The 144,179-nt window shown below is 43.5% G+C and overlaps 1 protein-coding gene across 1 annotated transcript; it reads left to right on the forward strand.

The window, feature by feature from the left end:
• Positions 1-133,587: 133,587 nt before the first annotated feature.
• On the forward strand, positions 133,588-137,680 carry LOC123449266 (alpha,alpha-trehalose-phosphate synthase [UDP-forming] 6-like). Its single transcript, XM_045126413.1, has 3 exons — positions 133,588-136,206; positions 136,668-136,941; positions 137,021-137,680. Exons 1-3 carry the CDS (start codon positions 134,213-134,215, stop codon positions 137,360-137,362), a joined length of 2,610 nt encoding a protein of 869 aa, XP_044982348.1. The 5' UTR covers positions 133,588-134,212; the 3' UTR covers positions 137,363-137,680.
• Positions 137,681-144,179: the final 6,499 nt, after the last annotated feature.

The following is a 144,179-nucleotide window of genomic DNA, read 5'->3' on the forward strand; positions in this document are numbered from 1 at the left end:
ATGTCTATTAGGCTATGATTATACCGAGGATAGTACTTACCAGTGAAGGCTTTTCCGTATAGTAGTACTTGGAAAGGGACATCATGTATTGTGACTGGTAATAAATTATAAAACACCCTAATCATTTCCGTTTAAACTACAGCAGAAAGGAGACAAGGAACCGCCTACCTACCGAGCACAGCTCCACGGCTCCATCTGTGGTGAACAGGAATCCACACGGAATCTTTCGCAGAAGAAACCGATTCAAGGAGGAGTCCCTGTCCGGTCCAACAATCGGTTGTGCTGTTTCTGGCTTTCTTTGCAGGTAGAGATCAATCATGAAGAGGAGGCCGTCATCTTCATAGGTAGAGTACCACTGAAAATGCCCAGACGGACGAACCGTAGCTAACTAGGCGGCCAAAAACAAAAAAAGTGGCAGGAAATTCTGTGTGAAGCACGAATTGTTAGATTTGGCCCATGTCATGCGATCATGTCCATGCGCATGCCGTATGGCGTGGCGCCCCCTTGCGGCAGCGTACGAAAGCCGTTCCGTGCGGGCTCTCTTCCCGGCCGTGCAGCACGAAGGGCGGGTCACCGTCGGATCACATGCACTGATGCACAGCAAACAAGGCATTTAAGAACACTAGAGCCGGAGGCATCCAGTGATCCAGGCAACATGCACTACTCCAGGATACGAATCTCACACAGAGGTACAGTACCTGAGGAGAAAAAAATCCCGACCGAACTTCCAGTAGACAACGACTGATGAGTGATGACCGAGCTAGTAGCTGGTTAGGTTGGCCGTAATTCTCAAAATGTTCTCTTTGCAGTGCAGTTTTCACGGCACCCGCAGACACATTATTAGGGCCAAGATGGCCGGACCTTGGACAAAATTTCCACCCATCACGATCCATTAATTTTTGGCAGTTCAGCCGTACGTCCGTCCGTCCAACCAGACACCAAGACCGGACCGGGCCTTGACAAGGAGACCCCACCCCACATGCACAAGGTGAGCCACAGCCAGCCTGCCTGATGAGAATACCGCAGCCCCTGTGCTGTGCTTGAAAAAGCCTTCTCGACCGAAACACTGCGCATTTGCTTCCCCTTCGCGATAATATGGGAGGGAGCGCCAACAGTTTTATTTCATCAACCAAAACTGGCCAGGAAGCGATGACGCCGACGTGATGAGCGGTGGGCGTCGGCGGCCACACGGCACGGGGCGTTCCGGCAAAGCCAACAAACCGCCGCTGCGGATGAATGAGATCTGATCCGTTCGATTTGCTGGACCAGGTTCGATCCGGTCTCCTTCCGCACCGTGATAAACTGATGATGCGGATATTTATTCTGAACTGGTAACAGTGCACGTGCGTTAATCGAATGAATTTCCTCATTCATCAGGTTGTATTAAGCTTGCACGTGTAACACACGTTTTATTGAAATTTAATGAATAAACAATATTTAAATATATGAAGCTTACATTTTAAGTTTACATATAGTCTCTTGCACAAGCAAGGATTTAGCAAACATTCCATATACTCTACGAAATTTAAATCTTGACTAGATATGTACTGACTTTCCTAAAGCATATTGATATCAAATCCGTCACCAGCATTCACAAATCAACTTTCCTAAAGCATATTGATATCAAATCCGTCACTAGCATTCACAAATCAAGAATCTTAATAAACATCCGTAACATTTCTTCCTTTCTTAGCCAATAAAATATGTATTATAATTCATAGGCATCTACAAATCGTATATACAAGGTAGAATTAATCAGAATATATTTTCACAATATTATGACAGCTATTGTTCGCCACTATTTAGCTGCTAAGACCATCGCCAATGTTGACCGAAACACCACCTCCAGGCTGAATCATGTTTTCCTGCATCATTTAGCGCATAGAATATCTTTCTTGTTTCCAGGCTACATGTTGTTTTTGATCAAAATCAATAATTTAGTGACAATTGTTCTTCGCAAAATCAACAGTTTGCTTGCTCCTTGTCTCAACACATAAAAATAAAATCAAATATATCTTAAGGTAAGTAAATATAGAAATTTCATCTAAAAATAAAACATAAAAGCTATGTCAGCCATATGAGAGTTTCATTCTGATTCCGGCAACCTCATTTGAAATCTCAACAAATTAAAGTATAATGTGCCTATTCATTAATTACATTATAATTCAAGTCCATTTATGCTATAAAGGAATAAATCAGATCTATATAAATATCATGAATATAGAATAACAAACCGCAACATAAATATATTATTTACAACAATAATTCCAACTGAAAATCAGTAAGCGAATCTATGTAGCAAATGGATAAACGGTTAGGATCTTGCAAGAAAAAAAAGATACCACAGTAAATCTTACACATACACAACTGCACATCTTCACACAGGAGACAACAACCTTGTCGGTGTCAAGACATTCAGAACAAGAATCCTTCCTCAAAGGATGCACATAATAGCAAGCTGCAAATGCAAGTTCATAGACCTAAGCAACAGGGTAATGATGGCCACAACGCTAGAAATCACACTAATAATACTGTAATACATATACGTCATCTACACTCCATCGTTCTTCCTAGACCTGACAAGAACACACCTCAACAAGCAACCGATACACGCTTAATTTACACATGGAAATGGAATTTATCATGGATAGAGTTACCCTTATCTCTGTTAGCTAAGCACTCAGGACCACCTTTGGTTTTATTATGGCATCCCTTCTCCTTCCTGTCAGGATCCTCTTGAGCAAGTTGGGGTTCCCCTTCTGCTTGCTTGGGACAACGGCCAGTGATACGGCCTTGGCAGCAGCTTCTTTTTCTTGCAACTTTCTCTCACATCGTAAGGTTTGGCGGATGGAACCACTGGTGTGGGGTGAGAATAATACGATACTGAATCATCACCTCCCTCGTCGGCAGAAAATCTTCTTTCATGTGGTGGCCTTATTTCTAAGCATATAATCTCCTTGGTCTTCGGGGAGCTGAGGTCATCAAATCCCTCGTCATCGACGGCTAGCATCTCATTCAGTGACTGAGACCGAGGTTTTCGCTCTGGAAGGACCAAGGTGGCATCCTTTGGCGATGCAAGTGCTTTTAGTTTCTTTCCTAGGCTTAGGATTGTCTCCTGACACTCAATGAGCTTCTCTGATGCTGTCGAGATCTACAGCTGCTGTGTGAACAAGGGGATTAAATGTTAACTATAGAAAGTTATTTACTGGTAAACTGTCCAAATGAAGGTAATAACTCATGGACTAAAGATCCCTCCAAAGCAGGGTGTACTCAAGGAACCAGCAAATTGATTGAATGGATCTGAAAACATGTTCAATTCTTTCCAGTGGTTTCACAACAAGGGCAGTCAAGTCGGGTATTTTTCCATCATATATGGTCACAAAATTGTAATATACAAAATGAACATAATAGAGAAAAGACAACATCAATATGGAGCAAATTTCTTACATAAGACTGTAAATTCAAATATATATTTTCTTTCTCCTAAAAAAATAAGCAATCTTTAAAACAACAAAATTTAACAAATAAGATAGTGTAGATCTTACCGTTTGTAGATTTTTGTCTTTATTCCCAGCAACACGTTTTGAGTCTTCTTCAGTAGATTAACTGCCTCCCTCTAGATTGCCCTTGTTTACCTGAGAGTAATTGAGCACGTGCAACGCACGTCTCCACCAACACACATAAAATCCGTCTGAATATAAAGTATAAATTTGTATTCTATAAATTCTGAAAAATGGAACAAGGCATGACAAAGAAAAAAATTGATGCACAACAATGTGTGTTTTTAACATCAACTCGTAAATGATGTCAATGATTCAAGAACATAACATCAGATGGACATAAATATACTGAGTAATCATGCATGCAGGGCATGTCTCAAATAGTTTATACACTAAATCAAACATAAGGGACCTTACAAATTTTATGGTAAAAGAGCCAAGGGCACAAACTGACAAAGCAAACAATTCTACCCCAGATATTCAAGCATGTGCAACCTATTCCAGATTCTCCGTTCCACATAAGCACAGAAATGTGAGCATGTGTGTGTGTGCGATGATATGTTGTATGAAGTATAGCATCTTACATATGATGTATTGCTACAATTGATCAAATCAAGATAAAGTAAAGTAGTAAACCAATGAGACCAATGGGGGCACATGAACATTATGTGCCAATATGAACATTACAAGTTCGAGCCTAGGTCTTGTCAAAAGCACACCGAAACGCCCTGGTTAGTAGCACGACGTGAAAAGGGATAGCGACAACATAAGCACGAATGATATACCATCTAACCAGCAGCCAGTCCCAACACATAAAATGGGACAAGGACAGGTCACATTTTATGACAGCAGACTACACTTAACACGTCGGGTGCGGCACGAAAAATGCAACGTGATAACAATGAACAATATTATTGTATAACTATCAGCCGATCCAGACATGTCCAGTGACTGTCAATTGCATACTGAAAGAGCTCCAATCCGCTGCCACGGGCTAGACGGAGAGAATGATCCTGCCCTTAGATACTCGGGCCTGGCTTTGCAGCCGGTTGTAGGCTGGCCGCCCGACGCAGGCACGAAAACGGGGGTGAAACAGCAAGAGCGCGAACTGGAGGAACCCTAACCCGAGCGCAAATTTTGTAGAGTTTCAGACAAAAAGAACTAACTCTAGATATATTATGCTCATTTCGTCAACAATAAATTTTGGTAGAGTTTCAGACAAAAAAGAACTAACTCTAGATATATTATGCTCATTTCGTCTTTAAACGGGGACGGTTAATGCGCGGACGACGTGTGCGGCGAGACGACGTGCGAGGTTAGCGACGATTAGCGCTAACGAAGATTCGTTAGTTTCGTAGCAATAGTAGCTAAGCAGTAATTTGTAAAAAAAATCAGAATTGCAGTACTTGGTGTCATAAGGTGGTTATGTTCTTGGCAATAGTAGCTAAGCAGTAATTTGTTCAATACAGGTTAAAACATGCTCAGTGAACCAAGGTAAACTACAAAGGAACTAACTGCTTCAACCGAAAGTTCGATTCTCTATGCAGAAAAAAGGAACAAAATTGAAGTAATCTAATACTTTGGACCTACATCCTAGAAGAAATGAAGTACCAACCAGGTTTGCTCGCAGCAATTTCTTCTACACTGGTAGAAGATGTTTGGGTCACTTGGCTATCATTCCCTCCATCATCTTCGTCATCCAGACTAAGAAGCGAGAACATGTTCCCAGCCTTACTCATTTACCGATTTCCTTCTGTCTGGTATAATCAACACACCTGTTCCTGTATCACCTAAAGCACCCAACTCCTCGATTAAAAATGAGCCTTTGTATATATATAAAAAAGGACGGTAACATAATAATATCCATGGAACTCAAATCAAGCAGAGCTGTGTGCACCGAATGAGAAGTTTAATAGGATTAATGAAAGAGAAAGTTGATCATCTGCACATTTGGTTGCCCCTCTTTACACCCTAATTCTAATTATTTGCCTTTTTATAATTATACTATAATACCCATTACCCTTTCCTTTCTCCTAATTTCTTTGTAGCTAACACTCAGTTTTTCTTCTCCGAGTCCATCGCTCTTACTGCTAGACCTAGTTCGACGACCCAAGTCAGACCGACCTGGATGTCTGTTTACCTATCCCACAACGACCAAAGTCAGTGAGAACCGACCTCGATGTATGTTTACCCTATATCCCACAATGGAAGGAAGGAACGAACCTTGTGCTCGCGCGTCGATGGTGGTCCGTCGGAGGAGGAGGGCGAAGGTGCGGCGGGCCGCTGCGGCTGGGCGAGGAGGAGACGCCGGTGGAGGCTGTCCGGAGGTGGGGGCGGACGAGCTGCGGGCTGCTGCAGCTTGGGCAGGAGGAGGCGCCCACCGGCCGCGAGAGGTGTAGGGGCGAGCGAGGCGAGCGGACGGCATGGGCGGGGCGCACGGGGTGCAGGGCGAGCGGGCGGCGCCTGTTTCTCAGCAATGGAATCTACAAGTTGGACATCCTTTGCCAACTGCTCATCAACACTACCAGGGAGCAATTTTTCAGGTAATTTATATATCAGATATCCTAATACCGAGGTTAAAACAGCATCTAATACTTTCGGTACAGTGAAGAGCATTTTACATCAACTATTCCTTTCTGTTTAAAGTGCTGGAAAATGTTTAACTGAAATAGCTACTGATTATCAGTGACTGATGCTTTCGTATAAATCAGCATAGCAAAAGTATATCACGGACAGTAAAGTGTAAAACCAACCTCCACTCTGGATTGTCGGCATAGGAGCTAGCTTCCACCAAGTCAACAATTAGACGGAGGAGCTCCACCCGCTCGTCGTAGCTGCCCCTGCCCTGCAATCCCACAAAAGATGAGACACGCTCGATCTGAGTTTGTGATTCTCACCACACTACACGCCAGAGATCTGTCATCCGCGAGTAACAAAAGCTAATACTCAACAAATGTAAGGCTCAAAGAACAAAGAGATGCATTCCTCTCACCTGAATCGCCTCAGTGTCGACTGAAGGCGTGATACCGAGGAAATTCGCGATCTCCGCCAAGTCTGCACAACCCCAATCAACCATCAGCACCAGGCGCGAGCGAAGCATTTCCCAATCCAGCGCCGCGAAACGATTGGGCAGAAACCTTACGTTGGATCCTGCTGTTCTCCTCGTCGCGGTCGAGGCTGTCCCCCTGCCAGTTATGCTGCGTGAAGGGCGATCTGTCGCCCAACAGCCTCCGGACCATAGCGGCAGCAACAGGTCAGCAGAACCCGCGCCGGAACACGCGGCGGAGGCTCGGGCGGGGCGGAAATGCGGGGGGCGGGTGGCGGCGCACGTACCGGAAGAAGAGCCACTCGAGGAGGCGGTAGCGCTCGACGCCGGCGAAGAGGTGCGACTGCGCGGGCGCTGGCGCGCGGGTAGGCCAGCACTGCCAGCTTCCGCTGGATCGGCGCGGGCGGGGCGAGGGGGCGGCATGGGCGGCGCGGGCGGGCGGGGCGAGTGGGCGGGGCGAGGTGGGCGAGCGGGCGGCGCGGGCAGACGGGGCGAGGGGGCAGCGCGGGCGGCGGGGGACCTGTATCAAATACAAAAATCTCGTATTAGTGCACAAATCATGGGGAGCTTCTCTAGTTTTTCATAAAACACTGTGTTGCCTTTATCATAATATCTTCTATTCATGTGGTTCGAAGGACCATATAATTGTTTGTTCCATCAGGAATCTTTTGATTGCTTGCCTCTATTTTTGTATGTCTTTGTGGCATATGATCCTTTTATTTGCAATCTTTGGGTCCTCAATATAGTTTGTTTCCCTCCAACTACTTATCATTGTATTTGTGTATTTCTCTGCACTCATTTGCTGAGAAGTACACACCTTTTGGAGGACCACCTACTATATTGACTTTCTAAACTTTTTGTCCATTTTGGCAATCGATGCCAATGGGGGAGAAGTTTAGAGAGTCTACTTTGGATATGTTTAGAGGGTTTTGCTTTTATTGCGTAAGCATTTACGTCTTCACGCATGCATTATTACCTTGTATATGTGCGCTTGGTTATGCTTATTTCTTATATAAATTCTCTTAAAGTGGTTGTCTTCAATTACCAAAATGGGGAAGATTGTTAAAGCATATATCTCCATATGTGGTTTTGGTAATTGATGACAATTCCTATGGACTAATGGTTGCCTTAAGTTATATTTATAGGATTTGTCCATAGGCACTTCTTGAAGTCCATCTGTTGGGTTCAAGGAGTTTATATGATGACCAAGATGGTATTCAAGGTATTATCCAAAGAATGGTCATAGAGACACTAGGTTGATCAAGATCTCAGATAAAGAGTAAATCAAGATGATCAACACACAAAGCGTATAAGATGTACCGAGAGGGATCAAGTGATTCCATGGTATGGTAAGCATTGTCCATTACGTGTTTGTGTACTAACCCATGGTCTTTGTGGGAGTCCTATGTGGGGGTTAGGTGTGCTTCCATGGGCTTGCGTCAAAAGGAAGATCTCATACAACCCATGAAGGATGACGTCAAGTGGCGATCGTCATCAAGATTGTGGTGTGCAAGTTCAAGTGGATCATCACGAATATATCATTGAAACTATTGTTAATGATCATGTGTTGATAAGGACAAGCTCATGTGCTAACAAGGACAAGATCAAGATAAGCATTCCTGAGCACTACATGCTTGATTCTTGTGGATGTTCACATGGTGGACAAATGAAGATGAATACATAAGCTAGGCTTTCCACATTGTGTATGGGAGAGCTACTTGAAGACTTCATCATGTCTTGCTTTCAACTTGAGCCAAGAAGGAACAACAACATCAAGCTCAAGTGAAAGGGCTAACTCAAAGGCATCAGTCCCTTTGACGTTAGTGGTGCGGAGTGATGATCAGTGAATAAAAGTATACACTCAAGTATGGATCATGAGTACCCCTTTTATGATTCTTGAGTCTTTAGGGATCCCGCACTATTAAGAGGGGATCATAGGTTTTGCGATGAACTTGCTCAAACTACATCTCCACTGTTCTGTTCAGACCACATCTCCACTGCTCTGCTGTTATCAGAAAACAGAACCAGTGCCTCGGACATCGGGCTTCCTCCGGACGTCCGAGGGACGGACGACCGACTGCTTCAGAAATCCGAAATCCTATACCAGAGAAATCAGAGCCATATAACTCGGACTTCCGGCTCCCTCCGGACGTCTGAGGCCCGGATATCCGACCAACTTCGGAATTTCGGAACTATGCACCAGAGAAACTTGAGCCATATAACTCGGACTTCCGGCTCCCTCCGGACGTCCGAGGGCCGGTCAAGGGTCGGACGACCGACAGGCTTCGGAAATCCGGAGCCCTGCACCAGAAGAACTTGAGCCCTATAACTCGGATTTCCAGCTCCCTCCGGACATCCGAGGGCCGGTCGACCGACCAGCTTCGGAAATACGGAGCCCTGCACCAGAAGAACATGAGCTCTATAACTCGGATTTCCGGCTCCCTCCGGACGTCCGAGGGCCGTACGTCCGCCCCCTTTCGGAAATCCGCTAAGCGACGCACCAGAAGAAGTTGAGTCGAATAACTCGGATTTCCGGCCTTCTCCGGACGTCCGGTCGCTGTTCAATTCACAGTGTTTCCAGTCATAGCTACAGCCCTCGGACCACCGACCCTTGTCGGACGTCCGACCCCTTGCGAACACCCGGACTTCCGAGAACTGCCGGACGTCCGGACCCTGTGTGACTTAAAGTGTCCCCAACGGCTGTTTTTCTCTCCCCACTATAAATACCCCTCTCCCACTTCGTGAGAGGGTGCCCAACACAGCCTTATACTCATAAGAACACACTTCTACCTCACACACATTTGCTCACACCAAATCTTAGATCCCAAGAGCATTTGTGAGCCCCTTTGAGAGTTGTTCCAATCAAAAGATAGATCGTCTCCCTCTCCTCCTCTCAACCCAAGCTATTTGAGATTTGAGCAAGTTTTGAGCATTCCCCGTGATCTTGTTACTCTTGGAGGTTGAAGACTCCTAGGCGATAGGAGTTCTTCGGAGAGGAATCAATCCGTGTGATTACCCCCCGGAAAAGTTTGTGAGGGTTTGGAAGCCACCTCATAGGCTTACCACTAGTGGTTGAGAAACGCCTTCGTGGTGTTATCTCAAAGGAAGAATAGGATGAGCCTTCGTGGCGTTGGTGTGCCTTCGTGGTAACATCCACCTCTCTAATAGTGACTAGCTTCCCTCCAAGGAAGTGAACATCGGGATACATCTTCGTCTCAGTGACCTTGGTTATCCTTAACCCTAACTCCTTACTTGTGGTTTACTTGTGTTACTTGAGCATACATACATTGCATATTGTTTCTGCTCATTATATTGTGTTGGCTATTTCTTGTACAAGATTAATCATTCAAGCATACCCTCTATATCCACACGTTCATACTTGCAGCCTTTGATATATCGTGTGATATAGTGTGATCTAGTATCTTGTGTTGTTCGCCTACTTGTCGTGTGATATAGCTCAAGTAAGTTTGTGTAACTTACTTGTGCTTGTTAGTAACTGTATTGTGTCCATCTTGATAGATCGTGTTGTTGATACACGTTGCAGTGCATTTAGAATTTGTGCTTAACAAGTACCCTCTTAGTTTATTTTCGCATTAGTTTCAAGCCAAATCCGAAGAAGTTTTTAAATAGTCTATTCACCCCCCCCCTCTAGGCGTCATCGAGGTCTTTTCAGCGGGCGAGCGGGGGGATAACCGCGACTCCGCGAGACGACGTGGGGGTGGACGATTAGCGCTAACGAAAATTGTTTAGTTTCGTTAACAGCGTATCTTGATCGTTGCTGATGTAATTAGATGGGTGAGATGGTGAGTTGGATCTGCCCTCTCGTGCTTTTATTAGTGGAGATGCTTTTATTAGTGGAGATGCGATGAGCAGGAGCAAAAATAGTGGTTCCTTGTTTACAAAAGAAATAGTGGTTCGGCGAGCGTCGCGGCGGCAGGGTGGGGGCCGTGCGTGTCGTGTGCTCGCCGGTCAGTCTTTTGGCGGGCGCGGCGGCGGAGGCACGGGCGGGGGGCTCGTGGTCGTGGGTGGGAACAGGAGCCTTGCTTTGCTTTGCCTGCCCCGGAGGTACGGAGCCCCATGCAAAAAGGGCCTCCGGGTAAGCAAAACAAAATTATACAGTTGGCTAAATCTTATCTCCTTGGTCCTGCCCAGTTGACCCCGCGCGGAGAGGGAACAGGATAATGGTCGTTTTACGTTTCAGTCCCAAGCTGCTGTTCCGTACCAATAATCTAACTAGTGTAGTATATTATAATAACTTATTTCGAGATGATTACATTACGTTTTTTGCCAGTATATCATGAGAAAGGCCAGTTCCTGCTCATCTTGAATTGAATGGTCCGTGGATTGCGACGAATATTTGCTATACCACCAAGATCTCCGTGGATGAAAAGAGATGGATCATTGCCGGTTGTTTTGGCATGTGCTTTCGATTAAGATATCGTAAAGTAGGCCCACCCTACTTCTCAGATCCAAGAACTGTTTCAGCACTGCAGGCCGGTATGGTATTGGTATGTCAAGAAGTCAAGATCAACGAAGTCTACTGTTTTCTTTTTAATTGAGGGAAACGAAGTCTACTGTGAAGTCCAAGGATACCACAGATTATACGCTTGCGTTGCAGCTCCTCCTCCTCCTCCTCCTGGACGAGCAAATAACACCAGCGGCCCACTTTCTCGACACGACTAGACCCAATGGTCCGACGCGAAAAAAGCTCTAGCACGTACAGTACGTAGTAGGAGCATGGCACGCAGCTGGGCCATGTCGTAGATCCAGCCCCCCCCACCACAGAAAAGCGCAAGCACTGCACAGTCAGATTCCCCACTCACACACCTGAGTTTACCACCACTCCCACTCTCCACTGCTCTCTTCCACTTGTCCACCTCCGACTCGCTCGCTGGCCTACCGCCGCCACCGGAGCTGTCGGGCGGGTCGCTGTCGCCGCGCGGAGGACGGCTGCCGGCGAGCCAAGGGCTTCCACTTGCTTTGCTTGGATTGTTAATCTAGATTAAAAACGCTTCCGGAAGCACCAAGGGCAGGCGCGCACCGAGTAAGGAAGTGTGTGCTATGCTCGATGCGGCGCGAGGGCATCGCATCCCCTTGTTTTGACCGGGACTGATTGAGCGCCGATGCAGATTCCCGGCCGTGGGTGCTAAAATAAATTAGTGCAGCTGATTTGTCTTTTTTTGCTTAGTGAGGGATGAGGAGGAGGAGGAATGCGAGTGACTTGCTGGAGAGGTTCAGAAGTGGCTAGAGGGATAAGATATGGTTTCCCGGTTGCTTGATCTAGGAGGAAATTATGTTCTCTTGTTAGAGAAAGCATATAACCGATGTAGGTAGTACTAGTCGTATATACGGTTTGGTGCGTGTGTGGTGTGGCTATGTGAGTGGCGTCAAATCTTTCTAGGACTTTCCATTCCGAGCGCCTAAAGTACATAAATTCGCAATGTGTAATCACCCTTGATAGAACCACTTGCATATTTGATTGAGTCTTCGAATTTGGATGCTCGTATTTACGCACACGCAAGTGCTGACAATTTGTGACACTTGTGAATTTATACCCGGTCTCTATCAATCGCGGATGTCAATCAGAAGAGTGCACTTTTCCAACTAGTCCATGAGAGCATCTACACGCACACCCCTATATGCTCCTCAAATATTTAAAACCTTTTTTTGTCACCGTCCGGTCAAAAATAGTTGATCCAATCAGATACTTCATTTTCTTTCTAAACGTCCGGACTGATTGACATCCTTCATATTCATTTTAAATTTAGGAACGATATAATGGCTTGTGGATGCGCTCACGCACGCGTGGTCAGTCTGTCACGTAGGATGTGACCTCACTCGAAACCACATTTTCTCTTTTTTTAAATTTATTCTTTTTTCTTTGTTTTTTCCTCTATCGATCGCATGCAAGCGACATATGAGAAAAAAAATGAAAAGTACGGTTGCGTTGAAGAAAAAGTAGAGGCTTAGAACGGACACGTCTGGTCACTGAGAGGGCACCTCCACGGACGTTTAGGGGGTCATATTTGCTAAGTTCGGATGTAAATACTCTAAAAGAAGCATTCATTTTGAAATTGTCGTAAAAGAAACATACATATAGTGATGAAAACTATCTCGGAAGCACACACATAGAAGTGTTAATATGTGTTTTTTCTCTTAGCTTTTTTATTAACTGATTTAATTACACAGTGAAATTCATGCAAAAAAGCAACATATAGAAAAAATATTGTCCTCATATGTGTTGCATGTGTGAAAATAATTGCTAATGTGTATTGAAAGACCTCACTTCTCCAATGTTCCCATATGTAGTGTGTGTGTGACACTTTGCATATGTAATACTCCCTCTCATGAGAAAAAAGTGTCTCGGCTTTGAACTAAGGTTAGTTCAATCTTAGTTCCAAGCTAAGACTCTTTTTTCCGATCGGATTGGTGTGACTTTTTTTGCTAGAATAGATATGATTAAAAATAATTTGTTGCGCGAAAACAATCCAAGAAGTAGTTGCAATCTATGTATACACGTGTGAAAAGCATTGATGTATATTCAAACAGTCCTTTTCTTCCTGTCAATTGTCAAATTGTTGCATATTGTAGTCAAAAATTTCGTGTAAATGCACTCGTAGAAGTGTAACACTTGACATATGTAATATGTTGGTAGCCTTTGTATGAATTGATTTAATCACACATGGTTAGTTGCGCGAAAAAACTGAGAAAATAATATTAATATTTATAAAAGTACATGCATACATCTATCCAAAGAGCATTCTTCTCTCTTCTCGTTGCAAACAAGGCTACATGTGGTAAAGTCGTCTACAAAATACAATATGTGGGTTGTTTGGTTTGAAACTAAGTTTGCCAAAGGTTCAAACATCTAAGGTTAGACAAGTTTGACCAACTTATCGATTTAGGTGGGTGTTTGGTTCAAACCACACCTTAGGCAAGTCACACTAGGGTCCCACATCACATATACTCAAAAAGTGTGGCAAGATTCCCTTAGGCTTGCCAACTTGTGGCTCTCATTGTGAAGAACTAACCTTAGAAAAGTATGGCAACATTGTGTGATGAAGTGTGGCATTGCACCTAGTGAGATAAGCTTACACCTAGTGAGATATAATTACAAATGGCTGATAAATGGTGTTAGTGTTATGCCTTTCTCTCTATATAAAAGACTAGATTTGAATAAACTTACACCCACTGAGATATCTTTGCAAATGGTTGATAAATCCACTTCTTTACCTATTGCAATTTGTGAGGACGTTCCTCTTGTCGTTGCAAATGTTGCTATCTTAAGAAACTTTGTTATTCTTGATATGCCTGAGGACGCAACATGTCGATCATCCTTGGTAGACCATTTCAAAATATTACAGTGGTTGTTATTTATTGCAATAAAATCAAGGCTACTCTTTATGTCAATGGCAAGCAATACCATGCATTTTCCAAAGAAGCGAACTTTGGTTAATAATATTAATGTCATTGAGCCTAGTGCCAAGGTTATCATTGGAGATTTTAAAATCCATCTATCTGCTGCCAAGAAGAGATATTACAATCTTGTTGTTGCACAGATGTAAATCCCCATTGAGGTAACTTTGTGTTATGTCAATCAGAAACGAATATTAATAAGACTTATCGACCTTATTAATGGATGCTTTTTGAAAGATATGTGATTGATGAATTGAGTATTCCCAACTCTCTATATCACAAGTTTATTCTTTGTTATTCTTAGTTCAGAAAAATAAAATACCATGATTATCGTGTTTTCTGAGTTTTTCGTGCAATAGAAAAATGACCCAAAAATAAGAGGTCTCCGATTGCCACAAAATTTTAACATGATTTTTTTTGGAATATTAAAAAAAATGGAGTAAAAATTACAGCAGGGAGGTGCACGTGTGGGCCACAAACCAACATGGTACGCCCAACCCCACTAGGCGCGCCCATATAGTTTGTCGGGCCCAAAGGCCCCCGTGCCTTATCCCTTGAGCTCATTTCATGACTTACCTCCAGAAAAAAATTCTATAGCTTTCTCTCTCCTGTGTTCTTCCTCTAGAAACTGAAATTCTCGATCTCTTTGCTCGGAACTCCGTTTTTGAAACTGTTTTGAGGAATTGTTCCTTGGTGTGTGACTCTTCCATTCCTCCAATTAGTTTTTGCTTGAGTGGTTTATATTTTGCATACTTTGCTGCACTTGGGTCTACAAAAATGAGCTTGCATGTTTTCGTGGTTTTGTCACGACAAACATCCTCGTGAAAGGACTTAGGTGTAGAGCCATCACAACTAGGTGGTGACTCAAAGGAGTTGATCGGGAACAAGAGATGAGTGACAAATCCCGATCTCGATTCGTACCAACCCAACAGACACCTTCGGAGGTACCCGTAGTGCACCTTTATAATCACCCAGTTACGTTGTGACGTTTGATAAACCCAAAGCACTCCTACGGTATCCGGGAGTTGCATAATCTCACGGTCGAAGGAAAAGACACTTGACATCAGAAAAGCTTTAGCATACGAACAACATGATCTAGTGCTATGCTTAGGATTGGGTCTTGTCCATCACATCATTCTCCCAATGATGTGATCCCGTCATCAATGACATCTAATGTCCATGATCATGAAACCATGATCATCTATTGATCAATGAGCTAGCTAACTAGAGGCTTGCTAGGGACACATTGTGATCTATTTATTCACACATGTATTACTGTTTCCTGTTAATACAATTATAGCATGAACAACAAACGATTATCATGAACAAGGAAATATGATAATAATCATTTTATTATTGCCTCTAGGGTATATTTCCAACAGAGTTTACAATAGAATCCGGGTCATAAATAGCCCGTGATCTAATCTAACTCCTACTTCCCTTGCTCCTCAAGGAAAAGAGGGTTTCTTATGTCTTCATGCTTGAGTGAGCCATCCAGACGACGTCAATGAGCCGACCCACGTAATGAGCCGCCCATCTAGGCCTTGTTCATCTTATGGACCTGTTTTGTCCGGGTCGTCTTTAATAGAGCCCGAGTTAAAACTTGGCAGGTTATATCCGTGGGGCATATCCACACGACATGTTGAATTCTTTGAGTTCTAAGTAGTATGGATGCTTGATATGGCCTCTAGGCACCTATAGGAGTAGTTGCTAACAATCTTGCAAAGTTTTACTAACATAATTTTGTGGTCCAAAAATTTCAGAAATTTGTGTGTAGGAAAGTGAACTTCTTTAGGAGAAGTTCCTCAAGGCGGCGTTCTTCGCGTGAGTCATCGAGCGAGGGCTCGGTACGGCAAGCTTATGTGGAACCCAGAGCAAGCCTGATATTCATGTGAGATGCTAAATCATGTCGTTGGCCATGCGATGAGTTCATGAGTGGTGCAGGCAATAAGAAGAATTCAATCAGTACATTTACAATACCGGACTCACCGACTTCGTTGCAGGTAAGTGTGTCCAACACTACAATATTACTTGTTCATTCATGCATGGATTTCGATATCATACTCATACTTCTAGAGTGTTGTTTAATCTCTATGATAGGTCTTACGGTCTATATTTAGAGGAATTTTGTGAGGCATACAAACTCCCTTGTTGGGGATCGCTAGAAAAAACACAAAAATCTGATTATATTTTCTCCTAAAAAGTATTTGTGTTGGAAAAGATAGAGGGGTGACACAAGCTAGAATAAAAAGTATTCATTTTCCCTCCGTTCGCTATTTTCCATTGTTTAAATGGGAAATGTGTAGTGGGTAAGCAGGATTGTAGTGCATTGTGTGCCCCCAATTTGAGCCTTATTCACAGTGCGGTGACTAACAGACACATTATAACCTTGGTGCCATTGTTTCCCGGAGGCTACATTCTAACGCAAGTAGTGGCGACTTATATGGATGCATTTATGCTGCACGTGTAGCCACAAGACTGTACATTTCATCCCAACCTAATGACTCTATGCTGCGTGAGAGATATTTAACTTTGAAGCCACGCGACGTCATGACTTTGTTATGGATAGTGCCAGAGGATATGGGTATAACTTAATATTTAATAAATATAATCATGTTTCTATCACTTTGCATGCACTTTTCACTTTGATTTTCAGAATAAATGGAGATACTATGTTCTTGAGAGCGAGGTGCAAGAGTACAAAGCTGCAATGGGGGCAACTCACTTGGCAGCGTTCCGCCTCCTCGAGCTATCACTTCGACTAATATCCAGACTAGCCATGGTGATTACCGAGCTAGGAAAAATCCTAAGCTTTGGAGTACGTATTTCTCACCGACATTACATTCATGTCCACACATTTCATATAAATTGTTGGTGTTCATCCTTGTTCATTGTATATCCATGTTGATTCTATTTTTCCGCTTTCTTCTTGTGTGTTTGAAAATCTTTAGAAAATACAAAAATATTTCTTGCTTCTTTTCAGTTTTACTTTTCCATTTATTTAGTTGTAGTATTAAAAGAAAACCCAAAAAGATTTCCTTTACTTGTTGTGAGCTTTCTCGTGTAAATAGTTTCTCTCATTTTTGTTTTCCCTTTGATTGTTCACTTTCTTCGAGAATAAACAAAAACTCCAAGAATATTTCAATGTGTTTCTCTATTTTTTTTTCACTTTTTTGAGTTACAAAAAGGAGAAGACCACGATGAAAATGTTGAGTGGCTCTGTGATGACGAGATGATGTATATACTTCTCGCACCTCGTTGGTTACCCCAAGTGGAAGGTTGAGATGTAGTCAGTAGCAAATTTTCCCTCACAAAGAGACTGTAAGGTTTATCGAACCATGAGGACTCCTAGGATCAACAAGTAGGTGTCTTCCACCCTGGCGCTAACATAAGACGTGGACCTGCACACACACAAATAACTTTGCTCCCAACGAGTACAGAAAAGTTGTCAATCTCTTCGGCCTTGTAGTTTGCAAAGGATCAAAACACAAGCGGGAAAGTAATAGTGATTGCAAAGGAAAAGTAAATGAAAGCAGTAAATGATGGAGGTGTAAACAATTATGGTGATATGGACCGGAGTCACATGATGTTCACTAGTGATGTGTCTCTCCCAAAAGACGATAAACAACTATGCTTGGGTAAACAAATCACAGTTGGGCAATTGACAGAATTATGAACGCACCGCAATGCTAATTATGCTACCTGATAGTTAGAGGTTCAATATTAATGGGCCGTACGCCAAGACAAGTAGACCGTTTAGTCATCAGCATCTACTTACTAATCATCTACCTTGAGATATCTATCCAGAACATCTCTCCGGTATTAAGTTGCGAGCCCCACCCAAAGTGTAAACTCAAAGCAACGGACAATTGCATTAACGAACTATGCGTAAGTTAAACAATCCTTGCAACCGTGGTCACAAGCACCGTTGTTTTATCCCTGGTGGCAACAACACATCCCCTAGTCTCATGTTTCTGTCACTCAAGCTAGACATCGAGGGGCATGAACCCACAATCATGCATAACGCTCCCTCTTGGAGTTACAATCTACTACTCGGCCAAAGCAATAAATAGCAACGGAGAACATGCATGAATCACTAAGGAACATAATATAAAAGGATAATCAAATATATAACTCATAACAATATGAACATAATCTCATAATCCACAGGATCCCAACAAACCGAGCATAGCAATAGCAAGAGAATTACATAGATGCCTTGATCATGTAGGGCAGCTCACAAGGACTAACCATTGAAGCACAAGCTTGGAGAGAAGACATCACATAGCTATTGTTCATGGACTCATGGTCCAAGGAGGACTACTCACGGCATGTCCGGGAAGCGTACATGGCTGTGGAGAAGTTCTCGGAGGTCAATCCTCCCTCCCGAAGGGTGCCAGGAAGAGGTCTCCTGACGCTCCCGATCTCGGAAGCGCTGCGGCGGCGGAACGATAGATAAATTCACGATTCTGGAAGTTGTGGAAGGGTTTCCTCGCGGAGGAGTAAATATAGGCCAAAGGAGGGCACCGGAGGAGGTGGGGCCCACCCAGACGGCCTCCTGGCGCGGTCAGGGGGTAGGCCGCGCCAGCAGGTCGCCTAGACGGCCCCTGGCCCCCCTCTCACCCATCTTCGGTGATTCGGAAGCTTCCGTTTCGCTGATTTTTTATATATTTTTCCTGGAATTTTTTGAGATTCAGAAAATTGGGTAAAAACCCCTGCAAAATAGACATCAGCATACAGAAACTGGCACTGGGTGTACTGAGTTAGTAGGTTAGTCCAAATATGTTTAAAATGATATAAAAGTGTAGCAATAGATATAACATTGTCACATTGTCACCCAAAAGATCATGGAAGAAGCAGAAATTATAGATACGTTTGGGACGTATCAACATCCCCAAGCTTAATTTCTGCTCGTCCTCGAGTAGATAAATGAGAACATAATAATTTATGTGGTGACATGCTAACAAACATATAAGAACTTCAAAGTAAAGCAAGTAAGATATGCAATTCAAGTCAAGACAATAACAAGCAAGAGTTTATATCTAGTATTGAGATTAGCAAAGTAAGAACATAAAGGTGCAAGAGCTCTCGCTGTCCGTTACTCGAATGTCTCCAAATGGTGTTTGCGTGCAAGAAGTGGAAGATGGGTTTAGAGCATAAAATATTTTTTAATTGAGAATTCAATATACTAAAATTTCACACTTGGTCTCCTTTGGAATCTTATTTTGACTCATCCCCAAACAACTAGCAGGCACAAGTCAAAATGATCCTCCCCCTTTAGATTTTGAGCACTCATGCAATGGATGAGCGTAAGCAAGATATGTTGGCACTTAGGATGGAAAATAGAATAATGATGGGGAAGGAAGAAAAAAAGGGTGTGAAAGGCTCACATCAATGAGGACAACCATAGGCAAGAGAAAGCCAAATGATAGATATGATGTGAGGAGTAGGGATTGCCATGTAATGGATGCACATATGAGCTAAGGTAAGCTCTCCAATGGAACTAGTGGGGGAAGGGTCCCCACATAGTTATGCATGAATGATAATCTCTATGTAGTACAAATATAGCAATGGAGTACGAGTGTGGATCTTTCAAAAGGAATAGTAGTGTTGGCCCCTTCTCTCTCTGTATTTTTATTTTCTTTTTCTCTTTTTTGTGACCTCTTTGGCTCTTTCTTTTTATCTCTCATTTGTCCTCTTTGGGATCTTTTAATTAGTACTCTTTGGGATTTTTTCCTCTCTTAAGGGCAACACTCTATGTTTTACAAGAATAGAAAGAAAAATCATCACACTTTATAAGAAGTACTCAACATAAAGACAAGTGAAAACTATCATGATGTATGCAAATGTATGCCTCTCCGAGTGTAGCAGGATATGCAATGATACTAGCGCGTCATGTAGCAGTAATAAGGGAATGACCAACTAGCATGCGGCTCCTCGATCAAGCAAATGCATGTATGACATGAAGATCAAGTCATGAGATGGTGGATGTTGCATGACAATGTATCTCGGAAAGGCTATGGAAATGCCTTAATAGGTAGGTATGGTGGCTGTTTTGAGGAAAGATATAATGAGGCTTATGTATGACAGAGCGTATCATGTCATGGGTTTGGATGCACCGGCGGAGTTTGCGCCAACTCTCAATGTGAGAAAGGGAAATGCACGGTAGCGAAGAGGCTAGCAAAATATGGATGGTGGAAGTGCCAACAATCGAATACTCACATTAGTCCGAGGAACTCATAGACTTATTATCGGTAACTCTCTATCTAGTTAGGAAATTCATAAAGAGACAAATACTCCGAGGAGGAGTGTTTGGGGGTTTGGTTATCCTTGCGCATCCTCGACTCATGGTAACGTGAGGGTACTCTATATATTCCAACCCCTCCAAAGGTTAGCGATCAATTTAATAGCTAGAGTTCTCAACTAATTTTAAGTTTTTGAAAAACACACGGATTTCCCAAAATACGACACCTATCACTAATAGTCTCAAGCTCTTGGCACCAATAGTCGAAACATTACTCAAATCAATACCTCAAAACTATTGCAAGTTACTACTATACTTAAATAGCAACCTTAATTACCTACTCATGCAAGACACACAACTCAGTGCAACAAGCCAACTCTCTAAACAAGTTAATCATGATAACTCAGGAGAGTTCCAGAAGCAACCTAAATAAAAGCTCTTAAAAAGATATAGCATGAAAACTAAGAGCTAAGCATGAGAGTAGCTACGAAAAGATAAAGAACACACAAAAAGATAAGCATGAAAACCTATGTTGTGTTCTAGAGTGGAATGGAGCGTGTTTCTTTCCCAAACAAGCTAGGCTAGGTTCCGACTTGTTATGAACAACAAGCAAAACTAAAACAAACTAAAAAGTAAAGAAGGGTACGCTCCAAGCATAGCACATAACATATGAAGTGATAAAAATATAGCATGGAGATGGACGAACTCATGATTGTTGATAGAGAAGGGGATGCACGGGGGCATACCCAAGTTTAGACGCTTGAGTCTCCTTGAATATTTCTTGAAGTGCATGAGGGCATCCCCAAGCTTGAGCGCTTGACACTCTTGTATCTTCTTTCATCATCTCCCATCGCATACTTGAAAACTCCCTTCATACGAAACTCATCATAAGCTGATTAGAGTGGTTAGTACCCTTAATAAAATAATTCATTACCTGCTGGAAATAAAGATTTTCATGAAAAACTACTGTTTCTCATGATTGCCAAAAGGGTTTTTGCAAATATAAAGTAACCTTAGGATTTGCAAAACAATGAAAACGCAAAACATGGGAGAATTTATGAAAAACAGAACAATAGGTAGTAAATAATTTATTCGGGGCACTTCTGCAACCCAAATCAAAAAACTCAGAACAGATGCCAGAAATACAATTATATAGAGCATGATGTTAAAACAAATCAGATCAAAAAGATGATCTCGTGATTTTTGGTGAATTTTCCGTCAGACAAACAGAATCTGTTTCTGGACAACATGTCACAATTTTTGAACTTTCTTGCAATCGGAGGCTATAACTTGGACAAAGCTTAAAAATAAAGATACAATGATGTTGCTACAGTAGTAAGACACATCAAGACCACTAAAAACTGAAAGTAAAAACTAATTGGGTTGCCTCCCAACAAGCGCTTTCTTTTATGCCTTTGAGCTAGGCATAATGCAAGAAGGAGGATCAAGATTCTCCGAGGTCATCGGAATTATAAAAACCTTCAAACGGATCCTCAACAAGTTCATCCTTATTTTTCCTAGGGAACGTGTACGTACCTTTTTCTTTCCCACGTAAGCGTATGTGTCCTTTACCTATATCAATGAAGCCTCTCATGGCTCGGAGGAAGTCCCTTCCAAGCACTATATTCCCTTCATCGGGCTTCATGATGAAGAAATCAACCGTTTGATTCCTTGTAAAGAATGTAACCTGGACATCTTTTACCTTTCACTGGATTTCAGAAATATCACCATTAGCATGTTCATGATAAGATGAAAAATTGTATATGTCTAACCAGAGAGAGTCATAAACAACTTTTGGCATTGTAGAGACCATGGATCCAATATCACAACAAGCAAGGAAGTCTTGGTTAAACATGCTAATCTTAACAAAAGGCTCCGAGTCATCATCTATTTTCAAAATATGTTTCTTATCAACCATGTGTTTCTCTCTTTCTCTTAAGTCTAGAGCATCTATTCTTCTTTCAATGGTAGCAAGTTTATCTATAATAGTGTCAAACCCATGATCATACACAAAGTAATTGGTAGACCATGTATAATATCAAGAGCTCTAGCCTCATCACACCCTAAAAAATTTCCTTCAACTTTAATATCAAGAGAGTATTGACACCACCTAAAAATACCATGATAAAATTTTCTAAGCACAACTTTGATAGGGATCCAAGGAATAATTCTTTTATGTGCTTCAGAAATTATATCCCAAGCTTTCTTCACATCTTCTCCAACCCTTTGATGGAAATCTAGGACCTCAGATTCCCTCAAAGCACCAAATCCTAATATGCCTGACAACTAAAAGAAAAGTAACTATTTTTTTGTGGTTTAATATATAAGACTCTAAACGAAAAACTAGAAAGGAAACTAACAAGACTAAAAAGCAAAGGTAAAAGATAGCGTGCAACTCCCCTATCTTGAAGACTCGAGTCCCCGGCAATGGCGCCAGAAAACTTTTCTTGATGACGTGATGATGTATATACTTCTCGCACCTTGTTGGTTACCCCAAGTGGAAGGTTAAGATGTAGTCAGCATCAAGTTTACCCTCACACAGAGACTGTAAGGTTTATCGAACCAGGAGGACTCCTAGGATCAACAAATAGTTGTCTTCCACCCTGGTGCTAGCAGAAGACGTGGACCTGCACACACACAAATAACTTTTCTCCTAACGAGTACAGAGAGGTTGTCAATCTCTCTGGCCTAGTAGTTTGCAAAGGATCAAAACACAAGCGGGAAAGTAATAGTGATTGCAACGAAAAAGTAAATGAAAGCATAAATGGTGGAGGTGTAAACAATGATGGTGATATGGATCGGAGTCACATGATATTCACTAGTGATGTCTCTCTCCCAAAAGATGATAAAAAACTATGCTCGGGTAAACAAATCATAGTTGGGCAATTGACAGAATTATGAACGCACCGCAATGCTAATTATGCTACTTGATAGTTAGAGGTTCAATAGTAATCGGCAGTACGCCAAGACAAGTTGACAGTTTATTCATCAGCATCTACTTACTAATCATCTACCTTGAGATATCTATCCAGAACATCTCTCCAGTATTAAGTTGTGAGCTCCACCCAAAGTGTAAACTCAAAACAATGGATAACTGCATTAACGAACTATGCGTAAGGTAAACAATCCATGCAACCATGGTCACAAGCACCGTTGTTTTATCCCTGGTGGCAACGACACTTCCCCTAGTCTCATGTTTTTGTCACTCAAGCTAGACATCGAGGGGCATGAACCCACAATCATGCATAACGCTCCCTCTTGGAGTTACAATCTACTACTCGGCCAAAGCAATAAATAGCAACGGAAAATATGCATGAATCACTAAGGAACATAATATAAAAGGATAATCAAATATATAACTCATAACAATCTGAACATAATCTCATAATCCATCGGATCCCAACAAACCGAGCATAGCAATAACAAGAGAATCATATAGATGCCTTGATTATGTAGGGAAGCTCAATAAAAAAAAAGGACTAACCATTGAAGCACAAGATTGGAGAGAAGACATCAGATAGCTACTGGTCATGGACTCATGGTCCAAGGAGGACTACTCACGACACGTCCGGGAAGCGTCCATGGCGGTGAAGAAGCTCCCGGAGGTCAATCCTCCCTCCGTCAGGGTGCCGGGAAGAGGTCTCCTGACGTTCCCGATCTCGGAAGACCCGTGGCGGTGGAACGATGGAGAAATTCATGGTTCTGGAAGTTGTGGAAGGGTTTCCTCGCAGAGGAGTAAATATAGGCCAAAGGAGGGCACCGGAGGAGGTGGGGCCCACCAAGGTGGCCTCCTGGCGCGACCAGGGGGTACGCGCCAGCAGGTCGCCTGGACGGCGCCTGGCCCCCCTCTCGCCCATCTTCGGTGATGTGGAAGCTTCCGTTTCGCTGTTTTGTTATATATTGTGCCTGGAATTTTTCGGGCTTCGGAAAATTGGGTAAAAGCCCGTGCAAAATAGACATCAGCAGACTGAAACTAGCACTGGGTGCACTGAGTTAGTAGGTTAGTCCAAATATGTGTAAAATGATATAAAACTGTAGCAAAACATATAACATTGTCACCCAAAAGATCATGGAACAAGCAAAATTATAGATACGTTTGGGACGTATCACTCTCATATGCATTATTGTTGATCTAAGCAAGAACCCATATTACCACGTCTTCTCCTTTGCACAATCGCCCTGCAGATTCCAGGTTAGTCCACGACATCCTTGCACTATTATTATTATCACTTTATTTGGTCATGCAAGTGAAAGGAAATAATGACAATATTTGATGAAGTAATCATGGCAAAGGAAGGCGGTATGAATTCTTCTTGCGTTTCATCTTTGTAAATATGTTTATCTCGTTCGATCTTGATTCAGTATATCATGAGTGAACATGTGTATGATTACAATTAGAGATCAAAGTTTCTCATGCCATGCTTAAATGGCTAGGAGTGGATAATGATTTATCTTACGTGTTAACATGAAATAAATGGTTATGATGTGGTATGGTAGTATGGTATTTCCCTCTGAGTAATTCTAGTAGCTTGACTTGGCCCATGTGCAAACTAGGAGTTGATTCAAAATCAATGTAGCCTACATGATAATTAAACTCAGAGTTTTCGTATCCTACTCACGCTATGTCCAATGCTAATTATTCACAATGCATACCCATGATCGATTTCGCTCTCTAGCTGGTCGCTTATCAACCTATTTCTAGCCTTCACCTGTACTAAGCGCAAATGCTACTTGTGCATCCAAAATCCTTAAACCAAGTTATTCCACATTAGTCCATCATACCTACCTATATACGGTATTACCGTGCCGTTCCAAGTAAATTTGTATGTGCCACCTCTAATATTCGAATAAACTTCTGTTTTGGGCACTCGTACCGCTCCTGGAGCGACGAGGCGGTCAATATCTTCCATGCTAAGTAAGTTATTCTCAAGACAGTCATTTATTCGTCGTCATTGCACGAGAGAGGTTGGTAAAAAGGATGCCTAGTCCTGTAAAAATCGAAATTAATTAAACAAAATTTCTTGGGACAGTTTGTATGTTGGCAGGCACCTGTGGATTCGGTCAGCCATTGTTTGTGTATGGATGGTGGATAGGAGTAAACTTTACAATTCTGTTTGGGAATCGACAATAATGAGTTTAGCATGGAATATACTGATTTTTTTCCTAACATTGACTGTAAAGTACACCATCCAAAAAACTATATTTTCAATCCTGCTTTAATAATTGAGCTCTCGCACCTCTGCAAATCAATGCTTCCCTCTACGAAGGGCCTATATGATTGAGTCCTCACCCTCTTACTAAAAGCACAAGACCGGAAAGCACTATTGTCATTCTTATGCATTGAGTCTACTTAATGTTGGATGTGAGCATGAACTGGATCTTTTCTACCCTGAATTATAATGTTTAGTCATTGCTTGAACGTGAGAGGTGCTCTTCATTTATGTTTTGCGGTCTCAGAAAGGGCTAGTGGGATACCATGTCACCATATTATATCATGGTTGTTTAGAAAAATTGTTGGCATGTGAGATATCTTATTATTGCTTGCTAGTTGATTATGTATTCCCATGATTGAATATGATGCTTAATTGTTATCATGGATATGATTACTTATGACTTATGCTGAAAACCTGAACACTAGCTATGCATATATATGGCAACAAGAACAAAAGAGTTTGTAAAAGTTTTCTTCATCACTTTCAGTTTATCAACTGAATTGATTGAGGACAAGCACTGCGTTAAGGTTGGGGGAGTTGATAAGTCTCCAATGTATCTACTTTTCCAAACACTTTTGCTCTCGATTTAGACTCTAATTTGTATGATTTGAATGGAACTAACCCGGAGTGACAATGTTTTCACGAGAACTACGTTGGTGTTATTTTTGTGCAGACATAAAAGTTCCCGTAATTGGATGAAATTTTTTGTGAATTATTTTTGGAATATATAATGAATTATGGAGCGAAGATCCACCGGAGGAGGGCTGCCTATGGGCCACAAGCTAATAGGGCGCGCCGTGATGGCTTGTGGGGCCCATGTGGCTCCCCCGACCCTTAATCGAGTCCTATAAATTCTCATATTCGAAGAAAAAAATCAGAGAGAAGATTTCATCATGTTTTACGAGACGGAGCCGCTGCGACCTCCCGTTCTTCGTCGGGAGGGCTGATCTCTAGTCCATTTGGGGCTCCAGATAGGGGGATTCGTTGTTGTCGTCATTATCAACCCTTCTCCATCAACAATTCCATGATTCTCACCATCGGGAGTGAGTAATTCCTTAGTAGGCTCGCTAGATGGTGATGAGGTTTGGATGAGATTGATCATGTACTCGAGCTAAGTTGATAGGGGTTGATCCCTAGTATCCACTTTGTTTTGAGATTGTTGTTGCTATGACTTTGCTATGCTTAATGCTTGCTGCTAGGGACCGAGTGCCATGGTTTCAGACATAAAATTATTATGTTCTCTCTAAATATGAAAAGTGTTTAGATCCTATCTTGCAAGTTGTATGCACCTTTTACGTGTCTTGATCCGCATAGCCCAAGGTGAGAATAATTGAGATTCTTTCTGGTGATTAGCGTAGTATGAGGAGTTCATGTATTCACTATGTGTTAATGCTTTGTTCCGGTTCTCTATTAAAAGGAGGCCTTAGTATCCCTAAGTTTCCAATAGGACCCCGCTGCCATGGGAGGGCAGGGAAAAATATGCCATGCAAGTTCTTATCGCAAGCACACATGACTATATACAAAATACATGCCTACATTATATTGATGAATTGGAGCTAGTTATGTGTTACTCTAGTGCGTAAATGTTACGTGATTGATGTCATTCATATCTTTCCATCGCCGATCCATGTGCCTACGCTTTACATATACTGAATCTTGCTAAGTTGCTACTGTTGCTGTTACTGTCACACGTGTTATTCAATCGCTACTGTTAATGCTGTTACCAAAATTGCTGCTATCACTATTACTACTACTACTACTACTATCATTTACTGTGCTACTAAGCCTTTGTTGCAGAGAGATATTCCTGGTGCGGTTGAATTGAAAACTCAACTGTCAAGGCCAATAAATATTCTTTGGCTCCCCTTATGCCATATCAATAAATTAGGGCGAAATACTACCCGTGAAGACTATCACGATCCCCTATACTTGTGGGTTATCACGAGCCTTCTCTATTTCTCTATTTCTAGTTCTAGTTTATCCTAGTTGATCTAATTAGAGCTAGACCTAGGTCCTATAATCCTCATGATTAGAACCCAGTGTGGTTCTAATCTCCTTCCTCTAATTCTCCGGCAATGATTAGCTTTGGACAGTGAAGCGTTGCCGAATCGTGAAGACTGCACGCTTGCAACCAAGTAGAGAGGTCGTGCTTTTGGTCTTTAGTTTGAGGGATCGTTTATGGGCATGATGTTGGGACGTTCATCTACGGTTGAGGGACTCCAAGTACGATCTACACCGTCAAGCTCTTCTACAGCTGCAACATGGTGACGGTAACGATTGTGATCTCAACCATTATCGTATCTTCATCGTGTTCCTAGTTGATCATATGGTGTTTTTTATTTCTACTACGTTTACCAACATAGGTTGCAATGTAAACCACATGTGGATGTGAGGGTTTGATGCTCTTGATATGTTTCCTTCGATTGTTTCTTTGGTTAAGTTCATTTATGGCATGATGTGGCTTTGCAGAAAGTTTTGGCAACCGCTCAGCTCTGATTGTCGACGATCTCCTAATAGTTCTTTGGGCCTCATCATTGTTGATAATACTGAACCGTCGTGTACATGATGATGAGATAATGTATATAATTCTAGCACCTCGTTGGTTACCCCAAGTGGAAGGTTGAGATGTAGTCAGCAACAAGTTTTCCCTCACACGGAAACTGTAAGGTTTATCAAACTAGGAGGACTCCTAGGCTCAAAAAGTAGGTGTCTTCCACCCTGGCGCTAGCAGAAGACATGGACCTGCACACACACAAATAACTTTACTCCCAACGAGTACAGAGAGGTTGTCAATCTCTTCGGCCTTGTAGTTTGCAAAGGATCAAAACACAAGCGAGAAAGTAATAATGATTGTAGCGGAAAAGTAAATGAAAGAGGTAAATGATGGAGATGTAAACAATGATGGTGATATGGACCGGAGTCACATGATGTTCACTAGTGCTGTCTCTCTCCCAAAAGATGATAAACAACTATGCTTGGGTAAACAAATCACACTTGGGCAATTGACAGAATTATGAACGCACCACAATGCTAATTATGCTACTTGATAGATAGAGGTTCAATAGTAATGGGCAGTACACCAAGACAAGTACACTGTTTATTAATCATCATCTACTTACTAATCATCCACCTTGAGATATCTATCCAAAACATATCGCCAGTATTAAGTTGCGAGTGTTGGGGAATGTTGCATGGGAAACAAAAAAATTCTACGCACACGAAGACCTATCATGGTGATGTTCATCTACGAGAGGGAGATTGGATCCACATAGCCTTGTAGATCGCTAAGCGGGAAGCGTTAAGAAATGCGGTTGATGTAGTGGTACAACTTCGTAATTCAAATCATCGTCGTCCCACGATCTGTCCCACGATCCGTTCCGATCTAGCGCCGAACGAACGACACCTCCGCGTTCAGTACACGTACAACTCGATGACGTTCAATGCCTTGTTGATCCAGCAAGAGAGACAAGGAAGTAGATGAGTTCTCCGACAGCATGACGGCGCGCCACTGATGGTGATGATCTACTCATGCAGGGCTCCGCCCGAGCTCCGCAGAAATCCGATCTAGAGGAAGAACTACGTGGTATAGGTTTGAGTTGCACGTGGCAAAGTTGTGTCTCAAAAGCCCTAAAACCACCAATATATATAGGAGGAGGGGAGGGGCTAGCCTTGGGGATCAAGGGAGCCCCAAGGGCGCCGGCCGAAGGGAGGAGGTGGACCCCGACCCCAATTCGGTTTGGGGGAAGGAGTCCACTCCTTCCTTCCCAACTCCTTCTTTCCTTTTTTCTTTTTCTTTCCTTTGGTTTTTTCTCCTTGTGGCGCCATAGCCAACTTGGGCTAGCCTCACCAGCCCACTAAGGGATGGTGTGCCACCCTAGTGCTATTGGGCTCACTCCCGGGTGGGTGGGCCCCTCCCGGTGAATACTCGGAACCCATTCGTCACTCCCGGTACACTGTCGGTAATGCCCGAAATCTTTCCGGTGACCAAATGAAACCATCTTATATATCAATCTTCATTTCCGGACCATTCCGGAAAGCCTCGTGACATCCGTGATCTCATCCGGTACTCCGAACAACCTTCGGTCACCAACATATATAACTCAACTATACTAAAACGTCACCGAACCTTAAGTGTGCACACCCTGCGGGTTCAAGAACTATGCAGACATGACCCGAGACACTCCTCGATCAATATCCAATAGCGGGACCTGGATGTCCATATCGGATCCGACATATTCTACAAAGATCTTATCGGTTGAACCTATGTGCCAAGGATTCATATAATCCTGTATATGATTCCCTTTGTCCTTCGGTATGTTTCTTGCCCGATTGTCGGTATCTCTATACCTATTTCAATCTCGTTACCGGCAAGTCTCTTTACTCATTCCGTAATACAAGATCCCGTGACTTACACTTGAGTCACATTGCTTGCAAGGCTTATATGTGATGTTGTATTACCGAGTGGGCCCCAAGATACCTCTCCGTCACACGGAGTGACAAATCCCAGTCTTGATTCATGCTAACTCAACGAACACCTTCGGAGATACCAGTAGATCACCTTTATAGTCACCCAGTAACGTTGTGACGTTTGATACACACAAGGTATTCCTCCGGTGTCAGTGAGTTACATGATCTCATGGTCATAGGAATGAATACTTGACACGCAGGAAACAATAGCAACAAAATGACACGATCACATGCTACGTTTATAATTTGGGTCTTGTCCATCACATCATTCTCCTAATGATGTGATCCAGTTATCAAGTGACAATACTTGCATATGGTCAAAAAACCTTAACCATCCTTGATCAACTGGCTAGTAAACTAGAGGCTTACTAGGGACATTGTTTTGTCTATATATCCACACATGTATCTACGCTTTCATTCAATACAATTATAGCATGGATAATAAACGATTATCTTGAAACATGAAATATAATAATAACTATTTTATCATTGCCTCTAGGGCATATTTTCAACAGTCTCCCACTTGCACTAGAGTCAATAATCTAGTCTCACATCGCCATGCAATTTACATTGGAATGAATCTAACACCCATACAGTTCTGGTGTTGATCATGCTTCGCTCGTGGAAGAGGTTTAGTCAGCGCATCTACTACATTTAGATCCGTGTGCACTTTGAAAATATTTACGTCCTCTCCTTCGACGTAGTCGCGGATGAGGTTGATGTTGGAATTATGCCCTAGAGGCAATAATACATGTATAGTTATTATTATAATTCCTGTATCAAGATAATAGTTTATTATCCATGCTATAATTGTATTGAATGAAGACTCATTTACATGTGTGGATACATAGACAAAAACACCGTCCCTAGCATGCCTCTAGTTGGCTAGCCAGTTGATCGATGATGGTCAGTGTCTTCTGATTATGAACAAGGTGTTGTTGCTTGATAACTGGATCACGTCATTGGGAGAATCACGTGATGGACTAGACCCAAACTAATAGACGTAGCATGTTGATCGTGTCATTTTGTTGCTACTGTTTTCTGCGTGTCAAGTATTTATTCCTATGACCATGAGATCATATAACCCACTGACACCTGAGGAATGCCTTGTGTGTATCAAACGTCGCAACGTAACTGGGTGACTATAAAGATGCTCTACAGGTATCTCCGAAGGTGTTAGTTGAGTTAGTATGGATCAAGACTGGGATTTGTCACTCCGTATGACGGAGAGGTATCTCGGGGCCCACTCGGTAATACAACATCACACACAGGCCTTGCAAGCAATGTAACTTAGTGTAAGTTGCGGGATCTTGTATTACGGAACGAGTAAAGAGACTTGCCGGTAAACGAGATTGAAATAGGTATGCGGATACTGACGATCGAATCTCGGGCAAGTAACATACCGAAGGACAAAGGGAATGACATACGGGATTATACGAATCCTTGGCACTAAGGTTCAAACGATAAGATCTTCGTAGAATATGTAGGATCCAATATGGGCATCCAGGTCCCGCTATTGGATATTGACCGAGGAGTCTCTCGGGTCATGTCTACATAGTTCTCGAACCCGCAGGGTCTGCACACTTAAGGTTCGACGTTGTTTTATGCGTATTTGAGTTATATGGTTGGTTACCGAATGTTGTTCGGAGTCCCGGATGAGATCACGGACGTCACGAGGGTTTCCGGAATGGTCCGGAAACGAAGATTGATATATAGGATGACCTCATTTGATTACCAGAAGGTTTTCGGAGTTACCGGGAATGTACCGGGAATGACGAATGGGTTCCGGGAGTTCACCGGGGGGGGGGGCAACCCACCCCGGGGAAGCCCATAGGCTTTTGGGGGGGGGGCCACACCAGCCCTTAGTGGGCTGGTGGGACAGCCCACAAGTCCCCTATGCGCCAAGGATAAAAATCAAAGGAGAAAAAAAGGGGAAGTGGGAAAGGGGAAGGACTCCCTCCCACCAAACCTAGTCCAACTCGGTTTGGGGGGGGGGGGAGAGTCCTCCCCCCTGGCTCGGCCGACCCCTTGGGGATCCCTTGGACCCCAAGGCAAGGTCCCCCTCCCTCCTCCTATATATATGGGGCTTTTAGGGCAGATTTGAGACGACTTTCTCACGGCTGCCCGACCACATACCTCCATAGTTTTTCCTCTAGATCACGTTTCTGCGGAGCTCGGGCGGAGCCCTGCTGAGACAAGATCATCACCAACCTCCGGAGCGCCGTCACGCTGCCGGAGAACTCTTCTACCTCTCCGTCTCTCTTGCTGGATCAAGAAGGCCGAGATCATCGTCGAGCTGTACGTGTGCTGAACGCGGAGGTGCCGTCCGTTCGGTACTAGATCGTGGGACTGATCGCGGGATTGTTCGCGGGGCGGATCGAGGGACGTGAGGACGTTCCACTACATCAACCGTGTTCTCTAACGCTTCTGCTGTACAATCTACAAGGGTACGTAGATCACTCATCCCCTCTCGTAGATGGACATCACCATGATAGGTCTTCGTGCGCGTAGGAAATTTTTTGTTTCCCATGCGACGTTCCCCAACAGTGGCATCATGAGCTAGGTTCATGCGTAGATGTCTTCTCGAGTAGAACACAAAAGGTTTTGTGGGCGGTGATGTGCGTTTTGCTGCCCTCCTTAGTCTTTTCTTGATTCCGCGGTATTGTTGGATTGAAGCGGCTTGGACCGACATTACTCGTACGCTTACGAGAGACTGGTTTCATCGTTACGAATAACCCCCTTTGCTCAAAGATGACTGGCAAGTGTCGGTTTCTCCAACTTTAGTTGAATCGGATTTGACCGAGGAGGTCCTTGGATGAGGTTAAATAGCAACTCATATATCTCTGTTGTGGTGTTTGTGTAAGTAAGATGCGATCCTACTAGATACCCTTGGTCACCACGTAAAACATGCAACAACAAAATTAGAGGACGTCTAACTTGTTTTTGCAGGGTATGATTGTGATGTGATATGGCCAACGATGTGATGTGATATATTGGATGTATGAGATGATCATGTTGTAATAGAAATATCGACTTGCACGTCGATGGTACGGCAACCGGCAGGAGCCATAGGGTTGTCTTTATACTAACATATGTGCTTGCAGATGCGTTTACTATTTTGCTAGGATGTAGCTTTAGTAGTGATAGCATAAGTAGCACGACAACCACGATGGCAACACGTTGATGGATGATCATGGTGTGGCGCCGGTGACAAGAAGATCGTGCTGGTGCTTTGGTGATGGAGATCGAGAAGCACGTGATGATGGCCATATCATGTCACTTATGAATTGCATGTGATGTTAATCCTTTTTGCACCTTATTTTGCTTAGAATGACGGTAGCATTATGAGGTGATCTCTCATTAAAATTTCAAGACGAAATTGTGTTCTGCCCGACTATGCACCGTTGCTACAGTTCGTCGTTTCGAGACACCACGTGATGATCGGGTGTGATAGACTCAACGTTCACATACAACGGGTGCAAAACAGTTGCGCACGCGGAACACTCGGGTTAAGCTTGACGAGCCTAGCATGTGCAGACATGGCCTCGGAACACATGAGACCGAAAGGTCGATCATGAATCATATAGTTGATATGATTAGCATAGGGATGCTTACCGCTGAAACTATTCTCAACTCACGTGATGATCGGACTTGGGATAGTGTAAGTGGATCATGAACCACTCAAATGACTAGAGAGATGTACTTTTTGAGTGGGAGTTTAGCATATAATTTGATTAAGTTGAACTCTAATTATCTTGAACATAGTCTAAGTCCACTTTGAATATATGTGTTGTAGATCATGGCTCACGCAAGTGTCATCCTGAATTTTAATACGTTCCTAGAGAAAGCTAAGTTGAAAGATGATGGAAGCAACTTTGTAGACTGGGCTCGTAATCTTAAGCTAATATTACAAGCTGGAAAGAAGGATCATGTCCTTAATGCTGCGCTAGGAGATGAACCACCCGCTACGGCTGATCAGGATGTTAAGAACGCTTGGTTAGCGCGTAAGGAGGACTACTCAATAGTTCAATGTGCAGTCTTGTATGGCTTAGAACCGGGACTTCAACGTCGCTTTGAGCGTCATGGAGCATTTGAGATGTTCCAGGAGTTGAAGTTTATCTTTCAGAAGAACGCCCGGATCGAGAGGTATGAGACCTCCGATAAATTCTATGCTTGCAAGATGGAGGAAAACTCGTCTGTCAGTGAACATGTGCTCAAAATGTCTGGGTACTCAAACCGTCTAGCTGAACTGGGGATTGAACTCCCGCAAGAAGCTATCACTGACAGAATCCTTCAATCACTGCCGCCAATCTACAAAGGCTTTGTGTTGAACTACAACATGCAAGGGATGAACAAGTCTCCCGGCGAGTTGTTTGCGATGCTGAAAGTCGCAGAGTCTGAACTCCGTAAAGAGCATCAAGTGTTGATGGTGAGCAAGACCACTAGTTTCAAGAGAAACGGCAAAGGAAAGAAGGGCAATTCGAAGAAGAGCGGCAAGCCTGTTGCCAATCCGCCGAAGAAACCCAAGGCTGGACCTAAGCCTGAAACAGAGTGCTTCTATTGCAAGGGTATGGGTCACTGGAAGCGCAATTGGCCCAAGTATCTGGCAGATAAGAAGGCGGGCAAAGAAAAATCAGGTATATTTGATATACATGTTATTGATGTGTACTTAACCGGCTCTCGTAGTAGTGCCTGGGTATTTGATACCGGTTCTGTTGCTCACATTTGCAACTCGAAGCAGGAACTGCGGAATAGACGAAGGCTGGCGAAAGACGAAGTGACGATGCGCGTAGGAAACGGTTCCAAGGTTGATGCAATCGCCGTCGGCACAGTGTCACTTCAACTACCATCGGGATTAGTGATGAACTTAAATCATTGTTATTTAGTGCCTGCGTTGAGCATGAACATTATATCTGGATCTTGTTTATTGCGAGACGGTTACTCTTGTAAGTCTGAGAATAATGGTTGTTCTATTCCTATGAGTAACATCTTTTATGGTCATGCACCGAATGTGAGAGGATTGTTCATATTGAATCTCGATAGCGATACGCATATACATAACATTGAGACCAAAAGAGTTAGAGTAAACAATGATAGCGCCATATTTTTGTGGCACTTCCGCTTGGGTCATATTGGTGTAAAGAGCATGAAGAAACTCCATGCTGATGGACTTTTGGAGTCACTTGACTTTGATTCACTTGACACGTGCGAACCATGCCTCATGGGCAAGATGACTAAGACTCCGTTCTCCGGAACAATGGAGCGTGCAAGTGACTTGTTGGAAATCATACATACCGATGTGTGTGGTCCAATGAGCGTGGAGGCACGCAGCGGATATCGTTATTTTCTCACCTTCACTGACGATTTAAGTAGATATGGTTATGTCTACTTAATGAAGCACAAGTCTGAAACATTTGAAAAGTTCAAGCAATTTCAGAGTGAAGTGGAAAATCATCGTAACAAGAAGATCAAGTTCCTACGGTCTGATCGTGGGGGTGAATATCTGAGTTTCGAGTTTGGTGCTCACTTAAGACAATGTGGAATTGTTTCACAGTTAACACCGCCTGGAACACCACAGCGTAATGGTGTGTCCGAACGTCATAATCGTACTTTGTTAGAGATGGTGCGATCTATGATGTCTCTTACTGATTTGCCGTTATCTTTTTGGGGTTATGCATTAGAAACAGTTGCATTCACTTTAAATAGGGCACCATCGAAATCCGTTGAGACGACACCATACGAACTGTGGTATGGCAAAAGGCCAAAGTTGTCGTTTCTTAAGGTTTGGGGATGTGATGCTTATGTCAAAAAGCTTCAGCCTGAAAAGCTGGAACCCAAAGAGGAAAAATGCATCTTCATAGGTTACCCAAAAGGGACGGTTGGGTACACCTTCTATCTCAAATCCGAGGGCAAAGTGTTTGTTGCTAAGAACGGAACTTTTCTCGAGAAGGAGTTTCTCTCGAGAGAATTGAGTGGGAGGTAGATAGAACTTGACGAGGTTGTCGAACCTCTCATCCCTCTGGATGGTGGCGCAGGGCAAGGGGAGACCTCTGTCATTGCAACGCCGGTTGAGGAGGAAGTTAATGATGATGATCATGAAACTCCAGTTCAAGTTTCTGTTGAACCATGCAGGTCGACGAGATCACGTGCTGCTCCAGAGTGGTACGGTAATCCCGTCTTATCGATCATGTTGTTAGACGACAATGAACCTGCGAATTATGAAGAGGCAATGGTGGGCCCAGATTCCAACAAATGGCTAGAAGCCATGAAATCCGAGATAGGATCCATGTATGAGAACAAAGTGTGGACTTTGGAGATACTACCTGAGGGCCGCAAGGCTATTCAGAACAAATGGATTTTTAAGAAGAAGACGGACGCTGACGGTAATGTGACCGTTTATAAAGCTCGACTTGTGGCAAAGGGTTTTTTCACAAGTTCCAGGAGTTGACTACGATGAGACTTTCTCACCCGTAGCGATGCTTAAGTCCGTCAGAATCATGTTAGCAATAGCTGCATTTTTCGATTATGAAATCTGGCAGATGGATGTCAAAACGGCGTTCCTTAACGGTTTCCTTAAGGAAGAGTTGTATATGATGCAACCCGAAGGTTTTGTCGATCCTGAAAATGCTGACAAAGTGTGCAAGCTCCAGCGATCCATTTATGGACTGGTGCAAGCATCTCGGAGTTGGAATAAACGTTTTGATGAGGTGATCAAAGCATTTGGGTTTATACAAGTGGTTGGAGAATCTTGTATTTACAAGAAAGTGAGTGGGAGCTCTGTGGCGTTTCTAATATTATATGTGGATGACATATTACTGATTGGAAACAATGTAGAGCTTTTGGAGAGCATAAAAGGTTACTTGAATAAAAGTTTCTCTATGAAGGACCTAGGAGAAGCTGCTTACATACTAGGCATTAAGATCTATAGGGATAGATCAAAACGCCTAATAGGATTTTCACAAAGCACGTACCTTGATAAAGTTTTGAAAAGGTTCAAAATGGAACAGTCCAAGAAAGGGTTCTTGCCAGTGTTACAAGGTACGAGATTGAGTAAGACTCAGTGCCCAGCAACTGATGAAGATAGAGAGCATATGCGCTCCGTCCCCTATGCTTCAGCCATAGGCTCTATCATGTATGCAATGCTGTGCACTAGACCGGATGTTAGCCTGGCCATAAGTATGGCAGGTAGGTTCCAGAGTAATCCAGGAGTGGATCACTGGACGGCAGTCAAGAATATCCTGAAGTACCTGAAAAGGACTAAGGAGATGTTTCTCGTGTATGGAGGTGACGAAGAGCTCGCCGTAAAAGGTTACGTCGATGCAAGCTTTGACACAGATCCGGACGACTCTAAGTTGCAAACCGGATACATATTTATTCTTAATGGGGGTGCATTAAGCTGGTGCAGTTCCAAGCAAAGCGTCGTAGCAGATTCTACATGTGAAGCAGAGTACATGGCTGCCTCGGAGGCGGCTAAGGAGGGTGTGTGGATGAAGCAGTTCATGACGGATCTTGGAGTGGTGCCAAGTGCACTGGATCCAATAACCTTGTTCTGTGACAACACTAGTGCCATTGCCTCAGCAAAGGAACCAAGGTTTCACAAGAAGACCAGACACATCAAACGACGCTTCAACCTCATCCGCGACTACGTCGAGGAGGAGGACGTAAATATATGCAAAGTGCACACGGATCTGAATGTAGCAGACCCGCTGACTAAACCTCTTCCACGGCCAAAACATGATCGACACCAGAACTGTATGGGTGTTAGATTTATTACAATGTAATTCACATGGTGATGTGAGGGCTAGATTATTGACTCTAGTGCAAGTGGGAGACTATTGGAATTATGCCCTAGAGGCAATAATACATGTATAGTTATTATTATAATTCCTGTATCAAGATAATAGTTTATTATCCATGCTATAATTGTATTGAATGAAGACTCATTTACATGTGTGGATACATAGACAAAAACACCGTCCCTAGCATGCCTCTAGTTGGCTAGCCAGTTGATCGATGATGGTCAGTGTCTTCTGATTATGAACAAGGTGTTGTTGCTTGATAACTGGATCACGTCATTGGGAGAATCACGTGATGGACTAGACCCAAACTAATAGACGTAGCATGTTGATCGTGTCATTTTGTTGCTACTGTTTTCTGCGTGTCAAGTATTTATTCCTATGACCATGAGATCATATAACTCACTGACACCGGAGGAATGCCTTGTGTGTATCAAACGTCGCAACGTAACTGGGTGACTATAAAGATGCTCTACAGGTATCTCCGAAGGTGTTAGTTGAGTTAGTATGGATCAAGACTGGGATTTGTCACTCCGTATGACGGAGAGGTATCTCGGGGCCCACTCGGTAATACAACATCACACACAAGCCTTGCAAGCAATGTAACTTAGTGTAAGTTGCGGGATCTTGTATTACGGAACGAGTAAAGAGACTTGCCGGTAAACGAGATTGAAATAGGTATGCGGATACTGACGATCGAATCTCGGGCAAGTAACATACCGAAGGACAAAGGGAATGACATACGGGATTATACGAATCCTTGGCACTGAGGTTCAAACGATAAGATCTTCGTAGAATATGTAGGATCCAATATGGGCATCCAGGTCCCGCTATTGGATATTGACCGAGGAGTCTCTCGGGTCATGTCTACATAGTTCTCGAACCCGCAGGGTCTGCACACTTAAGGTTCGACGTTGTTTTATGCGTATTTGAGTTATATGGTTGGTTACCGAATGTTGTTCGGAGTCCCGGATGAGATCACGGACGTCACGAGGGTTTCCGGAATGGTCTGGAAACGAAGATTGATATATAGGATGACCTCATTTGATTACCGGAAGGTTTTCGGAGTTACCGGGAATGTACCGGGAATGACGAATGGGTTCCGGGAGTTCACCGGGGGGGGGGGGGCAACCCACCCCGGGGAAGCCCATAGGCTTTTGGGGGGGCCACACCAGCCCTTAGTGGGCTGGTGGTACAGCCCACAAGTCCCCTATGCGCCAAGGATAAAAATCAAAGGAGAAAAAAAAGGGGAAGTGGGAAAGGGGAAGGACTCCCTCCCACCAAACCTAGTCCAACTCGGTTTGGGGGGGGAGAGTCCTCCCCCTGGCTCGGCCGACCCCTTGGGGATCCCTTGGACCCCAAGGCAAGGTCCCCCTCCCTCCTCCTATATATATGGGGCTTTTAGGGCAGATTTGAGACGACTTTCTCACGGCTGCCCGACCACATACCTCCATAGTTTTTCCTCTAGATCGCGTTTCTGCGGAGCTCGGGCGGAGCCCTGCTGAGACAAGATCATCACCAACCTCCGGAGCGCCGTCACGCTGCCGGAGAACTCTTCTACCTCTCCGTCTCTCTTGCTGGATCAAGAAGGCCGAGATCATCGTCGAGCTGTACGTGTGCTGAACGCGGAGGTGCCGTCCGTTCGGTACTAGATCGTGGGACTGATCGCGGGATTGTTCGTGGGGCGGATCGAGGTACGTGAGGACGTTCCACTACATCAACCGCGTTCTCTAACGCTTCTGCTGTACGATCTACAAGGGTACGTAGATCACTCATCCCCTCTCGTAGATGGACATCACCATGATAGGTCTTCGTGCGCGTAGGAAATTTTTTGTTTCCCATGCGACGTCCCCCAACAGTTGAAGCGTCGTTTGACGTGTCTGGTCTTCTTGTGAAACCTTGGTTCGTTTGCTAAAGCAATGGCACCAGTGTTGTCACAGAACAAAGTTATTGGATTTAGTGCGCTCGACACAACTCCAAGATCCGTCATGAACTACTTCCTCCATGCACCCTCAGCTGCCTCCGATGCAGCCATGTACTCCGCTTCACATGTAGAATTTGCTACGACGCTTTGCTTGGAACTGCATGATACGTCTCCGTCGTATCTACTTTTCCGAACTCTTTTGCCCTTGTTTTGGACTCTAATTTGCATGATTTGAATGGAACTAACCCAGACTGACGCTGTTTTCAGCAGAATTGCCATGGTGTTGTTTTTGTGCAGAAATCAAAGTTCTCGAAATGTCGTGAAAATTTACGGAGATTTTTTCTGGAATAAAGAAAAATACCTGTGCAAAGATCCACATGAGGGGGCGTGCCAGTGGGCCACAAGCCCACAGGTCGCGGCCACCCCCTATGGTCGTGCCGTGCAGGCTTGTGGGGCCCGCGTGGCACCACGACCCCCAATCTCAGCTCTATATCTTCCGTTTCGCCTGAAAAAAAAATCAGAGAGAAGGTTTCATCGTGTTTTGCGATACGGAGGCGCCGCCACATCGTGTTCTTCATCTCGAGGGCAGATCTGGAGTCCGTTTTGGGCTCCGGAGAGGGGAAATCGTCGCCATCATCATCATTAACCTTTCTCCATCGACAATTCCATGATGCTCTTCATCGTTCGTGAGTAATCTCATCGTAGGCTTGCTGGACGGTGATGATTTGGATGAGATCTATCATGTAATCGAGTTAGTTCTTGACGGGGATTGATCCCTAGTATCCACTATGTTCTAGATTGATGTTGCTACTACTTGGCTATGCTTAATGCTTGTCACTAGGGCCCGAGTGCCATGATTTCAGATCTGAACCTATTATGTTGTCGCCAATATACGTGTGTTTTAGATCCTATCTTGCAAGTTGTAGTCACCTACTATGTGTTATGACCCGGCAACCCCGGAGTGACAATAGCCGGAACCACTCCCGGAGATGACAAATAGTATGAGGAGTTCATGTATTCACCGCGTGTTAATGCGTTGGTCCGGTTCTTTATTAAAAGGAGAACCTTAATATTCCGTAGTTTCCATTAGGACCCCGCTGCCACGGGAGGGATGGACAATAGATGTCATGCAAGTTCTTTTCCCTAAGCACGTATGACTACATACGGAATACATGCCTACATTGGATTGATGAACGGGAGCTAGTCACATATCTCTCCGTGTTATAGCTGTTACATGATGAATCACATCCGTCACACTCATCCATCACCGATCCACTGCCGCCGAGTCTTTTACTACTGGTTCTCGCTACGTTAATTTGCCTAGGCTTGTCCCTTGCTACAAAAGGGATTGGGCCACTTTGCTGCTGCTGTCACTACTGCTGTTACTTGTTACTTTGTTGGTGCTGCTACTACTGTTCCTTGCTACTCCGCTGCTACTTGTTGCAAGACTTTGTTGGTGCTAACATCCCGTCAACAAGGCTTTTTCTGGCGTCGTTGCCGGGAATTGTCAAAGCTTTTTCTGGTGCCGTTGCTATCATACTACCTTGCTACTGATACTTTGCTTGCACACACTAATCTTTCAGGTGTGGTTGAATTGAAAACTCAGCTACTAATACTTGAGAATATTCTTTAGCTTCCCCTTGTGAGCGAATCAATAAATTTGGGTTGAATACTCTACCCTCGAAAACTGCTGCGATCCCATACGCTTGTGGGACATCACTGCACCAGCTTACCGCACCCCCATTAAGAATAAATATGTATCCGGTTTGAGACTTAGAGTCATCCGGATCAGTGTCAAAGCTCGCGTCGACGTAACCCTTTACGACGAGCTCTTCGTCACCTCCATAAATGAGAAACATTTCCTTAGTCCTTTTTAGGTACTTCAGAATATTTTTGACCGCCGTCGAGTGATCCACTCCTGGATTACTTTGAAACCTACCTGCCATACTTATGGCCAGGCTGACGTCCGGTCTAGTGCACAACATTGCATACATGATAGACCCTATGGCTGAAGCATAGGGGACGGTACTCAACTTTTCTCTATCTTCCGGAGTTACTGGACACTGAGTCTTACTCAACTTTATACCTTGTAATACTGGCAAGAACCCCTTCTTGGACTACTCCATTTTGAACTTCTTCAAAATTTTATCAAGGTATGTGCCTTGTGGAAGTCCTCTTAGGCATCTCGATCTATCCCTATAGATCTTAATGCCTAATGTGTAAGCAGCTTCTCCTAGGTCCTTCATTGAAAAACATTTGTTCAAGTAATATTTTACGCTCTCTAAAAACTCCACATTGTTTCCAATCAGCAATATGTCATCGACATACAATATTAGAAACGCCACAGACCTCCCACTTACTTTCTTGTAAATACAAGATTCTCTAACAACTTGTATAAACCCAAACGCTTTGATCACCTCATCAAAGCGCTTATTCCAACTCCGAGATGCTTGCACCAATCCATAAATGGATCGCTTGATTTTGCATACTTTGTTAGCATTCTTTGGATCGACAAAACGTTTGGGTTGCATCATATACAACTCTTCCTTAAGAAACCCGTTAAGGAACGCCATTTTGACATCCATATGCCAGATTTCGTAATCGAAAAATGCAGCTATTGCTAACATGACTCGAACGGACTTAAGCATCACTATTGGTGAGAACGTCTCATCGTAGTCAACTCCTTGAACTTGTGAAAAACCCTTAGCCACAAGTCGAGCTTTATAAACGGTCATATTACCGTCCGCGTCCGTCTTCTTCTTAAAGATCCATTTGTTCTGAATAGCCTTGCGACCTTTAGGTAATACTTCCAAAGTCCACACTTTGTTTGCATACATAGATCCTATCTCAAACTTCATGGCCTCCAGCCATTTGTTGGAATCCGAGCCCACCATTGCTTCTTCATAATTTGTAGGTTCATTCTTGTCTAACAACATGATTGATAAGACAGGATTACCGTACCACTCAGGAGCAGTACGTGATCTTGTCGACCTGCGAGGTTCGACTGTAACTTCATACGAAGCTTCATGATCATCATCATTAGCTTCCTCCTCAATCGGTGTCGCTTCAACAGAGATTTCCCCCCGACCTGCGAGGGACTAGAGGTTCTACAACCTCATCAAGTTCTATCTTCCTCCCACTCAATTCTTTCGAGAGAAACTCCTTCTCAAGAAAAGCTTCGTTCTTAGCAACAAACACTTTTCCCTCGGATCTGAGATAGAAGATGTACCCAACTGTCTCCTTTGGGTAACCTCTGAAGACACACTTTTCCGCTTTGGGTTCCAGCTTTTCAGGCTGAAACTTTTTGACATAAGCATCACATCCCCAAATTTAAGAAACGACTACTTTGGCCTCTTGCCATACTATAGCTCATATGGTGTCGTCTCTATGGATTTTGACGATGCCCTATTTAAAGTGAATGCAGCTGTCTCTAATGCATAACCCCAAAACGATAACGGTAAATCGGTAAGAGACATCATAGATCGCACCATATCTAACAAAGTACGATTACGACGTTCGGACACACCATTACGCAGTGGTGTTCGAGGCGGCGTTAACTATGAAACGATTCCACATTGTCTTAAGTGAGCACCAAACTCGAAACTCAGATATTCGCCCCCTCGATCAGAACGCATGAACTTGATCTTCTAGTTACGATGATTTTCGACTTCACTCTGAAATTGCTTGAACTTCTCAAACACTTCAGACTTGTGCTTCATCAAGTAGATATATCCATACCTACTCAAATCGTCAGTGAAGGTGAGAAAATAACGATATCCGCCGCATGTATGTATGATCTCCATTAAGTCTCCATCATCGTGCCGCCATCGAGGTTGTCGTGCTATCTGTGCTATTACTACTAAAGCTACAACCTAGCAATATAGTAAACGCATCTGCAAACACAAACGTTAGTTTAAAGAAAACTCATTGGACCACACACATCCGTGTGTATGATCTCCATTAAGTCACTGGCATGCTCCATTTTTCCGGAGAACGGAGTCTTAATCATATTGACCATGAGGCATGGTTCGCACGTGTCAAGTGATTAGAAATCAAGTGACTCCAAAAGCCCATCGGTATGGAGTTTCTTCATGCGCTTTACACCAATATGGCCTAAGCGGTAGTGACACAAAAACGTGGCGCTATCATTGTTAACTCTACATCTTTTGGTCTCAATGTTATGTATATGTGTGTCATCACAATCAAGCTTCAATATGAACAAACCTCTCACATTGGGTGCATGACCATAAAAGATATTACTCATAAAAATAGAACAACCATTATTCTCTGACTTAAATGAGTAACCGTTTCGCAATAAACAAGATCCAGATATAATGTTCATGCTTAACGCACGCACTAAATAACAATTATTTAAGTCATAACTAATCCTGATGGTAACTGAAGTGAGACTGTGCTGACGGCGCATCAACCTTGGAACCATTTCCCACGCGCATCGTCACTTCATCCTTCACCAGCCTTCGTTTATTCCGCAGTTCCTGCTTCAAGTTGCAAATATGAGAAACAAAACCGGTATCAAATACCCAAACACTACGACGAGAGTTGGTTAAGTACACATCAATAACATGTATATCACATATACCTGATTTTTCTTTGGCCGCCTTCTTATCATCCAAATACTTGGGGCAGTTGCGCTTCCAGTGACTCATCCCCTTGCAATAATAACACTTTGTTTCCGGTGTAGGTCCAACCTTGGGTTTCTTCCTCGGATTGGCAACAGTTTTGCCGCTCTTCTTGGAGTTACCCTTCTTTCCTTTGCCATTTCTCTTGAAACCAGTGGTGTTATTGACCATCAACACTTGATGCTCTTTTCGGAGTTCTGACTCTGCGACTTTCAGCATCGCGAATAACTCGTCGGGTGACTTGTTCATCCCTTGCATGTTATACTTCAACACAAAGCTCTTATAGCTAGGTGGCAGTGATTGAAGAATTATGTCAGCGATAGCCTCTTGCGGGAGTTCAATCCCCAGCTCAGCTAGACGGTTTGAGTACCCACACATTTTGAGCACATGTTCACTGAGAGACGAATTCTCCTCCATCTCGCAAGCATAGAATTTATCAGAGGTCTCATACCTCTCGATCTGGATGTTCTTCTAAAAGATAAACTTCAAATCCTGGAACATCTCATATGCTCCGTGACGCTCAAAACGTGCTTGAAGTCCCGGTTCTAAGCCATACAAGACTGCACATTGAACTACTGAGTAGTCCTCCTTACGCGCTTGCTAAGCGTTCAAAACAACTTGGTTCGACGTAGCGGGTGGTTCATCTCCTAGAGCAGCATCAAGGACATAATTCTTTGTCCCAGCTTGTAGGATGAGCCTAAGATTACGTGCCCAGTCTACAAAGTTGCTTCCATCATCTTTCAACTTAGCTTTCTCTAAGAACGTATTGAAATTCAGGGCTGCTACTGCGTGAGCCATTGATCTACAACATAATTTTTGGCAAAGTGGACTTAGACTATTATCAAGACAATTAGAGTTTAACTAATCAAATTACTAATAAACTCCCACTCAAATAGACATCCCTCTAGTTACTTGAGTGTGGCATGATCCAAATTCACTAACTCAAGTCCGATCATCACGTGAGTTGAGTATAGTTTCAGTGGTAAACATCTCTATGCTAATCATATCAACTATATGATTCATGCTCGACCTTTCGGTCTCTTGTGTTCCCAGGCCATGTCTGCACATGCTAGGCTCATCAAGTTTGACCCGAGTGTTCCGTGTGTGCAACTGTTTTACACCCGTTGTATGTGAACGTTGAGTCTATCACACCCGATCATCACGTGGTGTCTCGAAACGACGAACTATCGCAACGGTGCACAGTCGGGGAGAACACAATTTCATCTTGAAATTTTAGTGAGGGATCACCTTATAATGCTACCGTCGTCCTAAGCAAGATAAGGTGCATAAAGGGATTAACATCGCATGCAATTCATAAGTGACATGATATGGCCATGATCTTGGGCTTCTTGATCTCCATCACCAAAGCATCGGCATGATGTTCTTGTCACCAGCGCCACACCATGATCTCCATCATCGTGCCGCCATCGAGGTTGTCGTGCTATCTGTGCTATTACTACTAAAGCTACAACCTAGCAATATAGTAAACGCATCTGCAAACACAAACGTTAGTTTAAAGAAAACCCTATGGCTCCTACCGGTTGCCGTAGCATTGACGTGCAAGTCGATATTAACTATTACAACATGATCATCTCATACATCTAATATATCACATCAGGTCTTTGGCCATATCATATCACAAGCATACCCTGCAAAAACAAGTTAGACGTCCTCTAATTTGTTGTTGCATGTTTTACGTGGCTGCTATGGGTATCTAGTATGATCGCATCTTATTTACGTAAAAACCACAACGGAGATGTGCAAATTGCTATTTGACTCTCTCCAAGGACCGCCTCGGTCAAATCCACTTCAACTAAAGTTGAAGAAACCGACACCCGCCAGTCATCTTTATGCAACGAGTTGCATGTTGGTCGATGAAACCAGTCTCTCGTAAGCGTACGAGTAATGTCGGTCCGGGCCGCTTCAATTTAAGAATACCGCCAAATCGAGAAAAGACCAAGGAGGGCAGCAAATCAAACAACAACGCCCACAAAACCTTTTGTGTTCTACTCGAGATAACATCTACGCATGAACCTAGCTCTGATACCACTGTTGGGGAACATTGCTTGGGAAACAAAAAATTTCCTACGCACATGAAGACCTATCACGGTGATATTCATCTACGAGAGGGAGATTGGATCCACATACCCTTGTAGATCGCTAAGCGGGAAGCATTAAGAAACACGGTTGATGTAGTGGTACAGCTTCGTGATTCAAATCACCGTCGTCCCATGATCTGTCCCACGATCCGTTTCGATCTAGCGCCAAACAGACGACACCTCCGCGTTCAGCACACGTACAGCTCGATGACGATCTCCGCCTTCTTGATCAAGCAAGAGATACGGGGAAGTAGATGAGTTCTCCCGCAGCGTGACCGCGCGCCGGTGATGGCGATGATCTACTCCTTTAGGGCTCCGCCCAAGCTCCACAGAAATCCGATCTAGACGAAGAACTACGTGATATAGGTTTGAGTTGCACGTGGAAAAGTTGTGTCTCAAAAGCCCTAAAACCACCAATATATATAGGAGGAGGGGAGGGGCTAGCCTTGGGGCTCAAGGGATCCCCAAGGGCGCCGACCGAAGGGAGGAGGTGGACCCCACCCCAATTCGGTTTGGGGGAAGGAGTCCACTCCTTCCTTCCCACCACCCTCTTTCCTTTTTTTTCGTTTGGTTTTTCTCCTTGCGGCGCCATAGCCTACTTGGGCTGGCCTCACCAGCCCAATAGGGATCACTCCCGGGTGGGTGGGCCCCACCCAGTAAATACCCGGAACCCATTCGTCACTCGCAGTACACTGGTGGTAATGCCCAAAATCTTTCTCATGACCAAATGAAACCATCCTATATATCAATCTTCGTTTGTGGACCATTCCGTAAACCCTCGTGACATCCATGATCTCATCCGGGACTTCGCACAACCTTCTGTCACCAACACATATAACTCAACTATACTAAAACGTCACTGAACCTTAAGTGTGCAGACCCTGCGGGTTCGAAAACTACGCAGACATGATCCGAGACACTCCTCGGTCAATATCCAATAGCGGGACCTGGATGTCCATATTGGATCCTACATATTCTATGAAGATCTTATATGTTGAACCTCTGTGCTAAGGATTCATATAATCCCGTATATTATTCCCTTTGTCCTTCGGTATGTTACTTGCCCGAGATTTGATCGTCGGTATCTCTATACCTATTTCAATCTCGTTACTGGTAAGTATCTTTACTTGTTCCGTAATACAAGATCCCGTGACTTACACTTGAGTCACATTGCTTGCAAGGCATATATGTGATGTTGTATTACCGAGTGGGCCCCAAGATACCTTTCCGTCACACGGAGTGACAAATCCGAGTCTTGATCCATGCTAACTCAACGGACACCTTCGGAGATACCTGTAGAGCACCTTTATAGTCACCCAGTAACGTTGTGACGTTTGATACACACAAGGTATTCCTTCAGTGTCAGTGAGTTACATGATCAATGGTCATAGGAATGAATACTTGACACGCCGAAAACAATAGCAACAAAATGACACAATCACATGCTATGTTTATAATCTGGGTCTTGTCCATCTCATCATTCTCCTAATGATGTGGTCAAGTGATCAAGTGACAATACTTGCATATGGTCAGAAAACCTTAACCATCCTTGATCAACTGGCTAGTAAACTAGAGGCTTACCAGGGACATTGTTTTGTCTATATATCCACACATGTATCTATGCTTTCATTCAATACAATTATAGCATGGATAATAAACGATTACCTTGAAACAGGAAATATAATAATAACTATTTTATCATTGCCACTAGGGCATATTTCCAAAAGCGAGTACCACCCAAAGTGTAAACTCAAAGCAACGGACAACTGCATTAATGAACTATGCGTAAGGTAAACAATCCTTGCAACCGTGGTCACAAGCACCGTTGTTTTTATCCCTGGTGGCAACAACACATCCCCTAGTCTCATGTTTCTGTCACTCAAGCTAGACATCGAGGGGCATGAACCCACAATCATGCATAACGCTCCCTCTTGGAGTTACAATCTACTACTCGGCCAAAGCAATAAATAGCAACGGAGAACATGCATGAGTCACTAAGGAACATAATATAAAAGGATAATAAAATATATAACTTATAACATTCTGAACATAATCTCATAATCCATCGGATCCCAACAAACCAAGCATAGCAATAACAAGAGAATTACATAGATGCCTTGATCATGTAGGGCAGCTCACAAGAACTAACCATTGAATCACAAGATTGGAGGGAAGACATCACATAGCTACTCGTCATGGAGTCATGGTCCAAGGACGACTACTCACGGCACGTCCGGGAACGTCCAAGGGGGTGGAGAAGCTCCCGGAGGTCAATCCTCCCTCCGACATGGTGCCAGGAAGAGGTCTCCTCGCGCTCCCGTCTCGGAAGCGCTGCGGCGGCGGAACGATGGAGAAACTCGTGATTCTGGAAGTTGTCGAAGGGTTTCCTCTCGAAGGACTAAATATAGGCCAAAGGAGGGCACCGGAGGAGGTGGGGCCCACCCAGGCGGCCTCCTGGCACAGCATAGGGCCTGACCGCAATAGCAGGTCGCCTGGGCGGCCCTGCCCCCCCTTTGGCCCATCCTCGGTGATGTGGAAGCTTCTGTTTCGCCAATGTTTTATATATTTTCCTGTAATTTTTTGGGCTTCGGAAAATTGGGTAAAAGCCCCTGCAAAATAGACATCAGCACACAGAAATTGGCACTGGGTCCACTAAGTTAATAGGTTAGTCCAAATATGTGTAAAATGATATAAAAGTGTAGCAGAACATATAACAATGTCACCCAAAAGATCATGGAACAAGCAGAAATTATAGATACGTTTGGGACGTATCAACATCCCCGAGCTTATTTTCTGCTCATCCTCGAGTAGATAAATGATAACACCATAATTTCTATGGTGACATGCTGACACACATATAAAAACATCAAAGTAAAGCAAGTGAGATATGAAATTCAAGTCAAGATAATAACAAGCAAGAGTCTATATCTAGTATTGAGTTTAGCAAAGTAAGAACATAAAGGTGCAAGAGCCCTCGCTGTCCGTGACTCGAATGTATCCAAATGGTGTTTGTGTGCAAGAAGTGGGAGATGGGTTGAGATCATAAAATGTTTTTTAATTGAGAACTTAATCTACTAAACCTCACACTTGGTCTCCTTCGGAATATTATTTTGACTCATCCCCAGACCACTAGTGAGGCACAAGTCAAAATGATCCTCTCCCTTTCGATTTTGAGCACTCATGCAATGGATGAGCGTAAGCAAGATATGTTGGCACTTAGGATGGCAAACAAAATAATGATGGGGAAGGAAGACAAAAAGGTGTGAAAGGCTCACATCTATGAGGACAACCATAGGCGAGAGAAAGCCATATGATAGATATGATGTGAGGAGTAGGGATTGCCATGTAACAGATGCACATATGAGCTAAGGTAAGCTCTCGAATGGAACTAGTGGGGGTGCGTCCAACTTGTTTGCTCATGAAGACCTATAGCTCATTTGAGGAGGCTCATCATTGGAATATGCAAACCAAGTTCTATAGTGTAAGGTCCCCACATAGTTATGCATGAATGATAATATTTATGTAGTACAAATATAACAATGGAGTACGAGTGTGGATCTTTCAAAAGTAATAGTAGTGTTGCCCCCTTCTGTCACTTTTTTTCTTTTTCGTTTATTTTTTGCGGTCTCTTTGGCTCTTTCTTTTTATCTCTCATTTGTCCTCTTTGGGATATTTTAATTTGTCCTCTTTGGGATCTTTTCCTCTCTTTAGGGCAACACTCTATGTTTTACAAGAATAAAAGAAAAATCATCACACTTTATAAGGAGTAATCAACGTAAAGACAAGTGAAAACTATCATGATGTATGAACATGTATGACTCTGCCAGTGTAGCATGATATGCAATGATACTAGCGCGTCATGTAGCAGTAATAAGGGCAAGGCCCAACTAGCATGCGTATCCTCGATCAAGCAAAAGCATGTATGACATTAAGATCAAGTCATGACATGGTGGATGTTACATGGCAATGTTTCTCGGAAAGGCTATGGAAATGCCTTAATAGGTTGGTATGGTTGTTGTTTTGAGGAAAGATATAATGAGGCTTATGTATGACAGAGTGTATCATGTCATGGGTTTGGATGCACCGGCGGAGTTTGTACCAACTCTCAATGTGAGAAATGGCAATGCACAGTACCGAAGAGGCTAGCAAAATAGGGATGGTGGAAGTGCCAACAATCGAATACTCACATTAGTCCGAAGAACTCATACACTTATTATCTGTAACTCTCTATATAGTTAGGAAATTCAAAAAGAGACAAGTACCCCGAGGAGGAGTGTTTGGCAGTATGGCTATCCTTGCACATCCTCGACTCATGGTAACATGAGGGTACTCTATATATTCCAACCCCTCCAGAGGTTAGCGATCAATTTAGTAGCTAGAGTTCTCAACTAATTTTTAGTTTTTAAAAAATACACATATTACCCAGAATACGACACCTATCACTAATAGGCTCAAGCTCTTGGCACCAATAGTCCAAACATTACTCAAATCAATACCTCAAAACTATTGCAAGTTACTACTATACTTAAATAGCAACCTCAATTACCTACTCATGCAAGACACACAACTCAGTGCAACAAGCCAACTCTCTAAACAAGATAAGCATGATAAGTCAAGAGAGTTCCAAAATCAACCTAAATAAAAGCTCTTAAAAAGATATAGCATGAAAACTAAGATCTAAGCATGACAGTAGCTATAGAAAGATGAAGAACACACAAAAAAGATAAGCAACAAAACCTATGTTGTGTTCTAGAGTGGAATGTAGCATGTTTCTCTCCCAAACAAGGTAGGCTAGGTTCCGACTTGTTATGAACAGCAAGAAAAACTAAAACAAACTAAAAAGTAAAGATCGGGACGCTCCAAGCATAGCACATAACATATGGAGTGATAAAAATATGGCATGGAGATGGACGAACTGATGATTGTTGATAGAGAAGGGGATGCACGGGGCATCCCCAAGCTTAGACGCTTGAGTCTCCTTCAATATTTCTTGGGGTGCATGGGGGCATCCCTAAGCTTGAGCACTTGACACCCCTATATCTTCTTTCATCATCTCCCATCGCATACTTGAAAACTCCCTTCATACGAAAGTCATCATAAGCTGATTAGAGTGGTTAGTACCCTTAATAAAATAATTCATTACCTGCTGGAAATAAAGATTTTCATGAAAAACTACTGTTTCTCTTGATTGCTAAAAGGTTTTTGCAAATAAAAAGTAAGTTTAGTATTTTCAAAACAATGAAAACATAAAACATGGCAAAATCTGTGAAAAACAGAACAACAGATAGTAAATAATTTATTCGGGGCACTTCTGCAACTCAAATAAAAAACTCAGAAGAGATGCCACAAAGTCAATTATGTATAGCATGCTGTCACAAAAAGTCAGATCAAAAGATGAACTGGTGTTTTTTGGCGAATGTTTCCGTCAAGCAGACATAATCTGTTTGTGGACACCATGCCACAATTTTTGAACTTTTTCTTGCAATCGGTGGCTATTACTTGGCACAAAGCTTAAAAATAAAGATACAATGATGTTGCTACACTAGTAAGAGGCATCAAGACCACTAAAAATGAAATTAAAAACTAATTGGGTTGCCTCCCAACATGTGCTTTCTTTTGTGCCTTTGAGCTAGGCATAATGCAAGAGGATCAAGTTGTATCATTTGAACTATCATCAAGATCATCAAAGAGCTCTTCAATAATACAACTAGTCTTAAGAGGACTCTCAAAGAGAGGCCTAGGTGCAACACTTCTACGAGAAAAAGCAAAGGTAGTAAGACCAATTGGAATTTCATTTCTAATTCTATTTAAGAGAGGTATCTCTTCCAAGGTCTTCACAGTTTCAAAACCCTTAGCAATAGGTATACCTGTTTTGGGTTGAGGAACCTTGGGTACGTTAACGAACCTAGGTCCCTTCCTTGCGGGGGTTTCTACCTATTTAGTCTTGATGGAGGATAGAGTAGTTCCTAAAGTTTCAAAAATATCCTTGATCTTATCAATCCTAGAAGGATCAACATCACGGGATTTAAGGGTCTCCAAACTTTTGTAAATTTTGTTCATGGAGCTATCAAGTCTATTTAAGTTCCCTTGAATCATACGATCTACTTAATTAACTTTACTCATGCTAGGCATCTCTAGCTCTATCTTTTCAAGTTTACTCATAACATGAGATAAAGTGATATCATCCTTTATGTCAACAATAGGTGGGATTCTGATAAGATTTTCCATAACGTTAAAGGCCTCCTCAACGGGTGCTTCCAAGAAATTCCCTCCTATTCCTGTGTCTAGAACAAACCTATGACAAGAAGTAATACCAACATAAAAATTTCTAAGCAAAATAGTGGTGGATTGCTTCTTGGTGGCTCTATCTTGAGAATTTTTTATTCTATACCAAGCATCTTTCAAACTTTCTCCAACCCTATGTTTGGAGGTGAGAATCTCTCCTTCGGGTGCAACACTAGAAAAGGATTTAGACATACCGACGAAACAATGCAAAGTAACTATTTTTTTGTGGTTTTTGGTATAAGACTCTAATGCAAAAACTAGAAATCAAACTAACAAGACTAAAAAGAAAAAAGTAAAAGATAGCATACAACTCCCCTATCTTCAAGACTGGAGTCCCCGGCAACGACACCAGAAAACTTTGCTGGATGACGAGATGATGTATATACTTCTCGCACCTCGTTGGTTACCCCAAGTGGAAGGTTAAGATGTAGTCAGCAACAAGTTTTCCCTCACACGGGAACTGTAAGGTTTATCGAACCAGGAGGACTCCTAGGCTCGACAAGTAGGTGTCTTCCACCCTGGCGCTAGCAGAAGACGTGGACGTGCACACACACAAATAACTTTGCTCCCAACGAGTACACAGAGGTTGTCAATCTCTCCGTCCTTGTAGTTTGCAAAGCATCAAAACACAAGCGGGAAAGTAATAGCGATTGCAATGGAAAAGTAAATGAAAGCGGTAAATGATGGAGGTGTAAACAATGATGGTGATATGGACCGGAGTCACATGATGTTCACTAGTGATGTCTCTCTCCCAATAGACGATAAACAACTATGCTTGGGTAAACAAATCACAGTTGGGCAATTGATAGAATTATTAACACACTGCAATGCTAATCATGCTACTTGATAGTTAGAGGTTCAATAGTAATGGGCAGTACGCCAAGACAAGTAGACCGTTTATTCGTCAACATCTACTTACTAATCATCTACCTTGAGATATCTATCCAGAACATCTCGTCGGTATTAAGTTGCGAGTCCCACCCAAAGTGTAAACTCAAAGCAACGGACAACTGCATAACGAATATGCATAAGGTAAACAATCCTTGCAGCCGTGTTCACAAGCACCGTTGTTTTATCCCTGGTGGAAACAACACATCCCCTAGTCTCATGTTTCTGTCACTCAAGCTATACATCAAGGGGCATGAACCCACAATCATGCATAACGCTCCCTCTTGGAGTTACAATATACTACTCGTCCAAAGTAATAAATAGCAACGGAGAACATGCATGACTCACTAAGGAACATAATATAAAAGGATAATCAAATATATGACTCATAACAATCTGAACATAATCTCATAATCCATCGGATCCCAACAAACCGAGCATAGCAATAGCAAGAGAATTACATAGATGCCTTGATCATGTAGGGCATCTCACAAGGACTAACCATTGAAGCACAAGATTGGAGAGAAGACAACACATCGCTACTGCTCATGGACCCATGGTCCAAGGAGGACTACTCACGACACGTCCGGGAAGATTCCATGGTGGCGGAAAAGCTCCCGGAGGTCAATCCTCCTGCTGGCAGGGTGCTGGGAAGAGGTCTCCTGACGCTTGCTACCTCTTGAGCTTGCGTTGGATTTTTTTCCTTGAAGAGGAAAGGGTGATGCAGCATAGTAGCAGTAATTATTTCCCTCAGTTTTGGGAACCAAGGTATCAATCCAGTAGGAGTATCAAGATGAAGCACCGATGTACCTGCACAAAAACAACAAACTTGCACGCAACGCTACAAAGGGGTTGTCAATCCCTTCACGATTGATTGCAAGGTGAGATCTGAAGGCGGAAAGTGCAACAAAGTAAAAGTATAGGGCTGAAAATATGATGTGAAGTAGACCCGGGGGCCATAGTGTTCACTAGAGGCTTCTCTCAAAATAGCAAATATTACGGTGGGTGAACGAATTACTATCGAGCAATTGATAGAACCGCGCAAAGTCATGACGATATCTAAGGCAATGATCATACATATAGGCATCACGTCCGAGACAAGTAGACCGATACTTTCTGCATCTACTACTATTACTCCACACATCAACCGCTATCCACCATGCATCTAGTGTATTGAGTTCATGACGAACAGAGTAACGCCTTAAGCAAGATGACATGATGTAGAGGGATAAATTCATGCAATAGATATAAACCCCATCTTTTTACCCTTGATGGCAACAACACGATGCGTGCCTTGCTACCCCTTATGTCACTGGGTGAGGTCACCGAACGGTATGAACCCAAAACCAAGCATTTCTCCCATTGCAAGAATCATAGATCAAGTTGGCCAAACAAAACCCACAACTCGAAGAGAATTACAGGTATATGAAATCATGCATATAAGAGATCAGAAGAAACTCAAATAAGATTCATAGATAATCTGATCATAAATCCACAATTCATCGGATCTCGATAAACACACCACAAAAGAAGATTACATCCGATACATCTCCAAGAAGATCATGGAGAACTTTGTATTGAAGATCCAAGAGAGAGAAGAAGCCATCTAGCTACTAGCTATGGACCAGAAGGTCTATGGTGAACTACTCACGCATCATCGGAGAGGCAATGGTGTTGATGAAGAAGCCCTCCGTATCCGAATCCCCCCTCCGACAGGGCACCAGAACGTGCCCCAGATGGGATCTTGCGGAGACAGAAGCTTGCGGTGGTGGAAAAGTATTTTCGTGGATCTCTCTCGTGGTTTTGGATTTTTCGGGGATTTATAGGCGGAAGAAGTAGGGCAGACGAGCCACAGGGGGCCCACAAGCCTGCTAGGCGCGGCCCCCCTCGCTGTGCCTACGGGGCTTGTGGCCTCCCCTGGTGGCCTTTGCCTTGGTTCTCACGCTCCCTGCATATCTTCTGTTCCGAAAAAAATCTTTTCGGAGGTTTTATTCCGTTTGGACTCCGTTTAATATTCTCCTCTGAAAAGGGTCAAAAACACGGGAAAAACACGAACTCGCACTTGGCACTGAGTTAATAAGTTAGTCCCCAAAAAGATATAAAAGGCATACAAAACATCCAAAGTTTGACAAGATAATAGCATGGAACCATAAAAAGTTATAGATACGTTGGAGACGTATCAAGCATCCCCAAGCTTAACTCCTGCTCGTCCTCGAGTAGAGAAGTGATAAAGACTGAATTTTTGATGTGGAATGCTACCTAGCATATATGAATGTTCAGATCCGTAAGATTCAAAACAATAGTTTGCTATTGACATGAAAACAATAATACTTCAAGCAAACTAGCAAGGTAATCATGAACTTTCGAAACAACAAGGCCAAAGAAAATTATCCCTACAAAATCATATAGTCTCGCTATGCTCCATCATCCCCACACAACTAATTTAAATCATGCACAACCCCGGTATTGTCCAAGTAATTGTTTTCACAATCTTACTTTCTCAAACGTTTTTCAACTCTCACGCAATACATGAGCGTGAGCCATGGATATAGCACTATAGGTGGAATAAAGTGTGGTGTAGGTTGTGAGACAAAAAGGAGGAGATGGTCACATCGACTCGGCGTATCAAAGGGCTATGGAGATGCCCATCAATATATATCAATGTGAAAGAGTAGGGATTACCATGCAATGGATGCACTTAGAGCTATAAGTATGTGAAAGCTCAAAAGGAGAACTAGTGGGTGTGCATCCAACTTGCTTGCTCACGAAGACCTAGTGCTATTTTGAGGAAGCACATCATTGGAATATACAATCCAAGTTATATAATGAAGATTCCCACTAGCATATGGTGGTGACAAAACAAGAGACTTTCAATCATGAAGAACATGGTGCTATTATGAAGCACAAGTGTGGAAAAGATAGTAGCATTGTCCCTTCTCTCTTTTTCTCTCTTTTTTCTTGTTTGGGCTCTTTGGCATCTTTCCATATCTCTTTTTTTGTGGGCAACTTTGGCCTCTTTTTTTTATTTCCTCACAAGGGACAATGCTCTAATAATGATGATCATCACACTTTAATTTACTCACAGCTCAATACTTAAAGCAATGATGACTCTTATAGGAAATGCCTCCGGCAGTGTACCGGGATGTGCAACGATCTAGCTTAGCGTATGACTCACTGGCTATCTTACGATCATGCAATGGCAATATGAAAGTGACGGCGCATGTCATGAGACGGAACGGTGGGAGTTGCATGGCAATACATCTCGGAATGGCTATGAAAATGCCATAGTAGGTAGGTATGGTGGCTGTTTTGAGGAAGACATATGGTGGGTTTGTGCATCGGTGAAAGTTGCGCGGCACTAGAGAGGCTAGCAATGATGAAAGGTGAAAGTGCATCTATACCATGGACTCACATTAGTCATGAAGAAGTCACATACTTATTGCGAAAGTTTTTCTTAGTAATCAAAACAAAGTGCTCAACGCATACTCCTAAGGGAAGGGTTGGTAGGTGTTAACCATCGCGCGATCCCGACCGCAACACAAAGTATGAGAATCAATAAATCAATTATGCTCCGACTTCCTAACATAGCGGTTCACCATACATGCATGTTACGGGAATCACTAACTTCAACACAAGTATTTCTAGATTCACAACACCCTACTAACATAACTCTTAATATTACCAAATCCATGTCTGAAAACTATTTGAGAGGAATCAAACTTCTCTTTCTAAACAATGCACATGAAGATGTATGTTTTGTTGTATCCTCTTTGGGTGCCTATCACCTTTGGGACTACTATCATAGCACAAGCCAACTACCAAGTTACTCAGAGAGATCACTCTCAAAAAGATATAAGTGAAGATCGAGAGTTCTTATTTCTCCAAAATATGACACCTCCGTGCTCTAAAAGATCTAAGTGAAGCACTTAGAGCAAAGTTATCTAGCTCAAAAGATATAAGTGAAGCACATGTGAGCTAAACTGCCTAACTCAAAAGATATAAGCGAAGCTCAAAGAGTATTCTAGCAAATTCACGATGAGTGCATGTATCTCTCAAAAGGTGTACAGCAAGGATTATTGTGACACAACAAAAAGAAAAGACTCCTACGATACAAGACGCTCCAAGAAAAACACATATCATGTGGTAAATAAAAATATAGCTCCAAGTAATGTTACCGATGAATTGAAGACGAAAGAGGGGATGCCTTCCCGGGGCATCCCCAAGCTTAGGCTTTTTGGTGTCCTTGAATTTGGCGTGGGATGCCTTGGGAATCCCCAAGCTTGAACTCTTTCCACTCTTTATCCATTTGTCCATGAGAACATCACCCAAAACTTGAAAACTTCACAACACAAAACTTAAACAGAAACTAGTGATATCATTAGCACAAGAAAACAAACTACCACCTCTTTAGGTACTGTACAAACTTGAGTTCTATTTATATTGGTGTTAGATTACTGTATTCTCACTTTTCCACGGATAACACCCGCCGATACTATCCATAGTTTCATCAAAAGAAGCAACCAACACAACAAAAACAGAATCTGTCAAAAACAGACCAGTCTGTAGCAATCTGTATACTCCGTATACTTGTGGTATCTCAAAATTCTGAAACATTACGACAGTTTGGGCAATTGGCATATCAACCAGAAGCAAAAAGAATCAACTCAAAATCTCTTTCTGGATAAACATGAAAAATAATTTCGTGAGCGAAAAGTTTTTGTCTTTTTCCAGTAGGATCAAACAACCATCACCAAACTAGTCATAAAGGTTTTACTTGGCTCCAACACAAAAAGAAACACAAAAAACACAATCATAACAGAATTATGATGGTGTGGACGCAACAAAACAGAAAGCAAAAAAGCAAAGATAAATTCCTTGGGTTGCCTCCCAACAAGCGCTATTGTTTAACACCCTTAGCTAGGCATTGATAATTCGATGATGCTAGGCGTGTGCAAAAGGCATATCAATCAGCAGCAAAAAGAATCAACTCAAAATCTCTTTCTGAATAAAAATGAAAAATAATTTTGTGAGCAAATAGTTTCTGTCTTTTTCCAGCAGGATCAAACAACCATCACCAAGACTAATCATAAAGGTTTTGCTTGGTTCAAACACAAAAAGAAACACAAAATACACAATCATAACAGAATTATGATGGTGTGGACGCAAAAAAAAAGGAAGAAAAAGGTAAATTCATTGGGTTGCCTCCCAACAAGTGCTATTATTTAATGCCCTTAGCTAGGCATTGATAATTCAATGATGCTCACACAAAAGACAAGAATTGAAGCACAAAGAGAGCATCATAAAGCATGTGAAAATCACATCTAAGTCTAACATACTTCCTATGCATAGGCATTTTATAGGAAAACAAATTGGCAAGACAACCAATAGTTACCAAATGCAAGGAAGAAGAAAGAGACAATAACAATCTCAACATAACGAGAGGTAATTTGGTAACATGAAAGTTTCTACCACAATATTTTCCTCTCTCATAGCAATTACATGTGGGATCATAATCAAATTCAACAATATAGCTATCACAAAGGATATTCTTTTCATGATCCACATGCATGCAAATTTGACGCTCTACAAAAATAGTGGGATTATCATCAACTAAAGTCATGACTTCTCCAAATCCACTTTCAATATTATTGCAAATATCATAATCATCATGAGGGTTAAACAATTTTTCAAGATCATAAGAAAAATTATCACCACAACCACGATCATTGCAACAAGTAGTGGACATAGCAAAACTAGCATCCCCAAGCTTAGGGTTTTGCATATTTTTAGCATGATTGTCATTAATAGAATTTATAACAAAATGATTGCAATCATGCTTTTCATTCAAGGAGCCCTCGTGAATCACTTCATAAATTTCTTCATCACGATTTTCAGATTCACGCATCTCAAGCAAAACTCCATAGAGAAAGTCAAGTGCACTCAACTCACTAGCAAATGGTTCAACATAATTGGATCTCTTAAAGAGATTAGCAAGTGGATGAGGATCCATATCAATAGATTTCCAGCAAGCGAAGATGCAAGCATATTGAAGGCACATAACACAGAAGCAAAGGAAAGGCAAACGCAAGAAAAGGGCGAACGGAAAAGGCAAATATTTTTGTAAATTTTTGTTTTTCAGAAGTGGGGGAGAGGAAAACGAGAGGCAAAAAATTAAATGCAAGAGATGAGTTTGCGACACTTACTTGGATAAGATTCACGTGATGCTCCCCGGCAATGGCGCCAGAAATTCTTCTTGCTACCTCTTGAGCCCGCGTTGGATTTTTCCCTTGAAGAGGAAAGGGTGATGCAGCACAGTAGCAGTAAGTATTTCCCTCAGTTTTGAGAACCAAGGTATCAATCCAGTAGGAGTATGAAGATGAAAAACCGACGTACCTGCGCAAAAACAACAAACTTGCACCCAACGCTACAAAGGGGTTGTCAATCCCTTCACGATTGATTGCAAGGTGAGATCTGAAGGCGGAAAGTGCAACAAAGTAAAAGTGTAGGGCTGAAAATATGATGTGAAGTAGACCCGGGGGCCATAGTGTTCAGTAGAGGCTTCTCTCAAAATAGCAAATATTACGGTGGGTGAACGAATTACTGTTGACCAATTGATAGAACCACGCAAAGTCAAGACGATATCTAAGGCAATGATCATACATATAGGCATCACGTCCGAGACAAGTAGACTGATACTTTCTGCATCTACCACTATTACTCCACACATCAACCGCTATCCAACATGCATCTAGTGTATTGAGTTCATGACGAACAGAGTAACGCCTTAAGCAAGATGACATGATGTAGAGGGATAAATTCAAGCAATAGATATAACCCCATCTTTTTACCATTGATGGCAACAACACGATGCGTGCCTTGCTACCTCTTCTGTCACTGGGTGAGGTCCCCGCACGGTATGAACCCAAAACCAAGCACTTCTCCCATTGCAAGAATCATAGATCAAGTTGGCCAAACAAAACCCACAACTCGAAGAGAATTACAAGGATATGAAATCATGCATATAAGAGATCAGAAGAAACTCAAATAAGATTCATAGATAATCTGATCATAAATCCACAATTCATCGAATCCCGACAAACACACCGCAAAAGAAGATTACATCAGATAGATCTCCATGAAGTTCATGGAGAACTTTGTATTGAAGATCCAAGAGAGAGAAGAAGCCATCTATCTACTAGCTATGGACCCGAAGGTCTATGGTGAACTACTCACGCATCATCGAAGAGGCAATGGTGTTGATGAAGAAGCCCTCCGTATCTGAATTCCCCCTCCGGCAGGGCAACAGAATGTGCCCCAGATGGGATCTTGGAAAGACAGAAGTTTGCGGCGACAGAAAAGTATTTTCATGGAACTCTCTCGTGGTTTTAGATTTTTCGGGGATTTATAGGCGGAAGAAGTAGGGCAGACGAGCCACAGGGGGCCCACAAGCTTGCTAGGCGCGGGGCCCCTGGCCGCGCCTAGGGGGCTTGTGGCCTCCCCTGGTGGCCCCTGCCTTGGTTCTCACGCTCCCTGCGTATCTTCTGTTCCGGAAAAAATCTTTTTGGAGGTTTTATTCCGTTTGGACCCCGTTTAATATTCTCCTCTGAAAAGGGTCAAAAATATGGAAAAAATAGGAACTGGCACTTGGCACTGAGTTAATAAGTTAGTCCCAAAAAAGGTATAAAAGGCATACAAAACATCCAAAGTTTGACAAGATAATAGCATGGAACCATCAAAAATTATAGATACGTTGGAGACGTATCAATGCTCCCGATCTCGAAAGCGCTGTGATAACCCACAAGTATAGGGGATCGCAATAGTTTTCGAGGGTGGAGTATTCAACCCAAATTTGTCGATTCGACACAAGGGGAAGCCAAAGAATATTCTCGAGTATTAGCAGTTGAGTTGTCAATTCAACCACACCTGAAAGACTTAGTATCTGCAACAAAGTTTCAGTAGCACAGTATTGTGATAGTAACGGTAGTAGCGGTAACAGTAGCAGCGGTGACAACAGTAGCGGCAAAGTAACGTAGCAAGGACCAGTAGGAAAAACTCGTAGGCATTGGATCGGTGATGGATAATTATGCCGGATGACATTCATCATGTAACAGTTATAACATGGGGAGATATGTAACTAGCTCCAGTTCATCAATGTAATGTAGGCATGCATTCCGTATATAGTAATACGTGCTTAAGAAAAAGAACTTGCATGACATCTATTGTCCATCCCTCATGTGGCAGCGGGGTCCTAATGGAACCTAAGGGATATTAAGGTTCTCCTTTTAATAGAGAACCGGAACAAAGCATTAGCACTTAGTGAATACATGAATTCCTCATACTATGGTCATCTCCGGGAGTGGTGCCGGCTATTGTCAGTCCGGAGTTGCCGGGTCATAACACATAGTAGGTAACTACAACTTGCAAGATAGGATCAAGAACACACATATATTGATGGAAACATAATAGGTTCAGATCTAAAATCATGGCACTCGGGCCCTAGTGACAAGCATTAAGCATGGCAAAGTAGTAGCAACGTCAATCTTAGAACATAGTGGATACTAGGGATCAATCCCCATCAAAACTAACTCGATTACATGATAGATCTCATCCAACCCATCACCGTCCAGCAAGCCTACGATGAGATTACTCACGTACGGTGAAGAGCATCATGGAATTGGCGATGAAGGATGGTTGATGATGACGAAGGCGTCGATTCCCCCTCTCCGGAGCCCAGAACGGCCTCCAGATCCGCCCTCCAGAGGAAGAACAGGTGGTGGCGGCGGCTGCGTATCGTAAAACGCGATGAACTCTTCTCCCTGATGTTTTTCCGGTCGAAGGAGTATATTTAGAGTTGGAATTGGATGCGGCGGAGCCACGAGGGGCTCACAAGCCTGCCAGGCCCGGCCGGGGGGGGGGGGGGGCGGGCTTGGTGGGCTTGTGAGCTCCTGGATCCATGCCTCGAGTTGATTCATGCGTCAGTATTTTTTATATATTCCACAAAAAATCCTCGTAAATTTCCAGGTCATTCCGAGAAGTTTTATTTGTGCGCAAAAACAACACCATGGCAATTCTGCTGAAAATAGCGTCAGTCCCGGTTAGTTCCATTCAAATATTGCAAATTAGAGACCAAAACAAGGGCAAAAGAGTTTGGAAAAGTAGATACGATGGAGATGTATCAACTTCCCGAAGCTTAAAGCCTTGCTTGTCCTCAAGCAATTCAGTTGACAAACTGAAAGAGATAAAAGAAAAACTTTTACGAACTCTGTTTGATCTTGTTGTTCTAATTATGTCTAACTCATATTTAGATTTTCAGCAAGATCATAAGATAACCACATAAGCAATGGGATTTAGGTCTCAAGATTTACTTTTCTGTTTGGGAACCGCCTATAGTATGTGTAGCATGGAAGATGGTGAAAACTCTTGGTCACCGCGTTGACAATGAAAGCATGCCACCCAAAATTATTTATCCCTGTCTTCGAAGCTTGAGCTCTGGCACCTGTGCAAATCAATGCGAAGGGCCAATCTATTTATGTTTTTGTTGAGTCATCCTCTTCTTTCAAAAAGGAACCAATTAGAGAGCACCTCCGTCATTTTTATGCTTTGATTTTAATTGATATTGAGTATGACTATGACTGGATCTTCTTTGCCATGAATTACAGTGTTTAGTCAGCCCTTGGTCTTTGAAGGTGCTCTGCATTTATGTTTTGCGGTCTCAGAAAGAGCTAGCGAGATACCATCTGTTCATATTGCTTCATGATTGTTTTGATTGAAGTGTTGACATTTGAAACTCATTATTATTGCTCGCTAGTTGATTATGCCATTGATATGAGTTCCTCTTGAGACATAAATGTCATCGCTTATGTGGTTAGCTTGTGATCTTGCTGAAAATCTGAATATGAGTTAGACATAATTGCAACAACAAGATCAAACAGAGTTCGTAAAAGTTTTTCTTTTGTCTCTTTGAGTTTGTCAACTGAATTGCTTGAGGACAAGCAAGGCTTTAAGCTTGGGGGAGTTGATACGTCTTTGTCGTATCTACTTTTCCAAACTCTTTTGCCCTTGTTTTGGACTATAATTTGCATGATTTGAATGGAACTAACCCGGACTAACGTTGTTTTGAGCAGAATTGCCATGGTGTTGTTTTTGCGCAGAAATAAAAGTTCTCGGAATGGCCTGGAAATTTATGAGGATTTTTTGTGGAATATATAAAAAATACTGGCGCAAGAATCAACCGGAGGAGTGGAGCGAGGAGGCCACAAGCCCACCAGGCACGCCCCCCTAGCCGCGCCTAGCAGGCTTGTGGGGCCCTCGGGGCTCTGATACGTCTCCAACGTATCTATAATTTTTTATGGTTCCATGCTATTATCTTGTCAAACTTTGGATGTTTTGTATGCCTTTTTTTATCTTTTTGGGGACTAACTTATTAACTCAGTGCCAAGTGCCAGTTCCTGTTTTTTCCGTGTTTTTGACCCTTTTCACACGAGGATTTTAAACGGTGTCTAAACGGAATAAAACTTCTGAAATGATTTTTTCCGGAACAGAAGATACGCGTCATACTTGAGAACCAAGGCAGGGGCCAGCAGGGGACCCCACAAGCCCCCTAGGCGCGACCAGGGGGCCCGCACCTAGCAGGCTTGTGGGCCCTTGTGGCACGTTTGCCCTACCTTGCAAAACTGAAGAAGAGATCAACAAAAATACTTTTCCACCGCCGCAAGCTTCTGTCTCTGCAAGATCCCATCTGGGGCACGTTTTGGTGCCCTGCCGGAGGGGGATTCAGATACGGAGGGCTTCTTCATCAACACCATGACCTCTCCGATGAAGCGTGAATCTAGAAATACTTGTGTTGAAGTTAGTGATTGTCATAACATGCACGTATGGTGAACCGCTATGTTAGCAAGTCAGAGCATAATTGATCTATTGATTTTCATCCTTTGTGTTGCGGTCGGGATCGCGCAATGGTTAACACCTACCAACCCTTCCCCTAGGAGTATGCGTTTAGCACATTGTTTCGATTACTAATAAAAACCTTCGCAACAAGTATGTGTGTTCTTCATGACTAATGTGAGTCCATGGTATAGATGTACTTTCACCTTCCACCATTGCTAGCCTCTCTAGTGCCGCGCAATTTTTGCCGGTACACAAACCCACCATATGCCTTCCTCAAAACAGCCACCATACCTACCTACTATGGCATTTTCATAGCCATTCCGAGATATATTGCCATGCAACTCCCACCGTTCCGTCTCATGATTTGAGCCAACCCTCTCATGTTGCCATTGCATGATCGTAAGATAGCTAGCGAGATGTTTCAACGTCATACGCCAAGCTAGATCGTTGCACATCCCGGTACACTACCGGAGGAATTTCCTATAGAGTCATCATCATTCTAAGCTTTGAGCTGTGAGTAAATAAAAGTGTGATGATCGTCATTATTAGAGCATTGTCCCATGTGAGGAAATAAAAAAAAGGCCAAAGAGCTCAAATAAAAAAAGGAGAAGAGAGAAAAAAAGAGAGGCCAAAGAGCCCAAATAAAAAAAGAGAAAAAGAGAGAAGGGACAATGCTACTATCTTTTTCCACACTTGTGCTTCATAATAGCACCATGTTCTTCATGATTGAGAGCATCTCATTTTGTCACCACCATATACTAGTGTGAATCTTTATTATATAACTTGGCTTGTATATTCCAATGATGGGCTTCCTCAAATTGCCCTAGGTCTTCGTGAGCAAGCAAGTTGGATGCACACCCACTAGTTCTCCTTTTGAGCTTTCACATACTTATAGCTCTAGTGCATCCTTTCTATGGCAATCCCTACTCATTCACATTGATATCTATTAATGGGCATCTCTATAGCCCTTTAATACACTGAGTCAATGCGACCATCTCCTCCTTTTTGTCTCACAACCACCACCACACTCTATTCCACCTATAGTGTTATATCCATGGCTCACACGCATGTATTGTGTAATAGTTGTAAAAGGTTTGAGAAAGTAAGAGTGCGAAAACAATTACTTGGCCAATATCGGGGTTGTGCATGATTTAAATTAGTTGTGTGAGGATGATGGAGCATAGCCAGACTATATGATTTTGTAGGGATAACTTTCTTTGGCCTTGTTATTTCGAAAGTTCATGATTACCTTGCTAGTTTGCTTGAAGTATTATTGTTTTCATGTCAATAGCAAACTACTGTTTTGACTCTTACGGATCTGAACATTCATGTCACATGAAAGAAGTTACAAAGGACAACTATACTAGGTAGCATTCCACATAAAAAAGTCAGTCTTTATCACTTCCCTACTCGAGGACGAGCAGGAGTTAAGCTTGGGGATGCTTGATACGTCTCCAACGTATCTATAATTTTTGATGGTTCCATGCTATTATCTTGTCAAACTTTGGATGTTTTGTATGCCTTTTTTTTTCTTTTTTGGGACTAATTTATTAACTCAGTGCCAAGTGCCAGTTCCTGTTTTTTTCGTGTTTTTGACCCTTTTTAGAGGAGGATTTTAAACGGTGTCCAAACGGAATAAAACCTCTGAAAAGATTTTTTCTGGAACAGAAGATACGCGTCAGACTTGAGAACCAAGGCAGGGGCCAACAGGGGACCCCACCAGCCCCCTAGGCGCGGCCAGGGGGCCCCGCGCCTAGCTGGCTTGTGGGCCCCTTGTGGCACGTTAGCCCTACCTCTTCCGCCTATAAATCTAGAAAAATTCCAAAACTGCAGAAGAGATCAACGAAAATACTTTTCCGTCGCCCCAAGCTTCTGTCTCCGCAAGATACCATCTGGGGCACATTTTGGTGCCCTGCCAGAGGGGGGATTCAGATACGGAGGGCTTCTTCATGAACACCATGACCTCTCCGATGATGCGTGAGTAGTTCACCATAGACCTTCGGGTCCATAGCTAGTAGCTAGATGGCTTCTTTTCTCTCTCTTGGATCTTCAATACAAAGTTCTCCATGATCTTCATGGAGATCTATCCGATGTAATCTTCTTTTGCGGTGTGTTTGTCGAGATCCGATGAATTGCGGATTTATGATCAGATTATCTACGAATCTTATTTGAGTTTCTTTTGATCTCTCTTATGCATGATTTCATATCCTTGTAATTCTCTTCGAGTTGTGGGTTTTGTTTGGCCAACTTGATCTATGATTCTTGCAATGGGAGAAGTGCTTGGTTTTGGGTTCATACCGTGTGGTGACCTCACCCAGCGACAGAAGGGGTAGCGAGGCACGCATCGTGTTGTTGCCATCAAGGGTAAAAATATGGGGTTTTCATCATCGATTTGAGGTTATCCCTCTACATCATGTCATCTTGCTTACAGCGTTACTCTGTTCGTCATGAACTCAATACACTAGATGCATGCTGGATAGCGGTCGATGTGTGGAGTAATAGTAGTAGATTCAGAAAGTACCGGTCTACTTGTCTCGGACGTGATGCCTATATGTATGATCATTGCCTTTGATATAGTCATCACTTTGCGCGGTTCTATCAATTGCTCGACAGTAATTTGTTCACCCACCGTATTATTTGCTATTTTGAGAGAAGCTTCTAGTGAACACTATGGCCCCCGGGTCTACTTCACACCATATTTTCAGCCTTACAATTTTACTTCGTTGCACTTTCCGCCTACAGATCTCACTTTGCAATCAATCTTGAAGGGATTGACAACCCCTTTATAGAGTTGGGTGCAAGCTCTTTTTGTGTTTGCGCAGGTATTCTAGACTTGGCGCGATTCTCCTACTGATTTGATACCTTGGTTCTCAAACTGAGGGAAATACTTACTGCTCCTGTGCTGCATCGCCCTTTTCTCTTCAAGGGAAAAACCAACGCAAGCTCAAGAGACGACAGAAGGATTTCTGCCGCCGTAGGAGAAGAATTTCTGGCGCCGTTGCCGGGGAGGAGGATCAAGTCAAGAATAGTCTCCCGTCAACGTGCCAATTTCTGGCGCCGTTGCCGGGGAGGATCAAGTCAAAAAGTCATCCAAGTAAGTGTCGCAAACTCATCTCTTGAATTTAATTTGTTTGCCTCTCGTTTTCCTCTCCCCCACTTCTGAAAAACAAAAAATTACAAAAATATTTGCCCTTTTTTCGTTTGCCTATTTCGTTTGCCCCTTTTCTCTCGCTTGCTTTCTGTTCGCTTGTGTGCTTGCTTGCTTGCTGAAGTCACCATGACTAAAAACACAAAACTTTGTGACTTCTCGAATACTAATAATAATGATTTTATTAGTACTCCGATTGGTCCAGCCACTAGTGCGGAGTCATACGAAATCAAGGCTGCTTTGCTGAATCTTGTTATGAAAGAGCAATTATCCGGCCTTCCTAGTGAAGATGCCGCATCCCATCTTAATACCTTCATTGAGATTTGCGATATGCAAAATAAGAAAGATGTGGATAATGATGTGTTTAAATTGAAGTTTTTTCCTTTCTTGTTGCGAGATCGAGCAAAAACTTGGTTTTCGTCTTTGCCCAAAAATAGTATTGATTCTTGGAACAAGTGCAAAGATGCTTATATATCCAAGTATTTTCCGCCGGCTAAGATTATCTCTCTCCGTAATGATATCATGAATTTTAATCAACTTGATCACGAACATGTTGCACAATCTTGGGAGAGAATGAAATTGATGATTAGAAATTGTCCCGCTCATGGCTTGAGTCTTTGGATGATTATACAAATCTTTTACGCTGGCTTGAATTTCGCTTCTAGAAATATCTTGGACTCCGCCTCAGGTGGAACGTTCATGGAAATCACGTTAGGAGAAGCCACAAAACTCCTAGACAATATAATGACGAACTACTCTCAGTGGAACACTGAAAGGTCACCTACTAGTAAGAAGGTACACGCTATAGAAGAAATTAACTCGTTGAGTGCTAAGATGGATGAGTTAATGAATTTGGTTGCTAGTAGAAGTGCTCCCTTAGATCCTAATGATATGCCCTTGTCTTCCTTCATTGAGAGTAGCAACGCTAGCTTGGACATTAATTTTGTTGGTAGGAATAATTTTGGCAACAACAATGCTTTTAGAGGAAACTATGTTCCTAGGCCTTTTCCTAGTAACCCCTCTAATAACTTTGGCAACTCCTACAACAATACTCATGGAAATTACAATAGATTACCCTCTAATCTAGAGAGTAATATCAAAGAGTTTATCAACTCGCAAAATATTTTCAATGCGTCCATAGAGGAAAAACTACTCAAAATTGACGATTTGGCTAGGAGCGTTGATAGAATGTCTAGTGATATTGATGCTTTGAAAGTTAGATGTGCTCCTCCCAAGATCAATATGGATGAAACTTGGAAAGCTATGCGTGTTTCCATGAGTGAGAGCAAAGAAAGAACCGACCAAATTCGTCCTAGACATGAATGGCTTAAAAAGGCGTGTTCTCGTGATAAGAATCACAAAGATCTTAAAGTGCTTGGTATTACTCACATTGAATCTTTGTTTTCTTGTGTCAAACCTAATGATGATGGGGCTGGATATGAATCCACTTTGGTTGAAAAACGCCGCAATGATTCGGAGTCCATCTATCTTGATGCTAAAAGCATTGAAAGTGGAGTGGGAGATATTAAAACCTTGAGTAGTAATGAAACTACTACTTTGGATTTCAAGGAATTCAATTGTGATAGTTGCTCCTTGATTTAATGCATTTCCTTGATGCAATCCGTGCTAAGCTCTCCACACGCTTATAGCCAAAACGAGGCCTTTACCGATCATATCGTCGATGCTATGATAAAATCTCTTGAAGAGAAACTTGAATTGGAAATCTCTATCCCTAGAAAGCTTCATGATGAGTGGGAACCTACTATCAAAATCAAAATCAAAAACTATGAATGCAATGCTTTGTGTGATTTGGGTGCTAGTGTTTCCGCGATTCCAAAATCGTGATGTTCTGGGTTTTAATGAGATTGAGGAGTGTTCTCTTAATTTGCATCCTGCGGATTCTACTGTCGAGAAACCCATGGGAAGGATCAATGATGTTCTTATTATTGCAAATAGGAACTATTTACCCGTGGATTTCATTGTGCTGGACATTGATTGCAATCCTACATGCCCTATCATTATTGGTAGACCTTTCCTAAGGACTATCGGTGCTATCATCGATATGAAGGAAGGGAATATTAGATTTCAATTTCCTTTAAAGAAGGGCATGGAGCATTTTTCTAGAAAGAAAATAAGATTGCCTTATGAATCCATGATGAGGGCTACTTATAGTTTGAGCACCAAAGACGATGATACGTGATTCTACCGCCTTATGCCTAGCTAAGGGCGTTAAACAATAACGCTTGTTGGGAGGCAACCCAATGAATTTATATGTTTCTTTCTATTTTGTTGCGTCCACACCATCATAATTCTGCGATGATTGTGTATTTTGTGTTTCTTTTTGTGTTTGAGCCAAGCAAAACCTTTCTGACTAGTCTTGGTGATGGTTTTTAATCCTGCTGGAAAAAGACAGAAACTTTTCGCTCACGAGATTATTTTTAATTTCTATTCAGAAAGAGCTTTTGAGTTGATTGTTTTTGCTGCTGGTTGATATGCCTTTTTCCGAGGCAGTCGTAATTATTCAGACTTTTTGAGGTACCCGAATTATACGAAGTATACAGATTGCTACAGACTGGTCTGTTCTTGACAGATTATGTTTTTGTTGAGTTGGTTGCTTTTTTTGATGAAACTATGGATAGTATCGGGGGTACTAGCCATGGAAAAGTTATAATACAGTAATCTAGCACCAATATGAATAGAAATCAAGTTTTCTACAGTACCTAAAAAGGTGGTAGTTTGTTTGCTTGTGCTAACGATATCACGAGTTTGTGTTTAAGTTTTGTGTTGTGAAGTTTACAAGTTTTGGGTGATGTTCTCATGGACAAAGGGATAAAGATTGGAAAGAGCTCAAGCTTGGGGATGCCCAAGGCATCCCAAGCCAAATTCAAAGACACCAAAAAGCCTAAGCTTGGGGATGCCCCGGTGTCACATCCCTGACACCTTAAGCAAGTTAGTCTTGTGCTAATGTCTTCTTTATATTTGCATCTAAGAATTTTCAACAAGAACAAGAAAGTGGCAAAGGAAAAACTCAAAACCCTAGCCACTACTTTAAATAAAGGAAATCTCGAACTAGTTAAAATCAATGAATCCAAAAAGGCCTCAAGAAAAGTTAATACTTTCTGATAAATCATGAAAGTAAATGAGCAATGAAGAAAACATTTTTCTTGACACTTTAAGCATTTTAAATTAATGCAAAAAGCTACTGGTTTCAAATTTTAAATTTGAAAACAGAAACTTTAAACTTTCAAAAATGTTGCAAACTTTAGGAATGGTTGGAATTATTCCAACAAATATTCTAGGGTGCTCAACTTAGTTTTTACAATTTATTTGGGAGTTGAAATAAATAGAAAAGTAGTGAAATAGCAAAACAGAAACAAAGACAGAAAGAAAATGGAAAACTCTTACCTGTCGCCTAGCCGGCCCAGCCCATCTTCCTCAGTCTTCTCCTCCCCCGCGCCAGTAGGAGCAGGAGGTGGCCGCCGCGTTCTCCGGCGCGGCCACGCACCTGTGCGCCTGCCTGGCCGCCGCCTCGCGCTGGCAAGGCCGGGATAAGCTCCCCGAGGCCGCCCCTATCCATTCCCAGCGCCAGTTCTCCCCCTCCTCCCGTATCTCTCCTACCCCCTTCTGCCGCCATTGGAGCCCGAGCAGAGCTCGAGCTCGTCGTCGTTCTAGCCGACCTCCCTTCCTTCTGAGCCGCGCATTAGCTCCGCCACAACCCCCTGAAGCTTCCTAGCCACGAGCCCGACGCCCAGATGCAGTGAATCGACGAGCAGCTATCGTCTTCTTCCTCGGGTCACCGAAGATCGCCGCCGACATTCTCCCTCTCCAGGCTGTCCCCGAGCAGACTAGCGCCACCACTGCACTCCCCGTGAGCATGCGGTCATTTCCCCTAAGCTCTCCCCGTCGATCCCCTCCTCTAGGCTTAGTTCCATCGGAGCCCGACGAGGACCGCCGCTGCATCTCGTCGCCGGCAGCCCTCCGGTGACGGGTTGGTCAGTCTGAGGCCACCAACAGCCTCAGGACATCATGTAGATGCGTTCAGTGCCCAGCCCCGCGCGTTTTGCCCCTGTATTCGATGGCTTCGACGATGGACGAACTTGGTCGCCGCCAAGCTCATCGCCGCGGTTGATCCCAGCCACCCCAGCCCCTGGGGCTTGTCCCATCGTGCGCGCCATCGAGTGGCCGTTCCTCCCATGGTCTCAGCCGTACGTTTGGCCCTCTGTGCGTCATTTCCGAGCCACCCCGACGTTCTGGTGCTCGCCGGAGGCTCCCCGCCGGCGAGGACGACCTCACCGCCGGTGGATCTCGGCTGGCCTGAGCCACTGACTGGTGGGGCCAGCCTCTGGCAAGATTAGAGATAATAAAAATAAATCAGATAAGTTAATAAGTCACTGACATGTGGGTCCAGTAAGATTAATCAGCTAATTAAGTTTAATCTTAATCTAAAACTGACCAGAGTCACTGACCAGTGGGTCCCACTGGTCAGGTTTGACTTTCAACGGCCAGATGGACCTGCTGATGTCATGCTGATGCAGTAAAAGTATATTCCAGTATAAAAATAATTCCAGAAATGTTTAAAACTTCAAAAAATCATAGAAATTAATCTTTAACTCCAATGAAAATAATTTAGATATGAAAAAGTATCAGAAAAATTCAAGCAATCTGAATATGCTATTTTCAATCATGTTTGAGAAAGTTACAGAACCCAAACATGTAGATTAATGAGTAAGCCAATTCTTATAAATACTTTATAAATGGAATTTGGAAAATATTCAAATTTCATTATAAATGACATGATCACACACTGTCCTAATTACAAAACAGTACCTTAACATGACATTCCATGCATGTTAACATCAAGTTGATCTGAGCATCAGGTCGAATCAATTAAATCGGTATCCGGGAATACCTCATTTGAATTGATATCCGAATATGATTCAAATCAATTTCAAACCTAATACATGTTGCTTATAATAGTTTTTCACCTTGCATTCTCATGCCATGCTCATGCATCATCTTGTTTGCATATGATTGTTATTGATTGTTGCCATTCATTTCGGTAGGCTCCGCACCCCCGGATTCCACCGAATATCCGTCTGACGGATATTGTCCCTCCTCTGAGCAACAAGGCAAGCAACCATTTTGATCATCCCGATAAATCCCATGTTCTTGCTCCTGCACTTGTTTATTGCATTAGGATCAAATGCTTCAACTGCTTTTGCCACGTTAGTTGAACCCACTTCCTTTGCATGACCTATTCTTGTCACAGTAAATAGCCGAACCTTGCAACCTAGCATACCTGGTAGTTGCTTGAGCCATGATGTGTCTTATCCTGCTATGCATGCTATGCTTAGAGTTGTGTATGGTCTGTCATCTGGGAGATGAACAGAATTGTGAGAATGTGTTCGGTAAGCAAAGGTTGTGTGTTGAACCTGACTTGGTAAAGGTACCGGTGAAAGGCTGTGTAGGAGTACATGGCGGGTTGTTTCATTGGAACCGTCCATAGGAACTGAGTTTTGTGTATGTAATCCAAGACTAGATACTGCCACATGCTGGGCCCTGAAATATGACCCTGCTCGGCCTATTAATCGCTTAGTACTCGGTCCAGGAGTTGCAAGTAGTTTCTGGTGTTTATAGTCATGCTGGAGGCCGTGCATGGTGCTGACCTGAGAGGTGGGCCGTGATGCGGTAGGCAGTGGCACGGTGTACCAAGTGGCACCCGGATGGTGGGCTTGGGAACCCTGCGCACATCGTTTGAGGCCGTGGCGGAAACCTCGGCCGGACTTCCGTACGGGTTACTCTCAGATAGGCGATAAACCTGGACTAGGTACTAGTGTGGTTAACGGTCGTGGCCGACTCCCTCGCTCGGCTTCCGCTTGAAGGTTGCCGAGGTGCATGACGTGCACATGGCGATAAGTGGCGACAGCGTGTGTGACGAAGTACACCCCTGCAGGGTTATGATCTATTCGAATAGCCGCGTCCGCGGATATGGACGACTTGGAGACATATGTTGTTCATAGATAACTTCAATGGCTACTCATAAAATTGCCAAGATAAGCGTGAGTGTCGTGGACGGCATTTCCGTATGGAGACGGAATGATTCCACGATAGAGTATTGTTGTGGTGTTAGTGGACTCGTGTGCGAGAAATCAAGTTGTCAAAATTATTTAAAAATGCAAGTTGTCTAGCCACGAGTCAAATGCTGGCTTTCCGCATGAAACCCCACAATACCCTTTTGATACCTTACATGTATGCCTGTCCTTGTGCGGTACTGCCACTTTGGTTTATGACTAGACATGTCGATCCGGGTTCCTTGACATTGGAATGCTAGCGACACTATTGCATACGTGAGTCAAAAGACGCAAACGGTCCCGGCTAAGGTAAGGCTGCAGCCGTCGAGTTAACCGTGTGTGAGACCGCAAAGGGATGCGATGTGTTATAGGCTGGATTCCTATGGCTTAGGATCGGGGTCCCGACAGCGTTGGTATCAGAGCCTGACTGACTGTAGGATTACTAAGCCAAACTGGTCGAAGTTGAGTCTAGAATTGCTTTAGTTATATATAAGTGAATTGTTTGTGGAAGGGTACGTAAGACTCTTGTCCTCTTCTCAAGTTATTCTATTCTGGTCATCCTCGTCTTTTCTGCGGGAATTAAGGACTAGGTTACTCATCTTCTTCTAGGCTCATGTTTCTGATCGGTAGATTATAGGACTACGGGTCAAGAGATATTGGGTTTATTTCATTCCTAGGAAAAACGAAGTAAGTTTGATGATCAGAGAGTTGAACTTGATAGTTGAGTGGTTACGCTATTCCATTTTTGGGTTGTCTCAAAATTTGTTTTTGAGCATTTACAGCCGTTATGCTGCCCAATTTTTCATTCGGAGCTCTAATGCTTTTGCATTACTCTCTATTTACAGATGCCTAGCCGTCCTTCTTGTCAGGTGGTACGTCTGACCAGGTGCATTGATGTACCGGGTCATACGGCCATGCTGGTCAGGGTGATGTCGGTGTGCGGTTACCGCTGGTACCCCGAGTACACAGTGGAGGAACAGTACCGAGACTTCAACCAGAGCCAGTACATCTGCACTGTTAGGGTATTTCCAGACTACCCTGGAGCTGAGGAGCCAATCCATTGGTCCTATGGGTTGGGAGTCACTGTTGACATGGCAGTACAGGATGCTGCCTATTCAATGCTGACCATTATGAGAGCGAGACATGCACTGCTGCAGAATTCAGACTTCTGCTATGTTCCGGCCTCTCAGCCTGGTGAAGAGGGATACCTCAGTGGAGTCTATTTTGATTCTTCTATGGAGGATCCACTACAGCAGTCCACTGTTGAGATGCTAGAGAACAGAGACAGGGATGCTCGTGCTCTCTGCATGGAGCTTTATGCTACCTGTGCCCGTCTGTGGACGGCTTTGACGCAGCTGGCACCGGTAGTCCAGACAGGGTATGGAGAGATGGAGATGCTGAACCCTGTTAGGACCCATCTTCCGGCTCACGTTGACTGGCTAGCTATAGGAGGAGTCACACCTCTTCGGGGATCCCTCTTACCACCAGTCAGGGGACCAAGGCCACATCCGTGTCCTTATGGATCCTAGGGATCTCAGGCTAGAGTGTTTCCTGATCCGCAGGTTGAGCTTCCAGGTCATGGATGTAATCTCTATGAGATGTTCTATGCGGATGCCTGAGCTATGAGCGGAAGGATAGTATGGTAGTAGCCGTACGTTCACAGTCCTGCGTGACTTGTGAAGTATGCGTGTAATGTGAAATGAATTCCGGAGGCCTAGATAAATAATGTATAGGAAGCTTGTAAGCCTGTGATGAGTAGTTTCATAATTTCAGTAGTTTGCTCTTCGGTTAAGGTTGTACTGAACTATGTAAGGGTGTGTATGAACCATGGTGTATATATAGCAGTTGCTTGTTACCATGCTGTTCGGATATTCATTTCCGCATTCCGTGTGTTCAGTACATTCTTAATCCATAGCTAGTATTGATATGATATTGGTCTAAGCTATGAGTTTGTTTGTTAGGATGGTGTTCACCAGGTTGAACCGTGCCCCTGATCATGAGCAAGGCGAGGGTAGTCAAGCGTCGCAGGAAGACCTGCCTCATCTGCCCTCTCTAGCGGAAGTGATGCTTGAGGCAGAGAGAAACAAAAGGGAGACCAACCGACTGCTAGAGCGTATTGAGCAGAATACGGCTCGTCAGCCTAGGAATGCTGCAGTGTCCCTCAACGACTTTGTGAAGCTGAATCCTCCAAAGTTTCATCATTCCGTCGACCCCCTCGACGCTGATGACTGGCTGTGCAGCATCTCACGCAAGATTCGCTCTGTGAATGTGTCTGAGGCCGACAAGGTGACCTTTGCGCCATATTTCCTGGAGGGACCCGCCAATCTGTGGTGGGAGAACTTTGAAGCTATGCGTCCCGCTGAACCAGTAGCCACATGGGCAGACTTCAGTGCAGCTTTTCGTCTGCACCATATTCCAGAGGGCCTGATGGACAGAAAGAGAGAGGAGTTATGTGCCTTCACTCAGGGCAAATTGTCTGTGGATGCCTATAGCCACGAGTTCGGTAACCTCGCCCGCTATGCAACAGAGGAGGTGTCTACTGACGCCAAGAAGCAAGCAAGATTCCGTAAGGGTCTGAGCCCTGAGCTTCGTCGTGATCTGCGCCTCCACGAGTGTGCAAGCTTTCTAGCCCTGGTCAACAAAGCGGTCAGTGCCGAGACTGGTCATACTGACTTCGAAGCCACAAGGAAGCACTCCCGTGACTTTGGCCCGTCTTCTGGTTCCGCGTTTCCAAAACGCAGGCTGTGGGTTCCGAACAGTTCTCTGCCGCCAAGATATACTCCGAGGCCATCCTACGTGGCGCCTCAGACGAATCAGGCCAACCCTCCAGCAAAAGCTTATGGTGGTCCAGCTAGCAATGCTGCACCACGTACCAACCAAGTGATATGCTATAAGTGTGGAGAACCAGGGCACTATTCCCGTGAGTGTCTTTAGAATGTGGGTGCCAAGCAACCCGGAAAGTCCGTCGGGCAGGCCAAGTCGGGCAAAGCTTACTATGTGAAGCCAACTCCTGCACGTGGCCGTGTGAACTATGTGTCAGCAGAAGAAGCTACAGAGGATCCCGACGTCATGCTAGGTATGCTTCTTGTTAATCATCACCCAGCGTCCGTTCTCTTTGACACTGGTCTTCTCATTCCTTCATTTCAAAAAGTTATGCACAATTGCATAACATGTCTTTTTGTGATATGCCAATCCCATTGGTTGTCCAAACCCCTGGTAGTAAATGGCAAACCTCTAGGATAACCTATGACAATGAAATTCTAGTAGACAGACTAGTTTTTCTAGCCTCGTTGATAGCATTGAAATCTTCGGATATTAATATCATCTTGGGCATGGATTGGATGTCAGCTCACTATGCCAAGATTGATACTCATTCTAGAAATGTCCAGCTTACCCATCCCTCGGGTGAGATAGTAAATGTCTCTACTCGAGTTGCCAAATGCCAACTCTATTCCTTGAATGCCAACCCTCTTCCGGAACTTGAAGACATTCCGGTAGTCCGTGACTTCCTGGATGTTTTTCCAGAGGAACTGCCAGGAATTCCACCTGACACAGATGTAGAGTTCGTGATAGATCTTGTTCCGGGAACTGTCCCAATAGCCAGAAGACCTTATAAGATGGCACCCCTGGAGCTAGCCGAACTTAAGAAGCAACTAGATGAGGCATTGAACAAAGGTTTCATTCGTCCTAGCTCTTCTCCTTGGGCTTGTCCCGTCCTTTTCGTCAAGAAGAAAGACGGAACGGATCGGATGGTTGTAGATTACCGACCAGTTAATCTGGTCACCGTAAAGAACAATTATCCGCTCCCCAGGATCAACGATCTGTACGATCAGCTCGCTGGATCCTCAGTCTTCTCCAAAATGGATTTGAGGTTGGGATACCATCAAATCAAGATCAAGAACGGGGACATTCCAAAAACGGCTTTTGTTACTCGTTATGGCCAATACGAGTACACCGTCATGTCCTTCGGTTTAACCAATGCCCCAGCCACCTTCTCTCGACTGATGAATTCAATCTTCATGGAGTATTTGGATAAATTCGTCATGGTATACCTTGATGATATTCTCATCTATTCGAAGAACGAACAAGAACATGCCGAGCATCTAAGGCTGGTATTGATGAAACTTCGAGAGCATCGCCTTTATGCCAAGTTTTCAAAATGTGAATTTTGGTTACCAGAAGTGACCTATCTAGGTCACGTAATCTCTGGTAAGGGTATTGCTGTCAATCCCGAGAGAGTTCAAGCTGTCCTTGATTGGACTCAACCTGAATCGGTTAAGCAAGTTAGGAGTTTTCTTGGTCTAGCGAGCTATTGTCCCCGCTTCACCGAGAATTTCTCCAAGGTTGCAAAGCCTCTAACTGAACTCCTCAAGAAGGATAAAAAGTTAGAGTGGACACCATAGTGTGAGCATAGTTTTCAGGAACTGAAAAGACGCGTGACTTCCGCACCTGTGTTGCTACCACCAGATTTTTCTAAGGACTTTGTTATCTATTGCGACGCCTCGCGACAAGGATTAGGTTGCATTCTCGTGCAAGATCGTCATGTGATCGCATACGCATCTCGATAGTTGCGTCCACATGAGGATAATTATCCCACACATGACCTTGAGCTTGCAGCTGTAGTCCATGCACTAAAAACCTGGCGACATTACCTTTTGGGTAATCGTTGCGAAATATTCACTGATCACCAAAGTCTGAAATATATCTTCACCCAGCCGGATTTGAATCTCAGGCAAAGACGATGGGTTGAGTTGATCTCGGATTATGACTTTGGGATAACTTACACCCCGGGGAAGGCCAATGTTATGGCCGATGCACTAAGTCGTAAATCTTATTGTAACAATTTGATGCTACAACAAGGTCAACCACATCTCCACGAGGACTTTCGGAAGTTGAATCTCCATATTGTTCCTCAAGGATTCCTTTCTACCCTGGTGGCGAAGCATACTCTTAAGGATCAAATTATAGCTGGCCAAAAGCGTGACAAGGGTATATCACGGATCAAGGAGAATATTTTTAGCGGAAACGCTAAAGAATTTTCCATGAACGATCAAGGTGTTGTGTTCTTCCAGAATCGTCTAGTGGTTCCTAAGAACCCACACCTAAGGCAGTTAATCCTTAAGGAGGCTCATGATTCTCCTCTCACCATTCATCCCGGTAGTACTAAGATGTATCAGGACCTACGCCAGAGGTTCTGGTGGACTAGGATGAAGAGAGAAATTGCTGAGTTCGTTGCTAACTGCGACGTTTGTCGTCGAGTTAAGGCAGAACATCAAAGGCCTGCTGGCACCCTTCAACCTCTAGCTATTCCTGAATGGAAATGGGATAAAGTTAGCATGGATTTCATTACCGGATTTCCCAAGACCAAGAAAGGGAATAATGCTATCTTTGTGGTCATTGACCGTCTTTCCAAAGTGGCTCATTTTCCTCTTGTTCGTGAGAGTATAACAGTTAGCGAGCTAGCAGAGTTATATATCTCTCGAATAGTGTCTCTTCATGGTGTTCCCCTGGAGATTAACTCGGACCGTGGAAGTATCTTTACTTCTCGCTTCTGGGAAAGCTTTCAAAATGCCATGGGGACTCACTTATCTTTTAGCACTGCTTTCCATCCCCAATCAAGTGGTCAAGTAGAAAGAGTGAATCAAATTCTAGAAGATATGCTCCGAGCTTGTGTTATATCGTTCGGTATGAATTGGGAGAAGTGTCTTCCATTCGTCGAATTCGCTTATAACAATAGTTACCAATCAAGCTTGGGCAAAGCCCCTTTTGAAGTTCTCTATGGACGTAGATGTCGAACACCTCTTAATTGGTCAGAAACCGGAGAGAGGCAACTCTCTGGCCCGGATATGATCCAGGATGCAGAAGAGCAGGTTCGCATTATTCGTGAAAAGTTGAAAACAGCCTAGTCTCGCCAAAAGAGCCAATATGATCGTCATCATAAGGCTGTGACCTTTGAAGTTGACGGGAAGGCTTACCTTCGGGTTACACCTTTGAAGGGTACCCATCGTTTCGGTATCAAGGGCAAGTTGGCTCCTCGTTACATTGGTCCTTTTCGCATTCTTGCCAAACGAGGAGAAGTTGCCTACCAGTTGGAACTTCCTCCACATCTTTCGAAGGTTCATGATGTTTTCCACGTCTCGCAACTCAGGCGTTGCTTTTCGGATCCTATCTGTGAAGTGGACCACGAAACGCTTGATCTCCAAGATAACCTTTCATACCAAGAATACCCCGTGCGTATTCTTGATCAAGCTGAGCGTACCACTCGACGTCGAAACCTCAAATTTCTTAAAGTTCAATGGTCAAATCATTCTGAAAAGGAGGCAACTTGGGAAAGAGAGGATCGTCTCCGACTTGAGTATCCTGCGTTATTCCCGACGACTTCTAAATCTCGGGACGAGATTCTTTGAGTGGGGGTGAGTTGTCATATCCCTGACACCTTAAGCAAGTTAGTCTTGTGCTCATGTCTTCTTTGCATTTGCATCTAAGAATTTTCAACAAGAACAAGAAAGTGGCAAAGGAAAAACTCAAAACCCTAGCCACTACTTTAAATAAAGGAAATCTCAAACTAGTTAAAATCAATGAATTCAAAATGGCCTCAAGAAAAGTTCAAACTTTCTGATAAATCATGAAAGTAAATGAGCAATGAAGAAAACATTTTTCTTGACACTTTAAGCATTTTAAATTAATGCAAAAAGCTACTGGTTTCAAATTTTAAATTTGAAAACAGAAACTTTAAACTTTCAAAAATGTTGCAAACTTTAGGAATGGTTGGAATTATTCCAAAAAATATTCTAGGGTGCTCAACTTAGTTTTTACAATTTATTTGGGTGTTGAAATAAATAGAAAAGCAGTGAAATAGCAAAACAGAAACAAAAACAGAAAGAAAATGGAAAACTCTTACCTGTCGCCTAGCCGGCCCAGCCCATCTTCCTCAGTCGTCTCCTCCCCTGCACCAGTAGGAGCAGGAGGTGGCCGCCGCGTTCTCCGGCGCGGCCACGCACCTGTGCGCTTGCCAGGCCGCCGCCTCGCGCTGGCAAGGCCGGGGATAAGCCCCCCGAGGCCGCCCCTATCCATTCCTAGCGCCAGTTCTCCCCCTCCTCTCGGATATCTCCTCCCCCTTCTGCCGCCATTGGAGCCCGAGCAGAGCTCGAGCTCGTCGTCGTTCTAGCCGACCTCCCTTCCTTCTGAGCCGCGCATCAGATCCGCCGCAACCCCCTCAAGCTTCCTAGCCACGAGGCCGACGCCCAGATGCAGTGAATCGACGAGCAGCTATCGTCTTCTTCCTCGGGTCACCGAAGATCGCCGCCGACGTTCTGCCTCTCCAGGCCGTCCCCGAGCAGACTAGCGCCACCACTGCACTCCCCGTGAGCATGCGGTCATTTCCCCTAAGCTCTCCCCGTCGATCCCCTCCTCTAGGCTTAGATCCACCGGAGCCCGACGAGGACCGCCGCTGCAGCTCGTCGCCGGCAGCCCTCCGGTGACGGGTTGGTCAGTCTGAGGCCACCAACAGCCTCAGGACATCATGTAGATGCGTTCAGTGCCCAGCCCCGCGCGTTTTGCCCCTGTATTCGATGGCTTCGACGATGGCCGAACTTGGTCGCCGCCAAGCTCGTCGCCGGCGTTGATCCCGGCCACCCCAGCCCCTGGGGCTTGTCCCATCGTGCGCGCCATCGAGTGGTCGTTCCTCCCATGGTCTCAGCCGTGCGTTTGGCCCTCTGTGCGTCATTTCCGAGCCCGCCCGACGTTCTCGTGCTCGCGGGAGGCTCCCCGCCGGCGAGGACGACCTCGCCGCCGGTGGATCTCGGCTGGCCTGAGCCACTGACTGGTGGGGCCAGCCTCTGGCAAGATTAGAGATAATAAAAATAAATCAAATAAGTTAATAAGTCACTGACATGTGGGTCCAGTAAGATTAATCAGCTAATTAAGTTTAATCTTAATCTAAAACTGACCAGAGAGACTGACCAGTGGGTCCCACTGGTCAGGTTTGACTTTCAATGGCAAGATGGACCTGCTGATGTCATGCTGATGCAGTAAAAGTATTTTCCAGTATAAAAATAATTCCAGAAATGTTTAAAACTTCAAAAAATCATAGAAATTAATCTGTAACTCCAATGAAAATAATTTATATATGAAAAAGTATCAGAAAAATTCAAGGAATCTGAATATGCTATTTTCAATCATGTTTGAAAAAGTTACAGAACCCAAACATGTAGATTAATGAATAAGCCAATTCTTATAAATACTTTATAAATGGAATTTGGAAAATATTCAAATTTCATTATAAATGACATGATCACACACTGTCCTAATTACAAAACAGTACCTTAACATGACATTTCATGCATGTTAACATCAAGTTGACCTGAGCATCAGGTCGAATCAATTAAATCGGTATTCGGGAATACCTCGTTTGAATTGATATCTGAATATGATTCAAATCAATTTCAAACCTAATACATGTTGCTTACAATAGTTTTTCACCTTGCATTCTCATGCCATGCTCATGCATCATCTTGTTTGCATATGATTGTTATTGATTGTTGCCATTCATTTCGGTAGGCTCCGCACCCCCGGATTCCACCGAATATCCGTCTGATGGATATTGTCCCTCCTCTGAGCAACAAGGCAAGCAACCATTTTGATCATCCCGATAAATCCCATGTTCTTGCTCCTGCACTTGTTTATTGCATTGGGATCAAATGCTTCAACTGCTTTTGCCACGTTAGTTGAACCCACTTCCTTTGCATGACCTATTCTTGTCACAGTAAATAGCCGAACCTTGCAACCTAGCATACCTGGTAGTTGCTTGAGCCATGATGTGTCTTATCCTGCTATGCATGCTATGCTTAGAGTTGTGTATGGTCTGTCATCTGGGAGATGAACAGAATTGTGAGAATGTGTTCGGTAAGCAAAGGTTGTGTGTTGAACCTGACTTGGTAAAGGTACCGGTGAAAGGCTGTGTAGGAGTACATGGCGGGTTGTTTCATTGGAACCGTCCATAGGAACTGAGTTCCGTGTATGTAATCCAAGACTAGATACTACCACATGCTCGGCCCTGAAATATGACCCCGCTCGGCCTATTAATCGCTTAGTACTCGATCCAGGAGTTGCAAGTAGTTTCTTGTGTTTATAGTCATGCTGGAGGCCGTGCATGGTGCTGACCTGAGAGGTGGGCCGTGATGCGGTAGGCAGTGGCACGGTGTACCAAGTGGCACCCGGATGGTGGGCTTGGGAACCCTGCGCACATCGTTTGAGGCCGTGGAGGAAACCTCGGCCGGACTTCCGTACGGGTTACTCTCAGATAGGCGATAAACCTGGACTAGGTACTAGTGTGATTAGCAGTCGTGGCCGACTCCCTCGCTGGGCTTCCGCTTGAAGGTTGCCGAGGTGCATGACGTGCACATGGCGATAAGTGGCGAGAGCGTGTGTGACGAAGTACACCCCTGCAGGGTTATGATCTATTCGAATAGCCGCGTCCGCGGATATGGACGACTTGGAGACATATGTTGTTCATAGATAACTTCAATGGCTACTCATAAAATTGCCAAGATAAGCGTGAGTGTCGTGGACGGCATTTCTGTATGGAGACGGAATGATTCCACGATAGAGTATTGTTGTGGTGTTAGTGGACTCGTGTGCGAGAAATCAAGTTGTCAAAATTATTTAAAAATGCAAGTTGTCTAGCCACGAGTCAAATGCTGGCTTTCCGCATGAAACCCCACAATACCCTTTTGATACCTTACATGAGTAGTTAGATATCCTAAGTTCTTGCTGAGTACCTTCGTACTCATGTTTGCTTAATAAATGTTGTAGAGGTTGCTAATGACCCTAATGGAGGGTTCTTCGTAGTCATCGACGACGACGAGTAGCTGGTGTCCCAGCTACGATCTGGCCCAACGTTGGATCTGTAGTATAGTCAGGCCATGTGCCTTCTAGTTGACCTGTCTGTACTCAGACAGTTTAAACTCTTCCGCTGGCTTGTAACTGAATGACTGCTATTATGGGTCGTGAGACCCTTAATGTGTAATATTATGTGTGTGGCTCTTCCGAGCCTCTTAAATAAAGCTTGTATGTTTATGGTTATGTTGTGATGCCATCGATGTATATATACGTATCGGTACGTCATGCGTACGTGTGTCGTACTTGATATGTATGGGGTTCGATTACCTAATCGTGAACTTTAGTAGCACTCCTTACAAGGAAATGCCCCTTTGTGATCCAACGAGCCTTGGTAGTTCGCTACTGCTCCGGACACATTGGTTGACCGGCATGTGTCCTTCTTAGCTGCTGTGTCTGTCCCCTTTGGGGAAATGACACGCGATGTAATGGAGTCCTTGTAGCTTGCTACGACTCGTCTACATTCGCTGATGACCGACACCTGCTTTGTTGGGTCATGTATGTCTATCCTTGTGCGGTACTGCCACTTTGGTTTATGACTAGCCATGTCGATCCGGGTTCTTTGACATTGGAATGCTAGCGACACTATTGCATACGTGAGTCAAAAGACGCAAACGGTCCCGGCTAAGGTAAGGATGCAGCCGTGGAGTTAACCGTGCGTGACACCGCAAAGCGATGCGATGCGTTACACGCTGGATTCCTATGGCTTAGGATCGTGGTCCCGACACCCGGGAAGGCATCCCCTCTTTCGTCTTCAATCCATCGGTAACATTACTTGGAGCTATATTTTTATTCACCACATGATATGTGTTTTGCTTGGAGCGTCTTGTATCATAGGAGTCTTTTATTTTTGTTGTGTCACAATCATCCTTGCTGCACACCTTTTGAGAGAGACATGCACGCATCATGAATTTGCTAGAATGCTCATCATGCTTCACTTATATCTTTTGAGCTAGATAATTTTGCTCTATGTGCTTCACTTAGATCTTTTAGAGCACGGCGGTGCGTGACATGGTAGTTGGTTTGTGCTATGAAAGTAGTCCCAAAGGTTATAGGTACCCAAAGAGGATACATAAACCTCCATCTTCATGTGCATTGAGTAGAAAGAAAAGTTTGATTCCTCTCAATTAGTTTTGAGCCGTGGATTTGGTAATATTAAGAGTTATGTTAGTAGGGTGTTGTGAATCTAGAAATACTTGTGTTGAAGTTAGTGATTGCCGTAACATGCACGTATGGTGAACCGCTATGTTAGGAAGTCGGATCATAATTGATCTATTGATTGGCATCCTTTGTGTTGCGGTCGGGATCGCGTGATGGTTAACACCTACCAACCCTTCCCCTAGGAGTATGCGTTTAGCACTTTGTTTCGATTACTAATAAAAACCTCCGCAACAAGTATGTGAGTTCTTCATGACTAATGTGAGTCCATGGTATAGATGCACTTTCACCTTCCACCATTGCTAGCCTCTCTAGTGCTGCGCAATTTTCGCCGGTACACAAACCCACCATATGCCTTCCTCAAAACAGCCACCATACCTACCCACTATGGCATTTTCATAGCCATTCTGAGATATATTGCCATGCAACTCCCACCGTTCCGTCTCATGACTTGTGTCGTCACTCTCATGTTGCCATTGCATGATCGTAAGATAGCTAGCGAGATGTTTCAACGTCATATGCCAAGCTAGATCGTTGCACATCCCGGTACACTACTGGAGGCATTTCCTATAGAGTCATCATCATTCTAAGCTTCGAGCTGTGAGTAAATAAAAGTGTGACGATCGTCATTATTAGAGCATTGTCCCATGTGAGGAAATAACAAAAGTCCAAAGAGCCCAAATAAAAAAAAGAGAAGAGAGAAAAAAAGAGAGGCCAAAGAGCCCAAATAAAAAAAAAGAGAAAAAGAGAGAAGGGACAATGCTACTATATTTTTTCACACTTGTGCTTCATAATAGCACCATGTTCTTCATGATTGAGAGCCTCTCGTTTTGTCACCACCATATACTAGTGGGAATCTTTATTATATAACTTGGCTTGTACATTCCAATGATGGGCTTCCTCAAATTGCCCTAGGTCTTCGTGAGCAAGCAAGTTGGATGCACACCCACTAGTTCTCCTTTTGAGCTTTCACATACTTACAGCTCTAGTGCATCCTTTGTATGGCAATCCCTACTCATTCACATTGATATCTATTAATGGGCATCTCCATAGCCCTTTAATACGCCGAGTCAATGTGACCATCTCCTCCTTTTTTGTCTCACAACCACCACCACACTCTATTCCACCTATAGTGCTATATCCATGGCTCACGCTCATGTATTGCATGATAGTTGTAAAAGGTTTGAGAAAGTAAGAGTGCGAAAACAGTTACTTGGCCAATATCGGGGTTGTGCATGATTTAAATTAGTTGTGTTAGGATGATGGAGCATAGCCAGACTATATGATTTTGTAGGGATAACTTTCTTTGGCCTTGTTATTTCAAAAGTTCATGATTACCTTGCTAGTTTGCTTGAAGTATTATTGTTTTCATGTCAATAGCAAACTATTGTTTCGAATCTTACGGATCTGAACATTCATGTCACATAAAAGAAGTTACAAAGGACAACTATGCTAGGTAGCATTCCACATCAAAAATTCAGTCTTTATCACTTCCCTACTTGAGGACGAGAAGGAGTTAAGCTTGGGGATGCTTGATACGTCTCCAACGTATCTATAATTTTTGATGGTTCCATGCTATTATCTTGTCAAACTTTGGATGTTTTGTATGCCTTTTTTTATCTTTTCTGGGACTAACTTATTAACTCTGTGCCATATCCTGTTTTTTCCGTGTTTTTGACCCTTTTTAGAGGAGGATTTTAAACGGTGTCCAAACGGAATAAAACTTCCGAAAAGATTTTTTTTCCGGAATAGAAGATACATGTCAAACTTGAGAACCAAGGCAGGGGCAGCAGGGCACCCCACAAGCCCCCTAGGCGCGACCAGGGGGGCCTGCGCCTAGTAGGCTTGTGGGCCCCCTGTGGCACGTTTGCCCTACCTCTTCTGCCTATAACTCCAGAAAAATTCCAAAACTGCAGAAGAGATCAATGAAAATACTTTTCCGCCGCTGCAAGCTTCTGTCTCCGCAAGATCCCATCTGGGGCACGTTCCGGTGCCCTGCCGGAGGGGGGCATTCGGATACGGAGGGCTTCTTCATCAATACCATGACCTCTACGATGATGCGTGAGTAGTTCACCATAGACCTTCGGATCCATAGCTAGTAGCTAGATGGCTTCTTCTCTCTCTTGGATCTTCAATACAAAGTTCTCCATGATTTTCATGGAGATCTATCCGATGTAATCTTCTTTTGCGGTGTGTCTGTCGAGATCCGATGAATTGTGGATTTATGATCAGATTATCTATGAACCTTATTTGAGTTCTTTTGATCTCTCTTATGCATGATTTCATATCCTTGTAATTCTCTTCGAGTTGTGGGTTTTGTTTGGCCAACTTGATCTATGATTCTTGCAATGGGAGAAGTTCTTGGTTTTGGGTTCATACCGTGCGGTGACCTCACTCAGTGACAGAAGGGGTAGCGAGGCACGCATCGTGTTGTTACCATCAAGGGTAAAAAGATGGGGTTTTCATCATTGGTTTGAGTTTATCCCTCTACATCATGTCATCTTGCTTAAAGCGTTACTCTGTTCGTCATGAACTCAATACACTAGATGCATGCTGGATAGCGGTGGATGTGTGGAGTAATAGTAGTAGATGCTGAAAGTATCGGTCTACTTGTCTGGGACGTGATGCCTATATGTATGATCATTGCCTTAGATATCGTCATGACTTTGCACGGTTCTATCAATTGCTCGACAGCAATTTGTTCACCCACCGTATTATTTGCTATTTTGAGAGAAGCCTCTAGTGAACACTATGGCCCCCGGGTCTACTTCACACCATATTTGCAGCCTTACAATTTTACTTCATTGCACTTTCCGCCTTCAGATCTCACTTTGCTATCAATCTTGAAGGGATTCACAACCCCTTTATAGCGTTGGGTCCATGCTCTCTTGTGTTTACGCATGTACTCTAGACTTGGCGCGATTATCCTACTGGATTGATACCTTGGTTCTCAAACTGAGGGAAATACGTAACTGCTCCAGTGCTGCATCGCCCTTTCCTCTTCAAGGGAAAAACCAACGCAAGCTCAATAGACGACAGAAGGATTTCTGTCGCTGTAGCAGGCTCCGCCGCCTCCAATTCCATCTCTATTTAGTCCCTTTCGTCCGAAAAAAAATCAAGGAGAAGAGTTCATCGCGTTTTACGATATGGAGGCGCCGCCACCACGTGTTCTTCCTGTCGAGGGCAGATCTGGAGTCCGCTCTCGGCTCCGGAGAGGGGAGATCATCGCCATCGTCATCACCAACCTTCCTTCATCGCCAATTCCATGATGCTCTTCACTGTTCGTGAGTAATCTAATCGTAGGCTTGCTAGATGGTGATGGGTTGGATGAGATCTATCATGTAATCGAGTTAGTTTTGATGGGGATTGATCCCTAGTATCCACTATGTTCTGAGATTGATGTTGCTACTACTTTGCCATGCTTAATGATTGTCACTAGGGCCCGAGTGCCATGATTTCATATTTGAACCTATTATGTTATCGTCAATATATGCGTGGTCTTGATCCTATCTTGCAACTTGTAGTCACCTACTATATGTTATGACCCAGCAATCCCGGAGTGACAATAGCCGGAACCACTCCCGGAGATGACCATAGTATGAGGAGTTCATGTATTCACTAAGTGCTAATGCTTTGTTCCGGTTCTCTATTAAAAGGAGAACCTTAATATCCCGTAGTTTCCATTAGGGCCCCGCTGCCACGGGAGGGATGGACAATAGATGTCATGCAAGTTTTCTTCCCTAAGCACGTATGAGTACATACGGATTGCATGAATACATTACATTGATGAAATGGAGCTAGTTCCATATCTCCCCATGTTATAAATGTTGCATGATGAATGTCATCCGACATAATTATCCATCACCGATCCAATGCCTACGAGTTTTTCCTACTGGTCCTTGCTACTGTTACTCTGTCGCTATTGTTGTTGCTGCTGCTACTGTTACTCTGTCGCTATTGTTGTCGTTGTTTCTACTGTTACCGTTGCTACTGTTGCTATCACACCACTTTGGTACTGATACTTTGCTGCAGATACGAAGTCTTTCAGGTGTGGTTGAATTGACAACTCAACTGCAAATACTCGAGAATATTCTTTGGCTTCCCCTTGTGTCGAATCAACAAATTTGGGTTGAATACTCTACCCTTGAAAATTATTGTGATCCCCTATACTTGTGGGTTATCAATGAGCTAGTCATATTTACAAAAACAAAATAGGTCGAGTTCATACCAGCTTTTCCAGGCTCAGTCACTTCATCATATATCGTCCTTATTGTCTTTCACTTGCACGACCGAATGATGTGAATCATAATGAGAGTGTTCGTGCATTGGACTAAGCTGGAATCTGCGGCCAAACACAGAGGAGAAGACAAAGTATTATGGCTCTTTGACGGATAAGCAGATATGCATGTGAGAGCCACTAAACATGTTAACCTTGGTCTTCTACCTTGGCCCAAAGAAAAAGAAAACTGTTTACACGGGAAAGCTCCCAACAAGCAAAAAAAGAACGGGAAATCTTTTTGGGTTTTCCTTTTTTTTAGAAACCACTAAGCAAGCTAGAAAGCAAACTTACAACTATTTTTTTTGTTTTTCTCAAATCAAACAAACACACGAGAAGAAAGCGAGAAAAAGAAATAAACTAGCATGGATGATACAATGGCAAGGTGTGAACACCGACTAACAAAGTGAAAGTGTGAGCAAGAATATAAAGTCGGTGAGAAACACGTACTCCCCCAAGCTTAGGCTTTTGGCCTAAGTTGGTCTACTCCCACGGAGGGAAATAACTGTCTCCGGGGGTACTCCGAGGTGTACTGAGGGTGCCAGTGCTGGGTGAGTTCCGCTGGCTCCGAGTGATAAACTGGCGTCTGGTACTCGACTGGTAGCTCGGGCACGGGCGCCTGTGGTGGCTCTATGCCCCAATATGCGTAGATGTCCGAGGGCATAATAATGTACCTGCCTAGATGAAGATTGAACAAAGAAGGAGCAGGCAAGGTAATAGTCTCACGAGTACCCTCGCTAAACACCAAGTTATAAATCATCCTCTTATTATTATCTCTATCAAGAAAGTCATGGCGAACCATGCTATCATAATGTAGATATCTCTCAGGAAGAAGCATGTCTTCTTCCTCTTGCAGTCTAACAGGTATCTCAAAATGTCTAGCAAGACGTGTAGCATAGATACCTCCATAAACAGTGCCTTTAGTACGGTTTGTGTTCAATCGTTGAGCCACTATAGCGCCCAAGCTATAAGTTTTATCATTATTGAAAGTGCGTTATATCGACTAGAGGGGGGGTGAATAGGAGATTTTTAGAATTTCATCGCTGAGGAAATTCCTTTTGAGGAAATTCCTCACTGATGACTAACTTACAGCGCAAACAGTTACAGATCAGACGTGCAAACTTTCACAATAGCAGTATTACAGAGTGAAGAATGTGAAAGCAGATTGCACAGTAAGCATGCACGCAGAAAGTAGATGATGATTAACTATAGTGAAGAATTTGTGGTTGAGGAAATTCAGAGTAAGTCTTCAGCAAATTCTTCAAACAGTCACAGTGAAAGTCATCAACACATAATACAGAGAAAGTAAAGAGTTGAGGAATTAGAACCCGATTCTTGGTGGAGACTGTTGCTGATGACCCAGTTCCAACTGCTGTGACAGTTGTACATCTGGTTTGGAGCGGCTTGGTATTGAAACCAAAGGACACCCAGTCCCGGGACACACAGTCCCTACCGTATTCTCCTTGAGCTAAGGACACACAGTCCTCGCCCAACACTCGTGGTAAGTCTTCAGGGCAGACTTCCAAACCCTCACAAACTCGGTCACCCGGCGATCCACAATTGACTGCTGGATTGCTCTAGACCATGACGCCTAACCGTCTCGAGGATGCACAGTCCTCAAAGGTAAAAGGCTTCAGTCCCACACAGGAACAACTTCTTCAGTGATGCTCAATCACTAGGTTTGGTTTGTGGTTTCGGTGGGTGGTGTATTTCCTCACTGATGATTTACTCTCGTAGGCTCTGAGGAATTTGGGTTGCTCTTATGACAAATGTCAGTTTCTAACGGAGCAGCCAACCAGCTAGTGGTTGTGGGGGGCGGCTATTTATAGCCTGGGAGCATCCCGACATGATTTGACATTAATGCCCTTAAATAATATGACCGTTGGAGTGGATAAGATCAGTGACTTGGCGTGGCTTATCGAAACGGTCGGGACCCTCAACTGTGAGAGTCCTCATGTCACTCATATTCCTCACTTGAGGCTTTTGGTAGGATTTGGCTTGGGTTGAGCATCATGAGGAAATCCATTCCATAGTGTTACTTTGACCCCCTTTAACAGTACGGTGTTCCTATTCATCAAATGCGAGGAAAGTAAAACGGAAAACATATATCTTCACGCTTCAATTTCTTCAAACTGATTTTCTTCAGGAACCACCGATCTTCTCAATATCAATATCTTCATGAGGAATATCAATTTCATTGCAGATTCCTCGTGATTCATTTCTTCAGCTTCAGACCAATTTCTTCAACTGAAGACATATATTTTTAGGGGTCGATATTCTTCAAATATCTCAAACTCCTCAATGACTTATAGATCCTGTGTACACTTATAAACACATTAGATACTTAACCTATAAGTCTTCAAACCACCGAAATCACTAAGGGGCACTAGATGCACTTACAGTCTCCCCCTTTTTGGTGGTTGATGACAATTAGGTTAAGTCTTCAACAGGGAATAAAAATGTGAAGTGTAAATACTCAATTGAGGAATTTGAAGACAAGATTCACAGAGACTCCCCCTGAAAATGTGCATACCTTGAGGATTTTGCTTTTATAGCATATGCACATTGATGATTTATATCATGGAGATCTTCCCCTGAATCTTGTAAATCATGCATACATATAACATCATATGAAGAAAATGAAGATGCATGATGGCAAATGGTATCTGACGAATTCCAGCATGCGTGCATTAAAACTTGAGGAATAAGCATGCGAAGAAAAACGTTCAAAAGGTGTCAGAGTACCATCGGGCTTAAGTTACAACTCATTACATAAAAACATCAGAAGAGCCAAGAGTTTGTAACTTAAATATAGTTCATAAGCCCCAAAAATAAATCCCGTTTGAAGACTAACTCTCAAGTTTCTCCCCCTTTGTCATCAAGTGACAAAAAGGGACAAACCGAGGACTAACGCCCGTGAAGACTTCATTTCTTGGCGGTTGATGAAGATCCTTGGCGCTTCTTGGGTGTAGTCTTCTTCCTTGGGCCTGTTGCGGTGTCGAGCTGTTCCTCATCAGATTCGGCGGTGCGGAAGGACGAGAAGGAGCTGTCTTCAAGATCTGGCACTGGAATGGGCCTGAACTTCTTCTTAGGAGGCCACGACCAGTCAAAGTCCTGCTCAAAGTTCAATTCTTCAAGCCCAGTCTGGGTCTTCAGATGTGCAAGGGTAGCCCAGGTGCGATCAAAAACCTCATGCAGATAGTGATGATTAAGTTTCACAGAGTTCTGTGTCTCAGTGAGGGTTTTCACAATGGCACCAAACTGGCATTTGACCCATTTGTGGTTGTGATCCACCTTCTGATGAAGACTGAGGAGAAGCTCTCTGGTGTTTAGCACGCGAGGAGGAACAGGGCTTGGTGGACGAGTCTCTGTATCGTCCCATGAGGAATATGCATCTGGCTCTTTGAATTGACCATCAAGAGGCATGCTGCCTTCATCAATCACAAACTTTCCTTTTCCCTCAATGGGCTCGAAAGTCTTCTTGTTGACCCGGATAGGAGGCATATAACCAACATGGTTCTAGAAATCTTCGTGGAAGTTAATGCCTGTCCTAGTCCTGAGGAATCTCATGATCCATGGTGCATAAATTTTGTGATCATAGGGGCACATGGCATTGTCAGCCAAAGTCCTCAAGAAGAAATCATGGATATTCATGGGGATACCGTGAATGATGTTGAAGAGGATATTCTTCATGAGGCCGACGACATCTTCGTCATCGTCATGGCCTTTGATGGGCGCGAGCACACTGCAGAGAATGCGGTAGACAGACCGGGGTGTGGGTTTGAGCTCATGGACGAGGAATGTGGTTCTTGAGGGTTTTCCTGCAGCCAAAGGCTTCATGAGGACTTCCATCATTCCATTTGGTAGCTCACGCTCACCATAAAGCTTCACTGCCCCTTCTGAAGGAATTGGTACGGGCAGTTCTCTGAGGAGTTCAGACGCTGGAGCCTTGTAGTCAGTGTCTTGGGTCATCCAGTCGAACACCCAAGTGTTGATGTCAATAGCATTGCCCGAGATGTGCAGAGTTGCATAGAACTGAAGAATAAGCTCACTATTCCAATCTGATATGTCGGAGCACATAGGGAGCAAACCTGCATCATGGAGTACACTGAGGACTGGTTCCATGCAGGGAATTTCTTCAAGTTCATCATGAGGAATGTGCCTGTGCTGGAATATCTTGTTGCGTCCACAGAGCACAGAAGCATAGTAGTTCATCTGAGTCCTTGTCCAAAACTTCAGATGCCTCATTTGAGGCTTGTCATAGGGATTTTCTCCGATGAAATACATGTGTTCCTCAAAGAAATTTTCTTTCTGAAACTTTGGCCGCTTCGAGAATGGCAGGCGCTGAACTGGATTGAGATTGTGCTGAGGAATGGGAGGGGAAACAACCACGGCAGTCTCTGGGTTGAGCACAATGAATTCATTGTTAGGGGCGGGAACATTTTCTTCAGCAGTTTCCTCAGGTTGAGGAATTTCATCAGCTGGTATTTCTTGCTCTGGCTGAGCTTTAGGCTGAGGAATTTCTTCTTCCTCCTCAGCTTGAGGAGTTTGGTCAGCCTGTTCAGTGGGAGGAGCCTGCTCAGACTGGACATATTCTTCAGCTTGTTTTTCATCAGCTGACTTTGTGGCAGAGGCAGATTCATCAGCTGCTGCAGCTGAAGCTTGAGTAGTTTCTTTTTGAGGAATATGAGGTTGAGGACTGTCATCAATCTGTATTTCCTCATCAGTATGCTCCTCAGAGGCAACATCCTTCATTTCCTCATCTGCCCTTGTAGTTTGGTCACCAATGACGACCATTTCATATGAAGGTGCAACATTTAGAGGCACCGGGTCCAGAGGGGCAGATTCTTCAGTTTCCTTGAGGCGTTTTGCCTCAATCTTTTCTTCTGCTGAGGAAGATTTTCTCTTCTTCGCTTCCTTCTCAGCAGCTCTTGTCTTTTTCGCGTCTGATGCAGACGGGATTAACTTCTTCACCTTTGAAGCTTTTGGTGAAGGTGTTTTCTCGATAGATGCTTCAGCTGGCAGTGAGGAACCAGCTGGAACAGAGTCATCAGCCTGCTTTGGCGAAGCAGCTGGATCAGTAGCAGTTGCATCAGGGGTTGCACTTTCATCAATGGTGGTCTTGGTGATGATTTCTTCAATGGCCGGCTCATCAGCTCGGCGCTCTTGGTGTTGTTCCTCACTTTGAGGAATTTCCTCCTCATCAGGAGATGCATCTTCTGGCTGTTCAACCAGGGCCTGAGGAGTTGGTGCTGGTTGTGGGTGTCGCTTGTTGTAGTCATCAACATCACTAGTGGCTAGCTTGATGAAATTGCGTTTGATGCTTGTGCGGTCTGACAGTTTCTTACACTTGTTAGTCAAGACTTGCAGCTCTGCCTGGGTTGACACCAATGCTTCAGGCGTCAGCTTGAGGACATTTTGCCTGAGGAATTTCTCCTTTCTGGCCTTTGCAATCTTTGCCTTCTTGGCCTTCTGTTCCTTCCACTTGGCTTCGTTTATGAAGGTAGCCACCATGTGGTTGACGCCAGGAGGAAGTTTCAAATCATCAATGGGTGTGTTTGGGTCTTCATACCACACATTGATGAAGTCGAGGAGGACCTTGGGGTCCATGGCCAGAGGAATGGCACTGCCTGATGCTTGTGCTACCCGTTCTTGCTTGTTCCTGATGATGGCTTGCAAAGTTTCATCATCATACTCATCACTTCCCTCTGATGCAGACGGGACTGCGATGATTTTGATGGGGCTGGGCAGAGGTGCAGGTTCAGTAGTTGTCAAAGTCTTCAAAAGGGGAGTTGAAGACTTTGTCTGCGAGCTAGTTGCAGCTGGGAGTGAGGAGCTGGAGCTGGCAGTCGTAGTCTTCACGACTTTCTTCTGTACTGGCTTTGGAGGTGGAGCTGAGGACTTTGGTGTAGATGAGATGGGTGCTGAGGGTTTTGGCGCTAATGGTTTTAGAGCTGAGGGTTTTGTGACAGAAGCCTGTCCAGACTTCTCTTGAGGCTTTGGAGCCTTTGGCTTTGATGGCGCAGACTGCTTTTGAGGAATCTCTGAGCCGGAAGTTTCTGCTGCTGAGAAATGAGCAGCACCGGAGACAGCAGCTGAGGATTCATGAAATTTCTTCACTGCTGTTTCGGCTTGCTTCTTGAGCTTGGCGAGATGCCTTTCTTTTTCATCTGGGTAGTCATCAAGTGTCATAAGACTTGAGGGATGAGCAACTTGATGATCCTCAAGTGGAGCCCTTCTGCCAGGAGGCTTCAAAGCGAATTTCTTCACATATTTTGGGGTCACAAACCTGTACTCCTTCCACTCCTTTGCCCATCTGCGTTCAATTTTCTGCAGCCTAATCTTTCTTTTAGGCATAGTCTGAGGTTCATCATCACGTGTGCAATAGTCCATGTATATGTCATCAAGAATATCAACAGCTGTGTTCTGCTCCAGTTTCTTCCCTCCCTTCTGTTTCCTCTCTTCCTCCATTTTCTTCAAACGAGGAATTTGCTGATGATTTTGAACTCTTGAAGATTCTGATGAGCCTTGAAGAGTTTCTTCCAGAAACGCTGCAAATGAGTTAATGTGATGAGAACCGAGAGATTCATGAGCTGACATGTGTGTACCTGTGAACAGAGTATAGTTGCGAGGAATTTGGAGAGGTCATATGCGTTCTCAGATTTGAAGAAAATGAAAAAGTTTGACAGTTTGAGGAATATAACCAGTGGTTGAGGAATTTGCTTAAGCATACTGTTCTTGGGTTCCAGAGTTGTACAGATCCGAAAATTCGCACAATTGAGGAATCTCGTGAAGATCTTAGATGCTTAGCTAGTTCATCAATGATTGTGGTGATGGATAGTGTTTGAGGAATCATGTGTGCATCGTATCTTTGAGGAAAAACAGATTTCACATGGGAGAGGTAAAATTTCAGATCTAATCTGCTGTAAAAATGGGATATATTTACCCTCGAAGGTGCGAACGAAGAACACAAAAAAGGTGGCGTTGGAGAGGCTCTTCGGTCAAGTGTCCAATGCACCCTAACTTGGCAGCAGAGGACGTCTACGGCGGCGGCGGACGTAGATGTTCCGACTCCGGAGTGATCCTGGTGGCGGGAAGGTTGAGGCAGTGAAGCTCTTCCTTGCCGGCGACAAGACTACCAGCAGTGGCACTAGGGTTTGGTGTGCTGTGGCAGGAGAGCGATGAGGCGAAGAAGATGATACCGAGGGGGATAAGGACATATTTATAGCCCGAAAGTTACTGTTTGGCACGAAAGTTTTGGACCAAATAGCCCTTGCCTCTATGTCTCCGCAGGACACGTGTAGCTCCCGTACGATGCGGTGGAGATAGTGGAGATCGTGGTTATCCGATCGTGGGAAGTGGGGGTTCAGTTACTGTTCCCTTGAAGAAAAACAATTTTTGAAGATTTGAGGATTTTTGTTACCAAATCATCAGCTGACAAGGATGCAGTGAGGATTTTGAACAAAGTTTCAAGTAGAACGCATATGAAGAATTGAATAGACTGGATAAGTATAGCATAGAGATAAAGTAGGGTCCGATCACATTCACTTAGCAGAAACATCAATTTGAAGAAATAGCAATAAGTGAATGCTGTTGAGGACTAGAAATCACAGTCTACATAGTCAAATGAAAGTCATCAAGTGTTTTTGAAGATTTTGTTATAGATCGTCACAATGAAGAACAACTGTTTTGAAGAAAAATGCATTGCGAGGAAATTGATCATTTGAAGAAAATCAACTTGAGGAATTTCACATTGGGCGGTGGCGTTACCCACCATATAAGAATGTTGATTACAGACGCCGCGTACAATTGTCGTAGGGCCATGAGAATCAATTTCTTCGTTAATTTCTTCACATACAGAGTGACTTTCTTCATTGGTTGAAGAAAATCGTTTCATCATGTGTTGCACATCTAAGTCATCAACTTTGCATAAGTGTTAGGATGTGTGCATTTTTTTGCAAAACATTTGAAGACTCTAAGATATTTAGCTCACACCGCAACTTGCAAAACCTTTTCTCATCCAAGGGCTTAGTGAAGATATCAGCCAGTTGATCATCAGTCTTCACATGATCGATGAGGATGTTGCCCTTGAAGACATGGTCCCGAAGAAAATGATGACGAATCTGGATGTGCTTGGTCTTCGAGTGCTGCACTGGGTTGTAGGCAATCTTGATAGCACTCTCATTGTCATAGTAGAGAGGCACATTCTTCATGTTGATGCCGTAGTCCTTGAGGGTTTGCTTTATCCATAGCAATTGAGCACAACAAGAACCAGCAGCAATGTACTCACCTTCGGCAGTGGAGAGTGACACACAGTTCTGCTTCTTTGAGGACCAGCAAAATAGTGATCTTCCGAGGAAATGGCATGTGCCAGATGTTGACTTGCGATCCACACGGTCACCAGCATAGTCTGAATCAGAATACCCTACCAGATGAAGATTGGAGCCCTTGGGATACCATAATCCCAGTGTTGGTGTGTGAGCTAAGTATCGAAGAATATGTTTCACAGCCTTATGGTGTGATTCCTTCGGTTTTGCTTGAAAACGTGCACACATGCAAATACTAAGCATTATGTCTGGCCTAGATGCACATAGATACAATAAAGAACCAATCATAGAACGGTATACTTGCTGATCAAAATCTTTACCATTTTCATCAGTGCCGAGGTGACCGTTGGTAGGCATTGGAGTCTTGGCACCTTTGCATTCATGCATGTCGAATTTCCTCAGAACATCCTTGAGGTATTTCTCCTGTGATATGAACATTCCATTGTTTTGTTGACGAATTTGAAGACCTAAGAAGAATTTCAGCTCCCCCATCATGGACATCTGATATTCTTCACTCATCATATAGGCAAATTCATCACTATATCTTTTGTCGGTACAACCAAATATGATGTCATCAACATATATTTGACATACAAACAGCTCATTATCATAAGATTTTGTGAAAAGAGTTGGATCGAGTGAACCAGGTTTGAAGCCTTTCTTCATGAGGAATTCCTTCAATGTATCATACCATGCCCGAGGGGCTTGCTTGAGGCCATACAGAGCCTTTTTGAGTCTGAAGACTTTGTCTGGATTCTTTGGATCCTCGAAACCTGGGGGCTGAGCAACATATACTTCTTCCTCAAGCTTACCATTGAGGAATGCACTTTTCACATCCATTTGATATAAGATGATGTTATGATGATTAGCATAAGCAAGTAAAATTCGAATAGCTTCAAGTCTAGCAACAGGTGCAAAAGTTTCATCGAAATCTATTCCTTCAACCTGGGTGTAGCCTTGGGCTACAAGTCGTGCCTTGTTCCTCACCACTTGACCGTCCTCATCTTGCTTGTTTCGGAAAATCCACTTGGTGCCGATGATGTTATGCTTGCGAGGATCTGGTCGTTTGACGAGCTCCCATACGTCATTGAGCTTGAATTGAAGAAGTTCGTCTTGCATGGCTTGGATCCACTCCGGTTCCAGAAAAGCCTCAGCTACTTTTGAGGGTTCTGTGATGGATACAAAGGAAAAATGCCCACAAAAGTTAACTAAGTGTGAAGCTTTTGAGCGAGTGAGAGGACCTGGCACGTTGATGTCGTTGAGGATTTTGTCAAGTTCTACTTCATTTGCAATCCTCGGATGAGCTGGTTGAGGATTTTGTCTGGGCTGAGGAAGTGGTGTTGTTGCAATTTCCTCAGGAGCATCTTCTCGGTTTTCAACAGCGATGGGGATCGTTTCTTCACCAATTTCCTCAGTGGGGACAATGTCTTCAGTAGGCTTAAGCTTAATTGCTTCCTCAGGAGACAGCTTATCTAGATCAGAAGGCAATTGCTCTCTTTGCGAGCCATTAGTTTCATCGAACCGCACATCTACAGTCTCAACAACTTTGTTGTGATAGTTGTTGAAGACTCTGTAGGTGTGCGAGTCCTTTCCATAACCGAGCATAAAACCTTCATGTGCCTTAGGTGCAAATTTCGAGCTATGATGAGGATCTCTAATCCAGCATTTTGCACCGAAGACTTTGAAATAACTTACATTGGGTTTCTTGTCAGTGAGGAGTTCATATGAGGTTTTCTTGAGGAATTTGTGAAGATATACCCTGTTGATGATATGACATGCAATGTTGATTGCTTCAGGCCAGAAGCGACGAGGAGTCTGATATTCTTCAAGCATAGTTCTTGCCATTTCAACCAGAGTCTTGTTCTTTCTTTCGTGAGTAATACCAAGTTCATCAAGATAATCATCAAGACCAGTGTTTTTGAACTCGGTTCCATTATCACTCCTGATATGTTTGATCTTGATGCCGAAGTTCGTCGAGGCCCTTGAAGAAAATCGTTTGAAGATTTCCTGCACTTCAGTTTTATATACTATAATATGCACCCAAGTGTATCTGGAATAATCATCAACTATGACAAAACCATATAGAGATGCTGCATTGGTTAGTGTTGCATAGTGAGTAGGTCCAAATAAATCCATATGAAGCAATTCAAATGGACGTGTAGTGGTCATGATGGTTTTGGAGGGATGCTTGGATCTGGTCATTTTCCCAGATTCACAAGCACCACAGAGATGATCCTTGAGGAATTTGACTGATTCGATGCCAATGACATGCTTCTTCTTTGCAAGTGTGTGCAAATTCCTCATGCCTGCATGACCTAGTCTTCGGTGCCACAGCCATCCTTCTGAGGTTTTTGCTGGTAAGCAAGTGGCTGGTTGAGGACCTGTAGAGAAGTCAACAATGTACAAATCCCCTCTTCTTACACCTTCGAAGACTTTGGATCTGTCAGATTCCATGATGACTACACATCTATATCTACCAAAGATAACAATCATATCAAGATCACAAAGCATAGAGACTGACATGAGGTTAAAACCAAGGGATTCAACAAGCATCACTTTGTCCATATGCCTATCCTTGGAAATAGCTACTTTTCCAAGTCCCAATACCTTGCTTTTACCTTTGTCAGCATATGTGATTTGCTTCAGAGGTGATGGAGTTAGTGGCATATTCATCAGTAAGCTTTTATCACCAGTCATGTGATGTGTGCAGCCACTATCGAGAACCCACTCAGTATTTTTGGGTTTGTCATCCTGCAGATGAATTAGTACAGCTTACCATCTCATATGCTTCAGATTTGAAGAATATGATACTAATTTCATCAGTTCAGTAGTTTCATCATAATAGAAATGTAAGGACGTGTGAAATATTTCTATTTCATCAATCATTAGCTTGCGTCCTATCAAGCATTTCCTCAGGTCTCCAGCAAATTCTTCAGATGATGATTTTCATCTGGAGACCTGACCTGCAGAAGTGATTAGTTTGATTTCTTCACCACCCACATCTGAAGGGGTGGCAAAGCGTTCATCATCCTGTGAGCACCATATGAGAAAGGTTGCATTGAAGCTAATGCACTTCTCTTAACAGTAGGGGGGTTAAAGTACTCATATGAGTATGCAGAGAACTGGTTTGAGGATTTATGAACATAATGATTTGAGGTGTAGCACTCATAATCATATTCCTTGTAGTTTCCCTGCATGTTAGACGCATAAGCACGGGTACGAGCATAGTTTTGACCAGTTGAGGATTTTGATCCTCTTGAAGACTTTGGTCCTCCTGAGGAATTTGATCTGGGGTTCAAATTCTTCAGAGGTGATGTCATGAGGACATTCACTTGAAGATTTTCAAGACAGCTTTTGGGAACCCAGATTTTCCTCAGAGGAGGGCCATTCCTGCAGTTAGTTCCAACATATCGAGCAAACACTTCACCAGATTGATTTTTGAACAGTTTATAGTTGGAATCAAATGACTCATCCGAGGAATAGGATAATTCACATGAGAAGCCAGTTAGATTAGATGGATCAAAAGGAGGCCCAGTAGCAGCAACCCATGAGGTTTTGGGAAACTGCTCAGGTTTCCAATAAGATCCATCAGCATTCAATTTCCTCTCAAAGGCAATTCCTTATTTCCTCGGGTTCCTGTTCAAGATCTGCTTTTTGAGCACATCACAAAGGATTTGATGTCCTTTGAGGCTTTTGTACATGCCTGTCACGTACAATTCCTTCAACCCTGCATTTTCATCAGTGACATTTGTGTTTTCCTCAAGTGAGGAAATAGACACAACAGGTGCAGTTGAAGAATCTGTAGCAGAGGTAGCATTTGAAGATTCTGGTGAAGAATTAGCAGTTTCACGATCAATGCATTTAAGACATGGAGGAATAAATTCAACTTGACTAGCGCTGATCTGTTGAGCTAGTAATGAATCATTTTCCATACGAAGATCATCATAGTACATCCTCAGCTTCTCAAGATCAAGCTTCCTTTGAAGAAATTCGTAGGAAAGCTTCTCATGATCAGTGAGGAGTGTATCATAACGATCCTGAAGAATATCAAATCTAGACTGAAGATTTTTATGTCATCAGCGAGGATTTGATTAAGATTCATTTCATCATTCAACAGATCATCACTTTTGTCTAGTAGTTTTTGAAGCTTTTCCACAACAGTTTGTTGTTTAGTGGCAATGATGGCAAGTTTACTGTAACTGGGTTTTTTGTAATCATCATGTTCACAGTCACTTGAATCAGAGGAGGACGCATTATGTGATACCTTTGAACCTTTTGCCATGAAGCAATCGGTTGGAGCGAAGTCATCAGCATAGTCATCAGTATGGATGGTGCACTCATTTTCTTCAAGATTGAAGATTGACTTGCTGACGAAATTGGTTGCTGGTGCAAGACTAGCCTGTCCGGATTCTGAATCTTCTCCAGAGCCTTCTTCATCATCACATTCTTCTGATTCTGCCCCGGAATCCATTTCCTTGCCAATAAGTGCCCGAGCCTTTCTGAAGCTAGTCTTCTTGTGTGAAGAGGACTTTGAAGATGAGGATTTTGATGATTTCTTCTTTTTCCTTGAGTCATCAGAACTGTCATCCTTGTATTTCTTCTTCTTTGATTCCTTTCCCCAGCGAGGACAATCAGCAATGTAATGGCCTGATTTCTTGCACTTGTGACAGGTTCGTTTCTTGTAGTCCTCAGATGCAGATTCTGATTTCTTCATGTCTCTTCTTGCTGATTTACCGAACTGACCCCGGCGAGTAAATCTCTGGAATTTCCTCACAAGCATTGCGAGCTCCTGTCCAAATTCTTTAGGGTCACAACTGTTGTCATCTGTTTCTTCTTCAGATGAGGAAATTGCTCTAGCCTTCAGTGCTCGTGGTCTGGAATAGCTTGGTCCATATAGATCTCTCTTTTCTTCTTGCTGGAATTCATGAGTATTTAGCCTTTCAAGAATATCAGCTGGATCTAGCATCTTGTAGTCTGGTCTTTCTTGAATCATCAGAACTAGAGTGTCAAATGAAGGATCCAAGGATCTCAGCAGTTTCTTCACAACTTCGTGATCAGTGATATCTCGAGCTCCCAGTGCTTGCAGTTCATTTGATATATCAGTGAGGCGATCAAAGGTGTCTTGGCAGCATTCATTGTCATGTCTCTTGAAGCGATTGAAGAGATTGCGAAGAATATCAACACGAGAGTCACGCTGGGTTGATACTCCTTCATTTACCTTGCACAGTCTCTCCCAGATCAGTGTTGCAGATCCCAAAGCACTTACTCTTCCAAACTGACCCGGGCTCAGATAGCCACAGATGATGTTTTTCGCTTGAGAATCGAGTTGCTTGAATCTCTTCACATCAGCTGCAGTGACACTGGCAGAAACGAGGGGGACGCCATTTTCCACAATATACCAGAGATCATTGTCAATAGCTTGTAGATGCAGTTGCTTTTTGTTCTTCCAGAAAGGAAAGTTCTTCCCTTCGTAGGTGGGACATGGTGCAGTCACCTTGAACATGCCTGCAGTCGACATAACTAAAACTCCAGGTGGTTAAACCAAAATCACACAGAACAAGGGAGTACCTTGCTCTGATACCAATTGAAAGTGCGTTATATCGACTAGAGGGGGGTGAATAGGAGATTTTTAGAATTTCATCACTGAGGAAATTCCTTTTGAGGAAATTCCTCACTGATGACTAACTTACAGCGGAAACGGTTACGGATCAGACGTGCAAACTTTCACAATAGCAGTATTACAGAGTGAAGAATGTGAAAGCAGATTGCACAGTAAGCAGGCACGCAGAAAGTAGATGATGATTAACTATAGTGAAGAATTTGGGGTTGAGGAAATTCAGAGAAAGTCTTCAGCAAATTCTTCAAACAGTCACAGTGAAAGTCATCAACACATAATACAGAGAAAGTAAAGAGTTGAGGAATTAGAACCCGATTCTTGGTGGAGACTGTTGTTGATGACCCAGTTCCAACTGCTGTGACAGTTGTACATCTGGTTTGGAGCGGCTTGGTATTGAAACCAAAGGACACCCAGTCCCGGGACACACAGTCCCTACCGTATTCTCCTTGAGCTAAGGACACACAGTCCTCGCCCAACACTCGTGGTAAGTCTTCAGGGCAGACTTCCAAACCCTCACAAACTCGGTCACCCGGCGATCCACAATTGACTGCTGGATTGCTCTAGACCATGACGCCTAACCGTCTCGAGGATGCACAGTCCTCAAAGGTAAAAGGCTTCAGTCCCACACAGGAACAACTTCTTCAGTGATGCTCAATCACTAGGTTTGGTTTGTGGTTTCGGTGGGTGGTGTATTTCCTCACTAATGATTTACTCTCGTAGGCTCTGAGGAATTTGGGTTGCTCTTATGACAAGTGTCAGTTTCTAACGGAGCAGCCAACCAGCTAGTGGTTGTGGGGGCGGCTATTTATAGCCTGGGAGCATCCCGACATGATTTGACATTAATGCCCTTAAATAATATGACCGTTGGAGTGGATAAGATCAGTGACTTGGCGTGGCTTATCGAAACGGTCGGGACCCTCAACTGTGAGAGTCCTCATGTCACTCATATTCCTCACTTGAGGCTTTTGGTAGGATTTGGCTTGGGTTGAGCATCATGAGGAAATCCATTCCATAGTGTTACTTTCACCCCCTTTAACAGTACGGTGTTCCTATTCATCAAATGCGAGGAAAGTAAAACGGAAAACGTAAATCTTCACGCTTCAATTTCTTCAAACTGATTTTCTTCAGGAACCACCGATCTTCTCAATATCAATATCTTCAAATATCAATTTCATTGCAGATTCCTCGTGATTCATTTCTTCAGCTTCAGACCAATTTCTTCAACTGAAGACATATATTTTTAGGGGTCGATATTCTTCAAATATCTCAAACTCCTCATTGACTTATAGATCCTGTGTACACTTATAAACACATTAGATACTTAACCTATAAGTCTTCAAACCATCAAAATCACTAAGGGGCACTAGATGCACTTACAATTATAAAGAGCTTCGTGCAAAACCGCAAGATCTGGGGAGCTAAGAGCCCCAGCTTTCGCACGGCCAATCAAACATTTTCCCACAAACAATGAGAGATAGCGAAGCACGGGAAAATGTAAGCTAGCAACTCTAGCCTAAGACACTCCTCTCTCCTCTCCTACAACAATAGTATCAATGAAAGACTCCAAGTCCCGTGGACGAGGTTCATGAATATCCCCAACATAAGGTAATTTGCAAACATTGCAAAAATCATGAAGTGACATGCGCTGGGGGATATCATATAACTTGAACTCAACCATAGGAGGATCCTTCCTAGGATATAAATTAAAGCTTTGCACGAAAATATTAGTGAGGAGGAGGTATTGTGGACACTTATCTTCAACAAATGGGGTAAGGACTCCGTTCTCCACCAAGTAATAAAAATCCTCATAAAGACCGGCGGCACGTAAGAACACATCGCTTGGCCACTCGCATGCTCGAACTTCTGCAACTCGGGGGATCAGATACTTGGGTTTCTTTTTCGCATTTTCATCTTCCTTGGGGTTACGGCTTGAAGAGCCTCTTAGGAACCTCCCCATCTTTCCCTTTTTCTTTCTCTGAAAATTTCTGAAATTTTTAGTGACTCAAGAGAAAAGTGAACGAGGCTCAACAAAACTCATAGCAACTACTCCTACAAGTTCCTAGAGGCAATATCATGCATGAAAACTACTTGGGACCAACTAAAATGAATATGCAAAGCTCAAGAACAGGGTCACCAAGGCAGCAAATATATGCAATGAATAAAGCACTAGAGCAAAAACTAATTGGACCAATGGAGGAGTCACATACCAAGGAACAATTTCCCCAAAACAGTTTGGTGAATGGGGCTTTGCACAAGGAGATCGAAAAATGCAGCAAGCGGAGCAAGAACACGGGTTTGAGCCGTGGAATGATTTTTTTTGGATGTAGGAGAAGGAGATAGGGAGCTGGAATAAGTGGAGGGGGGCCATGTGAGCCTGCCAGGCCTGTCCAGGGGGGGCTTGCCGGGCCTCCTGGGCTTGTGGCCCACTGGCGCATCCCCCTGACTAGCTCTCTATCTCAGAATTTTTCAAAAATTCCAGAAAAAATCATACTTGAATTTCAGGGCATTTGAAGAACTTTTATTTTCGGGACACTTTTCGAGGGGACGCAAAGAGCAGAAAACAGGGAAATAAAACTAAATTTATCACTTTTCTTCTAAGCAACAGAAAGTACAAGTTGGGGACACAAGGTTGTGACTCCTAGATTCATCCATCTCATGGTCATCGTAAGAAATCTGTCAATGAGGTTGATCAAGTCTCCTTGACAAACTTCTTTCGAATCGCATAAAACCGGAGAATTTTCGAATAATCACTAAGTTACCTCAATGGGGATGTGCATATCCCCAACAAGTAAATCATACTTCATCTTGCCAGTAGGTATAGGGCATTCAAAGCTACCAATAAGAATCGATGAAGTTTTTTCAATAGCATTGATGCAATGTGCTCGATATTGTTTCTTTGGAAAGTGCACCGTATGCTCATTACCGTTAACATCGAAAGTGACATTGCCTTTGTTGCAATCAATAACAGCCCCCGCAGTGTTTAAAAAGGGTCTTCAAAGGATGACCACCATGACATCATCCTCGGGAATATCCAGAATAACAAAGTCCGTTAAGATAGTAACGTTAGCAACCACAATAAGCACATCCTCGCAAATGCCGATAGGAAAAGCAGTTGATTTGTCAGCCATTTGCAAAGACATTTCAGTGGGTGTCAACTTATCCAATTCAAATCTACGATACAAATAGAGAGGCATAACACTAACACCGGCTCCAAGATCGCATAAAGCGGTTCTAACATAGTTTTCTTTAATGGAGCAAGGTATAGTGGGCACTTCGAGATCACCTAGTTTCTTAGGAGTTCCACCCTTGAAGGTGTATTTGGCAAGCATGGTGGAAATCTCAACCTCAGGTATCTTCCTTTTGTTGGTCACAATATCTTTCATGTACTTAGCATAAGGAGACATTTTGAGCATATCTGTCAAACGCATTTGCAGAAAGACAGGTCTAATCATTTCAACAAAGCGCTCAAAATCCTCATCATCCTTTTTCTTGGATGGTTTGGGAGGAAAGGGCATGGGTTTCTGAACCCATGGTTCCCTTTCTTCACCATGCTTCCTAGCAATGAAGTCGTTCTTATCGTATATCATATTCTTAGGCCGTGGGTTATCAAGATCAATATGTTCAATCTCCACATCCTTATCATTTCTAGGTTGAGCATCATCATGAACATCACTATCGATATTATCACTAGGCTCATGTTCATCACTAGATTGTGTTTCGGCATCACAAACAGAGATATCGTTTGGATTCTCAGGTGTAACAGCAGCAGGTTTGCTAGCATGCAAGTTCATATCATCTTTGTTTTTCTTCTTATTACTTGGATGACTAGGTGCACCAGTGCTAACTCCTTGAGAATCTTGTTCAATTCTCTTAGGATGGCCCTCGGGATACAAAGGTTCCTGAGTCATTCTACCACCTCTAGTGACGACTCTAATAGAATGGTCATTCAACTCGTTGAGCAAGTCATTTTGAGCCTTAAGTACTTTTTCTACTTGAGTAGTGACCATAGAGGCATGTTTACTCAAAAGCTTAAGATCATTGGCATTTCTATCCACACAAGCACTTAAATGACTAAGCAGACGAGCATTCCGTTCCAATTGTCTGCTAACATAATCATTGAAACTTTGTTGTTTGGCAACGAAGTTATCAAATTCATCTAGGCATAATCTAGGAGGTTTACCAAAAGGAATATCACTCTCATTGAATGTACGAAGAGAATTTACCTCTACTACCTGTGTTGGGTTATCAAGACCATGTATTACTTCGATAGGTGGTAGATTCTTGACATCTTCAGATTTAATGCCTTTCTCTTGCATAGATTTCTTAGCTTCTTGCATATCTTCCGGACTGAGGAATAGCATACCTCTTTTCTTCGGAGTTGGTTTCGGAGGTGGTTCGGGAATAGCCCAAGCATTATCATTGCTCAAGATATTATTCAATAGAATTTCAGCTTGTTCCACAGTTCTTTCCTTGAAAACACAACCAACACAACTATCTAGCTGGTCCCTAGAAGCATCAGTTAGTCCATTATAGAAGATATCAAGTATTTCATTTTTCTCAAGAGGGTGATCAGGCAAAGCATTCAGTAAATGGACAAGCCTCCCCCAAGCTTGTGGGAGACTCTCTTCTTCAACTTGCACAAAGTTATATATATCTTGCAAGGCAGCTTGTTTCTTATGGGTAAGAAAATATTTCTCACAGAAGTAGTAGATATTATCCTGGGGACTACGCACACAACCAGGAGCAAGAGAAGTGAACCAAGTCTTAGCGTCATCCTTTAGCAAGAAAGGAAACATCTTAAGGATATAGTAGTGGCGGATCTTTTCCTCACTCGTGAATAGGGTGGCTATATTGTGCAGCTTAATAAGATGTGCTACAACCGTTTCAGACTCATAACCATGAAAGGGATCAGATTCGACCAAAGTGATTAACTCAGGATCGACAAAGAATTCATAATCCTTATCGGTCACAAAGATGGATGAAGTAGCAAACTTAGGATCGTATTTCATTCTAGCGTTCATAGATTTTTCCTTACACTTGCGCATTAAATTCTCAAGATCGTAGCTATCCTTACAAGCAAGAAAGTCCTCAGCTACCTCTCCCTCCATAACATAACCCTCAGGTATATCAGGCAATTCATATCTAGGAGAGCTAGTTCTAACAGGTGAAACAACAGGTTCTACTTCAATAATTTCAGCAGTTTCAGAAGTATCATCACATTCAGCAGCAACTCTAGCAATTTGTGCATCAAGAAATGCACCTAGTGGCAAAGCAGTATCAAGCAAAGCATCATTATAAGCATCATGGATAGCAGAAGTAGCATCATCAAGCACATGCGACATATCAGAATTTCTAGCAGGAGGTGGTGTCGCAAACTTACTCATCATTGAAGGTGAATCAAGTGCAGAGCTAGATGGCAGTTCCTTACCTGTCCTCGTAGTTGAGGGCAAGACTTTAGTTTTTGGATCTCTCGGATTCCTCATAGTGACCAACAGACGTAAATCCCAAGTGACTCAGAGAATAGAGCTATGCCTCCCCGACAACGACGCCGGAAAATAGCCTTGATAACCCACAAGTATAGGGGATCGCAACAATTTTCGAGGGTAGAGTATTCAACCCAAATTTGTTGATTCGACACAAGGGGAAGCCAAAGAATATTCTCGAGTATTAACAGTTGAGTTGTCAATTCAACCACACCTCAAATACTTAGTATCTGCAGCAAAGTTTCAGTAGCAAAGTAGTGTGATAGTAACGGTAGTAGCGGTAACAGTAGCAACAGTGACAGGAGTAGCGGCAAAGTAACGTAGCAAGGACCAGTAGGAAAAACTCGTAGGCATTGGATCGGTGATGGATAATTATGCCGGATGACATTCATCATGTAACAGTTATAACATGGGGAGATATGTGACTAGCTCCAGTTCGTCAATGTAATGTAGGCATGCATTCTGTATATAGTCAGACGTGCTTAAGAAAAAGAACTTGCATAACATCAATTGTCCATCTCTCCCGTGGCAGCGGGGTCCTAATGGAAACTAAGGGATATTAAGGTTATTCTTTTAATAGAGAACCGGAACAAAGCATTAGCACTTAGTGAATACATGAACTCCTCATACTATAGTCATCTTCGGGAGTGGTTCCGGCTATTGTCACTCCGGGGTTGCCGGGTCATAACACATAGTAGGTGACTACAACTTGCAAGATATGATCAAGAACAAAAATATATTGATGGAAACATAATAGGTTCAGATCTGAAATCATGGCACTCGGACCCTAGTGACAAGCATTAAGCATGGCAAAGTAGTAGCAACATCAATCTCAGAACATAGTGGATACTAGGGATCAATCCCCATCAAAACTAACTCGATTACATGATAGATCTCATACAACCATCACCATCCAGCAAGCGTACGATGAGATTACTCACGAACGGTGAAGAGTATCATGGAATTGGCGATGAAGGATGGTTGATGATAACGAAGGCGTCGATTCCCTCTCTCCGGAGACCAGAACGGACTCCAGATCTGCCCTCTAGAGGAAGAATAGGTGGTGGCGGCGGCTCCGTATCGTAAAACGCGATGAACTCTTCTCCGTGATTTTTTTCCGGTCGAAGGAGAATATATAGAGCTGGAATTGGAGGCGGCGGAGCCACGAGGGGCTCACAAGCCTGCCAGGCCCGGCCAGGGGGGCGGGCCTGGTGGTCTTGTGAGCTCCTGGCTCCGTCCCTCCAGTTGATTCTTGCGCCAGTATTTTTTATATATTCCACAAAAAATCCTCGTAAATATCCAGGTCATTCCGAGAAATGTTTTTCTACGAAAAAACAACACCATGGCAATTCTGCTGAAAATAGCGTCAGTCCGGCTTAGTTCCATTCAAATCATGCAAATTAGAGACCAAAACAAGGGCAAAAAGTTTGGAAAAGTAGATAAGATGGAGACGTGTCACGCTGCGGCGGCGGAACGATGGAGAAATTCATGATTCTGGAAGTTGTCAAAGAGTTTCCTCTCGGAGGACTAAATATAGGCCAAAGGATGGCACCAGAGGAGGTGGGGCCCACCCAGGCGGCCTCCTAGCATGGTCTAGGGCCTGGCCGTGCCAGCAGGTCGCGTGGATGGCCCCTGGCCCCCTCTGGCCCATCTTTGGTGATCTGGAAGCTTCTGTTTCGCTGATTATATATATATATATTTCTTGGAATTTTTCGGGTTTCGTAAAATTGGGTAAAAGCCCCTGCAAAATAGACATCAACAGACAAAAACTGGCACTAGGTGCACTCAGTTAATAGGTTAGTCCAAATATGTGTAAAATGATATAAAAGTGTAGCAAAACATATAACAATGTCACCCAAAAGATCATGGAACAAGCATAAATTATAGATACGTTTGGGACGTATCAGTACACAAGATGGCGATGAATATGAACGATTTTCTAGGGGGTCACGTGTATCTAACGAAGTTTAGTGTGGGGTGATACGTCCATTATGCATCATGTTTTCATGTTTATACTTATCGCTTCTTGGGCTGTTATTTCACTTCACGGTACAATACTTATGCCTTTTCTCTCTTATTTTGCAAGGTTTACATGAAGAGGGAGAATGCCTACAACTCGAATTCTCGCGTGAAAATGGAGCAAAGTTGAGATACCTATTCTGCGCAACTCCAAACGCCGTAAAAATCAACGAGGATTTTTTTCCGGATTTATAAAAAATACTGGGCCGAAGAAGCGAAGAGGGGCGCTAGCAGGTGGCCACAAGCCTGCACGGCGCGGCCACCCCCAAGTCCGCGCCATGAGGGCTTGTGGGCAGCCTGCTGGCCCACTAGCCCCCCTCTTCTGCTGTATGAAGGGTTTCGTCCTGGAAAAAAATCAGGGAGGAGCTTTTTCGTGGATTCGCCGCCGCCACGAGGCGGAACTTGAGCAGAACCAATCTAGAGCTCCAGCAGGACGATCCTGTCGGGGAAACTTCGCTCCCGGAGGGGGAAATCATCGCCATCGTCATCACCAACACTCCTCTCATCGGAGGGGACTCGTCACCATCAACATCTTCATCAGCACCATCTCATCTCCAAACCCTAGTTCATCACTTGTAAACAATCTCCGTCTCACGACTCCGATTGGTACTTGTAAGGTTGCTAGTAGTGTTGATTACTCTTTGTAGTTCATGCTAGTTGTATTATTTGGTGGAAGAGTTTATGTTCAGATCCTTGATGCTACTCATTACCTCTCTGGTCATGAATATGATTATGCTTTGTGAGTAGTTACTTTTGTTCCTGAGGACATGGGATAAGTCATGCTAATAGTAGTCATGTGAATTTGGTATTTGTTCGGTAATTTGATGTGTTGTATGTTGTTTTTTCCTCTAGTGGTGTTATGTGAACGTCGACTACATAACATTTCACCATTATTTATGCCTAGAGGAAGGCATTGGGAAGTAGTAAGTAGATGATGGGTTGCTGGAGTGACAGAAGCTTAAACCCTAGTTTATGCGTTGCTTCGTAAGGGGCTGATTTGGATCCACTAGTTTAATGCTATGGTTAGACTTTATCTTAATTCTTCTTTCGTAGTTGCGGATGCTTGCGAGAGGGGTTAATCATAAGTGGGATGCTTGTCCAATTAAGGGCAGTACCCAAGCGCCGGTCCACCCACATATCAAACTATCAAAGTAACGAACGCGAATCATATGAACATGATGAAACTAGCATGACAGAAATTCCCGTGTGTCATCGGGATCGTTTTCCCTCCTATAAGACTTTGTCCAGGCTTGTCCCTTGCTACAAAAGGGATTGGGCCACTTTGCTGCGCCGTTGCTACTTTTGTTACTTGTTGCTTGCTATGAATTATCTCACCACACGATCACTTGTTACCGACAATTTCAGTGCCTGCAGATTTTACCTTGCTGAAAACCACTTGTCAGATCCTTCTCCTCCTCGTTGGGTTCGACACTCTTACTTATCGAAAGGACTACGATTGATCCCCTATACTTGTGGGTCATCAAGACTCTTTTTGCGCGCCGTTGCCGGGGAGTGAAGCGCCTTTGGTAAGTGGAACTTGGTAAGGAAACATTCATATAGTGTGCTAAAATTTATTGTCACTTGTCACTATGGATACTAATCCTTTGAGGGGATTGTTCGGGGTATCTTCACCTTGAACGGAAGCACAAATAGTTGCTCCTCAACCTGCTGCACCTACTAAAAATATTTGCTTTGAATTTCCTTCATGTATGCTTGAGAAACTGCTCGCTAATCCTTTTACACGAGATGGAACATCACATCCAGACTTGCATCTAATCTATGTAGATGAAGTTTGTGGTTTATTTAAGCTTGCAGGTTTGCCCGAGCATGAGGTCAAGAAGAAGGTCTTTCCTTTATCTTTGAAGGATAAGGCGTTGACATGGTATAGGCTACGTGATGACAGTGGATCATCAGACTACAATCGGTTGAAATTGGAATTTCATCAAAAGTTTTATCCTATGCATTTAGTACATCATGATCGGAATTATATTTACAATTTTTGGCCTCGTGATAGAGAAAGCATCGCTCAAGCTTGGGGGAGGCTTAAATCAATGTTATATTCATTCCCCAATCATGAGCTCTCAAGAGAAATTATCATTGAGAACTTCTATGCTCGGCTTTCTCATGATGATCACACCATGCTTGACACTTCTTGTACCGGTTCTTTTATGAAGAGAGATATTGACTTCAAATGGACTTTATTGGAGAGAATTAAACGCAACTCTGAAGATTGGGAGCTTGAATAAGGTAAGGAGTCATGTATGAATTTCACGTTTGATTGCGTTAAATCCTTTGTTGAGATAAATACTTTTTGTGACTTTAGCGCTAAGTATGGACTTGACTGTGAGATAGTAGCTTCATTGTGTGAATCCTTTGCTGCTCATATTGATCTCCCCAAAGAGAAGTGGTTTAAATATCATCCTCCTTTAGAAGTCAATGTAGTTAAACCCACTCCAGTTGAAGAGAAAGTCATTGCCTATAATGATCATGTTGTCCCCACTGCTTGCATTGAGAAACCACCTTTCCCTGTTAGGATAAAGGATCATTCTAAAGCTTCAACTGTGATACGTAGAGGCTATATTAGAACACCTACACCCCCTGAGAAAATTAGAGTTGAACCTAGCATTGCCATTATCAAAGATCTTCTGTCCGACGATGTTGAGGGACATAATATTCACTTCTGTGAAGATGCTGCTAGAATTGCTAAACCTCACGTTAGAGACAAGCATAGGCATGTTGTTGGCATGCCTTTGGTTTCTGTTAAGATAGAAGATCATTGTTACCATGGTTTATGTGACGTGGGTGCTAGTGTTAGTGCAATACCTCAATCCTTATATGATGAAATCAAATATGAGATTGCACCTGTTGAGATAGAGCCTATTGATGTCACTATTCAGCTTGCCAATAGAGATACTATCTGCCCTGTGGGAATTGTTAGGGATGTTGAAGTCTTGTGTGGTAAAATGAAGTATCCTTCTGATTTCCTCGTTCTTGCTACCGCACAAGATAGCTTTTGTCCCATGATATTTCGCAGACCTTTTCTCAATATCGTCAATGCTCATATTGACTGTGAGAAGCAAACTGTCACTGTTGGCTTTGAAGGCGTGTCACATGAGTTCAACTTCTCCAAGTTTGGTAGACAACCTCATGTAAAGGAGTTGCCTAGTAAGGATGAAACTATTGCCTTAGCTTCTATTGTCGTGCCTCCTACTGATCCCTTAGAGCAATACTTGCTTGAGCATGAAAATGATATGCATATGGATGAAAGGGATGAGATAGATAGAGTTGTCTTAGAACAATATCCTATCCTTAAGAATAACTTGCATGTTGAACTGCTTGGGGATCCACCCCCACCAAAGGGTGATCCTGTGTTCGAGCTTAAACAGTTGCCTGATACTCCTAATTATGCTTATCTTGATGAAAAGGAGATATATCCTGTTATTATTAGTGCTAGCCTCTCAGAGCATGAAGAAAATAAGTTACTAAAAACTCCGAGGAAGCACCGTGCTGCTATTGGATATACTCTTGATGATCTTAAGGGCATTAGTCTTACCCTATGCGAGCACAAAATTAAAACTGATCCTGATTCTAAGCCAGTTGCTGATCATCAAAGGAGATTAAATCCTAAGATGAAAGAGGTAGTAAGAAAAGAAATACTAAAGCTCCTGGAAGCGGGTATTATCTATCGTGTTGCTCATAGCGATTGGGTGAGTCCGGTGCATTGCGTCCCTAAGAAGGGAGGCATTACCGTTGTCCCTAATGATAAGGATGAATTGATCCCACAGAGGACTATTACTCGCTATAGGATGGTGATCGATTTTAGGAAACTGAAAAAAGCCACTAGGAAAGATCATTACCCTTTGCCTTTTATCGACCAAATGCTAGAAAGGCTGTCCAAACACACACACTTATGCTTTCTAGACGAATATTCTGGTTTCTCCCAAATACCAGTTGCACAATCTGATCAGGAGAAAACCACTTTCACCTGCCCTTTCGGTACCTTTGCTTACAGATGTATGCCTTTTGGCTTATGTAATGCACCTGCCACCTTTCAAAGATGTATGATGTCTATATTCTCTAACATTTGTGAAAAGATTGTCGAGGTTTTCATGGATGACTTTTCTGTTTACGGGTCTTCCTTTGATGATTGCCTCTGCAACCTTGATCGAGTCTTACAGAGATGTAAAGACACCAACCTTGTCTTGAATTGGGAAAAGTGCCACTTTATGGTTAATGAAGGCATCGTCTTAGGACATAAAATTTCCGAAAGAGGTATTGAAGTCGATAAGGCTAAGGTTGATGCAATCGATAAAATGCCATACCCCACAGATATCAAAGGTATAAGAAGTTTCCTTGGTCATGCTGGTTTCTATAGAAGGTTCATCAAAGACTTCTCTAATATTTCTAGGCCTCTTACCAATCTCTTACAAAAGGATATTCCTTTTTTTTTACGATGTTTGTGAGGAAGCCTTCGAAATACTTAAGAGGGCTTTGATAACTGCACCTATTGTTCAACCACCTGATTGGAACTTACCTTTTGAGATCATGTGTGACGCTAGTGATTATGCTGTTGGTGTTGTTCTAGGGCAAAGAGTCGATAAGAAGTTGAATGTTATTCACTATGCTAGTAAAACTCTAGACAGTGCCCAAAGAAACTATGCCACTACGGAGAAGGAATTTTTAGCAGTCGTGTTTGCATGTGGAAAGTTCGGGTCTTACATAGTTGATTCCAAAGTCACTATTCACACTGATCATGCTGCTACTAAGTACCTCATGGAGAAGAAAGACGCTAAACCTAGACTTATGAGATGGTTCTCTTGCTACAAGAATTTGATTTGCACGTTGTCGACAGAAAGGGTGTTGATAACCTAGTAGCAGATAACTTGTATAGGTTGGAGAATGTTCTTGATGACCCACAACCTATTGATGATAGCTTTCCCGATGAGCAATTGAATGTCATCAATGCTTCACGTAGTGCACTGTGGTATGCTGATTACGCAAACTATATCGTTGCCAAATACATACCACCTAGTCTCACGTACCAGCAAAAGAAGAAATTCTTTGACTTGAGACATTACTTTTGGGATGATCCTCACCTTTATAAGGAAGGAGTAGATGGTGTTATTAGACGTTGTGTACCTGAACATGAATAGGGACAGATCCTACAAAAGTGTCACTCCGAGTCCTACGGAGGACACCATGCGGGAGTTGGAACTGCACACAAGGTATTGCAATCAGGTTTCTATTGGCACACTCTCTTCATGGATTCCCGTAAGGTATCTTGTCTTGTGATGAATGTCAAAGAGTAGGTAATATCGTTAAACGTCAGGAAATGCCTATGAACTATTCACTTGTCATTGAACCATTTGATGTTTGGGGCTTTGATTATATGGGACCTTTTCCAAAATACAATGGGTATACTCACATCTTAGTTGATGTTGATTACATCACTAAGTGGGTAGAAGCTATCCCCACTAGTAGTGCTGATCACAACACCTCTATCAGGATTCTGAAAGAAGTTATCTTCCCTAGATATCTAATGACCGACGGTGGTTCACACTTCATTCATGGTGCTTTCTGTAAAACGCTTGCTAAGTACAATGTCAACCATAGAATTGCGTCTCCCTATCACCCTGAGTCCAGTGGTCAAGTAGAGCTAAGTAATAGAGAGATTAAACTAATTCTGCAAAAGACTGTCAACAGGTATAGAAAGAATTGGTCTAAGAAGCTCGATGATGCATTGTGGGCTGATAGAACTGCCTATAAGAATCCCATGGGCATGTCTCCGTACAAAATGGTGTGCGGTAAAGCATGTCATTTACCTCTTAAGCTAGAGCATAAAGCTTATTGGGCAATCAAATAGCTCAACTTTGATTTCAAACTTGCCGGTGAGAAGAGGTTATTTGATATTAGCTCGCTTGATGGATGGAGAACTCAGGCATATGAGAATGCCAAGTTGTTCAAAGAGAAGGTTAAGAGGTGGCATGATAAGAGGATACAAAAGCGTGAGTTCAATGTAGGTAATTATGTCTTGCTATATAACTCTCGTTTAAGATTCTTTGCAGGCAAGCTTCTCTCTAAATGGGAAGGTCCCTATGTTGTTGAGGAAGTATGTCGTTCCGCTGCTATCAAGATCAACAACACGGAAGGTAATTGTCCGAGAGTGGTAAATGGGGCACAGAATCAAGCATTATATCTCAGGTACTCCCATAAATGTTGAAAGCAATATTATCAATACCATAACTCCGGAAGAATACCTAAGGGATATTTATCAGCCTGTTTCAGACTCCGAAAACAAAGAGGTATGTGATTCAGTAAGAAAACAGAGTCCAAATCTTTTCCAGTAGGAATTTTTCTCCGTTTTGGAATATTTGAAAAAATACAAAAATTGGAAGTAGTCCAGAAAGTGCACGAGGGGGCAACAAGCCTACAGGGCGCGGGCCCACCCCTGGTCGCGCCGTGAGGGCTTGTGGCTACCTCGTGCGCCTCCCGAACTCCGTTTTCATGCGGGGTACTCCTTCTGGTCTCAAAAAAATCATTATATATACTCCCGTTTGGTCTGACCCCTGCATCACGCAGATTCCCTTTGTTTTTCGTTTCGAGCCTGTTTTTGTTGTAGATCTAGATCGCCATGACTTTCCCAAAAGCTCCGAAGGACAAGATCTTCGAGAAGGTCATCAATCTCTAACTCACGGGAGTGATGCAACACCCTCAATCTATCGAGATGCGTGAGGGGATGTTGCACATTCGTGATGTTGAGGGGCCTAAGAAGACCGGAAGCATGGAGACGAGGCTCGAAGCAATGGAGCAACAAGTCTTCAAGTGCCAAGGGATAGTGGAGCGTGGACTCAATGCCAACCACATGATGATCACGGAGTTCACCAACAAGCACAGGATTGATGCCAATGACATTGGGAAGCATCTCTCCAGGCTCTATGATAGGATTGATCAACTCCAGGCCCAGATCTATGACTTGCAGAACCAAAACTGTGAGTATGAGTATAGATTTAAATCAATACGGTTGAGTGCAGATTTGAGGATTCCGGAGACTCGTTCATCCTTCCATGATGGAGCACCTATGCCTTGGAAGACGGAGGATCAAACTCATGTTGCAACAACTCCACCTTCACCACCAAAGGAAGACAACTGAGCATTGGTATTGGCAATCCCCTTGGCTGGTGCCAAGCTTGGGGGAGTTGCCCCGGTATCATATCACCATCACATCTTTTGCCTTTACCTTTGTTTTAGATTTCGTTTACATTTTTCTATTCCTCTAGTAGATTAAAAGTCTTAGTGTTTTAGTCTTGAGTTTTGCTTTGTATCACCCCCGATGTATGTGAGCTCGTGAGCCATATAATAAATATTGACTTAGTTGAAGGGCTTTGCCTCTTGCCATGATCAAAAGAGTGAGAATAGAACAAAAGCATGGAAGATCATGTAATGATCTTATGGGAAGTGATGGCTTCACATATAAAAAGAATGAGGATTGAAACTTGTTGAGGGTAGGCAAACGTAGACCTTGGTCATGGTTGCAATTAATAGGAAGTGATAAAGAAGGAGATGTTCACATATAAATATATCATCTCTGACACCATCTATGATTGTGAACACTCACTAAACTATTGCATGCCTAGAAGTAGATGTTGGACAAGGAAGACAACATAATGAATTGTGTTTGCTTGGCTCCGAACAATGTTATATGATTAGAGATCCCTTAGCATGTGACGATTGCTTCCACCTCACGTTAGCCAAACCTCCCGCACTAAGTAGAGATACTACTTGTGCATCCATAAACCATCAACCCAGTTTTGCCATGTGAGTCCACGATACCTACCTATGGATTGAATAAGATCCCTCAAGTAAGTTGTCATCGGTGCAAGTAATAAAAATTTCTCTCTAATATATATGATCTATTAGTGTGTGCGAAATAAGCTTTGTACGAACCTGTGATGAGGAAGACATAAAAGCGACAAACTGCATAATGAAGTTCTTTATCACGGGAGGCAATATAAAGTGACGTTCCTCCGCACTAAGAGAACACGCATCCAAACCTCAAAAGCGCATGGCAACCTCTGCTTCCCTCTGCGAAGGGCCTATCTTGTACCTTTACTTTTTGCCCTTGAAAGAGACACAGTGATCTTCACCAATTCCCTATTTCGCCTTTGTCTTGGCTAACGTCATATGCTTGGGAAAGATCTATAATCATATGTCAACTTGGAGGTAAGTATTCATGAATTATTATTGTTGACACTACCCTTGAGGTAAGCAGTTGGGAGGCAAAACTATAAGCCCCTATCTTTCTCTGTGTCCAGCTGAAACTTTGATCTCATGAGTACCACGTGAGTTGTAGCAATTGTAGAGAACGAAAGAATGATTGAGTATGTGGATTTGCTTTACAAACTCTTATTTGACTCTTTCTGATGTTGTGATAAATTGCAATTGCTTCAATGACTAAAGGCTATCGGTTGTTACTTCTCGGTAAGGTTCTTGATCCATGCTTTACTTTGTGAAGGAACTATCACTTTAGCATGAGAGATTATATGTTGGTATTGCTGTTCTGATCATGATCATGATGCATGCATGTTCGTATCTTGTTTTGTCGACACCACTCTCCCTAAACATGTGGACATATTTATTGAGCTAGGCTTTCGCTTGAGGACAAGCGAGGTCTAAGCTTGGGGGAGTTGATACGTCCATTATGCATCATGTTTTCATGTTGATATTTATCGTTTCTTGGGCTGTTATTTCACTTCACGGTACAATACTTATGCCTTTTCTCTCTTATTTTGCAAGGTTTACATGAAGAGGGAGAATGCCTGCAACTGGAATTCTGGCCTGAAAATGGAGCAAAGTTGAGATACCTATTCTGCGCAACTCCAAACGCCGTAAAAATCAACGAGGATTTTTTTCTGGATTTATAAAAAATACTGGGCCGAAGAAGCGCAGAGGGGCGCCAGCAGGTGGCCACAAGCCTGCACGGCACGGCCACCCCAGGTCGTGCCATGAGGGCTTGTGGGCAGCCTGCTGGCCCACAGGCCCCCCTCTTCTGCTATATGAAGGGTTTCGTCCAGAAAAAAAATCAAGGAGGAGCTTTTTCGTGGACTCGCCGCCGCCACGAGGCGGAACTTGAGCAGAACTAATCTAGAGCTCCGACAGGACGATCCTGCCGGGGAAACTTCCCTCCCGGAGGGGGAAATCGTCGCCATCGTCATCACCAACACTCCTCTCATCGGGGAGGACTCATCACCATCAACATCTTCATCAGCACCATCTCATCTCCAAACCCAAGTTCATCACTTGTAACCAATCTCCGTCTCACGACTCCGATTGCTACTTGTAAGGTTGCTAGTAGTGTTGATTACTCTTTGTAGTTGATGCTAGTTGGATTATTTGGTGGAAGAGTTTATGTTCAGATCCTTGATGCTACTCATTACCTCTCTGGTCATGAATATGATTATGCTTTGTGAGTAGTTACTTTTGTTCCTGAGGACATGGGATAAGTCATGCTAATAGTAGTCATGTGAATTTGGTATTTGTTCGATAATTTGATGTGTTGTATGTTTTTTTTCCTCTAGTGGTGTTATGTGAACATCGACTACATAGCACTTCACCATTATTTGGGCCTACAGGAAGGCATTGGGAAGTAGTAAGTAGATGATGGGTTGCTGGAGTGACAGAAGCTTAAACCCTAGTTTATGCGTTGCTTTGTAAGGGGCTGATTTGGATCCACTAGTTTAATGCTATGGCTAGACTTTGTCTTAATTCTTCTTTTGTAGTTGCGGATGCTTGCGAGAGGGGTTAATCATAAGTGGTATTCTTGTACAAGTAAGGGCAGTACCCAAGCGCCGGTCCACCCACATATCAAACTATCAAAGTAACGAACGTGAATCATATGAACATGATGAAACTAGCATGACAGAAATTCCCGTGTGTCTCGGGATCATTTTTCCTCCTATAAGACTTTGTCCAGGCTTGTCCCTTACTACAAAAGGAATTGGGCCACTTTGTTGCACCGTTGCTACTTTCGTTACTTGTTGCTTGCTACGAATCATCTCACCACACGATCACTTGTTACCGACAATTTCAATGCCTGCAGATTTTACCTTGCTGAAAACCACTTGTCAGATCCTTCTGCTCCTCGTTGGGTTCGATACTCTTACTTATCGAAAGGACTACGACTGATCCCCTATAATTGTGGGTCATCATGGGGTTAGATATTTTTAATTAAATATCTTCTTTAACACACCATGAAAGTTTATCTAGAAACAAAAATGATCACCTAAATCATGGGCATATGTAGCTAGTATTATCTGTTAAAACCGGTACCTAATAACCCAAAATTATAGGGGTCGCAATAGTCTTCGAGGGTAGTATTTCACCCAAATTTATTGATTCAATACAAGGGGAGCGAAAGAATATTTATTGGTCTTAGCAGTTGAGTTGTCAATTCAACCACACCTAGAAGTTCTTTCCGCAACAAAGTTTTAATAGCAAAGTAACAAGAGTAATAGGAACGGTAATAGTAGAGATTGTGATAGTTGTAACAACAACAATAGTAACTTATCGAATATCAATACACGAAAATCTTAGACATTAGATAGGTGATGGATAATTACGTTGGATGAACTTCTTGATGTAACTATTACAAACTAAACGCACATATGCTCCCTTGGAGTTTTTGATAATTCATGACAACATACATTGTCTCTTGGACTAATACTTTTACCTAGTGTATTTCAGATATGGTCCACACAGAGGTTTGGCTAAGGATTGTGAGGAGAATCGCCAAGGAATGAAAGGAATAGGACTGGACAAGCTCCGAGCTCCAAGACTCTACATTTTATATTTTCTGAGAACTCGCATTTGAGTCCATCGGAAAGCCAATACTATTAAAAGGGGGTGAGGTGACTATGATGATCTAGTTGCTCAAGTGCTTAGAAATTATCCACCAAGAATACTCATGAAATTCTCCCACAAATATTTTGTCCAAAATCTTTAAAAATCCAAAATTCGATGCCACCAACAATTTTTGTTCGGCCCTACCGAGTTTTGCCTCGGATAGATCCTATGCCAAACCCTATCATCTCGGTGACACCAAGTTTGGTTTCAGTCTGGCTAAGAATGAGTGACCAACTCTCTATCTACCTATTTCTAAGAATCGGAATTTCCAAGTTTGAGGAATTGGTGCCATCAAGTTTGGTGATCGCATAGGCCATCCAAAATCGGATCCTCCGAGATTCTTATATTGGTCTCACCAAAAAGCCTAAAGTTGCCACATTTTGCACTAGTCAGTGCAACCGAGTGTTTACTTCGGTCTCACCGAGTTGGAAATAATGTTGTAACAGTTGGATTTTTGGAGAAGTCTATATATACCCCTCAACCTCCTCTCATTCGTATAGGAAGCACTCACAACGAACCAACACTTGCCCCATCTATTTTTCTGAGAGAGAGCCACCTACTCATGTGTTGAGATCAAGATATTCCATTCCTACCATATGAATCTTTATTTCCAGCCTCCCCAAGTTGCTTTCCACCCAATCAATCTCTTCTGCCCAATCTAAATCTGTGAGCGAGTGATTGAGTGTTGAGGAGACTATATTTTAAAGCATAAGAGCAAGGATTTCATCATACTACCACATCTATTACCTTTTGGAGAGTGGTGTCTCCTAGATTGGTTTGGTGTCGCTTGGGAGCCTCCTACTTCGTGTTGTGGAGTTGAACCAAGAAGTTTGTAAGGGCAAGGAGATCGCCTACTTTGTGTAGATCTGCCCTGAGTGAGGCTAGTCCTTCCTAGACGTAAGCCATGGTGGAATAGAAAAGGTTGCTTCTTCGTGGACCCTTTGTAGGTGGAGCCCTCGTGGACTCGTGCAGCCGTTACCCTCGGTGGGTTGGAGTCTCCATCAACGTGGACGTACGATAGCACCACCTATCTGAACCATGCCAAAAATCTCCGTGTCAATCTTTGCGTTTGGTATTCCTAACTCTACTCATAACTTTACATGTGCATGTCTTTACTTTCCGCTGATATACTCGTAGACTTGCATGTGTAGGGTTTGTTTGACTTGCTATAACTGTTAAAATCTGCCAATCATTAAAATCTTGAAAAGGCTAGGTTTTATATCGTCAAGTAGTCTATTCACCCCCTCTAGACATCCATTCTAGTGATCCCACAATTGGTATGAGAGCATTATTCTCCATAGCATTGGTTTAATCATCATCACACGAAGATGGGTGTGTCTAACTTGGGTAATCTTAGTTGTACATTGCCTATTCTCAATGGGGAGTACTATAGTCAATGAGAATATGAAATGTTTGGTATCTTTGATAAATTCCAGTTGAGCAAGTATGTTGAAAACCCCTATGTGCCTCCCATTAATCCCGTACATCCTTCTCACGAGGAAGAACTTGATATGCTTTGCAATCTTAGAACTGCCAATCTTATCATCAGAGGATTGCCTAGAATTGTGCTTAATCAAATGAAGAACTTTGAGTGTCCTTACACTTTGTGAAAAGATTTGGAGAAAAGATATCCCAATTATGCCTTAAAAAATCTTGATGTCATATTCCATAAATCTATTGTCTTTCACAAAATGAAGCCCAATGGTCCAAAATTTGGTAATTATAAACTTGATCTTTGTGACTCATGCGTGCTAAAGGAGATGCCATTACCATTAATAACATCATTCTTGAATCCATTCACATTCATAAACTTGAACATTGTTATGGTCAAAATTCTAACGAATCTCTTGATTCTTGTGATGAAGATATTCCATTTGACGATGACATTGTGGAGCATGGATAATATGATCAAGATGAGAGGTTTGACGTCGAATATTAGAACACCATGAGGAGCCTACGTCTAATGGCGAACCTTAGAGACTACACGACTGGAGGAATGGAGTGGATTCTCGACAGTGGATGCACCGATTACATGACTCGGGATAGAGACATGATTCAAGAGATCACACCAAACCATGGACCACGAAGGCATGTGACCTTTGGAGACAAGTCCAAGGGTAAGGTACTTGGTCTTGGTAAGGTTGTCATATCTCATATAGTTCCATTCAAAGTTTCAAGCTTGTTGAATCCCTTGGCTACAACCTTCTTTCCGTATCTACACTAGCGGACTTTGGTTTCAATGTTCTACTTATGAAAGTTGATTGCCAAGTGTTTCGTCAAGATAATCATAATATGGTCTTTACCGGATTTCATATAGGTGACCTATACATTGCCAATTTCACAAAAGATATCCAAACCTCGTACATGTCTCATTGCAAGATCTTCTAAAGGTTGGCTAAGGCATAGAAGGCTAGGACACGTTGGTATGTGTAATCTTGACAAGCTTATCAAAGGTGATCATATTCTTGGTGTTAAAGATGTTATATTTGATAAATATAGACTTTGTAGTGCTTGTCAAGCAGGGAAACAAGTTGGTGGAAGTCATCCCGTGAAGAACATCATGACTACTAGAAGGCCACTCAAGCTGTTTCACATGGATCTTTTTGGTCCCAATGCTACAAGATCCTCGGTGGAAACTCTTTTGGTCTAGTCATAGTTGATGATTTTTCCAGATTTACGTGGGTATTCCTTCTTGATGACAAAAGATCTTCAAGAAGTTCGCTCGAAAATCCTAAAACCAGTTTGGAGTGAAGTTCATGAAAGTTTGGAGCGATAATGAATCAAAGTTCAAGAACACTAACGTGGATACTTTTCTTAAGGAAGAGGGTATCATACATGAGTTCTCGGTGATGTACACACCTCAACAAAACGAAGTTGTTGACAGGAAGAACTGGACTCTCATAGATATGGTAGAACGATGCTCGACGAATACAAGATGCCAAGACACTTTTGGGCAAAAGCCGTCGAAACAACTTGTCATGCGAGAAACCGACTCTACGTACACAAGCTTCTCGCATGTGAGCATAGAGGAAAACATTGAGAGGGCATGGTACCCCCATGTGTGGTTTTCATAATTGATGACATTCTCTATGGACTAATGGTTGCCTTGACTTATATTCGTAGGATTTGTCCATAGACATTTCTTGAAGTCCATTTGTTGGTTTCATAGGATTTGTCCATAGATTATGTGGTGATGATGTATACAACACAACTTTATTCTTGTAGACTTTGTTGGCCCCCCAAGTGTAGAGTTTTGTAGGAAAACAACAAATTTCCCTCAAGTGGATGACCTAAGGTTTATCAATCCATGGGAGGTGTAGTATGAAGATGGTCACTCTCAAATAGCTGCAATCAAATACAAGAAATCTCTTACGTCCCCAACACGCCCAATGCAATGGTAAATTGTATAGGTGCACTAGTTCAACTAAGAGATGGTGATGCAAGTGCAATATGGATAGTAGAAATAGGTTTTTGTAATATGAAATAGAAAAATAGCAAAGTAACAAATTGTAAACAACGAGCAAAACATTATATAAATGCTTGGAAACAAGGCCTAGGGTTCATACTTTCACTAGTGAAATCTATCAACGGTGCTAACATAATTGAATCATATAATCATCCCTTAACGTGTGACAAAGAATCACTCCAGAGTTCCTATCTATCTAAGAAACTAAGATGAAATTGTTGTAGGTAGCAAAACCACCTCAAGGTTATCCTCTTTGATCAGTCTATTGAACCATCCCTATAAGTGTCACAAACAGCCCTAGAGTTCGTACTAGAATAACACCCATGGTACGCATCAACCAACTCTAATGTCTCCTATATACTGCAATGGCACTACAATTATCCGTGATTGATTATTCGACATGCATCAAACAATTTCATATTCATCACATTCAATCCAACACAAAGAACTTCAAGGATTATCCCAAGATTTATATCGAAGAAGGTAGTACAAAAACGTGCATCAACCCATGTACATAGATCCCGCAATGTCACCGGAATTCGCAAGTTTATGCCATAACATATGTCAAGTGAATCAATAGAATACTCCGTTGTCACCACAGGTGCTCACATACAAGACTACATCAAGTGTTCTCAAACCCAAAGTATTCGACCCTACATAACGAAATCTCAAAGGGAAAGACTCAATTCATAATACCAAGATAGCAAGGGAAGAACACCATAGGATCCATCAACAACGTGACATCTCAAGAACACAAGAGAGAGAGATAGAGAGATCAAACACATAGCTACTCGTACATACCCTTAGCCCCGAAGGCGACCTACTCCCTCTTTATCATGGAGACAGCCGAGATGATGAAGATGGCATCCGGTGCCGATTTCCCCATCCAGTGGGGTACTTAAAGGGGGCTCTCGATGAGATCTCTTCGGAACAGAGGCTTGCGGTAGCAGAGCGGAAGTTCTATGTTAACTTTCCGAGATTTCTGTATATATATAAGAATTTTAAGCATTGGAATCACGCGAAAAAGAACCGCAAGGGGGGCACAAGGTAGTAGGTTGCGCCCACTTCCCTTGTCGCCTCCTCATTGGTCCCTGATGACGAGATGATGTATATACTTCTTGCACCTCGTTAGTTACCCCAAGTGGAAGGTTGAGATGTAATCAGCAACAAGTTTCCCCTCACACAGAGACTGTAAGGTTCATCGAACCAGGAGGACTCCTAGGATCAACAAGTAGGTGTCTTCCACCCTGGAGCTAGCAGAAGACGTGGACCTGCACACACAACAAATAACTTTGCTCCCAACGAGTACAGGTAGGTTGTCAATCTCTCCGGCCTTGTAGTTTGCAAAGGAGCAAAACACAAGCGGAAAAAGTGATAGTGATTGCAATGGAAAAGTAAATGAAAGCGGTAAATGTTGGAGGTGTAAACAATGATGGTGATATGGACCGGAGTCACATGATGTTCACTAGTGATGTCTCTCTCCCAAAAGACAATAAACAACAATGCTTGGGTAAACAAATCACAATTGGGCAATTGACAGAATTATGGACGCACCGCAATGCTAATTATGCTACTTGATAGTTAGAGGTTCAATAGTAACGGGGAGTACGCCAAGACAAGTAGACCGTTTATTCATCAGCATCTACTTACTAATCATCCACCTTGAGATATCTATCCAGAACATCTCGCTGGTATTATGTTGCGAGTCCCACCCAAAGTGTAAACTCAAAGCAACGGACAACTGCATTAACGAACTATGTGTAAGCTAAACAATCCTTGCAACCGTGGTCACAAGCACCGTTGTTTTCTCCCTGGTGGCAACATCACAACCCCTAGTTTCATGTTTCTGTCACTCAAGCTAGACATCGAGGGGCATGAACCCACAATAATGCATAACGCTCCCTCTTGGAGTTACAATCTACTACTCGGCCAAAGCAATAAATAGCAACAGAGAACATGCATGAATTACTAAGGAACATAATATAAAAGGATAATCAAATATATCACTCATAGCAATCTGAACATAATCTCATAATCCATCGGATCCCAACAAACTGAGCATAGCAATAGCAAGAGAATTACATAGATGCCTTGATCACGTAGGGAAACACACAAGGACTAACCATTGAAGCACAAGATTGGAGAGAATACATCACATAGCTATTGGTCATGGACCCATGGTCTAAGGAGGACTAATCACGAAACTTCCGGGAAGCGCCCATGGCTATGGAGAAGCTCCCGGAGATCAATCCTCGCTCCGGCAGGGTGCCGGGAAGAGGTCTCCTTACGCTCCCGATCACGGAAGCGCTTCGGCGACGGAACGATGGAGAAATTTGCGATTCTGGAAGTTGTGGAAGGGTTTCCTCGTGGAGGAGTAAATATAGGCCAAAGGAGGGCACCGGAGGAGGTGGGGCCCACCCAGGCGGCCTCCTAGCGTGGCCAGGGGGTAGGCCACGCTAGCAGGTCGCCTGGACGGCTCCTGGCCCCCCTCTCGCGCATCTTCGGTGATCTGGAAGCTTCCGTTTTGCTGATTTGTTTTATATATTTTTCCTGGAATTTTTCGGGCTTCGGAAAATTGGGTAAAAGTCCGTGCAAAATGGACATCAGCAGACAGAAACTGGCACTGGGTGCACTGAGTTAGTAGGTTAGTCCAAATATGTGTAAAATGATACAAAAGTGTAGCAAAACATCTAACATTGTTACCCAAACGATCATGGAACAACCAGAAATTATAGAAAGGTTTGGGACGTATAAGTCCCCTAGTACTCCCTCGAAGCTTCCCGGGCCTCTTTCCTTCTAGGAAAAATTGTCAAAAAGTTTCGGGCGATTCTGAGAACTTTGGTTTTCTACACAAAAATAATACCATGGTAATTCTGCTGAAAACTACGTCTGTGTGGGTTAGTTCCAATTAAATCCTATAAAATGCATCAAAACCATATAAAAATATTGTAAACATGGGTAAATATGGCATGAATACTTCATAAAATATTAATACGTTGGAGTTGTATCAGATGACCAAGGTGCTATTCGAGGAATTATACAAAGATTGGTCATAGAGAATACAACATACAAGGTTGCTCAAGACATCAACACACAAAGCGCATCCGATGGAGCAAGTGGAATCAAGTGATCTCATGGTATGGTAAGTATTGTCCATTACACTTTGTATACTAACCCATGATCTTTGTGAGTGTTTTTGTTGGGTTAGGTATGTTTTCATGGGCATGCATAAAAAAAGATCCCATACAACCCATGGAGGATGACATCAAGTGGTGATCGCCATCAAGGTTGTCGTGTGCAAGTTCAAGTGAAGCATCACGAATAAGGTTTTGTCGGTAATTCAATATATACAAGGCCAGTCTCACACAATTAAGAATTCTTGTGAAAGCATGGTAAATGCATTGAAATCCAAATGAAACACACGAATCTGAAGTTGTTAGGTTCGATAGGACGAACTATATACCACATGCAAAACATGGACTCACATCAGATTGCCATTGGTGTAAAAGTAAAATGTATTAACTAGATTGTTGACTCTAGCGTAAGTGGGAGACTGTTGGAAATACACCCAGAGGCAATACTATTGTATAATTATATTTCCATATTCATAATTAAGATTTTGTATTCTATGATATAACTGATATGATCCTGGTATACGCGATTCATTGGAAAACTCATTTGCATGTGTGGAATGATAAACGTTAAATAAGGTTCCTAGTATTGCCTCTAAGATTGGCTCAAGTGTTGTTGGTGTTCACATTTTCTGGATCTTAGGATATCGTTAAGTGTAACGATAAACAACGTTGAAATTATGACATTGGAAGAATGATCATATTGAATCGACCCAAAAACTTGTTTGTTACACTTTGAGATAATATATTCTAAAATACATTGTTATAACACAAAGTGTTAACAAGTGTCTTATGTTCCTTAGACCATGATAGTATCATAGTCAATTCTTACTGTATAATGAGCTTTGGGGGTGCTCAAACGTCATTTGTAACTAGGTGGTCATAACGACGACTTAAAGGTTCATCAATAAGTTTAACAAGGGACTAGACAGATCAAGAGTAGTATTTTCTCCTCCGAAATGGAGAGATATTCTTAGGTGTGATGGCATCCATCATCATGTGGCCAGACTCAGGTGACTACGTCATGGGGATGCTGAAACATGGCAATGAGAAATAAAAACAAAATAAGTAACGAGGATAATGGTATAGTGAGCATGTGATGACTCGAGAGGATCCCGATGCATCCTGGGTTTTATAAAATATCAAAAAGCAAATGTAATATCACACGATAACCAAATGTTCACTCGAATTTCATTCATGTGTTCATAGGGATCGATATGGACGTCCACAGTTCCGCTGTGGGTCATTGAATGAAGGGGTCTCGTTTATGTCTATGAGTTACCGAACCAATGGGGTCACAAGCTTAACGTAATCATGATCTGCTGACTGTTAGTAGTACGGGATTAATAAGAACATATTTGTGAAATAATCTCATTAATCTCCGAAATGGTTCCTAGTTGATCTCGAAGCGTTTCGGGGTAACCTGAAGGGTTCTGATAGTATCGAGTAATATCGGGTATTATTGATAACTAATATATAGGTGGAAATATTTGGGGATGTTAAATTATATATAAAATGGTCTAGAAGTATTTATAATAAATTTATATCAACATGCCTTAAAGGACCAAGAGATGGAAGGCAACTTGGGCCACAAGGGCCCTAGTGGGAGGCGCCTCCCTTCCCTAAGGAAGGAGGCGGAATTGGATAGGGGGAGTCCAAGTCCACCTCCCTAGACCGACGCCCCAAGGAGGGACTTGCTCTCCTTGGTGGAAACCCCTCCTCTCCCCTCTAACCTATATATGCTTGAGGTATTGGCCCTATTGTATACACAAGTTTTGTAGCCTCCTCTAGTTCTCTAGTTCTAGTTCTAGTTCATCCTAGTTGATCTAATTAGAGCTAGACCTAGTTTCTCTTATCCTCATAATTAGAAGCATAGTGTGGTTCTAATCTCCTCTCTCTAATTCCTCGACACAGATTAGCTCTTAACAGCGAAGCGCTGCCGGATCGTGAAGACTGCATGCTTGCAACCAAGTAGAGAGGTTGCTTTCAGTATCCACTTCGAGGGATCACTCGTGGGCGATTCACTGGAACCTTCATCTACGCTTCGAGGGACTTCAAGTACAATCTACACGGTCACGCTCTTCTTCGCTGCAACTCGGTGACGGTAATGATCGTCATCTCAACCATTATTGTATCTTCATAGTGCTCCTCTTTGATTGCATGGTGATTTTTTATACTTCTTTTTCCAACAATTCTGCCCACCTACGACCGTGCAGCCACTCGCAGGTGATCCTGCTGATAGGGTGTTTCACGCGTCAGTGAGTGCGCCCACATACCACCGCACACCCGGCAAAAGACGGGCCCACCATTGGGGTCCCATGCGCTAGTTACTGCACACCCGCTCACACATGGGCTTGACATTGGGGTCCCACCCGTCAATAACTAAATCAGCACCTACACTCAAGCTGCCGCCAATGTGGGTGTCCTACACATTAAAGAGAGTCCCCCACATACCACTGTGCACCCGCTCACTAATGGGACCACCGCTGGGATCCAAATCGTCGGTAACTGCGCCCACTACCTACAACCAAGCTACCACTGACATGGATGTCCTACCCGTCAGTGAGAACTCCCACGTATGAACATGCAGTCGCTAACAACTGATGGTTCCACCAGAGGAGTCCCATGAGTCAGCTTATGTTACCACCATCTGTGACCACGCATCCGCTAACACATGGCCTGGTCAGAGGAGTCCCACAAGTTAGTATATGTGCACACCATCTACGACCGCGCAACCACTGACAGGGGTGTCCCACGCGCCAGTAACTGTGCAAAGTAACAACGATTTTGACCCAAGTTTGGGCTTCTATGAGGGTTCCCACACGGTGGAGGCAAAAAAGTGAGGACTACCGAAGAGCATGAGGAAAACCGAGGATAACTAAGCAATGAGGGGCATGAAAATAGAAATCCATTCTATCTATATGTTGTGTATGTGACAAGACCGTTTTGCGATAGTGTATGTATAATTTGGTTCTTTGGTGGAATCACTTACGCCCTACTTCTTCCGTCTGTACCGAGGATCTCATGAATTTACGCCGCACTCTTAAAATAGCGGCAAACATTTGATGATGAATTAGTACTCCATTCCTTTATGGAGTAGCCCCGCGTCTATAACGAACTAACGACACAAAGGGCCACCGATCTCTCTTTGTCGTATAGAGTAATATTTCTATATATGTTGTGTATGAGGCAAGGATTGCATACATCAATGCAAAGTGTATTTTTCTTCCTACTACCTATAAAAACGGCTACATGTGGCAAAGTTTGCAGAATACAATAACGTGTCGAAAACTGCCTGGTAAAGATGGATATAAAAGTGTAACACTTTTGCATTTGTAAGTAACTGTCAGTTTTTTGGGTATAAATTGATGTGGTTACATAGCGAATTTGTTGGAGTGAAGTAGTTTAGAACAAAGGATTTGTGTTGCATGTGTTAAAATACTATGTCTATTCTAAGAGTGCACTTATTCTCTATAATTGCAAAGTAGTGACATATACTAAAAGGAACCTGATAAGTGCCACACATGTTACACGAAGCAATTCCGCCCCGACATTTTTTGATGGCAAGTTTATTTAACCGAAGATGGCGGCTTTTGTTGCGAAGCATGGCAACTTTCTGTTTGGATGGCAAGTTCAGTTTTGTTTTCGGATGGCAACTTTAGTTCTAAATAATGTTAGGACGATGTTATTTCATGCCACGTGTATGTCACTTATCATTTGGGTACAAAAATCATCCGTAAAATACAATATCATTGTTTAAACCGCCGAGCAGACGCGGACATGTTGGTCATGTTTTACACATGTAATTTATTGTTAGCCTTTGTATGAATCGATTTGACTAAATATATTTGTTGCATGGATACAATTCAAAAAATAATGTTTATATGGATGTTGCATATGTGAAAAGACATGGATACGTCTATCGAGAGGGCCCTCTTCTTCGTCAATTATGGAAAATAACAAATATGGTAAAGTCATCCACGATAATAGAATGTATTGGTTAGAATGACGAGTAAACTCATCTATGGACATGGCTCCCCTGGCATGTGGACCCTGGCCCACACGCCAGTGGCCCCACGTCAAGGGTGTAGTATGTTAGAGGATCCGGGTCCCATAGACATAATATGTACATAGAAGTTCAATGCTTTGCGTCCTTAATTTAGTGTTAGCTTTTAGACTGCATACAATTCGTTTCATGAACAAATCAGGAAATATTCTTTCTACCTACGTTGCACATGTGAAAATACCGCATTGCGATAGTGTATATTGTAATTTGTTTCTTTGTTGAATCACAAATGCACTAGTGATATTTCTATGTATGTTAGTATGTGGCAAGGATTGCATACATCAATGCAAAGTGTCTTCTTCTCCCTACTACGTGCAAAAATGGCTACATCTGGCAAACTTTGCCAAATATAATATAGTGCCGAAAACAACCTAGAAAATATTGATATAGAAGTGTATCACTTTTGCATTTGTATGTACTCCCTTTGTTCCTAAATATAAGTCTTTTAGAAGTTTCACTAGAAAACTATATACAGATGTATATAGACATATTTTAAGGGTAGATTCACTCATTTTGCTTTGTATGTAGCCTCTAAGTGAAATCTCTGAAAAGACTTATATTTAAAAACGGAGGGAGTAGTTGTTAGTTTTGTGGGTACGAATTGATCTAGTTATAAAGAAAATTTGTTGCACGGAAATAATTTAGAACAAATGATTTGTGCCGCATATGTGAAAAGACTATGTCCATTCTAAGAGTGCACTTCTCTTTATAACTGTAAAGCAGTTACATATGATGAAATCATCTTAAAATACAATATCATTGTTAAAACCGTCGAGCAGACGCAGACATGTGGTTGTCATGTTTTACATATGTAATTTATTATTAGCCTTTGTATGCATCGATTTGACTACATATAATTTGTTGCATGGATACAATTCAAAAAAGTTATTATCTATGTTGCATATGTGAAAAGACATGCATACATCTATCCAGATGCCTTCTTGTTCGTAAATTACGAAAAAGGACAGATATGGTAAAGTTATCCGCTAAAAGAATATAGTGGTCGCAATTGCCGAGCAAACACAAGACATAATGCGGACATATAAGCGTAATCTTGAATTTACTGTTAGCTTAAATATGAATTGATCTATCTACGTTGCACATGTGAAAAGGCCATGTTGCGATAGCGGACGTCGTAATTTTCGTTCTTTGCTAGAACCACCAACGCCCTACTTCTTCCATCCGGACAGAGGATCTCGTGAATTTACACTGCCATCAGAAAATAGCCGGAAACTTTTTATTGCGAATCAGCACACCATTCCTTTTCTATCTAGCCCCTAAAAACTCCTGCCCCAGGTGTAAACCGAACCAACGACACAAAAGGGCCACCGATCTCTCTCCGCCGTCCAGACTCGCTGCGCCGCCCCCAGTAACAGTTGTTTTCTTTTCCTTGCCGTCTTGGGCGCTGGGGGCCAACCCCAATAGATGTTGTCAAGGCACCACCGTCCAAACGCCAAAGCAAGGAAATCAACGTGTACGCGCCCGTCGCCTCCTGTCCCCTTCCTCGTCTTTCTTTCTTCCTTTCTTTCTTGTAGTAAACCCTCTGCTTTCCCCGCTCACCCTATGCCTCGCTGCTTGTTTGTTCTATAAAGGGCATCCGCCCTCACCAGCGGCTGCTCGTCGTCGTGCACCATGAGTTGTAGCAGTTCCACCAGATCGTGTAGGGCTGGAGCAGTCTCGTGGGTGTGGCTCAAAGATGTTTTCCTTTGATGATGTTTTCTGGCAATTTTATCAGAGATCTGATTGATATGTTTCTTGGCCAGAGGAACGGGACCAAACCGGCCTCGTCACAGGCCGAGCAAGATACCCCCTATCTCCTAGTCTTTTTGGTGAAGGAGTGAGGTACACACTTGTCAAGCCAGGCGAATACCGCCACCACCAAATTGCATGCACGAAAGGTTCACCCCCTTCCCCTTGTGTCAAAAGTACAGAAAGGCCCTCCCTTTCTCTCTCTACAATTAGTGCATCACTCTCAGCTCAGCTCAGCTCAGCTCAGCTCACTCCACCGGTAAGCACAAAGAGAGAGATAGAGACGGACGCAGTGAGCAAGACACACACCCACCCCAGGTCAGGTGGATGCCTTGTTGCTGCTGAGCCCAGGCCTTCAACTGTCTCGCCAGGAACTGTGTGCCAAAATATCGGCGCCTCCCTTCTTCCTCCTGGACTTCGCTCGCTGATTGAAGCCCCAATTCTCCCCAAATCCCTCCCCTTTCTCGCGAAATCCCGAATCTTGCTCACGGGAGGAGGCCATGGTGTCGAGCTCCTACTCCAACCTGCTTGACCTGGCCACGGGCGCGGCGGACCAGGGGCCGGCGCCGGCGGCGCTCGGCGCGCTGCGGCGGCGGCTACCGAGCGTGGTCACCACGCCGGGGCTCATGGAGGACTCCCCCGCGTCCCCCTCCACGCCGTCCCCGGCGCCGCGCCCGCGCACCATCGTCGTCGCCAACCACCTCCCGATCCGGGCCCACCGCCCGGCGTCGCCGTCGGAGCCGTGGACCTTCTCGTGGGACGAGGACTCGCTGCTCCGCCACGTGCAGAAGAGCTCCTCCTCCCCGTCCATGGAGTTCGTCTACATCGGCTGCCTCCGCGAGGACGTCCCGGGGCCCGAGCAGGACGCCGTGGCGCAGGCGCTCCTCGAGTCCTACAACTGCGTGCCGGCGTTCCTCACCGCCGACACCGCCGCCCGCTACTACCACGGCTTCTGCAAGCAGCACCTCTGGCCGCTCTTCCACTACAGGCTGCCGCTGTCCCCCGACCTCGGCGGCCGCTTCGACCGGCTGCTATGGCAGGCCTACGTCTCCGCCAACAAGGTGTTCGCCGACAAGGTGCTGGAGGTGATCAACCCGGACGACGACTTCGTGTGGGTGCACGACTACCACCTCATGGTGCTCCCCACCTTCCTCCGCAAGCGCTTCAACCGCATCAAGCTTGGCTTCTTCCTCCACTCGCCCTTCCCCTCCTCCGAGATCTACAAGACGCTGCCCGTCCGGGAGGAGCTCCTCCGCGCGCTCCTCAACTCCGACCTCATCGGCTTCCACACCTTCGACTACGCTCGCCACTTCCTCTCCTGCTGCGGCCGGATGCTTGGCCTCCCCTACGAGTCCAAGCGGGGCTACATTTGCCTCGAGTACTACGGCCGCACCGTCAGCATCAAGATCTTGCCCGTCGGAGTCTACATGGACCAGCTCAACACCGTGCTCGCCTTGCCGGAGACGGAGGCCAAGGTCGCCCAGCTCATGGAGGCCTACACCGGCAACGGCAGGGTCGTCATGCTCGGCGTCGACGACATGGACATATTCAAGGGGATCAGCCTGAAGCTGCACGCCATGGAGGAGCTGCTGCGCCAGCACCCTGAGTGGCGGGGCAAGCTGGTGCTGGTGCAGGTGGCGAACCCGGCGAGGGGCCGGGGCAAGGACGTCGCCGGCGTGCAGGAGGAGACATATGCCATGGTGAAGAGGGTCAACGAGGCGTATGGCGCGCCGGGGTACGAGCCGGTGGTGCTGATTGAGCAGCCATTGCAGTTCTACGAGCGCGTCGCGTACTATGTCATTGCAGAGGTGTGCCTGGTCACCGCGGTCCGGGACGGCATGAACTTGATCCCCTTTGAGTACGTCGCCTCCCGGCAAGGCAACGAGAAGCTGGACAGAATACTGCGGCTGTGCAAACCAGAGCAGAAAAAGAGCATGCTGGTGGTGTCCGAGTTCATCGGCTGCACCCCGTCGCTCAGCGGCGCCATAAGGGTGAACCCATGGAACATCGATGCCGTGGCCGATGCCATGGAGAGCGCCCTTGTGATGCCTGAGAAGGAGAAGAATCTGCGGCATGACAAGCACTACCGCTATGTCGAGAAGCACGACGTCGGCTACTGGGCCAACAGCTTCCTGCAGGACCTTGAGAGGACCTGCAAGGATCACTCGAACCGGCGGTGCTGGGGGATAGGTTTTGGCCTGCGGTTCAGGGTGGTCTCCCTTGACCTGAGCTTTAGGAAGCTTGCAATGGAGCACATTGTTCAGGCGTACAGGAGGTCCAAGACTCGCGCCATTCTGCTAGACTACGACGGCACGCTCATGCCGCAGGCGATCAACAAGAGCCCGACTGCCAAATCGGTCCAGATACTCAACAGCTTGTGTCAGGACAAGAGAAATGCGGTGTTCCTTTGCAGCGGGTTCAAACGGTGCACGCTCAACGAGTGGTTCCCTGCCGAGAACCTTGGCATGGCAGCTGAGCACGGCTACTTCATGAGGTATGAGCTTAAGGTTGCTTCCCTCTTATAGTCTTATGTAGGAGTACATTCTTGCAAGCTGCTTAACATTCAGACTTTCAGATGCAGGCCATCTTATCTTTTTCCTGTCTATATCAGCCAACTTAATTGTGGGAAATGTTATTGGACTCTATATCATTATGACAAGTACTCCTACAATGTGGTGGCACATGTATGGAGAGATGTTTTTGAGTATGTTGCATCATAGGTTCATATTCTATGGCTGCGTGCATCGCAATGATGCAGAGGCCTCCTTTTCAGAAAAACAAAAATCATAGGTTCATATTCAAGTTGGAGTGGAATGCCATGACTTATTTCTTCTGCCATGATATTTTGTTGCTATATTTGGTGGGCGGCTGCTAAGTTAGCATGATCTGTTGCATCATTTTACAAGTGCCTAGTTCTCTGATGTCTAACTTCTGAAATGTGCTGCACTGAGTAAGGCTGAAGAGGGACGCAGAATGGGAGACCTGCATCCCACCCGCAGACTGCAGCTGGATGCAGACTGCACGGCCGGTCATGGAGCTCTACACAGAGACGACGGACGGTTCGATCATCGAGGAGAGGGACACCGTGATGGTCTGGAACTACGAGGACGCGGACCCCGACTTCGGGTCATGCCAGGCCAAGGAGCTCGTCGACCACCTAGAGAGCGTGCTCACCAACGACCCGGTGTCCGTGAAGAGCACCGTGCACTCCGTCGAAGCTAAACCACAGGTGAAGAAGTTTCTCCATGTCATTTCATCCTCTTCGATCGTACGAGTCGAGCCTCACAGGGTGTTATTGTGCTTGACAGGGCGTGAGCAAAGGCGTGGTGGCGCGGCGCATGCTGGCGGAGCTGCAGGAGAGGGGCATGTGCCCGGACTTCGTGCTCTGCATCGGGGACGACCGCTCCGACGAGGACATGTTCCAGTTCATCACCAGCTCCTCCTGCGGCGACTCGCTCGCGCCCACGGCGGAGGTGTTCGCCTGCACCGTCGGCCGCAAGCCGAGCAAGGCCAAGTACTACCTCGACGACACGGCGGAGGTGGTGAGGCTGATGCAGGGGCTGGCGTATGTCTCCGAGGAGCTCGCCTTGGAGAACCCCGCCGAGGGAGAGGACCCCGAGGACCTGTGGTGCGTCGGCGAGCTGCAGTAGTAGGAAGTTGGAAGCACAAGAGGAAGGGCATTGTCGTGTTGGCAACAGTCTGAGGAGGCTTCTGCAGCGTAGTTTAGGTGTACATGAGCTATGCTTTTTTCATGGTATCTGCTGCACTGCCGGTGGTTTGTTATCAGCAGCAGTGCTTGCTTTAGAGTGTTGTGGGCTCCGTTTGAAACCTGCTAGTGGTTTGTTATCAGCAGCAGTGCTTGCTCTAGAGTGTTGTGGGCTCCGTTTGAAACCTGCTAGTCTAATTACCGCAACCGTAATAATGTCTCTCTGAATGCCATGGGAAAAAGCTAATTTGTGATGTTAAAACATATTTTCCGCCGACTCTGGTTCTTACACCAAAACCTATGATGTCTGCTGATTAAATGGTTTCAAAGATTATACGTCTTCCTAATTCATGGAATGTTGGAGAGAGGTGGAGCTTGTGAAATTCATGCAAGGCTCTTTCATGACTTTTTTTTGAGGATTGTGAGGATTGGTTCTCGTTGGCTCCCCGCCACCTCGGGGGGGGGGGGGGGGGGGGGGGGGGGGGGGGGGCAAGTGAAGCCCACAATGAAGCCCTACTGAAGCCCTACGCAACTTAAGCAAGTAAATGGGCCAAAGAAACCAAAGTTGCCAAGGGCTCAAAAGAGGACTCAAAGAAATATGGAGCCCCAGGAACAAGGAGAGGAGACCGTGCATGAGCAAACACATGTTGACAATGAGGCAAGTGTTCATGATAATGTTAACGGAAAAGTTAGATGCTAAAACATGTTGAAGATGCATCTGAGTTGTCTACTATCATGAGGTGTTTCTATCCTCATAAGGCCGAGAAGATTGGCTTCACCACCAATATGTATGCATTTTAAGATATGATAGCAAAGTTACTTCAACACTATTTGCATGCCAAGATCAGATATCTCCTTGCTATATGTGGCTCTATGCTTACTCTTTTCAAGTACTTGAAGCCAACAAGGGAGAAGAAGATCGACATGATTCTACATTTGCACTGTTGGAAATATGCCCTAAAGGCAATAATAAATTAATTATTATCATATTTCCTTGTTCATGATAATCGTTAATTATCCATGCTATATTGTATTGATTGGAAACTTAGATACATGTGAGGATACATAGACAACATCGTGTCCCTAGTGAGCCTTTACTAGACTAACTCGTTGATCAAAGATGGTTAAGGTTTCCTAACCATAGATATGAGTTGTCATTTGATAACGGGATCACAGTATTAGAAGAATGATGTGATGGGCAAGGCCCAACCGTAAGCATAACATTTGATCGTATCACTAAGTTTATTGCAATTGCTTTCTACATGTCAAGTATCTATTTCTAAGACCATGAGATCATGCAACTCCGTGACACCGGAGGAATGCCTTATGTGTATCAAACGTCACAACATAACTGGGTGATCATAAAGATGCTCTACAGGTATCTTCGAGGGTGTCCATTGGGTTGGCAGAGATCGAGACTGGGATATGTCACTATGTATGATGGAGAGGTATCCCTGGGCCAACTCGGTAATAGAGCATCAAAAGAAGCTTGGAAGCAATGTGACTAAGGAGTTAGTCACGGGACCTTGTATTACGGAACGAGTAAAGAAACTTGCCGATAACGAGATTGAACTACGTACGGTGATACCGATGATCAAATCTCGGGCAAGTAACATACCGCTCGACAAAGGGAACTGCATACGGGGTTGAATGAATCCTTGGCATCGTGGTTTGACCCATAAAGATCTTCGTGGAATATGTAGGAACGAATATGGCATCCAGGTCTCGTTATTGGTTATTGACTGTAGAGGTGTCTCGGTCATGTTTGTATAGTTTTCAAACCCACAGGGTCGCACGCTTAACGTTCGATGACGAGATGGTGTTGTTGATCTTAGGGCATATTTCTCCCTAAGTGGTTTTAGTGATTGATGAAAATTCATGTGCGGACTAATCGTCTCCATTGAACATTTCAGATAATTCATGACTAGGCACAAGACGATTCGATGCCCCTCGGAGTCTTTCAAAGATGGTTGCTTTCTACGTTTCTCTTTGGTGGATTTGAGTCGTAGGAAAGCCGTACTATTAAGAGGGGGTCCATTTTTGAATGGTTTGAGTGGAATCAACACGTACGCATTTCTATTTGCACCACCTTTCCCTGCTTCAATGGAGATCCTACCATGTTTTCCATGTATGTGCAAAAGGGCCAGCGCTAGTACCGCTCGCACATCAGTAGTACCGCCCTCGGGGCGATAGTAGTTTTTTACAACCGCTCCGTCGGACTTTTTACGCATCATTTTGCCTCTGCAGTAGTAGGCACGGTAGTATTTTCTTACTACCGTGGTTGGTGAGCTGTCGTGCGGTAGTACCGCTCCTAGCAGCGGTAGTACCGTTTGGCTAGTGCAGTAAGGGGGTAACTGTTGGATTGTCCCCCCACTATATAAAGGTGTCTTCTTCCCTGAGAAGACTACCTCTTACCTCCCCAAGCTCCATTGTTGCTCCAAAGCTCATTCTTGCCCGATCTCTCTCCTTAACCAATCAAACTTGTTGATTTCCTAGGGATTTCTTGAGAAGGCCTTGATCTACACTTCCACCAAGAGATATTTGATTCCCCTCACTAATCCCTTCCGTATCTTGTTACTCTTGGGTGTTTGAGAACCCTAGACGGTTGAGGTCACCTCGGAGCCACATTCCATTGCGGTGAAGCTTCGTGGTCTTGTTGGGAGCCTCCAAGCTTTCTGTGGAGATAGGCCCAACCTTTTTTGTAAAGGTCGGGTCGCCGCCTTCAAGGGCACTAATAGTGGAATGACGGCATCTCGCATTGTGTGAGGGCATGAGGAGAATACGGTGGCCCTAGTGGCTTCTTGGGGAGCATTGTGCCTCCACACTGCTCCAACGGAGACGTACTTCCTGTCAAAGGGAAGGAACTTTGGTAACACATCCTCGTCTCCATCGATTCCACTTGCGGTTATCTCTTACCATTACTTTGTACTTAGTATTGTTGTGGTGTATTCCTTGCTTGCACTTTTTGTCCTTGTAGTTAGCATCATATAGGTTGCTCACCTAGTTGTTCATATAGAGAACATTTTTGCTTCTAACGGTTATCTCTTACCTTTACTTTGTACTTAGTATTGTTGTGGTGTACTCCTTGCATGCACTTGTTGTCCTTGTAGTTAGCATCATATAGGTTGCTCACCTAGTTGTTCATATAGAGAACCTTTTGTTGTTAACCCTAATTTGTTAAGACAAGCTAAAAATTGATAGTTGCCTATTCACCCCCCTCTAGTCAACCATATCGATCCTTTCATTTGGTATCAGAGCCACGTCTCTTTATTAAGGGTTTCACCACCCGAAGAGTATGGCTGACGACTGTGTGGTTGGGCCCGAAGGGTCCGAGGCCGTGGAGTTGGTTTCGATCACACCTGACGACTTGAATTAGGCCATTGCCTCACTCAAGACGTCCATGACGACCGAAGTCAAATCCATGCTTAATGAATTACTTGAGGGGATGTAGAATTCTTCCGACCCGTTGCTTGTGGTTAAACCCACCACATCGGAGTCGGAGGCCAATTTCGACAAGGAAGCGACTAAAGGTACTCGAATTTCTTCCCTTCTTGACAAGAATGGGACGGGAACCTTTGCCTCGGTTCCTCCTCCCCCGGTCTATGGAGGACCGGTCCCTACACCACATATTAATAACCTTGGTCCTCCTCCTAGACTTGTTAAAGGTGATTTCTCTAATTGGGTCTTTTCCATCAAGTCTCATTTGAATCACAACTCAACAAATCTTTGGAGAATCATCGAACAAGGCTATTACCCGCATGATCCAAAGAACCTCACTCCAAGAGAAGAGGCGGACAATCAATACAATCATTCCACGTTGTTCATCCTTCAATCCGCGGTTCCTCCAGAAGATCTACTTCACTTGCGCCCCTTCTCCCGTGCAAAGGATTGTTGGGAGCACATCATGGTGTTTTACAAGGGGAGCTCTAGCATTCAACGGTCTAACTTTGAGGTGGTTCTTGATTAGGACGACGAGTTTGTTATGCTAGAATATGAGGACCCTCATGATCTCTATCGAAGGGTGACTGCTCTTGCGGTTGCTCTCCAAGACCATGGGAGCAAGGATACACATGGCACTTGGATCAAGCGCAAGTTTCTCAAGTCCATCATGCTATTGTTCTTACTCATGTGCTTAAATCCCAGAAAGTTGCACTTGGGGTTGGCCATGATAGACTCAAGGAAGAATTTGACACACTTGACAAGTCCCACAAGGTCTTGAAAGGAGCTCATTTCTATCTTAAGGAGTCTAATGATCAACTCCAAGTAAAACTAACCAAGGAGATTTCTAATTGTCCTCCTTTTGTTCTAATTGATAATGCTTGTGCTACTAACCCTTGTTGTGAGCATGTGCATTTTGTGGAGGAGAATTCCATGTTGAAAGAACAACTTGAAAAGGGCCTTGTGTTATGCATCCAAGGCGAGAAGAATTAAAATGACCTTTTGAGTAATCAAAAGGAAGTGCTATGAAAGGAAGGACTTGGGTTTGCACCCAAGTCTAAAAAGAAAAATAAGAACAAGACCAAGCTTTCTCCCCCTCTCAAGGACATCTTTGTCAAAGAGGGTGAGAGTACTCATAAGAAGATGAAGAACAAGCAAGGGGGTGCCAATGCCTAGAAGGGAAAAACCACCTCTACCAACAAAGCCGGTGACTTTAACCCCTCTTATGGTTTATGTCGTGCTAGTGACGGGCATGTTTATGCCAAATTTGTTGGTTCTTATTATGAGTACATTGAATGGGCTATTTGGGTTCCTAAGACCCTTGTTTCTAACATCAAAGGACCTATTCAATAATGGGTACCTAAATCCAAGCATTGATATCTTGTAGGAGTTTGCTTCCGGTGGAGTGTCATGGTTGCTCGATAGTGGAGCCACAAATCATATGACCGGGAGCAAGGACTTAGTGGTGGATGTGCATCTGATTCCATCTATGCCCACCCATGTCCAATTTGCTGATGCCTCAACATCTAAGGTAATGGGATTTGGTAAGGTGGTCATCTCTCAAGATTTATCTATAGAGAAGGTCATGCTTGTTAAGTCCCTTGCATACAATTTTCTTTCCGTTCGTGAGCTTGCAATTATGGGCTTTTCCACATTCTTTAATATTGATACCGTGGCCCTTTTGTGGAGCAAGACTCTTAAAGTAGCCTTTGTTGGACATGTTGAGAACAGTCTCTATGTGGTGAACTTTTCGGAGCGACCTATTAAGATCGCGACTTGTCTAATTGCTAAAGTTGATGTTGGTTGGCTATGGCATCGCCGGCTAGCTCATGTCAATATGAGATCTTTGCAAAGTCTCCTCAAAGGGGACCATGTTCGTGGACTAACAAATGTGAGTTTTGCCAGACACTGTGCTTGCAGTGCTTGTATTGAAGGAAAGCTTCATGAAACATCTCACCGTCCCACAACTATCATCTACTCTAAAAGGCCTTTGGAGCTCCTTCACATGGATCTCTTTGGTCCTCCATCTTTTGATAGTCTCGGGGGAAGAAAGTATTGCTTGGTGATTGTAGATGACTACTCAAGATACACTTGGGTATACTTCTTCAAGAGGAAGAGTGAGACTCAACAAACTGTCATTGACTTTTCTAATGAAGCTCAACATCAACATGAAGCAAAGATATTGATGACTAGAAGTGACAACGACACCGAGTTCAAGAACTACACCTTGAATGAGTTCCTTAGTGACGAGGGGATCAAGCACCAATATTCAGCACTCTATACCCCCAACAGAATGGTGTGGCGGAGAGGAAGAACCGGACGTTGATGGATGTGGAAAGAACCATGATGGCGGAGTTCAAATCTCCGTACAACTTTTGGGCCGAAGCCATTAGCACCGCATGTCATGCATCCAATCGGCTCTACCTCCGCAAAGGCTTGAACATGACTCCATATGAGATTCTTACCGGGAACAAGCCCAATCTCAAATACTTACAGTTGTTCGGTTTTAAGTGTTTCATACTCAAGGAAAGTGTTCATTTTTCTAAATTCGAAGCTAGAGCTCATGAGGGCATATTTGTTGGTTATGCTACAAACTCGCATGCTTACCGTGTTCTCAACAAGTCCACCAGACTCATTGAGGAGACGTGTAACATAGAGTTCGATGAAAATAATGGATCCCAAGTGGAGCAAAGTGGTCTTTGTGATGTAGGTGATACAATTCCTCCTCAAGCCATAAGAAGAATGGGGATTGGTCAAATACTCCCCATTGAGGAACCCCTTGTGGCCAAAGGAGAAGGACAATGCTCTACTCAAGTGGAGACATCACCCTCGCTAGACCCACATGCTTTCGACGAACAAAGTGAAGGCACTCAACCCGATGAACAAGATCAAGGACAAGATCAACCGCATGAAGATGGTGTTGCACCAAATGATGTCCAAGATCATGCTCAAAGTTCCGAGTTTTCTCAAGATCAAGTGCAACCACAAGATCAAGGGAAAACTAGTGAGAAAGCTCAATACGGTGCTCAATATGTTCAAGAAGACATTCCTAAATTATCAAGTAGGGAAGTCTTGAAACGTCGCGCTGCCAGGATAGCTAACAGGCTCCGGATTCGACAACATATCTTCAAGAATGTGCTTGGAAGCTTCAATAAGGGGGTAATCACTCGTGAACAATTATCAAACTTTTGTTTGCACCACACGTTTGTTTCGTGTGTTGAACCCCAAAAGGTACATGATGCACTCGATGATGAGGATTGGCTTGAAGCCATGCATGATGAACTTAACAACTTCGAGCACAATCAAGTTTGGGAATTAGTGTC

This window comes from Hordeum vulgare, chromosome 4H (genome assembly GCF_904849725.1).
Source record: "Hordeum vulgare subsp. vulgare chromosome 4H, MorexV3_pseudomolecules_assembly, whole genome shotgun sequence".
NCBI classification, from domain to species: Eukaryota; Viridiplantae; Streptophyta; class Magnoliopsida; order Poales; family Poaceae; genus Hordeum; species Hordeum vulgare.

Bases quoted from the DNA above. Each gene is read 5' to 3' on its own strand.
- LOC123449266 (XM_045126413.1), top strand. From the start codon at position 134,213: ATGGTGTCGAGCTCCTACTCCAACCTGCTTGACCTGGCCACGGGCGCG. The intron at 136,207-136,667 runs GTATGAGCTTAA...GCACTGAGTAAG, and splicing joins GAGCACGGCTACTTCATGAG to GCTGAAGAGGGACGCAGAAT. The intron at 136,942-137,020 runs GTGAAGAAGTTT...TGTGCTTGACAG, and splicing joins CCGTCGAAGCTAAACCACAG to GGCGTGAGCAAAGGCGTGGT.